We start from the raw sequence: 101,286 nt of genomic DNA, 5'->3' as shown, positions 1-101,286 counted from the left end.
TGATGTCCCCTGGCCGGACTGTCCAGGGTCTGGGACAGTGTCCGAGGGCCTCCCCCACCCCCCTGCATTTAGGCCCTCAGGGGAGGCCCCTCCCACAGTCCTGTCGTGAGTGCACCTGCGCAGGAGCCTCTGGGGTGGTCTTCGATGCTCTCCAGCACCTGCCGAGCCCTGCCACCGGCAGAATTACGGAGCAGGGCTCTAGCTGAACCTGCTGCACAAGCGTCTACTTTGGTGGACGCTCTCAAAGTTCCATCACCTCCGCAAGGCTGACTCGTGGGCTGTGTTCCCCGGAAAGCTCACAGGAATTGCAGTGTTTGCCAGGGCCTAAAATTATAGTCTCCGCCTAGCGAGACAGAATGCAAGAACGCTGAGACAGAAAAACGATGCGTTTGTGGTCACCTGCGTCCCAGAGGCTGCCTGGCATCCTCCCCGGTGGGCACCAGGCTCAGGGAGGGGGCCATGGCCTCGGGGGAGCTGCCCTCCAGGACAGTCCTGGGCCTCGGGGGTGCTGCTAGGGTTGAGAGGGGCTCAGGGTTCAAGCCCTCCCCAGCCTGCTCAGTCGGGTGGCCCTAGACCAGTGGGGCTGAGGGGGGGTTGCAGGAATCATGGGGATCCAGCTGCTTCCCAAGGCAGGGGGGTCATCACCCCTGCTCTCCAGACCACACCCCAGTGCGCAGCAGACCCCACCCGGCCCCTCCCAGAGCCCTGTCCTGGTCTCAGGGAGCTCGAGAGTGATGCCCGGTCCCTGGCTCACCCCGTTCCTGGGCCTGCAGCACCTTCCTTCCCCAGCCATGTCCCCTGAAACACGCCCTTGGCCTCACATCCCACCCCCATCCCGTTCTGAGAAACTGTTGCACACATGCTTTCCTGCAGTTGAGGCCCAGTCTTGTTGTCTGTGGCGGGAGGCAGGATTCTGAGGTGGCCCCAGGTCCCAGCCCCCTGGCGTGTACACCCTACCAGATCCTCACCCCCAAATGGGGGGCCAGTCGTGAACGTGATGGATATATGGCCAAGGTGCAGGGGCTGCACAGCTGCAGTTAAGGCCCCTAATCAGGTGACTCTGAGTTAACAGAAGGCAGTGTCCTGGTGGGCCTGCCCTAATCCGGTGACCTTGGCGCCCCACCTCACCCTGCTCCAGGCATCCCCGGATCAGGGATAAGGAGGCCATGGGCCTTCCCTCCCTGAGCTCAGAGACTAGGGGCAGCAGACACCCTCCTGCTGCCACTGGGATTCTACCAACAGGCAGCTCAGAAGGGCCGAGATCCAGCTGAGACCAAACCCGGCCGAAAGGGGAGCCCCCTCTTGCTTGGGGAGCCCAGGCGCTGGCTGAGAAGAGGAAGGGGGGCGACAGGGAGGGAGAAGCAGGGCAGGGACTGGGCCCGGACACCTTGGCCCTTCTGCAGCTGCCGCAGCCTCTGCCTGGGCCTCCCAGCTGCTGGACAGGCGGCCGGTGGCGCCGCAGACGTCCTTCCAGCCTGGCAGGCAGTCTCCTGTGTGCCCCGCGTGGGACGCCCTGGGGAGGGCTGAGTGCCCGGAAGGCAGGCGGCAGCCCTGGAGGGCACGTCGGAGGCCAGCACGGGGCCAGGTCCTTCGCGGCTGCTGAGGCATCCGCAAACAATGCACATTTCAGCCAAACCAACCCGGAAACCCTGGAAAAGCAGCCTTCCAGCGCTCCTCCCGCCTTCCCCAGGCTGGGCATTGGGCACCCTGGGAGGGCCTGGCCCCAGCACCACAGGGCTCAAGCGGAGCCAGGCGAGGGCGAGGCTGGCACTGGGCAGTGCCTGGGTCAGCGTGGCATCCTGGCTGGGGCTGGCGTGTGGTGAGGACAGAGGGGACACGGCTGCCACCAGCCAGGGTCACCCCCAAGGGAGACGCCACCCCTGAGCTCCAGCCTCCCGCTCGTGTATAGGCGCATATGCACACGTACATGTAGGCACATAGGTGTGCACGTGCACACACACACACACACACAGGCACGCTCACATATGCACACACGCACACACGCACACATGCACACTCAGGTTTCTGGGCCCTGGAAACTTGCCCCTGGTCTTTTGAGACAGAGGCTCAGACCGCTAGGGGACTGTCCCCCCTTGGCCTGCCCCAGGGCTGGCAAAGCAGACCGGAGGGGCCCCAGCTCCAGAAATGGGCACCCAGGAGCCCCCAGGCTCTCGGCAACACAGTGAGGCTGGCGTGGGCCCCCAGCACAGGTCAGCCCAGCCAGGCCTGCGGTGCCCAGGAGTCACCGAGGCTCCCTGCCGGGGTCTGTGGGCACACGAAGGCAGCCTGAGACGCTGGGCCCCAGCCTGGGCCCGACAGGGAGACCCCCGCCCACCCGGGGACCCCCAACTTGGCCTGTGGGCCTCCCCACAAAACCTCCTGGGTCCCAGAACCTCGTCCTGACCTCTAAGGGTGCCAAGAGCAGGAGTGCAGGCAGAGCAGCCCTGGATGAAGGGCCCAGGTGACTGCAGTGGGAACACACGTGGATGGGCAACCTGTGCAGGGGTGACAGGGACCTGCAAAGCACAGACCACGAGGTCAACATCCAGTTCGTGCTCCCGAGGACCCTGGTGCCGGCGCCACTGCGGAGCGAGGGCCGCCTGCCCTCAGCCACCTGCCCCAGGATCCTCGGCTGTGCTGCTGAGACCCCAGGCTGAGTCGGGGGGAACGTTCCGGGTCAGACTTGGGGCCCAAGAACCAGGCTCAGAAGTCCTCCCAAGAAGGGGGGGGAAGCCAGGCCTGTCACCCCTCAGGACGCGGTTGGGGGGCCCAGGTCACCCCGCAGGATGGAGGGGCTCAGCTCATCACATGGACAGGGGCTGCTGGTCCTGGGATGAGGGTGCGGCCCCAGAGGGCCCGTGTCCCTGAGACCGGGCTCAGCCCAGAGCCCAGAGGAGGCCCCCAGACCCATGTGTGCAGGTGGGGGGCTACCAACCACCAGCCCGCCCACCCTCTTTAGAAGGTTCCAGAGGCCCTGCTTTCCAGAGACTGACAGCACCCCACAGTCGGGGTGATTTTATTTCTAAAAAAGGTGACAAGCGCTACTCAGCCCCGGCGGCCAGTGCACACAGGGAGAGGGGCACAGTGAGGTGCGCCGGGGCACTTCCCCACCCTCCGGCACGGAGACCCAGGCTGCTGCGCCCCCAGGGCTGGTGAGGGTGCAGGGCCGGCTCGGGCAGAGGCTCCGGGCCACATGGGTACCGAGGCAGAGGGGCGGCGGTGTCCAAGCGCGGACGCCCCCACATACCCCTAGGATGGAAAGTGGGTGCCCAGGGTGCTGTGTCCTGGGGAAGAGCCGAGCGGACAGCAGGCTGGAACTGGGGCCGTGAGAGTCCCGGAGCCAGGGTGCACCCCCCGCCCGCCTGCCCGCAGGCTCCAGGCGGCAGCAGCCCAGGCTCCAAAGTGGGGGCGGGAGGGGGGCGGCGGGAGGCGGGCGCAGGCGGGGGCGGGGCAGGGACGCGGCTTCAGAAGCCTGTTTCGATGCTGAGGGTGCGGCGGGTGACGTGCTCCAGCTCCCCGGACACGTAGTCGGCCATGCTGATGCGGTAGTGCGCCAGCATCTTCAGCATGAGTCGCAGGTTCAGCCACCACTGCTCCAGGGGCATGCGGTGCCTGCGGCGGGGCCGGACACGGTCAGGGGCGGGGGCGGGGTCAGGGCCAGGGGGCGGGGCAGGCGGGGCCTGCGGCGGGGCCGGGACACGGTCAGGGGCGGGGGCGGGGCCTGCGGCGGGGCGGGGTCAGGGCCAGGGGGCGGTGCCGGCGCCTGCGGCGGGGCGGGGTCAGGGCCAGGGGGCGGTGCCGGCGCCTGCGGCGGGGCGGGGTCAGGGCCAGGGGGCGGGGCAGGCGGGGCCAGCGGCGGGGCCGGGACTCGGTCGGGGCGGGGGCGGGGCCTGCGGCGCCTGCGGCGGGGCGGGGCAGCTCCCGGGCCGCCGCCCCAACCCGGGCCCCGCACGCCCCCTCGGGACACCTGGACCTCGGGACCCGGGACATGTGGAGGCTAGCTCCGGCCCCTGCGCTTCAGAGGTGCCGGGGCCCTCCCCCAGGAGGGGTCGGCAGACCGCGAGCGCCCGCAGACCCGACCGTGGCTGACCCCACCCTCAACTCTCTGCCCCGTCGGGAGGAACAGGGACCCGGGGTCAGCCCTGGGCGTGGGGACCGGGCGGCCCTGTGGGATCAGGGGTCCAGGCAGGTCTGGGCCCGGCGGTCCACCCCTCTCTTCGGAGGGACTCACTCAAAGTCGGTGTCCTTCTTGAGCTCGGTGACGGGGCTGAAGGCCACCGCCTTCTTCTGCAGGCCGATCACGCAAGCTGAGTCGGGGGCGTTGGCGAAGACCCGCCCTGTGGACACAGGCACGTGCCGGCAGCCCCACACCCAGGGCCCTCGGCGGGGACAGGTCGCGCTAGCCACCACCTCCCTCACGCACCCTTGCGGTAGACTGCCCGCAGCTTCTCCGACATCCAGAGTATAGCCTTCACCCCCAGCTTGGTGCCGTAGTTCCGGTCGAAGGGGGTGGGAGCCCCGCCCTGGAAACACAGTGGGTGAGGCCCGGTGTTGGCCCTCAGGGAGGAGCTGGGCCTCAGGCAGCCGAGCCCTGGCCCGAGCCCAGCAACCAGGCCCTGCCGTGACCTCAGGTGAGCCCTGCCGGGCTGACACCTCGTCCCCTCGACCTGCAGCACTCCGGCCCCTTTCTCCGTCCCACCTCTAAAAACCCCTAAAAGCCACCTCCAGAGGCCGGGCAGTGGGCTGCCTACTCATTGACTGGGGGGCCTCCGTGGGCCCCTGCATCCAGCAGGCAGGTCCCACCACCAGTGAGCAAAGGCCGCCGGGAGAGGGGAGCCCTAGGGGTGCACACGGCCCTCAGTCTGCTTGGAACCCACAGCGCGGGCTTCCTGCAGGGCCTCCAGGGGGCCAGAAGGGGAGGGGCTTGTCAGGGTGGAAGTGGCTCCCGGCCCCGCCCCTTCCTCAGGCTGAGGCCTGGGCAGGAGCGAGCCTTGCTCAGGGGTGTGAGGACGAAGGGGCACCTACAGCCAGGTGCCCCATGAGGAGGGGCACAGAGAGGGGTCCTCATCCTGCCACGGCCTCCTGGGACCCGTGGCCACCTGGGACTCGTCGGCCCGGCACAGCTGGGGGCCGGGGGCCAGGGAGCAGCCCTCCACGGAACCCGTACCTGCTGCAGGTGGCCCAGGACGTTCGTCCTGCAGTCGAAAATGCCCTTCCCCTCGGAGGAGTACAGGTTGTACAGAAACTCCGTGGTGTAGTGTTCGTGGCACTTCTCATTTCTGGGAAGAAGGGGGTGGGGGCGGCCGGGGAGGCTTCCGGCTCGGCCACAGGCTCTCAGGAAAGCCCGACCCCACCCACTCCTTCCTAAGCCCCCCAGCCTTGCCCCACCCAGCTGCCACCCTGCTGGACCCTGCGGGCTCGCCGGCAGCCTCACCGGAGCACCAGGCCCCTCTGGATGTCCGTCTTCATCTTCTCGGTCATGTGCTCCACGTTGGCCTGTGGGGTGAAGACCTGGGTTGAGCGGAGTCGGGGGCAGCAGCCTGCACTGCACACCCCTTCCCGCAGCCTGAGGCTCTCTGGGAGGGCCTATTCTGGACTAGCCAACAGGTGGGGCTGAGAAGACCCAGATCAGCCTGGGGGCGGGGCGCGGGGACCAGGCTGCGGTTGCTGGAGGGCTGTGTGGGTGGTGCAGGTGTGGGCCTGTGGCTGGACCGTGAAGCCCCGGGGGGAGGGCCAGGGCCAGCCACGGATGCCACAGGGAGGCAGGAGCACTGCCCGGTCCGGGAAGGGGTGCAGAGGGTCACGGGCTGTGTCCCCTCGAAGGCAGCGAGGCCCCAGCCTGCCGGGCCGCGGCTGCTTGGCAGGGCCCCGCCTCCTCTGCAGGCCTGCTCCACTGCGTCTCGGGAGGGGCCCCTTCAGCCTGGCCGGGAGAAGGGTACGGGCTCGGCTCACCTTTAAGTCCTGGATGTTGAAGGGGTCCTCGAAGACGTAGGCGGCGTCGGCCCCCACAGCGATGCCGGTCACGGTGGCCAGGTAGCCACAGTAGCCCCCCATGGTCTCCACGATGAACACACGGCGCTTGGTCCCCGAGGCCGACTGCTTGATGCGGTCGCAGCTCTGAGGGCCAGGGTGCGGGTCAGAGCCCTCCCCTCGGACCGCGGGGACACACGACGCTGCGGGGACCCAGGTCTCTCTCCCAATGCGGCTGGGACAGCCCTTGCCCCACGTGCCCAGGGCACTGGCAGCCCTCAGCACACGCCCTCCACGCGGCCACACGGAACTGGGTCCTCAGCCCAGGCGTTGGTGCCCCCAGGACAAGGTGGGCGTCACCAGCATCTAGTGGGTAGGGGCCAGGGACACTCTAGGAGGCTCTCCCTGACCTTGGACCAGGGACACATTGGCCTTAATCGGCTCATGTGCCAATGGGGGAAGACAGTCTGCCACGGCAGGGTCTTCGTAAATAGGGGCCCTGACGACGTGAAGTGAGTGCTCTGCAGACGCTAATGATAACACGACAAGTGATGACAATCCTAACTGAACAGTTCAACGAAGTTCAAGCATTAAATAAAGAACTGAGGAAAGAAATAAAACAGATATGTAGGTTACTGGTGTCTGAACTATGAGGATAGACCCCAGATAACAGATGAAGAGCAAAGTGGAGGAAACGGCTGCAATGTTTGGCAAAGGGTCTATAGCCTACATATGTAAACAACGTTTACAAATAAAAAAGAAAACGTGCCCAGAGAAAAATAGGCAAATGGTGGAAAAAGATAATTTCAAAAAAACCCCCTGACAATTGGGCAATAAACATATAGAAAAATATTCAACCAGAAATCAGAGCTGCAAATGAAAACCGAACCCTGTCCTCCCTCATCTGGTGAGGGGCAGGGGCACCAGAAGGTTCAGAGGGGCCGTGGGCGACCCACAGCCAGTTCAGATGGGAGGTAAATTCAAAGAAAACCCCTGAGGATCATGGGACTCTGGGTCAGGAGATGGGGGTGGGGTGGGATCTCCTTTAGCCTCTTGTTTCACTTGTATTTTCTCCTCCATCTAAAAACACGCAGCACTTGATTGAGCAACACGCCCCCTTCCAGCTTCAGATCCCCCCAAAACGGAGATAATGAACCCCTGGGGAAGCTAGGCTCATGTGGGGTTAGAGTCGAAGGTGGGAAAGGTCTAGAGAGTGGGGACAGCGGTGGGGATGCCCCCAGAGAGCCCCTGGTGGCGCCAGCCTGCTGGGACCCCTCCAGGAACCGGGCTCCCAGCTCCCACCCTCCCATGTCCCAGCCGGAGCCCTGGGTTTCCCCTAGAGCCACGTGTGGCTGCTTCACCGGACAGAACCGTGGCCCGACGTCCACACCAGTACAGTAGCTCAGTTAGGTCAGTGGTAGCCTTGACCACCGTCATCATCACACCCTGGTGACCCCAGAGTCACAACCTCTCTGCCATCCTTGAGACCTCGGGGGCAGCCATGTCCTGCCCACTCCCCATGCAGGTCGCCAGCCTCGGTGGGGGCCCCGCACCCCATCCCACCCCTCGGCAGACCCTCTGGGCGCTCTCCCCCCCAGGCGCCCCGTCCGCCCACTGCCGGCCTAAGTGGGGGCAGCGGCCCCACGCCCCACCTCCATGGCGGCGTTGACGGCGGTGTCCGAGCCCAGGCTGAAGTCGGTGCCCGGCACGTTGTTGCTGATGGTGGCGGGGATGACACACATGACGATGCACAGCTCCTCGTAGCGCTCCCGGGCCTCCACCAGCTGCAGCACCCCCTCGTAGGCCTGCAGGAATCGGGGGGGGGCCGGGCTGCCGGACGAGGCACGAGGAGGGGCCCCTGGGTCCTGCTCCCGGCTGTGTGCCTGGCGATGGGCGTCTGGGCCCACCTGCCACAACCCAGGACCGAGACCAGGCGGGCCCCATCCTGGAGCTCTGCAGCCGCCTTCACTGGGGAAACTGGACTCCAAGGAGGACAGGAAGGAGGCCCGCCCACCCTGCCTTGACCCCAGCCCACTCCATGCAGTCTGCGGGGGCTTGGGCTCCTTCAGGAAAGGGCAAGAGTGGGTATCTGTCATTTACGGGGGCTGACCAAGCCCCAGCATCACACCGACGTGCCCCCCACCACCCAGAACTCCGCCGAGAGACACTCTGGACCACCGCCTCAGCAGCGGGAGGCTGAGGCCACGCGACCCTCCTGCCTGGGCCGTCTCACCCCCACTGTCCCTCCCCTGCGGTCAGAGCTGCCCCTGCCTCTCCCCTTCCTTCTCCTCCCCCTCCCCCTCCTTCTCCTCCCCCTCCCCCTCCTTCTCCTCCCCTCCCCCTCCTCCCCCTCCCCTCCCCCCTCCCCTCCCCCTCCCGCCCCCCTCCCCCTCCTCACCAGCCCTGCCACACTCACCCTGGTGGCCCCATCAGTCCAGCTGGCTCAAGGTAACCTCCTGCACATGGGGCTTCCGGAAGGGCCACCTCGGCGGCCCACACCCTGGGGCCTCCTCCACCCCCGCTTGCTCCCCGGCAGCTGCCCCCTCACCTCGAAGCCCCCGATGACCAGCAGGGCGTGGATGTTGTGAATGCGGACGTTTTCCACAATTTTCTCCATGTAGCCCTTGGGCAGTGTCCTGCAGTGGGAAATAAATCAGATGGACGTGCTGCATCTGTACAGAACGCCAGGCTGGAAGGACCCACGTCTGCACCGTGCCCGACCTCGGGAGAAGGCAGGCCTGGGGCGTGGCGGTGGGATTCCCGATTAGAGGTGGACGCAAAGGTGAGGCACCCGGGGGCGGCAGGGCCCACCAGCGGCCTGGCGCCTATTCAACGCCCTTGCTGGGCACGGGCCACTGCCCTCCCGACAGCCTGGCTGTGAGCCTCACTTCCTGCCCGAGGAGGTCCCTTCTGTAGGTGCGGAGCCGCCCGAGCAGCCTTCCTCTACGCGGGTGGCTTCAAGTGAGCTCTTGGCCACGAAGCCCCAGGCAGGAGGGTCTGCGTCCCGCTCTGGACAGGCCACCAGCCAGAGGAGACCTAGCCCGGGGCCACGGGGCTGGTTTCGCCTGCATCCCACCCCCCTGCTGCCCTCGGCAGCCAGGTGCTCACCTCTTGGTCCCCAGCATGGAGCCACCGCGCCCCAGCCAGCCAGCCACGTCATGCCAGCCCACTTCCTGCACCTGCAGGGCGAGGCGCGGCTTCAGGGGGGGCAGGCCAGGGGTGCTGGCCCACCCCTCCTCAGGTGATGGACCTGTCCTCGGGGAGTGCACGTCCTCGGGGGAGGGGGGACAGAGGCCGTGCCTGGCACTGACCATCCTACCACAGGTCAGAGCGGGGTCTCGGGGCCTGGGCCGGGCTGAAGTGGACCCAGGTGCTCCCCCTCCACCCCAAGGAGAGGACCTGGCCTGGCCCTTATACCCACATGGCGAGCCCCTTGGTCCTTGTTTGCTCGTACGCAAGCCGGGGACACGTCCTAAACTGACCAAAGACACACGGGCCCACCCCCGCAGGCCCCGCCCCCCGCCCGGCCTCAGGCACGGCTACACCTACCTGCCCCTTGGCCAGGCCTTCAAAGCCGTCGTGCACGACGTACACTGTGTGGCCCTGGGAGATGCCGGTACGCACCGCCGAGCGCACGGCCGCGTTCATGCCAGCCGCTGGGGCCCCCACGTTCAGGACGGCCAGGGAGAAGCTGGTCTTCAGAGAAGGTGGGGAGACAAGAGCATGAGCCCCAGCGCGGGGCGGGGGACCGCCGACCCGGACAGAAGTCAGCAGAGAGCCGCTTCCGGAGAAGAGGCCCCAGTCCCCGTTGCAGCCTGGACACGGCCCAGAGATGGGACTCCCCCGGGCACGACAAAGGCCTGTCCTCCCCCCAGTCCCCGTGGCAGCCTGGACACGGCCCAGAGATGGGACCCCCCCTGGGCACGACAAAGGCCTGTCCTCCCCCCAGTCCCCGTGGCAGCCTGCACACGGCCCAGAGATGGGACTCCCCCGGGCACAACAAAGGCCTGTCCTCCCCGCAGTCCCCGTGGCAGCCTGGACACGGCCCAGAGATGGGACTCCCCGCTGGGCACAACAAAGGCCTGTCCTCCTGACACCGCAAGGCTGTGCCCGAGACCACATGAGCCGCGGTGCAGGCCCCGCTCGCTACCGCAAAGTCCTCGGCCAAAGGTAGGAGCGGGACTCGGGCCGCTGTCGGCCAAGCGCGGCTCACGGGGCAGCAGTGGCTCAGGCCAGAGTCAGCGCCTGCCTGGAGGCCCTGGGCAACCACCCTACGCTCAGGGCTCAGGGCAGCAGCACCCCAGAAAGTCCCTGGCGAGCAACACGGGTGCGTGGAGGGAAGGGGGCCACCGCAGCCACGGTAAGAAAGTGCAAAGAAGCAGGCGATGCTCTTTCAATCCTAGGGTTACTGGAACCTGATAGAACCAACACGTCATCACCTCAACCCGGAATCAATGTAAGACATTTTGCTATCGGGCGCTTCCACAGCCGTTTCCCTCGCTGCTGCCCAGAACCTGCGCCCGCGTGGCATGCAGGGACCCCTCACTAGGACAGCCATGTTGCCAGCACTCCGCAGCCGCGTGTGGCCACCGGCTCTGCTGGGCAGCCTGGCTCTAGTGGGTCCTGGTAATACCAGCCTGACGTGCCCGAGGTGGTCATGCCCCAGGCGGTTCTGGAAGGGGATATGGGGACCACCCTGCCTTGCCAGAAGCTGATGCCCAGCCCTGACCAGCTCCCGGGATGAATGGGGGGCCAGGACCCCACCGTCCAAGACTGTCTCGGTGGGACCCTTTCCTTGCCCTTGTGGTTTCAGAAACGAAGCCTGCTGTCATCTTTATTTTGAAGAGAGTCCATTTCCTGAGGGTTTTACCTATTTTGGAATGTGTCATAACACTGTATCCCTCGTCTCCTGAGTTAAACTTCCTCTCCTGACTTAAATTCCTCCAGCTGTTTGATAAGCAACAGGCCAGCGTAATCCCCAGGCCTGTCTGGGACCTGCTGGTCAAGCAGAGGCCAGGTCTGGTCCTCTCAGCTCACAGCTCAGACCCCAGACGGGAGGGCGGGTCCTGGCTCAGAGGCGCCAGCTCCCCGCTCCCTGGCGGGGTGGCAGGGCAGGCGGGAGGAGGCCGAGGGCGCAGCCAGGTGTGGGCTCTGCGGCTCGCCCCTCACCTTCTCCTTGGAGATCTTCTGGTGCGCAAGCAGCTTGTAAATGTTCCAGTTGTTCTCAAAGCTCCTGGAAAGAAAGCGGGACAGCTCAGCACAGCACGGCGCCGGCAGCACAGCCTCAGAGGAGCTGGACACGGGTGCGGCCCACCTCCCCACTCTTGTCGCCACGGACCCTGGCTGGGCGCCGTCGCCGGGCGGCAGAGGCCCCCATGCACACGCGATCCCAACAGCCCCCTCCGCAAAGCGAGCGCCCGCTTTCAGCCTGTGTGGTCTCGGCAGCTCCGCAGTGGGGCAGGAAGCGTGGCCACGGGAACCACAGGAAGCAGACCTGCAGGGCCAGTTGACCTGGCCACCCCGGGCCTGCCTCGCTGCTGCCTTCTGTAGTTCCCCCCTCCCCCTTCCCAGGTACCCTCCGTGTGCTGTGCCCCCCCATCCCCCCAGCGCCCTGCAGGCCCCACCAGCCCCGCGGGGCGCATGCACACAGCCTGCCTACTTCTCCGACACTGTCGGGCCCTGTCCCTCCTACACGATGCACGCCCCAGGAGGAAGGTCTCAGAGCGCCACCTCTGCAAGTGGGCACGTCCCCGTGTCGGGGGGTGGCCGTGTGCGAGCCACTCGGAGTCTGCTGTGGCCCCACTGAGCAGACAGCTGCCCAACACCAGGCCCTCCAGGCCCTCACCTGCCTCGGAGCTGGATGGCCTCTTCAAACCTCTTCTCATCCATGGCCTTCTGCACCTCCTTGGTCTTAAAGAAAACAAGACGCACAGGCTGGAGGCGGAGGCCTGGCACATGCGTCTGAGCCCAACGCGGGGGCCTGACCCAGACCCGCCGGGCAGCTGTCGGAATCGAGAGGGCTGAGGGGCAAGGGGACCCCACCTGGCCTGCCAGGTCCTCCCCTCCCTGGAAGGGGCACCCGGGCCTCGCTCCCCCTCAGCCCTGGGAAGGGGGTGGGGGGCAGCTGGGGTCTAGGAACGAAGGGTGAGGCTGCTCTGGCCCCCAGACCCACCACCCACTGGCGACCAGCCTGCCCGAACGCGGGGCCCAGGGGAGGTCGCCGCAGGAGGATCTTCCAGGAGGAGCGCCAGGGAGGCCCCTCTCCCGCGCCAGCCCACCTCCCCTGGGCAGGCCCTGCTCTGCCCCCAGCTGCAGGGCCCCCCAAACCTACCGAGCCCCGTGCCCCAGTGTCCCCACAGCCAGCCTCTCTCTGCTCCCCACTCCCCGCTCCCGTGGTCCCTGCTCCAACCACATGAGACATCCCGGGGGCTCTGGCCACCCACTCCCCCTCCCCCTCCCATCCTAGCCCCAGGGCCCCACCCTGCCCAGTTTGCAAAGCCAGTCTGTCCCACTGGCTCTGGGAAGCTAAGTGTCCTGGGCTCCCCCCAGCTACCCCCACAGGCCCCCCACGGGCTCCCCAGCTCCCTGCAGCTCCCACACCTGTCTCGGGCTTGTCTTACCTTGGGGGCACCTTGGGGATGTGCTCACACCTCCCTCCCCCACCTGGAGGACTGCAGGCCTCGGATACCCTGAGGCCCGCTGGGGGGCGCAGCAACACACTCGGAAGGGGGGCCACAACAGAAGGCGCGATGCACCTGCCCCTTGCTCCGTGTAACACGCACGGAGCAGCAGCCGGGCGCCCAGGGGGACAGGGCGGGGGGCTTGCAGCCGGCCTGCTGGCTGGGCCCTGAGGGGCCTGGAAGGACAGGCAGCGCCGGGGCTGTGGCGGGGAGGGGGCACGAGAGCCCCAGGCACCTCCCTGGGAAGCCCCCGTGCCGGCGCCCGAGCCGGCGGGTACTCACCATCTGCACGCACTCCATGAGGGGCAGCCGCACGGACTGGTTCCCGGAGAGACTGACCACGCAGGCCGGCGTGTCGGGCGTGGCCTCCAGCAGGGCCATCACCGCCTCCATGCCCATCTTGCTGCTCTGAGCGGAGAGAGGGGCGGGCGGGGCTCAGGCAGGCGCAGCCGGCACGGAGCCGGCCGCACGCCACGCACACGCCCTTGGCTCTCAGAGCCACACGCACACGGACACGCACACGCACACGCACGCACACACTAGAAGCTTCTGGAGTAAGCGATGCTGTTTATTCTAGAAACGGTGACTTAGCATGACCACGTTTCACAGCAGCCCCCCGGCACCATTTCACCGGGTCTCAGCCGGCCCTGCTAGGAGGGCGTGGCCCCTGCACCCCGGGGTTGCAGTGGCAGGGCCAGGGCTGGACTGGGGTTTCTGGAGTTCTCTCCACTATGACGAGGTTTCTCGCTTGGGGCTCCTTTGTCACAGCTGTCCCGGTGTGTGCGCAAACTTGGGCATGGGCTGGTGGGCTGGACCAGCTACAACTGGTCAGGTAAGGACCGCCCTCCATGGAGACAAATCACAAACAGGGGTCCTGCCACGGCCAACGGGAACAGACAGGCGCGCCAGAGACCAAGGCCCACGGCTCAGCTCGGCGAGACACTGGCGCCCCCAGACCACGCCCCTGGCCTCCCACACTGGCCAGGTGGGTGTCGGGAGCAGCCCTGGAGAATGCTCCTGTGTCCCTCGGGAACCGTGTGACGGCCACTCTCCTGTAACCCACTGTGTGCAGGTGTCGCCCTGCAGGGCCTGGGCTCAGGGACCAGCGGTAAGCTGTGCCTCTGGAGCCCCCTTGCCGCCGACCCAGGCCTCCGGTGTCTCCACCATCTGCAAAAGCAGCAGGTGAGCCCATTCTCCTGCCACCAGGTGAGACCCCGGGGCCCATGCTGGCACTCGACAGCCCCTTCTGTGCGCCAGGCCTGGCGGAGGGCCAGTGCTTGACCCCCCGTCCCGAGTGCACCCCTGGGGCCAGACCCCCTCTGAGGCCAGTGTCCCCACTGCTCTGTGTGGGATGGGGACGCACTGAGGCCTCCTGGGAGAGGTTTGGTCCAGCGGCTCCCCCAGGCCCACGCTGGCCACCCGGCCTCACCCAGCACGGTGGCCCAGGCACAGCTCCGGCCAGCCCTGCAGTCTCCAGCCCCCAGCCCCGGTGACCAGTGCCTCACAGGCAGGCGCTTCACCACCTCGGGGCCTCCCTGGCCCTGGGCCCTGGCCCTGTGGGGCTGCAGCATGACTCCCACCCTGCAGAGGGTGGGGTGGGACCAGCGGTAATCAGGATTCGGCACCCAGGCCCCGGAGCTGGGCACCCAGGCCCTGGGCCAGACTCAGAACAACCAGACGTCGACCTGCCGCTCACCCGGCCCTCCTTTCCCAAGGTCCTGCCAAAGCCGTCGCCAGGAGGGTGTGGCCTAGGCTGCCAGGCCGTGGTCTCACCCACAAGCACCAGTAGCAGTGAAGAAATGCTCACGCACACCCACGCATGCACACCCACCACGCCACCCGTGCACCAGGGGGACGCCCCACCTACCAGGATGCGGTCGAACGCCGAGGGGGTCCCTCCCCTTTGCACGTGGCCCAGCACGGTCACACGTGTGTCAAAGCCCAGCCTCTGGACTACTAGCTGCTCGTGGGGACAGAGAGGGGGTTCCTGAGTTTGCCACTCTACCCCCCTGTCCCACCACCCTGTGGCCCCCAGCCCTCTCCCCTCCCCCTCCAACCCTGCCTCAGGGATTTCAGGGTGTCAGCTCCCCAGGGGCCCCACAGAGCCAGCCCAGGGTTCACGCCTACAGCCTGAGCGTGTGCACGTGTGCTCCTGTGTGTGTGGGTGTGTTTCCATGTGAGTGTGTGGGCGTGTGCTCCCACACGTGCCGGCTGCAGGAGCTCATCATGGTCTCCAGCCCCTGTGGGTCAGGCCTTGCCAGGAACTGTGGCAGGAAGCAGAGCGCACAGGGTCGGCGGAGAGGCCAGCTCCTGGCAGCACCTGGCTGGGACTCAAGGACAGGGTGGGCGGCCAAAGTGAGGAGCGTGGAGGCTCCCAGGGGCTGTGGCCCACTGGGGGACAGGGGCCCAGGGCCCTGGGCAGAACCCGGCAGGTGGGTGCCGCTCACAGGGACGAAGGATTCCCCCCAAAGTTGTTCTGTTATGAATCTGGCACTGGATAGGCAGTGGGCTCCCCTGTCAGTGGGGGGCTGGACAGGGCCCCTAGGATGGGGGATGGTCTGAATGAAGACTGGAAACCAGAGGGCTGGGGGTTCCCAGCAGGCGGGAGCCACACCTCAGCTTCAGAGGGGCCGGGGCTTCTCAGGGGTCCCGGCTGCACCCACCCCACATCTGGCAATCGTTAGGGACAAGAAAGCTCCCTCCAGGAGCTGGGGGTGGGGCCCCAGCAAGAGCACTCGGGGACTGGAGATAAAGGGGAGCCCCCTCCCCAGGGCCCCCACACTCACGTCCTTCACGTAGCGGGACGAGATGGGCTTCCCGTTGCGGTCGATGGCGCCCTCGGCGATGATGATGATGTTCAATCGGGACCCTCGGCTCCGAGTCTGGGTCAGAGACGCGGCAGCGCTCAGCCGCCAGCCCGCAGACCCCGCCCCAGACACGGCCGCGACTGCAAGCCCTCCCCGGGTCCACGCCGCGGGGCTCACGTGGGCGATGGGTGGGCTGAGGCGGGTGAACCAGGACCCCGCTGCCCCTCCTGGGGGTAGAGACTGGGCGACTGGAGGACTCCTCCTCCCCCTCCCCCTCCCCGGACTGCGGGAAGATTCCCTCCATCAGCTGGTGCTGGACAAATGAGCGTCACTTAACTGTCGCAAAGGCAAAGCTCTTTGGGGATTTGAAAGTACTTTTTGTTTATGTATTTCCTCAGCAAATGTTTGTGGGATTCACTCTGATCCACCAACCTCAGAAGTTTGCCCCACAGCACCCGGAGAGACTTAGAGAGAAAGATAGGGTCAGAGCAGCTCCTGCAAACCCGGGTACAGAGGGGCGGGGGAGCCAGGAGCAGAGGGCTGCCTGGAGCAGGCGGGCCGGTGCAGTGAAGGGAGACAGCCAGAAGAGCCCACACCTCCCTCAGCCTCACTCGCTGCAGCCCAGGAGGTGGGCAGGGCAGAGGGTGACACCTGCACGTAACAGGTGGGGAAACTGAAGCTCAGGGAACCCCGGGGCGGGGTGGGGCGAGGGCCTTACACACAGCAGCAAAGAACCAGAATGTGAGGCCAGGCCTGAGTCCAGGCCACTTCCAGGAAGACCCAGCCCCAAGTTCTCAGCGAGTAGGCCAAGGCCGAGGTCAGCCAGAGACCGTCACCACCAGAGGTCCCCTCTACCCAGGCGAGGCCACAAGGCCACCCTGGGGTGCAAGGACTTCCCCCAAGGAGAGGACAGAGACCTCTGGCCAGCTTCGCTGCCAGGCTCAGCTCGGCCTTACCCTTGTCTTCACTGGGGAAGGTTCCAGAGGCCAGTCATGGCACTCGGCCCCTCCCACGGCCCTGGGCAGGGGTACAAAACCCTGGGGTGCGAGTGGGAGGTGGGGAGAGCAGCCTCCGGCAGCGGACGGGAGTGATGCCACCACCTCGGTCACATGGGGACACGGACGCTCCAGAGCCAGCCCCGAGCCGCCGCCTCTCCCTCAGGAAACAGGGCCTGGCACTGACCTCCCAGGACAACAGAGCAAACAAAAGGCCCGGCCCCGGGCAGCCTCCACACTCGTCCTGCCCTTGGGCCAGGTTGCAGAGGACTTTGGGGGGTAGACACCGCCCGTTAGGGCCCCAGGCTGGGCCCGAGTGAGAACTGGGGTGCACAGTCTCAGGGGCTCCCCTGCCTTGAATCCAGACTGCAGCCCTCGAGTGCCCCCCGACCCCTGATCTGAAGGCGCCTCCCCCCGTCACAGCCCTCCAGTCCACCACTGGCCTAGCCGAGGGGCCAGCCTATCCTAGCTGGGGGGCCTCGGGGATGCCCGGGGCAGAGTATCTGCCTGTTCTGTGCCAGAGCCCCCAGCTCCACCTTGAAGGGCCTGGACAGCCGCGTTCCAGGCCCCCCTCTCAGGCACCCCTGCTCATCTCTCCTGGATGAGGCCTCAGACCCCCATCTGCTCCTGCCTCCACAGCCTCTTCTGCTGCAGCCACTGCCCCAGGTTCCCGTCCACCCATCTTCACAAAGCCACCTCCCCTTGCCCAGGCTCAGTGGTCGGGGCCTGAGGGAGCCAGCTTGACCATGTCCCTGATCCCACCCCTCGCCCATGTCAGCACTGACCACGCAGAGCCAAGCCTGGGGCAGTGGTGAGTGTGCCCCTCAGGCCCCTCTGCGCTCCGGGGCAGTCCCCGGGTGTGTCCATGGGCGTTGGCGCCCCCGGGGGGGATACGTGCAGATGCTTGCTGAACCAGAGAGAAGTGAATCGGCCAAAGCTGGCCACGTGACCCCAGGGACACTCTCGTGGGGGACACAGGCCACGCAGCTCACGGCAGGGACCTGGGAGAAGACCCCCTGGCCCTCACCTCACCCAGCCGCTCACACATGAAGTTCTCCCAGCCGTCCTCGGGTGGCGCCTCAGGGATGAACAGCCAGTCGGCCCCGGAGGCCAGGGCGGACACCAGGGCCAGGTATCTGGAGGGGCAGGAGGGGGAGGGGCTGCAGTAGGTGGGCCCCGACCCAACACCACGGCCCCGGTCCCTGGGTCACAGGGGAGGTACAGCTCTGAGCGGCACCCAGCCCCACAGTCAGGACTCCCCACACCCCGGCTCTCACACCCACAGTGTCAAGTGAGCACCTGCCACGTGCCAGGAGCCCTGGAGGCGCTGCCCCCTGCTCCCACTGCCCCGAAGCCCCGGGCCCCCCGGCTGACCCGGGCAGCCCTCTTACCCGCAGTGCCGCCCCATCACCTCCAGCACGAAGGTCCTCTGGTGGCTGTGGACGTGGAAAGGGCAGATGGCATCAGTGCAAAGTCCCCCTGAGCGGAGCTGAGCCACGAAGCCTGGCCTCTCGTACCACACCACCCATGGCCCCAGCTCCGCCAAGGGCGTGCCCAGGAGAGACAGAGGATGTGGGAGCAACAGACAGCCTTGTCATTCCCAGGGCGGCCAAGGCCCTGGGCAAAGGGCCACCTCTGTCTCGGGCTCACGGCCAGCTTCACGCTGGTTTTCACCGATCTTTGCTCCTGAGGCTGAAGGCCATTCACCCTGCTGGGGCCTGGCTGTCACCAGCCAGCAGCCTGAGGACCCCCTGTGGGGTGCACCATTGCCCCAGGGCCGGAGACCTGTCAGAGCCCCTGCCCACCTAGGGCAGGGTGGGGACCAGACCCCCAAGCCCCTCTGCTCACCCCGCTGTAAGTCTCCCCCGACACGGGGGCTGGGGGCAGCCAGTACAGGCTCCTAGGGGTGGAATTACGCTGACAAGCCATTGACCCTGCAGAAGGGCAGCCTCAGCCCTCGTCGGGAGACGGGATCCCAAGCTTTCTTGCCTGGTGGCCTGGCTGGGCGGGGGGCCGCAGGCCTCACTCACCTCTGGGCGGTGGTGGTGATGGCGTCGATGACCTCCATGATGCGGTGCAGGGCCGAGTCTGTGCCGATGGTCATGTCAGTGCCGCAGAAGTCGTTGTCAATGGAACCCACCAGCCCGGCGATGCTCAGGTGCGAGTAGGTCTGAGCCGTGCTCTGTGAGATCTTGCCTGAGAAGGAGGAGGCCAGCCCAGCTGCAGCCGCAGCAGCCCCACCTGGCCCCCTTGGCCACAACACGGGGCCCGGACCCCGATCCCCACCCCCTCCCCCAGCCCACCCGGCAGTGCGGCCTGGTCAGGTCCCCAGGGCCCGCAGCAGGGGTCCTGGGGCCGGGCGGCCGTGGCCGAACCGCTGATTACGGACTTGTCACCCTCTGGGAGACGTCCAGGGGAGCCCTGGAGAGTGCACCCCTCACTTCCAGGTCCCCCACGGGCAGCACAGAACCAACGAAGCTCCAGCAGGTCACTTTCCGACTGGTGACCCCCCAGGACTCTGTGTCTTACGTTACCAAATTTTAACTATCACACTTCTGCAACCTGTGACAAGGCCGTAAGCCACGTTGGGGAATGAATCACTCACAGCGCAGGTGAGTCAGCCTGGGAACTGCCATCCAGCACCAGGAGGACAGCACTGCCTGGGGGTCCCTGACGTTGGGTCCCACAGGCCTCACTACCAGCCAAACCCGGGCCCGTGGCTCCTGGAGCCACCGAGGGTCCGCCTGGTCTCAGGCCAGGCCCCCACCCCCGGCCGGCAGCCAAGCAGCAGCTCGCTTCCTCTGGTCCTGCCTGTTCCCGGCCCCAGCTGCTCCGCCGCTGACCCACCTTCGCTCACCAGCTCCTCCAGCAGGCTGCCCCACTCGCTGCGGAAGATGTTGGCGCCCGTGAGGCTGCCGTCCCCACCGATGACGCACAGGTTGGTGATGCCACGCTGGACCAGGTTGTAGGCGGCCGCCCGGCGCCCCTCCCGCGTGGTGAAGGCCTTGCAGCGGGCGCTGCCAATGACGGTGCCGCCCTGCACGGAGGAGGAGCAGCCTGGGCCAACGGGGCGCGCCAGGGGGACCCGGGTACTGGGCAGGGGCGGCCTGGGAAACCCCAAGGAACGGAGGGCCAAGTCCAGGGGCTCCTCGGAAGCCTGGGCAGGTGTCCGCCTCCCCCTGCCCCAACCCCCTGGACTTTCTCCTCACGTGTGCAAGGAGGAGACTGTCCACCGTCAGGCTCGGGGAGCTCGACAGGTAAGGGATGAGCAGGCTCTGAGGTCTGTAAGGCGTGCACACACGCACACATGCACGCACTCTGGCCCACACGGCCGGGCACCAACGCAGGGACGTGCCTGGGCAGCTTATGCCGTCGTCCGCGTGCCCCCCCTCCCCTGCCACCGGCTCAGCCTCAGCCCAGGCTCCCCAGGCCCTGCCCACAGGCAGCACTGCCGGCCCCTGCGCTTGGCCAGCTGGTGGGGACAATGTGCTGCTCCCCAGACCACCGAGAGCACCGGGCTGGGCCCCGGGCTTCACGGAAAACGCACATCAGAGCTGGCCCTGGCCCAGCCCAGCCTCCCCTGCGCCCCTCCCCGCTGCCCCCATGCTCTACGCTCCCCACCCGTCTCAACACCAGCCCGCATCCTCACCTGCCCACCTTTCATGCAGCTTCACACCCCAGCTAACACTTGGCCTAAGGCTCCTTCCCCGGGCGGTCTCTCAGGACAGAGGCCACAGCCGTCCTCAGACACAGGCTCAGAGCAGAGCAACGGCTGGATCCAGGCCTGAGGCGTGATGGCCGCCCTCCCTGGACCCCTGGGGTGGAGGACGAGGCACCCAGGCTGCAGCCCCACCCATGACGGGGTCAGGGAGCACCGCACCAGAGCAGAAGGACACGGGGTGGGGGGCTCTGATGAAGAACAGGGTTGTCTGTGCCCCACTGGACCGTTGAGGGCTCAGCAAACGGGCCGCTCCCACGAGTGCCTGGAGCGCGCGGTCCCCTGGGGACGTCCACCCTGGGCAGGAGGGGTGGGTGGCATGGCAGGGTTGGCTGTGCCTGGATGACCCAGGGTCCAGGCCCGCCGCCCACTGCTCCGCTGACCCATACATAGCGTGTGACGACGACAGGCCTCTTAAATAAGCAGGTATCAGCTGGGGGTCTAGGATACACAGGTGACAGGTGCCCCACAGCGGGCCCTGCTCTGTGGGAGGACTCGGGTCTCCCTACAGAGACCTGGTTCAAAGATCCCCGCTCCCAGGAACCCCTGGCCCCAGCGAGGCGCTCAGCGCCCCGCCCTCAGTAAGTAGGATGACGAAGGGGAAGGCGGGGGAGGCGCAGAGAGGCCGCTGAGGCCAAGCATGCCTCTTCCAGGGTGTCCTCCCCTCCCAGAGCCCGCAGCTGGAAGCTGAGACATTCCGGGGCCATCGCACCCCCACGACCTCCCACTCCCGCGTCCCCAAGGCGGTCGGACGACAGTCAGCCGGGAGCCAAGCCCCTGCGGGATGGCGTGTACGCCTGCGTGCCTGTGTGTGCGTCTCTGTGTGTGTCTGGTGTGTGCACCTGTGTATCCCTCTGTGTCCCTCTGTGTGCCTGTGTGTCTCTATGTGTGTGTCTCTGTGTGTCTCTGTGTCCTCTGTGTGTCCCTGTGTGTCTGTGCGTGTGGTGTGTGCACCTGCACATCCCTCCGTGCGTCCCTCCATGTGCCCGTGTGCATGTCCCCGGTGCACACGCGTGCTCATGGCGGGAAGGGCCGCGGGCCTCACCAGCTGGATGATGTTGGAGACGCTGAGCCAGTTGGCTGGCCTGATGTTCTCGCCCCCTTCCACGAGGCCCTCGTAGCCCTGAAAGTGAGGGGACAGGCGTGAGACGGGCGCCCACAGCAGCAGGACACGTAGAACCTCGGCCAAAAGCCCATCTGGCAGGAAGTGGGCCCAGGGGTCCTGAGCACAGAGGCCCCTCCACCCCCAGGGCCTTGGGGGACGAAGCCAGGGTCTGCTGGGGTCAGGGGTGTCAGAGGAGAGGCCGGGGTGCCCAGACGCCTCCCAGGCACGATCTGTGGGGCCTGCAGGGAGCGCGTTACAGACAGAGCACGACTTGCCCGGCAGCGCTCCTGTCGCAGGCAGCCCTGGACGTATGCCCACGAGCCGCAGCTGGGTCACCGCGCCCGGGTCAGAACCAGATCCAGCCCAGCGCCCGGCAGCCCCTCTGCCTTCCAGGACCCTCCCTGCCAGAGACACCCGCTGCCCTGCCTCCCAAGGGTGCCGATTAGATGCGGAAATGACAGCACAGCGTCCCCTCTGCGTCCCCCCTTCGCGCGGCCGGGCATCTGCGAGGCCCCACGAGGTCACGTGCGACTGTGTCTGCGCTCGCTGCCGTGCGGGAGTCCCCTGCGCACTCCCACAGTCTGTGACCTGTCCACCGCTGATGGACTCTGGAGGGATCCGGTTTGGGGCTATTGGAAATAACGCTCCGTATCTCCCGGGAAAGGACTCCCAGGTCACCGGGTGTGCAAGCAGCCACCGACAGCGCTGCCACAGTGCCCAGAGGCGCCTGTGGCCACCCCGTCCATCAGCAGCGCGGCCAGGGCCTCAGAGCGCCCCACCCCCACGCCGGCCCTTGCTGGTCTCCATCCCGGAGGCTGGACGTGGTCCCTGCAGGGCGTCTCCCATCCCGGAGGCTGGATGTGGTCCCCGCAGGGCTTCTCCCCTGCGTTTCCCTGACGACACATGCTGTTTCGGGTATGACGTAAGCCACAGGCCACCTGGACAGCCTCTGCGAGGGCGACCATTCCAGCGTCTTGCCTGTTTCTGTTCTCGTGTGGCCAACCCCTTCTTATTAGCAGGAGCTCTTTATAGAGTCTGCAGAGAGGACACGTGCTTTCACAAATGGTGAGAAGACGAGGCGCCGCCGAGCTGCAGTGAGCGGGGCCACCTCCTCCGTGCAGCCCTCCCAGCACCTCCAACGAAGCAGCACGAGCCACCGCCCCTGCCTGGGTTCGGCTCTGCGACCCGCCTCCTCCGTTCCCACACTTGGCATTAGATCAGCCGGGGCCTGCAGGGTCCTGGGCAGCGGGGCCTGGGGGCGGGTGGGGCAAATGCTCCCACCCCTGGGAATAGAGGGGGAAGCAGCTGGGAGAAGGGCCTCAGGACGAGACCCCCGTCTAAGGGATCGCCAAGCTACCCTCCCCAGCTCAGGCCAGGCCTGCCCCCCCTCGCCCCCTCTCTGTCCGTCAGGAATTTGGCCACTAGGACACCCCCCCCCCGGCGCCCACCCCCTCCCCACAGAGAAGCAGGAAAGTAACCTGAAAACCCACAGCCGCTGTCCAGAGCAAGTGACAAAAGAGGCCACCCTGAGTCCGCAAGACCCCAGCCCCACGGTGCTCCCGGCTGGAGTCAAAGTCTCACAGACACAGTCCTCCTTTCCTGGCCTGGGAACCTTCTGGAATGTCTTTGCACACCTCCAGCCACTTTGTGTCACCTCTCCCCTCTCCCCTCCCCACTCCTCTGCCTTCTCCACTCCCACCTGGCTGGGCACCCAGGCAGCCTCAGAACTGGCCGCAGGCCCAGGGCACTTCCAGCAGCCATCCTTGTGGCAGCTCTGAGCCCGCAGGTGCAGTTTGGGCTGTCACGTGAATAAGGTAGCCCCGTTCACTGAGCCCTTCTCGGCGCCAGGGGCCGTGAAAAGTGCCTTAACTCTCAGTGTTGCATTAGCTTTTCGCCCTAACATCCCCACTTCATAGAAGAAACCAAGGGTCAGGGAGGTGAAGGGATGCCCCTGTCACATGTGTACAACCTCCAGGAGCCGCGCCCTGGACCCACCCCGCCCTGATTGGAGACCACTTGTTCACAAAACTAGGCGACTCCCTGAAGAATCTCACCCTGTCCTTCAGAAGGTTCTAGACCATTATCAGGGCATGGGTTCCACCTGCCCAGCTCCTGAGGCCACAGGTCCTGAGACTCTGAGATGTGCTCCTGAAACATGACCTAAGGCTCTGCAGGGTCCTGGTCGTCCCAGCCTGGCCTGAGGGTCTGGACTCTGCAGGAGGGAGGGGTCTGCAGAACTGCCCGCCCATCTGTTCACTCAACAGCCCCATACAGACAAGGCTGGGGAGGAAGGGCCGGACCTGGACCAGAGTGAAGGGACGGGACGTGGACACACCCAAGGTGGGAGGAGGGAAGCTCTGGGGAGAGCAGAGCAGGTTGGGATGCGCTACACTTTAGCAAAGAGTGAAAACAAAGTAACACAGTGGGAGAGAACTCCAGGACGTGTGTGTGTGTGTGTGTGTGTGTGTGTGTGTGTGTAAGAGAGAGAGAGTGTGTGTGCGTGTGTGTGTGTGAGAGAGTGTGTGTGTGTGTGTGTGTGTGTGTGAGAGAGAGGAGAGAACTCCAGGACTTGTGTGTGTGTGTGTGTGTGTGTGTGTGAGAGAGAGAGAGTGTGTGTGCGTGTGCGTGTGTGTGTGTGTGTGTGCGCGTGTGACCTGGGGGGACAGGAACGGGGGCTAAGGCGAAGGGCGCACCAGCTTTAGCCGGAGCGAAGTGGCACCATGATTCTCTGCTGCTTTGCGTAAGGAGCCCGTTTTCTGCTGTCACGAGGGTAGCTCGAGCTCGGGTTAGGTGTTGAGGGTACAGGAGGGCTGGGCGTCGGAGGACGGGTGGGGCTGAGGTCCCGGCCTCTGAGGAGAACAGCAGCTTCACACCCTCCTCTCTCTCAGGGGACGCGCCCACCCATGAGCGCCCAGGCTGAGGGCGGACTCCCCATCCACACCCCAGAGCCTGGCAGCCCTGCCCCATCCGCCTTCCTCACCCCTCTCCCCGCACTGCTCCCTGCCAGAGCGTGGGGCGACGACCGCCCTGCCCGCACCTTACCTCGTAGATGAGGAAGACTTTGGCTCCCACGTAAATGCCCATGCGCGTCACGGCTCGGACGGCAGCATTCATGCCTGCGAAGGGGGCCGGGAGACGCCCGTCAGTGGAGACGCGGAGCGTGGGCGCCTTGGACCGTCCCTCCCACATCTCGGGGGGCGCCGAGCCAGGACTCCGAGTCCAGCACGGGGTGAGCCCCCCCGCATTGTATCGGCTTCACACTCAGAAATAAGCCGCCCCAGAGTTAAACCGGGAAGGTCCCCGCCAGGGCCCGACTCCTCCTGAGCCCGGAGCACAGGCACCTGCAGACGTGCGACATCGCTTCCGGCCGCATCCCCGCCACCACGCTCACCTGCGGCCTCTGCTGCCCAGCACAGCCCCCGGCCCCGGCCCCCAGGGCCCTGGGGGAATCGCAGCAGGTCGGGCACATGGCCCCAAGATGCAAAACGGGGCAGGTGGGACGCGGGGGCAGCCGCCTCCCAAATGCGCCTGCAGCCGCTGCTACTCTTGGGCCACCACCCTGGGGGGCAGCTTGGGGAGCACCCTGAGGTCGGTGCCTGTGGCCCTGGGGCAATGAGCCCCCTGCCCCTTGGCCTGCAGGGTGGGCTCCGCGAGACAGGAGAGGAGGACAGCACCCCCTAGGGCCAAGTTCAGGCTCCTGGGGGTTGCACGGCCCCAGTGCAGCTGAGTGGGCCGGCGCCCCTGCTCCCCAGCCTGCAAACATACGCCGGGGCCACCAGGCTCAGCGGGTCACCTCTCTTCCCTGTCCCCCAGCCCTGGGACCCCAGCCCCCAGCCCCCGTCTACAGCAGCCACCGTGCAGTATAGGCTTCCTGGAAAGACGGACACTCGTGGGGCAGGACGAGGGGGCAGGAAATGCTCAGAAGAGCCCAGAGGAACCTCAGTCCCCTTCCCTCGTGGTCAGTTCTGAGACTGAGACCCAGAGAAGGGAAAGGTGTCCCTCCACGGGGGGCCGTCCCGCTGCGTCCCCGGGGTCTCGCACACAGTCAGGCTCACAAGGCACAACGTGGGCAGCCCCACGAGAGACTCGAGCACCAGCAGTGGCCCACGCCGTGGCCCGGCCCTGCCTGTGGGTGGGACGCGGCCCCACCTGGGGCTGCAGCTGCTGCGGGCCTGGACAGTGCCAGGTCAGGGGCCCTGTGCGGGCACCTGGGGCGGGCCCAGCCTCCACACTGACTGCCACCTGGCTGGGGCCCAGGGACGGGCGAGGGGCAAAGGGTTGCGGGGGCAGGAGCCTGGAATCAGTGGCTGCAGGCACTTTGCCTCAAACCTTCTTGCCCGTCACAAAAGATGTCAGTGGTTCGATACAAAGGGGCAGGCAGGGCGGCCCCCACGTACTCAGAGAGGAAGACAGTTGGCCAGTCACCTGCCCTGGGCTCCAGCCTCTGACCCTGGGTCTGGAGGCTGGATCGCGGACATGACCTGCACGTGGTCTGGCCCAGGACCGCCCCTGCTCCCCCGGCTTCCTCCTGGTGGTCCTGTCCCTAAGCTGTGAAAGCCTTTCCCTGGAGGCGGCGGGGCCCCAGCCAAGGGTGGCCGAGGCCCCAGGAGCCCTGGCCCACCCCCGGGCGCTCTGAGCTGGTGGACGGGCAGTGCCCATCAGCTTGGGTGTCCTGCGGGAGTGCCGTCACCCCCAGGGTCCCTCGTAGCTTGTGTGGTCCACAGGGTGACCCTGACGTAAAGACTCTCGACCTTTACCGTACTTACACTAGTCTCACCCCGTCTCCAGCCTGGAAGGCAGGCCCAGGGGGAGCCCGTAGCTCCCAGAGGACCGTGGAGGGCTATATAGCATATGGGCACCTCAGGAAGAGCCCAGCGGGCAGAGCCTACCCCAGTGCAGGCTCACGGCACCGGGCTCCCAGGAAATCAGCCCACTGTCACTGCCCCCATTTTCCAGATGAGAAACCGAGGTCCCAGAGGGAAGGCAGGGGAGCTGCTGGAACCCCGGCAGGTGAGGGCAGTGCCAGGATGTACCCTGGACCCTCCTTGGGCTCGGCAAGCTGCCCTGTCCCCAGCCAGCAGCCGAGGCTCCTGCTCTCTGACGTCCAGAGCCAGGGACTCCCGGGGCCGAGGTGCCCAGATGTCACGGCTGGCAGAGCACAGAGGCCAGAAGGGCCCTGAAATGGCCACACTCACAGCTGACACACCTGCCTTTAGCGAAAGAACCCCATTTCTAAAGAAATCATAAAAGTCTCACGGCCCCAAAACGAATGGAAGTGGGGTTTCAGTGACTGCAGTTAGGGGTAGGAGCCCAGAGAGTGTACCCCACCCCCACCCCCAGACAGCCCGGCTGCCCCAGGAACCGGATCCGAAGGGCTGACAGTCCTGCTGCCTGAGGTCAGGGGCCTCGAGCTGCAAGCTCCCTGCCCTGCCTGCCCTCGCTGGCGGGGGGCAGGGCAGGGGCACGGAGGGACATGAGACAGCTGCAAAGCTGCCCCCCCGGCCCCCAGCAGGCCCTGGTCCTGCAGAAGCATTCGGCCGCCTCTGGGGCCTTGGGCAGCCCAGGCTTTCCACCCTCAGGTATCTGCCTCCCCGGCTGCCCTCGCCGGGGTGAGGCCACTGTGGGCTCACTGCAGGCTCAAGTCCAAGCCCCACCCCCTGGCAACTGGAGGGAGGCCAGCAGTTCCGGATGGGGCGGTGGGAGGGGTGGGGGCAGTGGCTGGAGACCCAGGGACTGCAAAGGGCCCCAGGCTTAGGGTAGTGTGCTCAGTCTTGTAGAAAAGAACAAATGACCATATCACAGGAAAACTCTTCAATCTTAGAATGGAATTGTGCCAGCTACCATGGATACGGAGGCCTGAGGGCGTGGGTTTCCCTGTAAACCTCACTGTAAGCTGCTTTCCTGAAAGGGCCTTTTTTATTGCCCTTTAATCTGCTTTTCTTTCTCAAAATAAACCCAGGGTGGCAGCCACAAGCCCCACAGGGCCAGAGGAGCAGGGAGGAGAGCAGCTGCATCTCCCGCTGAAGGAGCAGCCCTGGACCCTCCACTCCACCCTCCAGCCTCCGATGGGCCAGGGACACTGCAACAGATGACTTCCTGCTGGAGGAAACCGACACCACCGCCAGACTGATGTCCGAAGGCGGATGCCCTTGTTCATAATTAGCTTCCGGGAAAACAAAATGGACAAGAAAGAGGTGATCCTGGCAGGACACGGGGCCCCGCAGATTCACACTTAGCATCAGTCGATGTGAAGACTTGGAGCCAGGCTGGGACATAACGAGATGGGGGCGGTCCTCACCCGCAAATACAGGACATCCACGTCCACACGGATCCACCCAGAAAAGGCAGGTCCTGCGCGTTACTGAGGGACAGGGTGGGGTCCGCCCCAGGGGCGAGACCGAGGCGTGGAACCAGTGGGCGGCGGGGCTGTGTTATAGTCTTCTAGTCACTTTTGCACAAAGTAACATCCGTAACGACCACCATCCCTCAACGCACGGACACCTACTCCCTGCCAACGGGAAGGGCAGAGGACGTGACTTTCAGGCTGGCTGGAAGGAACCTGCCAGGTGGCTTGTCTTGTTTACAGAAGGGGAAACTGAGGCCCGAGGGATGTGCTCGGGTCAAGTCAGAGAGCTGGTCGAGGCCGGCCCCACCGGGACAGGGTCTGCCCGCTCCCCCGCCGCCCACTGCCGCGAGGCTGGCTGGTTTCCACTCACTCCAACAAATGCAGACCTGAGCCTCGGGGAGGCAAGTGCAGGTCGGGGTCGGTGCCCGTTCTCCACGGCGGCTGTCAGCCCCGCGCCCACCCGGGGGGGCCCGCGGGGAGGGCCGCCCGGCACCATCAGGTCCCTAGAGGTCAGCCTCTATTTGGAAGGCCCCGGGGGCCCCTGAGGGCAAACCGAGAACCCATCGCCTGGAGCCAGCTCCCCGGAGCAGTGCCGGCGAGAGGGCGCAGGCCCGGCGCAGACACCCACAGGCTGGCCTTCAGAACTTACAATACAGAAAGGCTCCCTGCCCCCCAGAGAGCCAGCTGGCCCTGGCATCTTCCCCCAGGCATCAGCCCGAGCCCTAAACTGGGGAAGCTTGCAGAGTCCTCCTCTCTCGCAGCCCCGATCAGAAAACCACGTTACAGCCAGGGGTCTAGGGAAGCGAGGACACAGCGCGAGGTGAGGTGGCCGGCCCAGCTGACAGTGCGCTGACGGCCACACTCCTGGGTGTCCAGGAAGCGCTGCTCGTTCCATGTGGGGCATCAGGGCCGGGCTGGCCAAGGGGAGACCTACAGGTCATACAGGCTTTGCCCTCCACTGGCCCGCCGGCCCAGGCCGGCAGCCTCTTCCTCCCTGGCCCTTCAGCTGCCCCCACTGATCCCTCGTCCTGCTTAGTCTGTGCCACCCACCGGCTCGGCTCCCCTGCCTCAACGTGCATTTATCTTTCCCAGCCCTCCCTCCAGTGCTGTTGTCTCCATGGTGCAGACAGGAGCCTGGGTGGAGACCCCTGTGCCTGCTCGAGCCGGGGAGCTGGGGCCTCGCAGAGGAAGGGCCTCTCTGGAGAGGCGGGCCCAGCCTCTCAGGAAGTGTCTGTCCCCCACATACCAGGCCCTTCCCGTGGTCCAATCTCACAGGGCAATGCTTCCCCAAGACCACTCTCCTCCCACCTGGCCCCGGCCCACTGGCCGTGCCCTAAGAGGGAGCCGCCGCTGCCCAGCAACAGGCAAGCGCTCTGGCCACGCGGGGCTGCGGACGTGCAGCGGAGCACACTGTCCGCCCGCCAGACCAGGTCCGGAGGGCTCAGCCCAAACCCACACAGGCCGGGACGCAGACAGTGGCTGATGTCTCTGCCTTCCTGGGCTTGCTCCTGTGAAAGCTCCTTCTAGCTCTTCCCTGCTTCTGAGCGGGGAGCGGGGAGTCGGGGGCCTGAGGCAGGGAGAGCAATTCTGCGTCTGGACTTTCTGATCTGGAAGGAGGCAGATCAGGCCCGCCTGTGCAGCCTGAGAGTGCCGGCTAGGCTCCTTCCAGGCCTGCTTCCTGGGCTAATTAAGGTGTCTCCTGAGGTTCAAGGTGTGTGGTGTGGCCATACGGCCAAGCCCGACAGGTGTGACACTGGCCATCCCAGGCCAGAGGTGCTGAGGAGAGCAGCAGTCAGGACAAGTCCAGGGCACCAGGACAGACCCCAGGAGGGGCACTCATCTAGCTCTGCCAGGTCCCAGCTGCAGGACCCTGGGCAGGTCAGCAGGAAGGCCACCACCTTTGGCCTCCCCTGTACAAGGGGGGTGGGAACAGCTCTGCACTAAAGAAAATGCCCCAGAGCGGCCCTGGAGGCAGTGGTTCGGGGGAAGCACGGTGCCCCCGAGTCGTGTTTCATAACGACCTGGTTAGAGCCGGGGCTCTGTGGGCCTGCGGGGACCTGCCCATCCTTCACTGGCCTCCGCTCAGCTTGGCCTCCAGGAAATGGTGCTTCTGAGACGCGCCACCGGGAAGGGGTGCGGGGAGGGCCTGGGGTCGGCAGGAGCGGCGGCCGGCGAGAGCACCCTGTCCGGCCACGGCCGGCAGCGCGGACACACCCCCGGCGGGCCGGACGCAGAGGCCGTGGTGGGCGGCACGTACGCGGGCCCCCGGCGCGCGGGGGCGGGTCCAGGACGCGGACCGGGAAGGGGACCGGGGCTGGGAGGGGGAGGAGGAGGCGGGAGGCGCAGGCCGGGAGGAGGACCTGCTGACCGCGTGCCCCAGGTGCCGCCGAGGGAGCGGGAGCGCCCCAGGGACCCGGGGACAGCAGCACCCCCGCCCGCCGGCGACCGGCCCCCGCGTGCCCGCGCCCACCTTGCGCATCGCCGCCGCTGGTCAGCACGCCGATGGCCTTGCCGGCCCCGGACATCCGCAGCTTCTCCAGATCCACGGTGGCCATGGCGGCGCCGACTCGGCCGCACTCGCTCTCCCGCCGCGCGCCGCCGCTGTCGCTGGCCCCGCCCCGCGCCCTGCGCTCCGCCCCGCGCTGTGTGATGTCACCGCTGTCCACGCCGGGGCGGGGCCGACGTGCACCCGGCACCTGGGCGGCGGAACTGGGGCTCGACCCGGCAGCGCCGGCCTTTTTGTTCAAGTTTCTAAACCTGTTCAGTCTAACAAGGGGCGCGTATATTGAGGGGGCGGATCGCGGCCGTCTGGGTCTGTTAGTCACACCCTGCGGCAAAGTTGGTCAAGCACGGTGACCAGACCTGAGGGAAGGCCAGCCAAGGGAGGCCAGACGAGTCCCATTGCCAATCGCTGCCTGCCCGGCTTCCCGCAGGAATTTCTTATTCCAGGCGCCGGTCTGTTTCAACTTCGTTCATTGCAGGAGCCACAGAAGCTCCACCCCGACTCGGGGCACCCCTGGTGATGGCCCTCCCACCCGGAGGGGTGCATGATTAAGATGCGAAAAGAGTTAAGAGGAAAACCAGCCAGCATCCATCCATCCATTCATGTATCCCTTACTTCAGTAAATGTTTGCCGGACCCTTGGAAACCTGCACACCAGGCATCGTGTGGGGTGGGCACCTGGGTCAGGACAGGGGGCTCTACCTTGGGTGGTCAGTGGGTCAGTCACTCGGAGCCATGAAGCCCCTCCCCGGATCCAGGTCCCCCGAAAGGTGGGACTCCAGCCCAGTCACCAAACAGACTGGACCCTTGCCCTCAGGAAGACTGGTCGCTGGTGGGAGAGTCCCCGTGAACCAAATCGGGGGCTTTGAGGAAAGGCATCCATCGTGACAGGGCCCAAGACACCCAGTGGGGTGGGGGGCTGGGGGTGGGGGTGGGTAACATTCTGTTTCTTTCTTTGAATTAATTAATTTATTTTTTTATCTGGCTGTGCTGGGTCTTAGTTGCGGCACACGGGATCTTCACTGTGGTGTGCAGGGTCTTTTTTTTTTTTAGTAACGGCATGTGGACCCTTAGTTGCGGCATGCGGGATCTATTTCTCTGACCAGGGATCGAACCCAGGCCCGCTGCCTTGGGAGTGCGGAGGCCTAACTGCCGGACGGCCAGGGCAGTCCCGGTAGCATTCTGTTTCTTGAGCTGAGTGGTGACACAGGTGTGTTTGCTTTATGAAAATTCAACAAGCTGATCACCTATGATTTGTCCCTTTTTCTTTATATATGTTATGTTCTAATACAAAGTTTACGTAAAAATATTCCATTGTTGGGGCAGGGGGAGGTATGAGTCAAAGGGAGAGAGTTTCAGTTCTGCAAGACGAGTGTGTCCCAGAGCTCACTGTCCAGCCTGGTGCTGGAAGTTAATCATTCTGTAGTGGACACTTAAAACGTGGCTCAGAGGGTACACGTATGTTAAGTGTTCTTATCACGAGTAACAGCACATATTTCTTAAATTATCACAGAGGGGAAAGAGGGACCTCATTAGTCACAGCTGTGCCAAGTCAGGCACGGATAAGAATCTGGGCCACTTGACTGACCTCCTGGCCTCAGGTTAAGAAGATGGAAGAATGGCAGGGTCTCACAGGCAGCCCTCAAACTCTCTGTGCCCCGAGGCCCCCCGCCCTTGTGTGGATGGTGGCCTCACCACTGGGCACACAGCTGTCATCCTGGGGTCTCTGTCACCATCAGTTTCCCTTGTGGACTTCGTGGTCACCAGCTCCCAAATCGTCCTCCTTCATTTGGGCAGAGCACACATCTTCCAGGAGGTTCCTGAGAAAGGGCTCAGGGCGTTTTGAGATTCTGCCTGTGTGAAATTGGCCTTTCTCGACCCTGTTACTTGATTGAAGACTTGGCTGTGTGTAGAATCTTGGATGAGAAATCATCGTCCTACAGAACTTGGAAGGTGGCTTCCATCATTCCTTGATTCCAGTGTTGCAACTGGGAGCTCAAAGCCGCCTGACTCCTCTGTGTGTGCACAGGACCCAATATTTCCTCCCTAGAAGCGTGCAGGACCTTCTTTTCCCAGGGGCTGTGAAATTCCACAGGAAATGCCTTGTGTGGGTCTGCTTCCCAGTGCGGGGCCGGGCACGTTCTCGGTCCTTCCACAGCAGCAGTGCGTGTGTTCTATCCAGGACAAGTTCCTGCACCATTTCCCCGACAACTCTTTCCTCTCTGCGTTTTCCCTTTACTCTTTCTGGAACTCCTGGTATTTACATTTTGATATCCTATCCTTTACTTTCCATTTTTAGAAAGTCTTAGCTTGACTTTCCTATTTTATAACTCATTCTGCTATATGTTCAGAGAGCTTTCTTCAGCTTGCCACGCCAACCTGGTGTAAAGTTCTCCGTCTCTGCCGTCACAGTTTTGATTTCCAAGAGCTGTTCCTTTTAACAGAGTCTTGTTCTTGTTTCATGAATACAGGGCCTATCTCTCTAAGAATCTTACAGTTTTATTTGGTTTTTTTAACATTCATTCCTCCCTTCTGAGTCTCTCTTTTCATCTGTGCTGCTTTCTTTCTTTCCTTTTGTCTTGGTCTCTGCCATCCTAGGGGCTTCTCCAATGTCTGGGAATCCTTGGCTATCTGTGATTAAGAGGCAGAACCTCTGAATGTGACTTTTGGTTGTTGAGTCTTGCTGTAGGGTGAGCTTTCTGGGCCATTTTTTGGGTAACCCCCAGAACTGTTGTCCCTTTAGGTTGGTCAGATTCAAGAAAAGAATCTTCCAGCCTCTTGTCTGGAGGGAAGATCGCGTCAGGAGCTGGAAGAGGGGCTGGAGCCCCTCATGCAGCCTTCTGCCTGGTGATCTGGCCACTCACTTTCCATGTGGACCCCTTGCCTCAGTTGTTTATGGCATTCCCAGGTCCAGACACTCTGCCCGACCTCCAGAGTAGAGCTCCTGACCTCTGCTGGGGAGAGGGACGGATGGGGGCTCCATTTATCAGCCAGCCTGACCCCTCCTCTCCCACCAGGCTCATCGGCAGAAGCCTCAGGACCACTCAACGCTTGGCCGGGGGGGCCATGTTTAAGCCCGCCGTTCTTCTGGAAGACTGTGAGGGGTAGATCGGCTTGCATACTGGGGGACCCCGACCTTGTACTGGCCCAGCCTGGTTGTTCGCACCGGCTGCAGAAGCACTTCAGATCCCAGCCCGTCAACCACAGGGACGACCCTTTCCTGGGCTCCAACCACAAGCCTTGTCTGCCTGCTCCAGGCTCATAGTCTGTGAGCCCAGGAGACACAGGTGCTGCACATGGGGTACAAAGTTGGACAGAGACGCGGGGAGGGGACCCTGCCCAGGGAGGTGGGGGACGGGGGGACCGTGAGTGCCCAGGATGGCCCCTCCGGGAGAGAGGCAGGGCAGACCTGGCTGAAAGCAGAAGAGGGGTTTTGATCATCCCCCTGCAACTCGGGAGAGCCTTGAAGGCCTGTGGTCTGGGGTTTGTTGGCTTGATTTTCCATTTTGCCGTGGAGGATTCAAGCGTGCACGTAGGCAGAGAGAGCAGTACGATGGCCCTGTGCCCCCCTCTCCAGCCCCCCGAATGTTCCGTTCAGGACAGGGTAGGAATTTCAGGAAGACGGCTCTGAGTGGAGGATGGAGGGAGGGGTGGCGCATCTGGGGGCTGTGAGCAGTGATGGCTGTTCTGGGGCGGTGATGGTGGAGAGGGGACGGATCTGTGAGGTGTCTAAGAGGCCCAGCAGGAGGGTCTGGGCGTGCAGATGGGGAACGAGGGAGGGGGGCTACTGCATGCCGTGGGAGATTGGGGGGGCAGTCGGGGCTGGAGATCCTCTTCCCCCTGACACCCTGCCCTCCCGGGCGCCCCTTTAGCTCTGGAAGCACTGCTGCTGCACCTGTCCCACCCCCATGCCCAGGGCTGCCCCTGATCGCCCCGTAAAGTAACGTCCACCCCCCTTGGAATGACGGGAGCCATTTACAGAGAACAGGGTGCCGGGAGTTCAGCCTCCTTGGGATGGAACGCTGCCCTTCAACACACGGGAGGAAGACGCCCTTGGCTTTCCCACATCCGCTCGTGCAGGGATCCGTGAAGCCAGGCAGCCGGGGCTCAGGGCAGAAGGGGGGCGACTGCCCAGCCACAGAGAGCACAGCCTGGCCACCTGCTGCACCAGCCCGCCTCAGCCAGGACGCAGGGACACGGTGGCAAGCAGCTGTGCCTTTTGGAATTCATACTTTTTAAGTTATTTAAAAATCAACCAGAGTGACAGAACAGTTTACAAAGGAAAAATCATCTATAATCCTTGTTTCAACACAACTGTCCTCATCTTTCCAGTGTTTTCTTCCAGTATTCCCCTCTATATACACACACATACACGCATATACATACACATGTACGTATGCATGTCTACATGCGTGTACACACATATATTCATACACACGTCTATGTACATATGCTCTCTTTTTATATACATTCTGTCTCTATATAAATATACACTTTCTAAATGTATATGCATGTACAGGGGACCCTTGAAAACATGGGTCTGAACTGTGGGTCCATTTATATGCAGACTTTTTTCAATAAATATATTGGAAAAACTTCTGGAAATTTGTGATCATTTAAAAAAAACTTGCAGACGAGCCACATAACCTAGAATTATCCAAAAAGTTAAGAAAAAGTTAAGTACGTCATGAATGCATAAAATATATATATATATACATATAACATACAAAATACACGTTAATCAACTGTTTATGTTATCGGTAAGACTTCTGATCAACAGTAGACTATTAGTAATTAAGTTTCAAGGGAGTCAAAAGTTATGCTCAGATTTTCAACTGTACAGGGGTCACTCCTGAGTTGTTCAAGGGTCAACTGTACATACTCTGTCATAGATAGATAGGTAGATAGATAGGAAGATAGGTAGATAGATAGACACTTTCTAAGTACACACGTACACGCTCTATATATAAAGAGATAAGGGGATGGACGGACAGAGTGTATGTACACACGTATGCACTCTGTGTGTATACATGGATTTTACATACATATAAATATAATTTAATAAGTATCTTGTTCACCCACCGGGCTTTGGTTATCATTCTTATTGTCTGTCTGGATAACATCCCAACCTCTGGGATTATTTCTCCTTGGATACTGAACGTTTAGTTCATTTTCAGAGTCGGATTCACTAATTGTGCGGCGCTGGCCAGCCTGGGCTCTGTGCAAACCTGCCCCAGGCACGCACCGTCTGAAGGGGACGGTCAGAGAGCAAGTGACCAGGCAAAGGGGACTGTGTCCTAAAGGGATGGAGAGGAGGCCGTGGCGAGAACGAGGGGCTTCCCTGAGACTGGGGTGTGTTATGTTTGGGATGGGCGTCCTCTGGTGGGTGGTGTCTGTCGGAGGGCTGGGGGTCTTCAGCGGGGCTGCATGGAGCTCACCATTGCGGTCATCAGTTACCCGGCAGCTTAGAGCCAGGCTGCAGGAAAAGCCGCAGGTGGAGCAGAGCGGCTGTCAGAGCCCCCCCGGGGGCCTGGTCCCCCCTGAGTGCCTGTCCCTGGGACCCCTGTGAGACCCCTGCCTGCGGTGCTGCCACCAACCTCCCAGAGGGACTGCACGTCCTGAGAAAATTAACAGAGGTGAGGCAACCCTCCTGGAAGTTTCAGGTTGACAGTCAGATGACCGGAGCTCGGGTGACAGGGCTAGTCCAGTTCAGACCACCCGCCAAGGGCTCAGCCCCGCTCGGTTATCTCGACTCTGACCGTGTCCAGAGCGCTGTCTGCTCCCAAGCCCACCCAGCCCCCGACATGTCCGCCTGCACCGGGCTCTTCACCGCTTGTTAGTGATGACCCCCGACCCCGTCCAGGGGTCCAGCACGATAGGGTATGAAATTCACACCCCTTGTTCACAGATTGTTAACAACTTCAGAACACTGACAGCTAAGCCTCCAACCAAGTGCGGGAAAATAAGACCTTTGCCAGCCCTGTGCAGATGAAAAGAGCGACGTTGGTGTCATGGCCAAATCCTGTCCCTGTTAAAGAAACAGGTACTCGTGATCCTTGCTAAGGTGGTTAAGGAACTTTGTTCTAGGGGGACCCCTGCACTGGGGTTTGCAGGAGGGGAGAGAGGTCCGGCTCAACTCTGAATACAACGTGGAAAGTGGGGATTTATGGCCAAGGAGCAAAGGCGAGGCCAGTGGATGGAAATTACAAAGAGCAAACACTGAGGTTAGGGGATGCGGCTAAGCCCCTCGACGGGGCCCTTCCTGAGGGCGGGCCAGGTGACCAGCTGTTGAGGGTGGGGATGAGAAATGCAGCAGATATCGAGAGACATCAGAGTCCAAGGATGGGGATCTCCCCGAAACTGACTTGGCAAGACTCTTGCCAAAACTAAGGACCAAGGACAGAGGCCAAGTCTGAGCCAGCTCAGAGGAGCCCGGGTGGAGTCTGGTCAAGGGCAGCGTCTGTGCCCCCACCCAGCTCACACGCTGAAGCCTCAGCCTGCAGCACCTCAGGACGTGGCCGTACTTGGAAGCAGGATCTCATGGAGGTGGCCAAGGTAAACGGGGTTGTTAGGATGGGCCCCGGTGTCCCCCTGAGAAGAGGAGATCAGGACACTGACCTGCACAGAGGGACAACCATGTGAGGACCCAGGGAAGAGACAGTGGTCCACGCGCCCAGGAGGGGGGCTTTGCGAGGGACCAGCCCTGCCGCACCCGGATGTGGGAATTCAGCCTCCAGGACTGGGAGAGAATAAATGTCTGTCATTTGAGCCCCCCGGTCTGTGGCACTTTGTCGCAGCAGCCCAAGAAACGAGCCCGGGGACGGGCTGTACACATGAAACTGCTGGCTGCTGCCCCCTCACCCACTGGGCAGACACACGCTTCAGGGTGTCGCGTAGCCGGCAGTCGTTCGGTGCTGGGTGTGCAAACCAGCTTCCGGCCCCACAGACAGACAGACAGGAGCAGTGGACGGACGGTCGGCCCCTGAGGAGCAAGCAAAGTGCAGGGGCTGCAGAAGGGCAGGGCCTGCTCTGGACAGTCGTTGTCTCGTCCTTGTGTCCACTTTGCTTAAAATGCAGGACGAACACAGCATCAGCAAACTCAGGCTGCTGACGGCAGGGAAGGATGCAGCTCACGGCCCCTGCGTGCCTCCTGCTTCCCACACTTCCTTCCATGCACACCACAGACGGACAGACAGATGGGACTCGGGACTGCCGCGAGCCCCGCCCCCCCCGCCCCCCCCCCCCCCCGTGCTCAGCTCCCAAAAGTGACATTTCCTGAACTTGTGGAAAGTGACACGGGTGCAGTGGAGGCCACCAAAGGGAGCACTGAGCCCCCGGTGGAGGGTCTCCATGGACCCATCCACAGAAGGATTCTGACGAGGCCGGGTCTCCAGAGCCTGGCGTGAGACCCAGTGGTGCCGGGGCTGCAGGGGGCTCAGAGGAGGGCCGGCCGCGGCTGTGCTCAGCAGCGGTGGGGGTCCTGGGAGGGTGTGACAACGATGGGCTGGGTGTCTGTGACACCTGTGTTCACCCTGGTCAGCTCCCCGATATACTCCTCCACCACTGCCATGGTACCCACACCACGTCGTCCCCACCGGCCTCTGCAAACTTCATCCAGCCCTGCGTCGTCCTGTGGGTGGGTGGCTGCCGGGGGCAGAGACAGCAGCTGGGCTCTGTGGGGAAGAGCATCTCTCAGGTAAGCAGGGCCCCCCCACCCCCGCCGCGTCGGGAAGGGCCTCCGCTCCATTTCCCCACCCCCCAACCCCGGAGGACCCTGCTCAGGGCATCCCCCCACCCCCACCAAGCCTCAATTCTGGTTTCCTCCCCGCTCTGGCCCTTCCCTTGTCCACAGATGTGATCTGGCCTCCAAGCTGGGACGCTCCACGTGCGGCCACGGCTGCTGTGTCCCTCCTGCCGTCACTGCCCGCTTCCCCCGCCCCACTGCTGCCCACCTAGCCCGGCCCGGCCTGGAACAGCTGTCTACTCATTCATATGACGCTAGTGTCCTCACCAGTGCGTCCCTGTTTGAATAAACGGCTCGACCTTGTGGCCTGGGGCAGTTACCCCCTCCGCTGGAGGGCATCGGCCAGCCCCTCCCCAGTACTGTCCTGGGTGGGCCGACGCGCCCTGTGCCGCCCCCGCAGAGGCCACCTAATGTGTGCCCGACACAGAGGGGCTCCAGAGGGGCTCAGTGAGCCACGAGGCCCCCAGAAGTCCAAGGGCTGTGTGTCCTGAGCTGGGACCCCCATTCCTGCTGCTACTCCCTGCCGGCCCCCCACCTGGGGTGGGGACAAAAGCCACAGGTGCCAAATCAGCACACGTCCCACCTCTGCCCCCAGCGCCCATGAGGCCTGCAGCCACCCCTCCCTCCGCAGGGCTCTGACCCCCATCAGGGCTTCTATCACGGGGGGCTCTGCAGGTGGGGCTGCGACAGCCCTGGCATCTCCTTCAGGCAACACCGCCCCAGCATCTGTGCCAGGCCCTGGGGACATGGCTGAGGGCAGACAGACACCACTAGGAAAGGACTCAATTCTGACGGGCTGTCTCCCAGCGGTGGGTGCCACGAGCGAAATAAACACAGCGCTGTCCACGGCGGCCACGGTGCTCCCATCAGCTGACCTCATGTCTGTCCCGGACACACCACTCTAGCTTCCAGCCCCCGACCCCGTCCTCTTTCCTGCTTCTGTGTGAGGTCACCCCCTCTTGTGAGTAGCCTGTCACCGGCATGTCCCTCTAGGACCCCTAATGCTCAGCATATAGAAGAGCCACAGTAAAGGTTTCCCGAATAAATGACTCTGAATGAATGAACGAGGAGCTGAGATCTCACAGGTGAGAAAACAGACATGCGGAGCACCAAGGCAGAGGAGCTCCGAGCAGAGGGAGAAGCCCGTGCAAAGGCCCTGGGGTGGGGACGAGCTTGGCCCTTCGAGGAGCACAGGAGCTAGGAGCGTGTGGGGGGGTGGGGCCAGGCCACGTGGGGCAGGGGCTGTGCTGGGGGCAGGGCAAGCCCCTGGGGGCTCCAGCAGAGGGTGGAGCAGAGGGACTCCTGCTCCGGGCATTCTCTTCCTGTTCCAGCCAGCTCAGCCTACACGACGGGCACCAGAAACACAGGGGAACAGACCCCCCCCCCGCCCCGAAACAAGCACACTGCACTGGAGAGCATGTCGAACCCACAGAAGTGACTTTAATTTCAGCGCACACGACGGCTTTGTGCCGCCACAGGCACGGCTGCTGACAGGCTGGATGTCGACGGCACTCGGAACGTCGCAGCGCCTGGTCCTAACCTCCCCCTCGGTCCCTTTCCAAGCCAGTGGCCGTGCGTGTGAGGTCTGCTCTGGCGCTGGCAGCGTCCTCAGGTGCTGCCCGCCTCCTCCCACGCTGCCTGAAGGCGGGGGTCCTGGATCAGCAGGGGAAGGTGGGCGCCTCGGCCACCGGGCGGGACATGCTCTGGATGGCCCACTGCAGGATGCCGTCGAAGGAGTGCTGCACGACAGAGCAGAGAGCGGGGCTTGGGCCAGAACCTCGGGGCACAGGCGTGCCTGCCCTGGCCTCCAGGGCCACCTGCGTCATAAACATCGTGGTGGGAAGGTGCTATCCAACCCAGCCCTCCTATACAGAGATGCGGAAACAGGGGGCACGCCTCATCCCACACTCCTCCTCCGAGCTTCCTGTAAGCCCAGGCACAGCCACCACGGCTGTTCTGTCAACTGGTGGCCTCTTCCCGGATGTCTCGGCAGGACCAGCTCCTTCCCTCACTCTGCCCAGCTCTGCGCAGGGCCTGACGCTCCAGCGGGACTGGAGGCGCCGTGGGAATGCCTGATATTCCAGCAGAACGGAGGTGACCTGCTCCACAGGGGCTGGTGAATCTGCCCCACTCTGCCCACCTATGTTGGCACCTCGGGTCACCCCTGGCCCTCTTGGGGCCTCTAGAGACAGCTTCAGTGTCTGGGACTGCCCGTGCTTGGCCCAGCACCCAAGGCAGGGCCCCCGTGGTCAGCTGGGATCCCCAAGGTGCCACGCCAGGCCCCTGAGGACACGCACTGGCCACCTGGGGTCTGGGGGTGGCTGGAGGACTTTAACCTTTTCTAAAAGCCACCTTTTCTTCCCAGTGATTCTAGCTGTTCATCGTCGGGTGGAGGGGCCTGGGTTGAGGAGGGGGAGGGAGGGATGTGCAAGGGGGCGTGGTCCCAGAGTGCCTAGCCCCAGGGAAAGTCACGGCCTCCACATCAGGCTTCAGTGGCCCTGGCGCAGGTTCCTGCAGCCGCCAGCTCTCCAGGGTCCAAGCCCCGGGACCTCCAGGGCAGCTAGAAAGGGGAGCAGCTTGGGGCCCGCTCTGGCTCGTTTGTGCGCGGAGGGGCCAGCGCCATCTGGGGTGACGTGGGCCTGTGGCGTCTAGCTGCTCCCGTGGCCTGAGAGCTGGCTGCTTCAGAGGCCGCGGAGGCGGAGGCGGAGGGGGGCGGGTGTGGCCCCAGCCAGGTGACGTGTTACCTCACTCAGGAGGGACTCCAGGTCATCCCTGTGCAGAACTGGCTCGTGAACAGCAGAATCGTCCCCCGCCTGGAACCCAGAAAAGGGAGGAGGTCAAGCCACCTTCCGCACCCCTGCCGGGCTCATCCCCACAGCAGCAGGACTCCCTACAGAGGCAGCAGCAGCGGTTAGAGGCGGTGTCCGCGCCAGGGCAGTGGGGTGCTGTGCGCTCCTCCAGGCGGGACCCCGGGAACTGAATTCTAACATCCGGCTCCGGAGGCAGAGTGGGTGCGGGTAAGCTCGAGGCTGCTTGGCCAGGTCCCTGCCACCCCTCTGGGGCAAGGACCAGCTGGAAGAGACCCTGTCACCGATGGGAAACGTGAGGCCCAGACAGGAAAGAGCCTGGTCCCACAGCCACCCTTCAGCCACCCAACAAGCCTGCGGGGCCAATCGTGCCCCTGAGGGGCGAGGGCCAGAGCTGGGGACGTGGCACACCCCCCCTGGCTCGCGGGCTAGGCGGAGCGAGGCCATGCTAAGTGGAACCACATGCAATGGCCCAGTCTGTAGCTCAGATCAGCCAAACCTCGGGACCTTCTCCAGCCCTTGATGCCACTAGCCCTGGGTGAGGGCTTGGCACACACAGTGCAGAGGGCTGGGGATCCGGAGAGAGGCTTCCAGAAGGAGCGGAACGCCAGTAGGTGTGAGCCCTCTTGTGCCCAGCGCCTGGGGTGCCCTGTCACCCACCATGCGTGCAGGGGATTACGAGGCGGGACTGGGAGGTAGGACGGACCATGGACGGGGGTAGGACATCACCACCCCGGGCCCCCAAGGATTCTTCGGGGGCAGGGATGTGGTCAGGAAGGCCCCTGCTGTGGGCAGTCGGGGCAGATGCGCCACCTTCCGCAGGCCTCTCAGCAGGAGACACATGGGCCTCCCTGGCTCTGAGGGAGCCCTGGGAAGCGAAGGTCCAGTGAGGCTGGTCCCTCCTCCCCAAGGTCCCAGGGCCCAAGGCTGCTGGAGGATTGGAGGCGAGATGACACAGGTGGAGTCACACGTCTCTCCTTCCGCTCTCCCCTGCCCTGCCCCACCGCGAGGATGAGGATGGCGCTCCCTGCACAGGGCACTCCGGGGGGTGCGGAAGGGGCCAGGGCAGCTGGGGGGTTAGCGGAGCTCTGGGCCTGCAACCAACCCCAACCGGCGGCTGCATAGCCGCTGTGGCTTGGGAGGGTTGCCTTTCTCTGCAGATTTAAGGTATCAGACGGGAGTCGATTCAAACAAATATATCGTATGTACAGAATAAACACATGGTCAGCTTTGGTGCACACCCGCGAAGCTGGCGCCCGGGCCGGGGCCTCCCCTGGAGATGCGGGGTCCTCCCTCACCTGCGCCCCAGGGCCGGCGGCGGCGGCTTTGGCGATGAGCTTGGGGGTCCCGGGAGCCGGGCGGGCGGGGCTCAGGGCGGGAGTCGCGGCGGGCGGCCCCTCCCCGGGGGCCGGGGCGGGGTCTCCGGAGCAGGATTTGCAGCGCAGGGCGGCCCTGGCGAGCGGAGGAGAGGCTGCAGGCTGCCGGGGCTGGGGCAGGGCTGGGAGTGCCCTCTGCACCCCGCAATCTTAAAGCCGTTGGGGGGTCGCCGGCCCTCCCCCTCCCCCTCCCGGTCCCGGCCCCGTACTCACCCGGGCCGGGCAGCGCCGGCGGGGAAGTGGCAGCGCCAGTGGAAGGCGGCGGCGCAGTGCGAGCACCGAAGCGCGTCCGTGCCGTCCCCGCACACCCCGCACCTCGCGCCGGGCGCCGGGCCCTGCAGACGGACCACGGCGGGGTGACCGGGGGCCGGGGAGGGGCGCACGGCCCCGGGACCCCTCCGGGAGGGGCGCACGGGGTGGGGGGCGAGTCCGAGGTTTCGGGATCGAGGCCTAGAGAGGTCAAGGGCGCCCCAGCACCTTTGGGCTGCAGCTTGGTGAAACTAGGTGTCCCGTCTTGGTCCCCCTTGGTGGGCCCGGACCCCCTTCAGGGCTAGTCAAGGGAACCCAGAAGGGCGTCCGTTCCAGAGGAGGCAGGAGGGCCTGGGAGACCTGGGGCTGCGAACTCTACCCACTTTATCGTCCTGCCCTTGTGAGGGGGCTTTCGAGAGTGATGAGAGAACGGTCGCGTCCTCTGGAATCCCTCCAGCAGCTCTCTTCCCTTCACCCTCCCCCGCAGAGCCCGCACCTCGTTCTGGGTAATCTAGCAACCCCAAGAGCCCCTGGGCCTCCCTCCAGCCTCCTCCACCTGCCCTCCCCGCGGCCCCCACCCCTAACCTCCATCTGAATCCTACCTCTACCTCCGCCTGTCACTGTCCTGTTTCAGGCTCACCGGGCTGCCCCTGTAGACCCTGAGCTCCCTGAAGACAGCCACCCTGACCCCAGCACCCCGCTCACCTGCTGCCCCTCAGGGCCCACACACAAGAGGGGGTGCAGGGCCGAGGGGTCCAGCACAAGCGGGGGGGCTGCAGGAGGTGAGGCCAGCAGGTGCTTGTAGGTGACCGCAGCATCCACTCCAGCGGGGCGCTCACTGGGCGGTCCCCTGACCTCCTCTCCCGCTGACCTCAGTGCCAGGAGGACCTGGAACCGGAGGGTCGGTTCTGAGAGGTGTTGCAGGGGACTTGCCCAGCACCACCCAGGAGTTAGTGACTGCTGGGGCCCTGGGAACCGGGGGCTGGCGTCGTGGGGAAGAGCGCCACATTGGGTGGGAAAGGCCCGGGTGCCGTTCCCGGCTCTGTGGTCCCAGCAAGTTCCCTGACCCTTTCCCCATCTAAAGGCGGGGCCCCGTGGCCCTCACGGGCTGTCGGAGTACACACTCGGCATATGCTGGGGCACTCATCGTATCCGTTGTGACTTTGCGTTAACAGAACACTTAGAACATTTTTGGAGAATGTTATCGGTGGTCGAAGTGCGTCCCCTGTGTTGGGCTGATAGAGCTGAAGGCCCCAAAGCAGAGGACTGAGAAGCGGGGCCGTTGTAAGGGCCGCCTCCCGGTGGCCTGCGCCCCCGTGGTCCCACAGGAGAAAGCGGAATTGACGGGGCCAGGCCAGGGTGGGGGGCACGTGGCTCTCTGGCTGGGGCAGGCCCAACCCACAGGAGTGGCCAGGAGGCGGGCAGCCGGCTGACAGAGGGCCTGGGAGTGGGCCTGTGTGTACCGGGGTCTCTGCAGGCGGCTCCTGGGGCCGGGGCTCCTCAGCCCGGGGCAGGTCCCGCTGGGCTCTTCCCTGGAGGCAGCTGGAGCACCTCCAGGTCCCGCTGGTCGCGTTGTCACCGGCCAGAGACATGCAGGGCGAGGCAGAGGGGACAGTGGACTCCCAAGCCCGCAACACAGGGGAGGCCTGAGGGCTTCTCCAGGTCACCCTTTCCGTTCCCCCATGGGGAAACTAAGGGCACGGGCAGAGCCACGGGGGAAGGGCCTGCCCGGCCGGTGAGCAGGAGAGCCCGGGATGCTGGGGTAGCTAAGCCTGCTGGGGCGGCCCTCGCCAGCCTGGCACGTCCCCCGAGTGCTTCTCGGGTGAGCCCCAAGAATTCCCGACACCCGCGAACCTGCAGCGGCCTGGCCTGGGCCTGGCTCTCACGGGCCCTGCCTTGCAGGTCGGGCCTCCCTAGGCTGGCCTCCCTCGATTCCACGGGGGGACGGTGCCCAGTAGAACAGGGGCCGGTCAAGGGCAGGAAGGAAGAGAATGGAAGGCGGGCAGCATTGAGCAGAGCTGAGGGATGACCCGGCCAGAGATGTGACCTGGTCAAGGTCGTGCGGTGAGCGGGGCACGGTCGGGGCGAGAATGCCCGCCCAGCGCTCCGCCCTGCACCCAGGCCGCCCTGACCTGCGGAAGCTGCTGGTAGCGGACAGCGCTGTCCCCGGGGGGCCGGGGCAGGGGGCCTTGCGCTGGACCTAGCCTGGGCCCCCACCGGCCCTTGGGGGGCAGCTCTGCAGCCTCTGTGCTCCCCAGCCCGACTTGGAGTCAGACCCTGCTTAGTGCCGCTGGTCGGCTGCTTGTGGCGCTCTGGGCTGGGGGAGATGGGGCGAGATGGGACGGGACGGCCGTCCCTTGCCTTGGGCCTCAGCGGCCTGCTGGCCAGGCTGGGGGGGACAGCGCGGCCACGCGGGGACGTGGGTGGGAGGATCCCGGGCCCCAGCCCCACCGCCCGGCGACCTGAGCAAAGGCCCCCTCCCAGGCTGGCCTCACTGCCCATCCCTGGAGTGGAGACACTGCTGGCGGCCTCCCACTCAGGGCGGGCCAGTGAGGAGGCTGGGCGGGGCCAGGCCCACCTGGGGATCTGGTGGAGCGGGGGCGTCAGGCAGGCCAGGTGGAAGGCGCGGGGGCAGCCGTCGCAGCAGAGGAGCTCCCCGCCGTCCCTGCACGCCGCACACTCATCCTCGTTCTTCTGGCGCGGGTGAGAGACACGCGGCGTCTGGAAGACCCGGGATGGGGCAGCGCCCTCCCCGAGAGACGCCCCTCGCCGGCTCCCTGCTGAAATCCCGCCCTGACTGCCTGCTCCCCAGGGCTCCCCAAGGCCCCCCCACCTCTGAGACTCTAGCCCCGAACACCTGCTGGCCCATCCCTCTTGGGAAGAACGGTCCTTAAGGAAGGCTGGTTCCTCGCGGGTGCCTGTGCTGCAGGCGGCCCCAAGACCACACGGCCACACCCACGGGGCAGCGGAGGGGCAGGCCCAGCGGTGTTCCCGTTGGCCCTGGTCACCCGCTGTCCCCTCCGCCTGAGGCCTGCTTGCGCCCTTGCCTGGATAGCACCCACCGTGCCCCCCTGGACGCCACTTCCTTCAGAAGCCCCCCGGGGACTACAGGGCTGGGCAGCGCCTCACAGTGATGAGCGCACTCATTGTAGCAACCCCCCCCCAGGCCCCAGCAGCCCAGGAGCTCCTGGGGGCAGGCGTGAGTCCTTCTCATTTCCTCGTTCCCCGGGGGCCAGCACAGCGCCTGGCGGGGGTGTCGGGATCCCCGGCAGGAACGGTGCTGGGAGCCCAAGGGCGTACGTGACGCTTGGGTTCCTGGCTCCTAGCAGGGGACACAGCCATACCAGGGGCCCGACAGCTGGCAGCCGGACCGAACGCTGTGCTTTTAAGAGCCTGGGAGGACTCACGTGCTCTAACTTATGTGAATTTTTACAATTGCGTATTATCAGAAAAAAATGCTATTAAAAGTAGTGTTCCACCCTGTGAACAGAAGCTTAGACCTCTGTCCTCCGGTCCCTGGAGTGACTGCCCTGGACAAGTGGCAAATCGGCAGGAGGCCCCGCCCTCAGGATCCTGGGGGCGCTCTGAGCGTTACCTGGTGCAGCTGGGGCTCACTGGGAAGGGCAGGGGGTCCCGGGGCCCTGTCCCGCTGGCCTGCCCTCGAATCGCCTCCACCCTGCCAGGGAGAAGAGAGAGGGTCACCAGCAGGGGAGGCATTCGGGCGGGAGGGGCAGTCCCCAGCCCCAGCAGAGCTCCCCACCAGAGGTGACAGGACGCTGCTGCCCCGGGTGCTGGGGGAGGGGGAGGAGGGCCAGGCCTCCCCAGGGGCGGTCCCAGCAGCGCTCACAGGGGCAGGAGCCTGGGTCCCCTTGGCTCGGACCAACGTCTTCAGGCTGCTGCCGCTTCGGGTCTTGTTCTTTGCCCCACTGGGGTCTTCAAACTTGCTGGGAGTGTAAAACTCCCCCCCAACCTGGATGCACTTCTTGGAGCCACCTGGGAGGAGACGGGTCGGGGGGGGGGCCTGGCAGGGAGGCTCTACAGCTGGCTGTTCCTCCCCCCACAAACCCCACCCCAGTCAGCTCTGGGCCCCGGGTCCTGAACACAGCAGGGATTCTCTGCTGGGGGGAAGCACGTCTCCCAAATTCTCATCCACTCGGAGTCTCGGAATGCAGCCTTATTCGCAAGTAGGGTCTTTGTAGATGTTAAGATGGGCTTGCACTGGACCGAAGTCCAAGGACAGCATCCTTATGAGAAGACGAGAGGACGCAGAGAGACACAGGGAGGAGCCTCTGTGGCGAGGAGCTGGAGTGATGTGACCACAAGCCGGGGCATGGGGGTTGCCATGAGCTGGAGGAAGCAGAGAAGCCTCTGCCCTAGAGCCTCGGAGGGAGCAAGCCCGGCCCCGCCCACACCTTGATTTTGGTGTTTCTGTTGCTTTAAGCCACCCCGTTTGTGGCAACTCAACATAACAGCCCTAGGAAACTACTTGGGACCGTCCCTTGTGGGTGAGCCTGGAGCCCGCACCAGCTCCCAGGGTCCTCGGCGTCCCCAGAGGGTGTGCAGCACAGGGAGTGGAGGAAGGAGGAGCTGCAAGGATGGGGCGGGCGGGGCTGGGGCCGCAGGTTGTCCAGCTTAGAGTCCAGGAGTTCCCCAAGCCCTGCCCAGAGCATCCGCTCCAGAGACAGCAGACCCACTGCAGGGAGTAGGGGTGCCTTGTCCATGCTCCGCAGCCACCGGGGAGCTGAGCGGGACGTGGATCCCTGGCAGCCCCTCCCCAAGCGCCGTCTACCTGCCTCAAACACCTGCTGGATAAGGATCCCCTCCACGGCCCCGCGGGCTCCTGGGACGTCCCCAGATGACACGGCCATGGCTCTCTGGACTGAAGCGGACATGGCCTGAATTCCTGGGGAAAGGAGCACCAAATGGGGGGTCACCTGTTGGGACGATGGCTCCTGAGCACGGGCAGTGGGGAGTGCGGGGCGTCTGGGCAGCAGAATCCTTCCTTCTTTCCACACAGGGCAGGCTGGGGAGGGGGTCCAGCCCCTCCACAGACAGACAGCCAGCCCACACGTAAGTGCAGAGACGGGCCATGGAGTGCGTGTGCGTGTGCGTGTACACGTATGTGGTGTGGTCTGGTGTGTGGTGTACGAGCCGTCCGAACCCAGCTGGCGGGAATGAACAGAGACGCTGGGATGTGGCCCTGGGCTGGGCTGGGAGGGAGGCAGGGTCCCCAGAGCCTGCCCTCAGGCCAGCACCAGGGGCCCATGGGAGGTCTCCAGGTCCCAGGTTGCATCTGGCCAAGGGACAGGGGGTATTCTCTGGAAGAAGCAGGGTCGGAGCTGGCCCTGAAGGATGGGGCACTCAGAGGGGCATAGGTGGGGTGACCCCAGGCCAGCATGGTCCCAGCTCCCAAGACGGACCCCTGACCCCCAGACCTGGGGCCTGGCTCACCGTTGCCCAGCGGGAGGCGCTGTGGCTCTGCGTTGCTCTCTGACTTCTTGGAGGGCTTGGCCTTGATGTGGGAGCCTGTCGGGGAGCAGGGACAGCCTGGCCCTCCTCCCGCTGCTGGGCCAACGCCAGGGCGCAGGTGGGAGAGTGCCAGGTGGGGTCTCCCGGACTCTGGTGTGTCCCCTTGCTTTACCGGGCTCTGGTGTCCACATCAGGAGACAGGAAGTACACCCACCTGCCTACTCACAGGGCCCAGGGGTCAACAAGGGCTGCGGGGCTCATACAGGGGGTCCGTCCAAGTCCCCAGAGGGACCTCTGCCAGGCTGACTCTGGGCCAAGCAGGAGGGACAGATGCTCCCAGACCAGGTCAGGGAGGGGGAGTGGTCAGGGGGTGTAAGGTTCCGTGAGGGGATCTGTGAGCCCACAGGCTCCTCAAGCTGGGTACCTGGGCTGGAGGTGCCCCTCGGGGACAGAGCTGCCGGCGGGGTGGCCCTCGGTTCCTCCAGGGCCTTCCTCTTGGTGGGAGGCCTGGGCAGCAGCACGGTGGCCTTGGGGCCAGCCGGGGGCCTCCTCCCCTTCCGGGGCTGGCTGAGGTCCACATCTGCGGGCGTGTGCAGGGCCGGAGGCTGAGCTTCAAGCCCAGAACCGACGCCCCGTTCAGGCAGGTGAGGCCTCAGCTCTTTGCTCTTAGAAGCCAAGATGGTCTAGGTGGTGTCCGGGGCTCCCTAAACAGCCCCACGCCTCCCCTCTCACAGTCCAGCTGGGGCTCAGAGGATGACTCCTGCTGCCAGCCCCAGGGAGGGAGGCCGAGCCGGCCGGGACCCAGCCCCAGTGCCCCCACCTTTGGGGAAGCCGTCTAGGATGGGCTGCGGCCGGGACCCAGACCCCAGTGCCCCCCACCTTTGGGGAAGCCGTCTAGGATGGGCTGCGGCCGGGACCCAGCCCCCAGGGCCCCCACCTTTGGGGAAGCCATCTAGGATGGGCTGCAGCCGGGGGTATCTCTCCAGGTTGTAGTCCTTGAAGAGGACCCTCCAGAAGTCCAGGATGACGGCCGCGTCCTGGGTCAGGAGCCACGAGAGGAGCGTGTGGAAGGCCTGTGGGCAGCCCTCCTTCTCCTTCAGACGCAGCGTCTCCTGAAGCAGAGCGGGAATGGGGGCCCCGCCCTTCTCGGGTACGCCCCTTCCTGCCGCCTCCACTGCGGGACCAGAGGGCAGATGCTGACCCCGAGGAGGCCGCTGGAGACTTGGGCACCTGTGTCCACCCCCTTGGCTTGGGGCAGGTGTGGGGATGGCAAGGGGGTGCTGGGGTGAGGTGGGGGGCCACCTGGAATTCATCTTAGGAGACTGGGCTCAACTTGGAGGGAGGCTTGGGGAGGGCTGGGAGGGGGCTTTGGGGATCTGGGGGGGCACCGGAACTTGTCTTGGAGACCGTTCGCTCCGCTGGCGGGTGGGGCGTGGGGCAGGCTGCGGGTTAGCGGCAGGGACCTTACCCTGGCGCTGGGGCTTGGGGGCGGGAGGGGCTTGGGGGCGGGAGAGTGGGGAGGGGCGGGGCTGGGGAGGGTCCCTCTGGAACGGGTCTTCCGCGACCTTGCCCGCTCCTGGGCGCGGGCGTGGGGAAGGCTGGGGCGTGTTGCTGGGTCGCTGGTCTGGATAGGGGCCCACCTGGAATTTGTCCTCGGGGACCACGTCGTGGTCGACCAGCGCGTGCAGCAGCGGGAAGGCGCTGTCCACGGCCACGGCTATCTCCGTGCGGTGCAGCCTCAGGAGGCGGCGCAGCGCCGGGTCCCCACCGGCCCGGGCCTCGCCCATCATTGCAGGGTCGGGGACACGGGACTGGGGTCCCGCTCTCCCCGCCTGGGGTCCCGCGGCCTCGGGGTGCCGCTGGACTTGTGGGGTGTCTAGGCCGTGTCAGCCTCCTGGCCCTGGCGCACCCCCTGCGCCGCCGGGCACCTGGGTGGGCACGCCTGGCCCGGGAAGAGGGAGCCCCAGGTGCTTCCTCCGGCCTCCGCGGGTCTGAGCTCACGGCCCGGGTTTCTATTATACTGGGCTCTCCTTGGAGAGAGCAGAAGCCGCTCAGCCCGAGCCAATCAGGGCCCAGGGAGCTTCCTCAGGGGCAGGAACGGAAACTTCCCTGTAACCCGAGTGCTAGATGGTCCCATACACCTGCCAGCCCCCTTGTGCACCCGCCAGCAGGCTGCTGGCTTTTCTTTCCTTTTTAAAGAAGCCTCTGGACTCAATTCCCAAAATGCGGTTGCAGCCAGCATCCCACAGGGCCCTGTTCGAATGGGGAAAAGCCAGGACAGGTGTCTTCCCCTCACCTGGGGCGCAGTGTCAGACACGAGCAGGGGCTATCCAGGTGCCCCAGCAGCTGGGAGAGGCAGCACGGGAAGCCTCCACGGGGCTGCGCGGGGGCAGAGTCCCTGGTGGGGAGTGGGCACCGCTGCCACCGTCGCAGCAGCTGCTCAGGGTCTCAAGCCTGGGGCTGTAGGAGGAGGTACCCACCTGATGGGGTATGACGAGTGCATGTCAGTGGGTTCAGAGCTGGGCATTGCCTGGAGGCTGGTGTTGCTGGGCAAGTTGCTTTCCTTCCTTGACCTTCAGTCCTCTCATTTTTTTGTCTGTTTGTTCATTTTTTTATTATTGGGCTATAGTTGTTCTGCAGTGTCGTGTTAGTTTCTACTGTACAGTGAAGTGGAGTTCCCTGTGCTATACAGCGCGTTCTCATTAGTTATCTATTTTATACACAGTAGTATATATATGTCAGTCCCAATCTCCCAATTCATCCCACCCTCCCTTTCCCCTCTTGGTGCCCATACGTTTATTCTCTATGTCTGTGTCTCTATTTCCACTTTGCAAACACAGTTTCATCTGTACCATTTTTCTAGCTTCCACATATATGAGTTAATACACGATATTTGTTTTTCTCTTTCTGACCTACTTCACTCTGTATGACAGTCTCTAGGTCCGTCCACATCTCTGCAAATGACCCAATTCCGTTCCCTTCCATGGTTGAGTAACATTCCACTGTGTATATGCACCCCGTCTCCTTTATCCATTCACCCGCCAGTGGGCATTTAGGCTGCGTCCAGTCCTCTCATTTTTAAAATGAACACACTCCACTGGGAGTCCCCAGCTGATACCCACCTTCTACTTCCTCTAGGTGTGTTAGAAAGTAAGGCTTCTAGCAGGCAGCTGGCCCCATGGACAGACATCCTGTGTATGGGCCATGGGAACCTCTGTCTTTGTGGGGCTCACAGCCCAGGAAGGGGCGCCCCAGGAGTCTTCCTAGGTGGGGGACAGAGGCTGGGGGACAGAAGCTTCCGGGGGGAAGTAGGGAAGGCTTCCCGGAGGGTCGCAGCAGGGGTCCCTAAGTCCACGAGATGGGAAGAGCATCCCAGGCAGCTCGTGGGCAGGGGCAGTGGACTGGGGCGTCCAGAGATGCTGAGCTCTCGGGGGTCTGGTTAGGGGGCAGGGATGCAAGACACAGTGGGAAGGACCATCCCTATGGTCAGCCTGCAGAGTTGGGAGGACTTTTGGAGGAAGCTGTCTGGCCAGGTTGTGTTAGGGAGAGAAGCTGGGCGCCTGGGGACGGGGCTGGAGGGTGGGTGGGGGCTCCAGGAAGCCTGGGGTCAGGGCCAGCACTGGGCTGGGACCGGCCGCACGGGGCAGGGGGAAGGACTCGTGACTGATGAGACGGGGCTGTCACCGAGACTTCTTGCATGCGTCGGCCCTCATGTGTTACACTGAGGTGGGAGTCCGGGGTGGGGCGCTGTGAGTCCCCTCCTGACCTGGGAGCCCGGCCTTTGTGTCCCCACCTCCAGGCCCAGGCCCCTGACGGTTCAGTTCTGGGCCTCGGGCTGCTCCAAGCCTGGGGCAGCGGTGTTGGAGGTGGAGACGTGAGCTCCGTCAGCCTGGAGCCGGCACAGGGGGCGGTGGTGAGGGCTGAGGGCACTGTCATCTCCAGGGCCAGGACCTGAGCATGGAGCTCTTGGGCTAGCTCTCCTGTAGAACGTTCTGGGGACTGAGTCAGGAGCAGGGCCCTGGCACTGCCCACCTCCAGGGCGCTGAGCCCACAGGCTGCAGTGCCGTGGGTGCAGCTGTGGAGATGTGGGGCTTGGGGCCTTTACTGCCTGTCCTGCGTGACCCCAAATTTCACACGCAGAAGCACCCGGATGCCAGGGAGCTGTGTTTGCGGCCTTGGGGTGACTGGCCCACAGCCCCGATTCTTTCAGCATCATGCTCCCCCAGCGTCACTCCGCACCCAGTGCTTTTTCTCCCTGGGGGGCTGAGCGGTCCCTAGGGAACGCTTTAGTCACAGGCCAACTGTTCAAGGGAAATTAAAAACTGCCAAGAAGAGCAAAGTCTTCACTTCACTGTTTAAAGCCCTGATACCCTTGCAGGTGCCTCTGTCGTGAGGCTGGCCTGACTGCTTCGGGCGTCACCCAGGCTCTGGCTTGGAGATTAGCAAACAGGCTCCTGTAGAGTTTCGGACTTTCCACTACGCAGGGGGTTTCCATAGCAGCCCCTTACCTGGAGCGGCCCAGGGTGTGTGGAGGCGAGAGGGGCCCCTCGAGGGCCGGCACTGCCTTCAGCCAGGTCACTGCCTTCGGGGCTGAGCCTCAGCCCCTCCTCCAGACAGCGAGCAGCCCAGCAACTTGCCCACCCCTCAGTAGTGAGTCTCTGAGCCTCTGCCGTCACCTGCAAGGGAGCAAGCACAGGAGCTTCTCCTGCAGTGCAGTGAGGCTACGTATGAGACACACCAGCCCCGCTGCACACTAGGCACTGTTCTGAGCTTTGCAATTGCCCTTACTTAATCCCAGAACCACCCTGTTCGTTCAACATTATTATCATCCCCATTCTACAAATAGGGAGATTGAGGCACAGAGAGGTTAAGGAACTTGACAAAAGTCACACAGCTAGTAAATGGCCTTGGATGGATGGTGTCCAGGTGCATGCTCTCAGCACATAGGACACTCCTTTGCTGCCCAGGTCATGTCAGGCACTCCCAGCTTGCGAGGAGGAGGAAATGCTCCCTGAGAGATATGCCCAGATGTCGAGGAGGAGGAGGCCCCAGTGGCAGGGTGGGAACAGGAGGGGGTCCTGTCCCTCGGCTGCTGGCCTTGGCCCCTCAAGGAAGCCTGGACACTACAGTCTTCTCCTTTTGCCCCAGATGGGGGCTTCAGTCTCTGTGGCTCCCCAAAAAGGGCTGGGGTCCCAGGGGTCAGAAATCCTGAGTTAGAATGCCCTCGGGGTCCTCAGAATGCCAGCCCAGGCCTCAGCTGGAGGAGCAGAGCAGGAGAGGCCCTTGGCCTGCCCCCGAGGACTTCCTGGCTGGTGGGCACCAGGGGAGGCTCGGTCTCCTGGTGACTCTCTGCCAGGACTTTAGCACCCTCTTGTCCTCCAGCTAGCTGTGTGACCCTCTCTGCACCTGTTTCCCCAAGAAAAGATGCTCAACGTCATTACTCGCTACGAAAATGCAAATTAAAACCAAATGAGATACCACCTCACGCCCCCTAGGATGGCTATTATCAAAAAACAGACAATAACAAGTGTTAGAGAAGATGCAGAGAAATCGGAACCCTCACACGTTGATGGTGGGAATGTAAAATGGTGCAGCCTTTCTGGAAGAATGTCTGGTGTCTCCTCAATGAGTTAAACATAACATTACCGTATGACCCAGCAATTCCACTCCTAGGTGTACACCCAAAAGAGTCGAAAACAGATACTCCAACAAAAGCTTGCACACAAATGTTTATAGCAGCATTACTCACAACAGCCAAAGGATGGAAACAACCCAGTTGTCCATCTACAGAAGAATGGATAAAGTGTGGTCCATCCTACAATAAAGTATCACTCAGTTACAACACGCATAAACCTCAGAAATGCTAGACTGAGTGCAGTAAGCCAGACATAAGACCCCGCCTATTGGGCCTCCCTGGTGGCGCAGTGCTTGGGAGTCCGCCTGCCGATGCAGGGGACGCGGGTTCGTGCCCCGGTCCGGGAGGATCCCACATGCCGCGGAACGGCTGGGCCCGTGAGCCATGGTCGCTGAGCCTGCGCGTCCGGAGCCTGTGCTCCGCAATGGGAGAGGCCACAACAGTGAGAGGCCCGTGTACCGCAAAAAAAAAAAAAAAAAAAAAAAAAGACGCCACCTATTGTGTGACTTCATGTATGTGAAATACCCAGAATAGGCAAATCGAAAAAAGCAGACTTCCAGGAGGTGGGGGCGGGGGAAGGAGTCACTGCTTAATAAGTACGGGGTTCCCGTTCGGGATGATGAAAAAGTTCTGGGAATAGACAGTGGTGATGATTAATACAACATTTTGATGTACTAATTGCTCCTGAATTTTAAACTTCCAAATGGTTAAAATGGTAACTTTTATGTTATGTATATTTTACCACAATAAAAATTAATTATTTTTTTTATTTATTTTTTTTTTTTGCGGTACACGGGCCTCTCACTGTTGTGGCCTCTACCATTGCAGAGCACAGGCTCCGGACGCGCAGGCTCAGCGGCCATGGCTCACGGGCCCAGCCGCTCCGCGGCGTGCGGGATCTTCCCGGACCGGGGCACGAACCCGCGTCCCCTGCATCGGCAGGTGGACTCTCAACCACTGCGCCACCAGGGAGGTCCAAAATTAATTAATTTTTAAAAAATCAATTGGGCATATTTGTGTGGATGTATTTCTGGGTTCTCCATTCTGTTCCATTAATCTCTGTGTATGTCCATCCATCCATACCACAAATATTTGACTACTGTAATTATATGATAAATCTTGAAGCCCAGTAGACCAATTCCTCCCATTTTATTTTTTTTCAAAATTGTTTTAGCTACTGTTGTTTCTTTGATTTTCCATATAAATTTTAGAATAATCTTGTCTCTATCTACAAAATTATTGTTAGGATGTTGATAGAAGTTACAATTTGGGGAAAATTGGCATCTTTATTACCTTAAGTCTTCTAATCCATGTGTGTATGTTTCTCCATTTATTTAGAACTTAATTGATTTCTTTTATCAATGTTTTGTAGTTTTCAGCACACAAGTTCTATACCTGTTTTGTTATACTTACACTTAAGATTTAAATATTTGAGCAAGCGTAAGTAGCTTTGTGCTTTTAATTTTCATTTTTGTGTGTCTATTCATTGTTAGCATTTAGGAATACAAATGATTTTTCACACGTTCATCTTACATCCTACAACCTTGCTGAATTCATTTTATTTGTTCTAGGAGGTTTTTATTTTGTTCTGAGATTCTCTACAAAGACAATTTTATCATCTGTAAATAGGAACCGTTTGATTTCTTCCCTCCCAATCTGTATGCCTTTTATTCCCCTTTCTTGCCTTATTGCACAGGTTAGAGCTCCCAGCACTATGTTGAATAAAAGCGATGAGAGTGGACGTCCTTGCCTTGTTCCTGATCCTGGAGGAAAAGCTGTAGGTTTTTTGTGGATGGCCTTTACCAAGTTTACGAAGTCCCTTCTATTCCTATGTTTATGAGAGTTTTTATGATGAATGGGTATTAAATTTTGTTATATGATTTTTTTGGCATTGATTGATATGATCATATCATTTTTCTTCATTAGGCTGTTAATATGGCAAATTACATGGATTGATTTTTTTGAATATTGAACCAAACTTGCATCCCTGGAATAAACTTCACTTGGTCACAGTATATCTTGTTGAATCTGATTTTCTAATATTTTGTTAAGGACTTTTGCATTTACATTCACAAGGTATTTTGACTTATAGTTTTTTTTTGTGACTGTCTGTTTGGTTTTGGCATTAGAGTGATATTAGCTTCATACAATGAATCAGGCCATATTCATCCTCTTTTATTTTCTGGAAGAGATTGTGTAGAATTAGTGTTAATTCTTTTTTAAATGTTTGGTAGAAACCCCAGTGAAACCATCTGGGTCTGGAGATTTTTTTGGGGGGGGAGTTAAATTAGGAATTTAATTTCCTTAATAGTTACGGGCTATTTTCTAATTATTGTATATCAGGTTAGTTGTGGCAGTTTGTGGTTTTTAAAGAATTGGTTCATTTCATGCAAGTTGTCAAATTTATGAGTGTAGAGTTGTTCATAATCTCCTCTCATTTTCCTTTTGATGTCCTTAGGGTCCACAGTGACACCGCCTGTATCAGTTTTAAAATTGGAAATTTGTGTTTTCTCTGCCTCTTTTTTTTTTTTTTTTTTGCAGTACACAGGCCTCTCACTGTTGTGGCCTCTCCCATTGCAGAGCACAGGCTCCGGATGCGCAGGCTCGGTGGCCGTGGCTCACGGACCCAGCTGCTCCGCGGCATGTGGAATCTTCCCAGACCGGGGCATGAACCCGTGTCCCCTGCATCGGCAGGCGGACTCTCAACCACTGCGCCATCAGGGAAGCCCATGCCTCTTTTTTTCTTTTTTTTTGGTTTTGGTTTTGTTTTGTTTTTGGTCAGTCTTTCTGGATGTTTGTTGATTTTTTAAAAATGTTTCTCAAAGAACCAGCTCTTTGTTTCACTGATTTTCCCTGTTGTTTTTCTATTTTTAATGTTATTGATTTCTGCTCTTTACTATTCCTTTCCTTCTGCTTGCTTTGGGTTTATTTTGCTCTTATTCTTGTAGGTTCTTAAAGTGAGTGCATAATTATAACCCTCTCTTCTAAAGTCTGCATTTAGTGCTATAAACTTCTCTCTCTCAGTACCGATTGAGCCACATCCCACAACCTATGATATGTAGTGGTTTCATTTTTCATTCAGTGTATTATTTGAGACTTTCTCTTTCATCCATGGATTATTTAGAAGCGTGATGTTTAGTTTCCAAGTGTCTGGAGACTTTTCTGTTCTCTTTCTGCTACTAATTTCTAGTTTGATTCCAAGAGAACACAAACTGTGATCAGAGAGCACACACTGTGTGGTTCCAATTCTTCTAAGTGTGTTGAGGTTTGTTTTAGGTCCTAAAAGATGGTCTACCTTGGTTTATGTCTGTGGACACTTGAAGAGAATGTGTATTCTGTAATTTGGGGGGCATGTTCTATAAATGTTGACTAGATCCTGCTGGCCAATGGTGACGTTGAGCTTCTCTGTTTTTTTGTCTCATGCTTCCATCAATTGCTCAGAGAAGGATTTGGAGTCTCCGATTACACTGGATTTGTCTATTTCTTCTTTAGGTTATATTAGTTTTGCTTCATGTATTTTCTGCTCTGTTGTTTGTTGCACACACATTTAGGCTTGCATGTCTTTTTGGTAGATTGACTGTTTCATCACATGATGATAAAGGGTCAATTTTCATTGTTCTGGTCATTTTCTTTGCTTTAAAGTCTACTTTATCTGGTATTAATGGAGTCATGCCTGCGTTCTTTTGATCAGTGCTTGCATGATATACCTGTTTTTGTCCATCCTGTTATTTCTGATCTACTTTTTTTTTTGCAGTATGTAGGCCTCTCACTGTTGTGGCCTCTCCCTCTCCCGTTATGGAGCACAGGCTCCGGACGTGCAGGCTCAGCGACCACGGGTCACGGGCCCAGCCGCTCCATGGCATGTGGGCTCTTCCCAGACTGGGGCACGAACCCATGTCCCCTGCATTGGCAGGCGGACTCTCAACCACTGTGCCACCAGGGAAGCCCTCTGATCTACTTTTATGGTTATGTATGAAGTGAATTTCTTGTGCACAGCATATAGTTGGGTCATTTTTTTAAAACTACTCTGCCAAATTCTTTTAGTTTGTGTGTTTATAACATTTATGTTTAATGTAATTATCGATATGTTGGGCTTAAATCTGCCATTTTACTTTTGTTTTCTGTTTGTTTTCTCTGATTATTTTTTCCTGCCCTGTGGGTTACCTGAACATCTTACAGAATTCTATTTTGATTTATCTGTAGTGTCTTTGAGTGTATCTCTTTGCAGAACTTACTTATTTATTTATTTTGAAGTGTGGTTAATTTACAATGTTGTGTTAGCCTCTGCTGTACAACAAAGTGGTTCAGCTTTATATATATATATATATATGTATATGTATATATATATATATATTATTTTTCATAGTCTTTTCCATGATAGTTTATTACAAGATTTTGAGTATAGTTCCCTGTGCTATACAGTAGGACCTTGTTGTTTATCTATTTTATATTCTTTGCATAAATTTTTAGTAGTTGCTCTAGGTATTACACTATCCATTCATAACTTATCACTGTCTACTGGTCAAGATTTTACCAGTTTCAGTAAAGTGTAGAAAGCTTACCTTTCTTTACATCCTTTTAGCTTCCTCATTTATAATATAATTTTCTTAAATATTTATTCTAAATACTTTTAGAACTATATCAGTGTTATAATTTTTGCTTCCACTGTCAAATATAAATGTATAAAACTCAAGAGAAGAAAGAAAATGTTTTTACTCATATTTTTAGTCTTCTCATTGTCCTTTCTTCCTTTCTGATGTTCCAGAATTCCTGCTTTATCATTTTCTTTCTGTTTAGAGAACACTCTTTAGCCACTCTTTTAGGGTTGGTCTGCTGGTGCCAAATTTTTTCAGTTTCCCTTATCTGAGAATGACCTGATTTCTCTTCATCCCTGAAGAAGGTTTTCACTGGATGTAGAATCCTGGTTGGGAGGGCTCTTCTTTCAGCTCTTGAGAAATATTGTGCCCCTTGTTTCTGGCCTCCATAATTTCTTTCTTTTTTTAAAAAAATAAATTTATTTATTTACTTATTATTATTATTTTTGGCTGTGTTGGGTCTTTGTGGCTGCACATGGGCTTTCTTTAGTTGTGGCGAGTGGGGGCTACTCTTCGTTGTGGTGTGTGGGCTTCTAATTGCAGTGGCTTCTCTTTTTGCGGAGCATGGGCTCTGGGCACGGGGGCTTCAGTAGTTGTGGCACATGGGCTCAGTTGTTGTGGCTCGCGGGCTCTAGAGCGCAGGCTCAGTAGTTGTGGCGCATGGGTTTAGTTGCTCTGTGACACGTGGGATCTTCCTGGACCAGGGCTTGAACCTGTGTCCCCTGCATTGGCAGGCGGATTCTTAACCACTGCGCCACCAGGGAAGTCCCTGGCCTCCGTAATTTCTGAAATTGGTACCATTCAGATTTTTTAAAAATAAATCTTTATTACTTTTTATCAAATTGGTTTTTTTTTCTATTATAGGCACGATGTCAGATCTCTCTCATTGCTTTCAAGAGTTTTCCATATTTTCAGTTTTTAGAATCTTTGCTATGATACGTCTGGGTGTGTATTTCTTTGGTTCTATCCTATATGTTCAGCTTCCTGAATGTATAGGGGTTTATGACTTTTGCCAAACTTTGGGAACTTTTCAGTCATTGTTTCTTCAAGTAGTGTGTAGCCCCATCTTCTTTCTCCTCTTCTTCTGGGACTCTAAGGACAGAAATCTTTTGCGTGGCCCTGCAGGTCCCTTGGGCTCTGTTCACTTTCTTCAGTCTGTCTTCTCAGTGTTGTTTGAATTGGGTAATTTCTATTGTCCTACCTTCCAGTGCACTTATCCTTTCATCTGATCGCTCCCTGGTGGTTTAAAAATTTTAGTTATTTAGTTATGTTCATTTGGCCCTTCTTTATATCACGTATATGTATATATATTCATATATATATTTTTTTCTTTTGCTGAGACTTTATTTTTTTTTGGCCCTGTGGCATGTGGGATCTTAGTTCCCCGACCAGGGATCAAACCCGTGCCCCCTGCAGTGGAAGCACAGACTCTTAACTGCTGGACCATCAGGGAAGTCCCCCAGAGACTTTCTTAACTGAGAGTTGCTAACTTTCCGTTTGTTTCTAATGTGTTTTAATTGCTCACTGGAACACTTTAAATAAGGCTTCATTAGTCAGAGTTCCCTAAAGACACAGAACCAATAGGAGATTATATAAATAATATGTATTTGTTATAAGGAATTGGCTCACATGGTTATGGAGGCTGAGAAGTTCCAAGATTTGCAGTCAGCGAGCTGGAGACCCCAGAGGAGACAAGGTTTCAGCTCAAATCCAAAGGCCAGAAAAGACGTCCCAGCTCAAGGCAGTCAGGCAGGGGGACTTCCCCTCGCCTGTGGGAGGGTCAGCCTTTTTATTCTATTCGGGCCTTCGACAGATCGGATGGCTCTTTTGGGCTGTGCCTGTTGGTGTTTCTGCGTTGCTGGCATCTCCAATAGCAGGTCTGGGGTATGAAAGGCAAAAATTACAAACAGAACAAAACAGGGGACTCATCACCAAGTTTTTCTGAGGGCCCTGGCTGGTCTGCCTCCTCTCTCTGCCTTTCAGAGTTTTCTTATTAGTTTTGTATATAATGTCCAGGGGTTTGAGTTAGACTTAGCAGGAGGAATAGAGAAAGCCACATCTATCATTTTCCGAGACTAACGTTGCTGCTTTCGGGCATGAGTTAAACGTACGCGTGTCCAGCCTGGGCACAGCTGCTCAGGTGGTTTTGCCATGACAGAAGGATCTAGGGTTCCTTCACTTCCTCCTTTGAGTAAAAGGTGTCAGCGAGAGGACAGCGGGCATGCTCCCTTCTCTGGATCCCAGCTGTGCCAGGTGTGCCGGCTGTGGACAAGGGCCGAGGAGCCCCACCCAGCTCAGCCCATAGCCCGTGGCAGCGAGAGTAGGAAGGAGGCTGGTAAGTGATGTGTGGATGTGTGACTCCATGACCCACAGGAAGCATTTACTTGGCACCTACTGCATGCCCGCCAGTGTTCCAGGAGAACAAAACAGACCAAGCTCCCTGCCCAAGAAGCTCCTACTCTAGTGGGAGGGGTTGACAGTGCACAGAACAGGTAAGAGGCCCATACGTACTAGAGGCATAAGTGCAGGTGAGGAAACAGGGCAGTGGGGAGGAGGGGAGGTGGGTGTGAGGTGTGGCGTCAGCAGCGGGAGGGGAGGCAGCCTGAGAGGAGGACTCTGAACCAAGCCCTTGAAGATGTGCTCTCTGGGGAGCAGGTGTTCCAGGGGTGGGGGTGGGGGTGGGGCGGCAGCAGGTGCAAAGGCCCTGTGGAGACATCTGCCTGGCAAGGAGGCCAGTGTGTCCTGAGCAGCAGTGTGGGCAGGGGGGAGCAGCGGGGAGCAGGCAGGTGATAGGAGCTGCATCCTGGCAGTCTGACCCTTCTCAGAGTGAAACCAGACAGGGAGACTCAACAGGCATCCACCCCAGTGACCAGAGAGCTGATGGTGGCCTGGACCAGGTGGGAGGGTGGGGCACAGTCCCACCCTGGGTGTGTCTGAGGAGGGATTTGCTCAATGTAGGAAACATTATGGGGACCATAATCTTATGGCTTAATGTAGAAAAATCTTATGGTGACCAAGGAGGGAGAGGGGGAAGGGATAAACTGGGAGGTTGAGATTGACATATACTCGCTACTATATATAAAACAGATAACTAATAAGGACGTGCTGCAGAGCACAGGGAACCCTGCTCAATACTCTGTAATGACGATATGGGAAAAGAATCTAAGAAAGGGTGGATCGATGTATCTGTGTAACTGGCTCAGTTTGCTGTACGGCAGAAACTACCACCACACTGTAGGTAACTAGACTCCAACAAAAAATTTAAAAAATAAAATAAAATACTAAGAGAGAGAGGAAAAGAAAAGGGTGGCTGTGGGTGTGAGAAGCAGGGAGGAGCCCTGGTAACGGGAGGGGTGGGGTCGTCATCAGCTGAGATGGGAAAGCCTTGGGAGGGTCAGGCTGGCAGGCGGACCACGTGACGTGGGACTGAGGGCTGGCCTGTGGACTGAGCCAGTCACAGGTCACCAATGAGCTTGCCGACCCCAGAGCCATGTGAGGAGTGGGGTGCAGCCCAGGAGAGGGGAGCAGGTGGGGGGCAGGGCTGCGAGGCGCACACCCCCTGCGAAGGGCAGCGGCGTAGGGGGAAGCCCAGCGCGTGTGCACCTGGGGAGGGACCCAGCCCAGGCGGGGATCACGTGGTGCAGGTGGGAGGGAGGCCTGCAGCCACCTATGGTCTCGCGTGGCCCCCGGAACGTGTGGCCGGGAGCGCGGCCAGTTCACGGCCCGCCCCTCTGTCGGGCTCGGGCTCCACAGTGCCTGGGAGCTGGGAATGCAGAGTCCCAGGTCTGCAGAGTCGGATGCTCTGGGGCGGGTCCAGCAACCTGTGTTTCCACAAGGCCTGTGGGGTGGGGTGGGGCAAGGCTGGGAGTCTCTTGTTCTGCTCTTTGACCACTGGTTCTATAAAATCGACCTTTATTTTCGGTAGAAGTTCTAGAGCACTACAGCCATGACAAGATGAAGCTGCAAGCTCCTCTCCTTGCTGAGTCCCCGATTTGCCTTTACTGAGCTTTGGTTTCCCTGCCGTGCAGTGCACAGATCTGAGTGCCCGTCTGCGTCTGGCACATGGGCCCACCCGTGTAACTCACACCCCTATCCCCATACAGAGCATTTCCATCTCTCCAGAAAGTTCCTGGGCGCCACCTCCTGGAAGGGACCTCTGATCTACTTTGGGTCACCGTGGATTCCTTTTGCCTGTTCTGGAAATTTCTATAAAGGGAACAGTCTGGTATGAAACTTTACCCATTTGACTTCTTTCACTCTGAGTACGTCTGGGTTCTTCCATGTGGCTGTGAGCACTGGTTCTTCATTCCTTCCACTGTCCGGACCTCCCAAGCTTGTTCATCCGCTCACCTGTTGAGGACATCTGGGTTGTTGTGGACAAAACTAATGTGAACCTTCTTGTCCAAGTCCTTGTTGGACCAAGGGTTTTATTTCTCTTGGGTAAGTAGATAGCTAGGGGTGGAATTCCTGGGCCATAGGGTAGATATGAATTTAGGGAGCGCAGAGTTTTCCAAAACAACTGTGCCGTTTTGCGTTCCCACCAGCACCACGTGAGGGTTCCAGTTGCTCCACATCTTCCCAACTCCTGGTGACGTCTGATTATGGCTGTTCTGCTGGGTATGTGGTGGTGTCTCACTGTGGCTTTGATTTGCATTGCCCTGATGACTAATGTTCTTGTGCTATCGGCCACTGGTGTATCCTCCTGTGCAAAATGTCTGTTCAAGTCTTTTGCCTGTTTTAAAAAAGGCTTGTTTGTATCATTGATTTGTCAGAGTTCTTTACATATTCTAGACACAGATTTTTGTCAGATATCGTGAAAATGTTTTGAGTATTTTCTCTGAGTCTGGGAGTTGCCATTTCATCTTCTTAGGTTTTGGTATCTCCTGGCCACAGCCTGCAGCCCTGCCCAGCCCCTGCCAGGCCCGTCCTCTGCAGGATCAGGACATGTTAAGTGGACAAGAGGATGAGCCCTCGCCCAGCTGGGGAGCCAGCCTGGGAAGTGCCGATGGCCCGGCGCTGGGAAGAGCATGACCTTGGAGTGACAGGATGGGGACCCAGCCAACACTGTACAGGAGCAGAAGGCGTGGAGGGAGTTTCCAGGTCAGAGAGCCTCCGACTGGCATAACCACAGCAGTGTCTTCAGCCTCCGCCTGTGGCCCTGAATCCCCCGTGCAGATGCTGGTCACCCACTGGCCCCACTGGGAGGCTGGCAGGCTGGGACCTGGGCCACGGTGGGCCGTGGAAATGCACAGTGACACCAGTGTTCTCTGGGGACATCCCTTCCAGCAGGTCCCCCCCAGCTCCCGTCCCGCTGAGTGTGCAGGGAATGAAGCAGAAAGGTGACCTGCTCCGGGGTCAAAGGGGAGTCCCCTGCAGATTACGTGTGAGGGTGAAGGAAGGGAAACCCCCAAAATGTCCCTCAGCGGAGACAGGTTAGCATCGAGGCCACGCCTCCAGATAATGGCCGAGCCAGGGGGAAGGCGGGGCGGCTGCGGGGCCCTGCGCGGTGTTTACTGTGTGCTGCAAATTGCAGTGCGGTGCATACAGGGTGACTCGATTATTGTGATGAAAACAAGAGAAGGAAAAATAAAACCTCTCAGTCTGGAAGGAGACAAAACGGGTGTGAGCCCTGGGGCAGGTGGGAGATGGTGAGATGGGGCTTCACTAGTTCATCTGTACACTTAAATATGGTTTGAATTTAATAACATGCACAGATTAGTTTTTACATGAAAAGTAGGAAATAAAGTATAATGGAAACTATTCACAGCGCCCAGTAAAACATAAAGCTAGGAAGAGATCTGCTGCACCCACATTTTACGTTTTATGTGTTTTTATTATTTATTTATTGTTTTGCTGGTATCTCTTTTTATTAAGGTATAATTAACATACACAATTTTTTAAAAAGAAGAAACAGAAAGATACACCATGCTTCTGGATTTCATTTCTTAATTGCATTTTAAAAGGCAGTTCTTCATATCTACGGAACAGAAACAGACCCACAGACATAGAGAACAGACTTGTGGTTGCCAACGGAGCTGGGGGGTGGGGGAAGGATGGAGTGGGAGTTTGGGGTCAGCAGATGCAAACGAGTGTATATAGAATGGACACACAGCAAGGGCCTACTGTAGAGCACAGGGAACTCTATTCGGTATTCTCCGATAAACCACAATGGAAAAGAATATGAAAAAGAATATATATATGTATAACAAATCACTTTGCTGTATAGCAGAAATTAATGCAACATTGTAAATCAACTATACTTCAATAAAAATTTTTTTAAAAGCCAGTTCTTCCTTAATTATTCTCTAAAGCTAATGTAATTCCAATTGAATTACTAAAGGGGGTTTAGAAGTTGAGTCTCATGTTCTTTTGGAAGATGAATGAGCAAGAGACAGGACACCTTCGAAGAGGATCAAAGCTGCCCCAGATAAAGTATTAAAAAGCCACAGTGAGAGGCTTCCCTGGTGGCGCAGTGGTTGAGAGTCCGCCTGCCGATGCGGACAACGCGGGTTCGTGCCCTGGTCCGGGAAGATCCCACATGCCGCGGAGCGGCTGCGCCCGTGAGCCGTGGCCGCTGAGTCTGCGCGTCCGGAGCCTGTGCTCCGCAGCGGGAGAGGCCACAACAGTGAGAGGCCCGCGTACCAAAAAAAAAAATAAATAAAAGCTACAGTGAGGAGGGCAGGGGGACTGGTGCAGAGAGACACAGATTGCTGGTGTGAAATGCAAAACTTAGCCCGATATCCAAACACAGCTGTGGATTGTTAGGTACTAAATGCCTTGCATGGAATATGTTGGAGGGGGAGTAGATGGACCCGTTGACGAATCAGTGCAAAAAGCATGCCGAACACCAAAAAAGGTCCTGACTAGAATAAAGATATGTTTACAAAATGAAATAAAATGCTAAAATAAAGATGAACGCTGGTATCATTTTGTGGTGGAGAGGAAATTTTTAAGTATGATAGGAGAAGCGAAAACCATGACAGAAAAGACAAATGCAAGATACGTGTGTATAAAAATGTTAAAAAATTAAAATCGATAAAACAAGCTGAAGAAAATATTTGTGACTCGTATATGAGGATTAGGTAATATCTTTAATACAGAGAATTCTCAAATCAATAAGAAAAAGACAACCACTCAAGAGTTTAAAAAGAAAAAGAAACAGAGAAGAGAGACTTGATTTTCCTCAGTTTTATTCCACAGCCCAACAGCGACAGGGGCTGGAATCCAGCATCATTTCACCATCTCCTTTGGGACTTTTCGAGTATCAGTCTATAAATACGTACAGCCTGTGCACAGATAATAAAAATGGTGTTTTCCACTGAGTGCTTATAAATGTACTGTAAGGGGACTCCCTTGGCGTAAGTGGGCTTGGAGGAAGGACAGGTTAAATCCAGTGAGCTGGTGGGTCATCGCCATGTTCTCAGGGACATCCGTGCAATGACGTCACCATGAACGGGGGTCCCAGACTGCAGCCCTGCACCCAGGCTCCCCCATGGCAGCTCTGGATGGGGTGCTGTTGGGAAGGGGAGGGGCAGGGACCTGGCGCCCTGAGGCCTCTCGGCTGGCAGTTGGGAAGATGTGCAGTCACCGTCTTAGCCAGGAGAGGGGGATGTCTGGTCACTTTTGTGGGTGGCGGAGGCCCTGGCTTTTGTGCTCAGACAGAGTGGGAAGGGGTCTTGTCTTTTCCACTCCCCTCATCACTGCACAGAGTGGCCTGTCTGAGGCTGTGCCCTGTGAGGTCGCTGGCATCCACCGGGACCACCCGGACACCTGGCTGTGAGGCCAGGCCCTTCTGAGCTGTCAGTGGCGGCTTTCTCTCTCTCTGCGTATGTAAAGCATCATTACCGGTCAAGACAGTGGCAGGCTGGGCGGAGGGTCAGACCAGAGCCTGAGGACCAGTGGGTCACCTTGTGGTCAGGCCAACACAAAGGCGAATTCCTCTTTTACTCCCACTGCACTTTGTCTCGGGGAGAAGAATGAATGTTCGCTCATCCACCCATCCATTCCCCCAAGAGCATCACAACACACCACCACTCGCCTCCCACCAGCGTGAGGTGGGTCACGTGACCTGCTTTGGTAACTGAAACGTGGGTGGGTCCCTGTGTTCCCTTCCCCTGCCCTGGCTGCACATTCCAGATAGAAAAGGGCACTGGCCATCAGTCTGCCCCACAGGGGCCGGAACCATGAGGGTCAGGACGAGGGGACAGGACACCAGCCTCTGCTGCTGCAGCCCTGGGCCCTGAGTCGTCAGTGCTGAGGCCTAACCAGCCCACCTGCCGATGTGCCCAGCCTTGGGTCGACAGCCGGCAGCTTCTCCCACCCTCCAGAAGCACAGTCATGGGCAGCCTTGGGAACAGGATGCCCTGGTCAGATCGGTCGGGGCCAGGCTGTATACCATCCCCTGCTTGGAGGTTCACAACTTCCATCCCTGAGCCTTCCATCATAAAGGCTCTGATAAGTCCCGCAGGAAATGTACCCACTTAACATTCCACTTCCCCCAACCCTATTTCAACAGAGACTCTTCCCTTCGTGGAACATTTATAGACACTGCACGTGGAGCTGTATGCCTGAAGCACCAGTGTGGGAACCAGCTCCAGACACGCAGGATGACTGAGCCCAGAAAATCATATATCTAATAAGGGGTTAATATTCAAAATATATAAAGAATTCATATAGCTCAATAGCAAAACAACAAACAATTTGATATAAAATCTAGGGAAGGAATCTGGAGAGATGTTTTTCCAAAGAAGACATACAGATGGCCAACAGGCACATGAAAATGTGCTCAACATCGTTAATCATTAGGGAACTGCAAATTACGACCACAGTGAGTTACCACCTCACACCTGTCAGAGGGGCTAGTATCAAAATGACAAGAAATAACAAGTGCTGGGGAGGGTGTGGAGAAAAGGGGACCCTCGTGCACAGTTGTGAGAATGTAAACTGGTGCAGCCACCACAGGAAACAGTATGGAGCTTCCTCAAAAAAGAAAAAATAGAACGACCATACGATCCAGCAATTCCATTTCTGGGTATTCATCCAAAAACAAGGAAACACTAATTTGAGAAGATATCTGCACCCCCACGTTCAGCATTATTTACAGTATTCAAGACATGGAAACACCCTAAGTGCCCATGAATGGATGAATGGATAAAGAAAATATGGTGTATGTATACAATGGAATATTACTCAGCCGTAAAAAAGAATGAAATTTTGCCATTTGTGACAACATGGATTGACCTTGAGGGCATTATGCTAAGTGAAACAAGTCAGACAGAGAAAGACAAATACCATATGATCTCACTTACATGTGGAATTAAAAAAAAAAAACACCTGGGACTTCCCTAGTGGTCCAGTGGTTACAACTCTGCGCTCCCAATGCAGGGGGCCCAGGTTCGATTCCTGGTCAGGGAACTAGATCCCGCTGCAACTAAAGATCCCACATGCCACAACTAAAGATCCCACATGCCACAACTAAAGATCCCACCTGCCACAACTAAAGATCCCACATGCCACAACTAAAGATCCCACATGCCACAACTAAAGATCCCACATGCCACAACTAAGACCCGGTGCAGCCAAATAAATAAATAAATAAATATTTTTTAAAAATCATAGAAACAGAGAAGGTGGTTGCCAGAGGTGAGGACTGAGGGATGGGCGAATGGGTGAAGAGGGTCAAAAGATACAAATTTCCAGTTATAAATAAATTCCCATAGATAGGGATGTAATATACCGGCATGGTGACTATAGTCAATAATACTGTGTCGTTAAAAACAGAAACTATTTTAGAATAGTTTGTATCTACAGAACATTTGTGAAGCTAGGACAGAATTCCCCCAAACCCCACCCAGTCTCCCCTATTATTAACATCTTGCATTAGTGTGATACAATTGTTACAATTAATGAACCAATGCTGATACAACATTCACTACACTGATAAGCTGTAGTCTACTAGATGCCCTTGGTTTTCCCCTAATGTCCTTTTTCTGTCCCATTTAGTCATCATGTCTCCTTACGCTCTTCTTGGCTGTGACGGTTTTTCAGATTTTCTCTGCTTTTGATGAGCATGACAGTTTTGAAGAGTCCTGGGCAGGTATTTTGTTCGCTGTTCCTCCCCTGGAATTTTCTGGTATTTTTCTCAAGGGTGGAGGCAGGGTCATGCGTGGGGAGGGAGCCCACAGAGGTGACAGGCCATCCTCATCTCAGTGCCTCCAGGGCAGTACTGTCCACTCCACTCTTGACGTCGACCTTGACCACCTGGCAGAGCTGTGTTTGTCAGGTTTCTCACTGCAAAGTGACCCCCCCGCCTCGCGCTGAGCTTTTTCCAGGAAAGTCAGGATGCCCAGCCCACACCCCAGCAGAGGTGGGGGAGTTATGCCCCCTCCAGGCCCCAGCTGAGCCCCTCCCCCGCACTGCCCCTTGGCCCCTCCCACCGCAGTAAACTCCCCCCAACGCTCACCCAGCACCTTCACCCCCACCCTTGATCTCCCTAAGCCCACTGACCTCCCTCTGCCCACACCTGCCCTCCTGCCCCTCCCTCAAGACCACAGCCCTGCCCCTAAGCCCCCCACCCCCCCACCCCACACTCAGCGCCCCATTACTGAGCCCCCCTCACCCTCCCCCCCTCCCCAGACTCCCTAACCCCACCCAACAGGGGCGAGCCCCCCCACCCTTCCAGCCAACACCCAGTGGCACTGAGGGCTCCCCCGCCCCTCCCCACTCCCCCGCCCCCGCACGTCACGTCACCTTCGCACCCCCTTCGCCCAGCGGGCCCAGCACCCCCGGTTCCTGCTGGTTTCTGGAAGGCCCCTTCCCAGGTTCCATGGCCCTCTCCTCCCCGGGAACCCTGAGCCTGGAAACCCTGGATGGCTCGGACCCTGACCCAGCCCCGCTGCTGGAAGGGGAGCCGTGTCCCCAGCCCTGTGAAATCAGTGAGGCCCTTTCGCCTTCTCCATAGACCCCTTGCCTTTGAGGGTCGGGTGGGAGAGACTACAGGCTGGGGTCTGGGGGACAGTGGGGCGGCAGGAGCATGGGGGTGGCTGAGGGGTGCACAGCTAGGGAGGACACAGAAGGAGGGAGGGGCCATGGTGGACCCTGGGCCCTTTGAGGCCCCCTGCCCTCCCATTTGTGGGGAGAAGCGGCCCACCTGCTGCGCCCACCGAGCCCCCTCTCGAGGTTGGCGCTCCCCACTGGTCTTCCTGCCCCTTGACCCTGGGGGTCGAGAGGGGTGAGTGTCATGGTGGGAGGTGGGTAGGGGCCGGGCTGGGTGGTCTGCTCAGTCCCCGTGCTGGGGGTCTGGGGCTCCAAGACGGAGGCTGATGGGACACTTTCTCCCTGTCTGGTGTGCGTCCTGTCTCCTGGTTTGGTGTCCCCACGGCCACTGCTGCAGTCCTGGACCGGGAAGCAGAGCACAGCACGGACATCATCCCGCGCTCCAGCGAGCAGTCATCCCCACCGTCACCCAGGCTCCGCAGAGGTGAGGGCTCATGCAGGTACTGCCTCCATCACTTGGGGTGCTGACCCCAGGCCTGGGCAGAGTCTAGGGTTCCCGGCTTCTGGAATGCTCCCACGTCACTCAGGAGCAGAAGGGCCCCACTCAAAGCCTCCCCCACCCCACCCCACCCCACCAGCTCAGATGTTTAACATGTCGCCATGAAAGGCAGAGGGGACAGGGCGGGGGGGGCTGATCCTCTGGTTCCTGTGACGTCAGAAGTCCTTCACCAAGGACTTGTGAGGCTCATCTCTTGAGGTGTCTAAATTAGGAGACAGGCAGAGGAAGGGGCTACTTATTTTCTTTTCCAGATCTTATTGCATATGAAGTCAAGGTTAACCAGCGAGACATAGAAGGTGAGCATCGCACACCTGCCCAGGTGAAGGGACGTCAGCCAGCTGAGGAAAGACTTGCAGCCTCACTCATTGTCCGTCCGTGGAAGAGGGCAGCGTATGCCGCTGGTGCCCAGCTCGTATCCCCTCCACCTGCCCCAAGGACCCTGACACTTCATTTGAAGCGTACACTTCAGTGTCTTTTAGCGTAATCACAGATATGTGTACCCATCACTACAGTCTAATTTTAGGGCATTTTCGTCATCCGCAAAAGAAACTGGTACCCATCAACAGTCCGTCCTCATTCCTCATCCCTCTGCCTCCCCTCTTTCAACCCTAGGCAACCACAAATCTACTTTCTTTCTCTTTGGGTTTGCCCATTCTGGATCCCCTGCATTTACATATGAATTTTAGGATCATCTTAGCAATTTCTAAAAAAAAGGAAAGAAAGAAAGGAAAAGGCCAGCTGGGATTTTGAGAAGGATCTGGTTTCTCAAAACCAGATTTGGGGAAGCTCTCCATATTAACACTGTTTAGTCTTCTGATCTATGAACATGGGATGCCCTCCCATCTGTTTGATCATTAATTTCTTTGAGGACTAGTTTGTGGTTTTCAGTGTACAGGTCTTGCCTTTTTTTTGTTATTGTTAAACTCGTTCCTGAGTCTGTTGCTGTGCCTGACGGCATTGTGACACGTTGCCCTGTGGGTTTTCGCCTCAGACATGTGTATCTGCTGCGGAAGTTTCCGGGTGCACACGCAGCACCCTCTGTTTGAGGGAGGGATGTGCACTCCGTGCAAGGTAAGCAGGGAGCCATGGGGCGGCTTTGTGGAGGCCTTGGAACAGAGGAGGCAGCCTGGCTTTGCCCTCGCCAAGGACAAGTTCCTGGAGTGCCTCTTCTTGTACGACGAGGACGGGTACCTGTCCTACTGCTCCATTTGCTGTGCGGGAGAGACGCTGCTCATCTGCGAGAGCCCCGACTGCACGCGGTGAGGCCAGGGGCCCGGGGGGTCCGGGCAAGGGCTGAAGGACCACTGCCCACAAGCCTGGGAAACTCCCATTCTTCTCAGCTCCGCATCCCAGAGTCCAAAGGGGTTCACCTCCCAAAAGTATGACTTTCTCCAAAGCTTTCCATTTCCAGCTCAAACGTTTCATTTGGTGAATAGCCGTGACCGAGGGGAAGGGTGTGTCGGAAGATCTGTGCTTGTGATTTTTCTTTCTGTTTTTATCGCCAAGACATAGCTGCTCCCTCCGTGGTTAAGTAGGGCAGCGACAGGAAACCCACACAGCTGGTGTCAGGCGAGGCGTAGTCATTCCCTGCTACCTAACAGCCCGAGCGTTACCCGTGGTCCCCTCCCCTCAGTCGTTCCCGGCGTCCCGGTATTTACTGCTGCGTCGCCCCAAGTCTGCAGCCCCGCCCCGCCCCCGCAGTGGGCGCTCCTGCAGAGATCTTGCCTGGTTTCTCAGGATCTGGAGTTTGGAGGAGGGAGCCAGCTGGCTTAGGGGAGTCTGTGAAATCTGTCACTACCCACAGACCCCCTGCTGTCCTCTGCAGATGGCTGGGTTCCCGGCGCTCTGGGTCCCCAAGAGGGACCCGTCCCCCTTCCCCGGGCTGCAGCCCCTGCCAGCTCCATCTTCTCCCCTGAGCCCGCGTGTGGCCTCCACCCCTCACTCCGGAGCAAGGAGCAGGCTCGCCTCTGCCTGCGGGACCACCGGGGTTTCACCTGGCGGCCAAGGCAGTGGCAGGCCTGTCGCTGTGGTTCTCTGTTTGACTCCAGGTGCTACTGTTTCGAGTGCATCGACAGCCTGGTGGGCCCTGGGACCTCGGGGAAAGTGCAGGCCATGAGCAACTGGGTCTGCTTCCTGTGCCTGCCCTTCCCCCGCAGCGGGCTGCTGCAGAGGAGGAAGAAGTGGCGGGGGTGGCTGAAGGCCTTCTGCGACCGGGAGGCGGTGAGGACACAGCGGGAGCGGGAGCGGGTGCTCGGACTTGGCTCCTTTCCTCTGGTGATGGGCTGCAAAACGCCCATCCGCTCCCTCTTACACAACGATGTTAAGGGCTTTTAAGCAAATGCGCTTTTCTCATCCCCTCTTTGTCTGCTAGATGCTCTGTCTTCTACAAGTCACTTTATTTTTTTAAACTTTTTTCTTTTTTTTAAATTAATTAATTGATTTTTGGCTGCGTTGGGTCTTCGTTGCGGTGCGTGGGCTTCTCATTGTGGTGGCTTCTCTTGTTGCGGAGCACAGGCTCTAGGCGCACGGGCTTCAGTAGTTGTGGCACATGGGGTTCAGTAGTTGTGGCTCGCGGGCTCTAGAGCGCAGGCTCAGTAGTTGTGGCGCACGGGCTTATTTGCTCCGCAGCACGTGGGATCTTCCCAGACCGGGGCTCGAACCCGTGCTCCCTGCATTGGCGGGCAGATTCCTAACCACTGTGCCACCAGGGAAGTCCCTCTACAAATCACTTACGCATGGCAGTTTTGTTTCTTCCAAGCCTGGGAATGAGGCATTTGTAGGATGTAGGAGAGGGGCCCAGCAGAGGTGTGCCTCTAGGTCCAGCAAGTGGGAGCAAACGCCCGGGTAGGCTCTCCTGGTCCAGCCCGGACAGCTGGCACAGACGTGGGTCCTCTCCAGGATCAAGGTCGGGATCTGGGAGCTAGGCAGGAGTTTGGGCTCATCATGGTGGGTTGAGCTCTGTCCCCCAAAGACACATCCACGTCCTAACCCCTGTTACCTGTGAACATGGCCTATTTTGGAAATGGGGTCTCTGCAGACGTAATTTAGTTAAGAATCTTAAGGTAAGGTCATCCTGGATGAGGGTGACATGAAATGCAATGATTGGTGTCATCTAACAGGAAGGAAGGAGACAGAGACGCACAGAGGGAGGGTGGCCACGTGATGGGGAGGGCTGGGTGCTCACCGTGGCGGCCTGGGGTCTCGGGCTCTCTCCCCTGTGGCGCATGGCCAGGCTGGTTCTGGGGAGTCGCCACACACGGCATTGCTGGGCCACCACGGGGGCACATGGTAGCCCCACCACCCAGCGCTCCCTGAAACCAGATGGGAGCAGGTACCTTTATGGTGCTTTTCGGAGCAAGGTGGCTGCACTCCCCGTAGAGCCTTCTCGCGGTCCGGTGAGCGGCAGAAACGCTCCCTCTCGGTGCAGAAAGGCCCCTTGCTGGCAGACTGCAGGACGAGTTTCTCATTGAAGGGAGAAGGGGTTGATGCCCACAGCTGGTATTACTGCCACTAGAGCCGGAGCACAGTGGGAAGGAGGCACTGCTCCTGCGGCTGCCGCGGGGGACCAGGACGTGTGTCCGCAAGTGTCCCTCCGCCCCGTCCTTCTCACCTCCCCACGCCTCCTCCTCCGGGCAGCCTGCCCTCCCTTACACTCACCCGCCGCTTCACTCGCTGCCTGCGTTGGGTGCCCACCTGCTCCAGCCCTGGGCAGACCCTTCCCCCTGGGGCTCAGGGTCTCCTGGGACCCCCCTCCCCCAGGCAGTGCCCCTGCCTAGGCCTGGAATCCCATCCACAGTTCGTGGGAGGCCAGGCACTCCCAAGTGCAACCTCCTGGGGGTCAGGTGGCGCTGGGGTGCTTGTTTCATGAATAGATCCATCGGGTCTCTGCTGCCGGGTGCCCTGCGGGGTGGGCGGGTGTTACCCTAGGCCTTCCTGGCTCCTTCATGGCAGGACTCAGGGGCTGGTTCAGGCCTGGCCTGGGAGATGCCTGACACTGGTAGCCTTCAGGGGTGCGGTGTGGCTTGAGGCCCACGTTCAGAGCCCACAGAGGGGACAGAGAGGGGTTGGGTGAATCCCATGACCGTGGGTATTCAGAATCCCCCAGGTCTGAGACTCTTCCCAAGAAATACAAGGGAAGTGGTTTCTCTCGGGATAGAATTATTTTCCTTCACAGTCAGGAAAATGCCCTCGCACCTGCCTTTCCTTTGCTAGAGATGGCCCAGGCTGGGGGCTTGGTGTGGAGGACAGAAGCCCTCGTCCTGGGCGATGGGTGGGGTCTCACGGAGGCCTGGGGGTCAGTGCAGTCAGGGTGGGGCCAGCCGCCTCGGCCGGTGTGTCCTCATTCATCAGGGGAAAAGCCTCTGCAGAGCCAGAAAGAATTTTTCTTGTCACTCATGGGCTGTACAACCAAGCAGTCATCAGAACATCCTTTTTTTTAAAAAAAATAAATAGGAGAGTCCCCTTGAGATGTACAAAACTGTGCCCGTGTGGAAGAGAGAGCCCATCCGGGTGCTGTCCCTTTTTGGGGACATCAAGAAAGGTGGGTGCAGTGATGTCTGAGGACTGACAATGGAAGATGGGTCTGCCTGGAGCGAGACCCACGGGGGACCGGGGGAGTGGGCGGTGGGCGGGGTCGAAATGTCCCCTATGATGCACTTGCTACATGTTTGAGGCTGGGGACCTGAGGGTCATTTTCAGGAGGGGAGGGTTGAGGAGCACCTGGGGCTCCTTCCTTCAGCAGGGACGCCTTGGAAAGAAAGTTCACGTAGCAAGACGGTGGGTGTGAAACGCTGTAGTGAGGGCCATGGGGCCCAGGCTCTCTGCCTAGGACAGCCCTGCCCACGGCCACCAAACCTCAGACACCTCCACACACCTGGCCGCTGTATAGGGCCGCCCCACCCCTCGCAGGGCTCCCTGCACCCTCCCTCTCTACCCGAATCTCCCAGGTTGCGCAGGCTGGTCACGTGCTGCATTGCAGCCTTCCTGGGTGTCCTGCCCCTCTGTACCCTGAGCAGACCCCACCTGCTGGTGCCTTTGGAAATCCTATGGGTTCTCCTGGGCCCGGCAGTTGTAAGAAGAATCCGTGAAAATACTCCCTGTCTCTGGCCAAATGGAATGGGGGGGGGGGCGTCCATCCCACTTCTGGCGCTACGCCCCGTGTCTTGTGTAGTGCGGTCACAGCGGCCTCATGCACACCCGTGTCAGGGACCCGGGGGCTGAGACGCACAGAGTGGGCACAGGTTTCCCCTGAAGGAAGCCCGTGGCCACCCAGCCTTCAAGTCCCTGCCCGGACAATGCATCCTTAGTTCAATTTGTTAAGACTCTTTCTGGGCTAGCTGTCCCATGCCCAGGCTGCAGACTCCCCCTGCAACCCAGCCGTGTCACACAGCCTGACCAGGTGACATCAGCGTGGACGGCCACCACCCAGTGGATTCCTAACCCAGAGAGTGGCGCTGCAGCCAGGAGGGCCTGGCTTTGCAACAAATTGCTTGACTTTCTGAAATCAGTTCTCAGTGGAGTTTGCTGGCTCCCCCTGTCATGCGGTTGAAAAGATAAAGTCTGCTTGCTAACGGCAGCCCTTTAGTTCCACATGGGGTCAAAAACCAGCGTCGGCCCTGTGTGTCCCCGTTGCTCCCCACCCAGAGCTGATGAGTTTGGGCTTTTTGGAACATGGTTCTGAGCCGGGGAAACTGAAGCATTTGGATGATGTCACCAACGTAGTGAGGAGGGACGTAAGTACTGCTGTGCTCCTCCAGGCACCAAGGGGTGAGAGCAGACCGGGGTGGGAGGGGGTGCGTCGGGGGAGGGGGACTGGACGGGGTGGGGGAGGTGCAGCCCGGATGTTCTGTCCCCAGCAGGGCCCACCTGGGGGGGTGTCGGCCCCCCACGGCGGGAGAGCTGAGAAAGGCATGGCCGTAGCCCCCCGCTGCCCACCGCCCAGAGGAGAACGTTGGCCAAAGCTCCCGCCCGGTTTGTTGAAACCCAAGGGGCCTATCCCACCACCTGTGACGGTGCCGCCTAGGGAGGGGATCCCCCCCTCCTAAAATAAAGTGCTGAGTCTTGAACACAACCACCGCGGATTGTTCGAAAACACTCTCCGAGCGCTGTCATGAAACGTCCGGCTCCCTCGAAGGCTATTTCCTGCTGTCCTGGACGGCGGCCTTGGAGGAAGGGCCTAAAAATGACTCAGCAGCTGGGCCGCGAGCCGCCGCGGATGGGAAAGGGCTGGGACGCCACCTCTGTGGCCTCAGGGAAGGAAGATCTGGTCCGTCACCCGCTCGCCCACACAGCCTCTCCCAGGAGAATTAAAGCCCGTCATCCCCAGAGCCCGACAACCACGGGCACGGGGTCAGAGGGGCCGGAACACTGGCCACAGAAGGTGGCAACAAGGAAGCAGCCAATGTGGGGGGACCCAGTTCACCCCCCGGGTGCCGGCAGGGCCTCTCAGCTCTGCTCCCCGTCTGGCCGGGGGGCCGTGTCCCAGGGGCCAGCCCTCCTCCCTGGCTGAGACTGGAGACGCCCCCCTCCTCCATCCCCCTGGGGTCTGCCCTGCCCCGAAGCCCAGGACAGCTCTCTTCTTGCCCCTCCGGCCCCTTCGGACGTCCCACCAGGAAGCATTTCTGGAGCCTGCGCCCACCCACACACTCGTCCCAGGCCCCCCAGGGCGGGGTCCTCCCTGCCAGGGCAGGACGGTCAAGGCGGGACTGGAGAGTGACACGAGCCCTCCCCAAGTAGCAGAGCTGCAGGAACAGATCAGACATGGGGGGGCTCTCGCTGCGCGGCCAAGGGTCTAGACACCCCCTCCCGCAATGAGCTTTCGCGTCTCAGGGGTGACAGTGGCTCACGTGTGCCGTCATCACCCGGTTCCCCAACGACCAGCCCTGGCTTCACTCCTTTTTCACGAGGCCTGTAAAACGGACTTTCCCACCGTGCAGCCCACCCTAGAGGTGGGCGTGTCCGGCTTCCACGTCTGCACAGCCACACCTGGCCGCGGGTTTCGGGGGATTTCACGTGCACACTGGCGGGTTCCCGGGGACAGCGGGGTGTTCCCTCTAAGACCTTGCTTCCTTCCCAACCTTTCCTGGGGTCATTTCAGCAGCCACCTTCGTGTAGAGTGTTGGGATGCGGGTCCCGGGCCCCCAGCCCACGCTCACCTCCTCTAGCCCCCTTGCCCCTTCCCTGTCCAGACCCCCTGCTGTACTTGCGCTGGTCAGCAGGCTTCCCTGGAGCTGAAGCCACCAGGAGCGCGCCTGGGTCAGGGTCAGAGCTGACTGCAACAAGGCACGTGAGGCCGGGGGCACGTGAGGCCGGAGGCTAACGTCGGGTGTCGGCTTCTGTTAAGTGACTTGAGGAGGGTCCAGGGAAGCCGCGTCTGCTCTGCACGGGCTGCTGTCAGACAGCCAGAGATCCAGTATTTGGGTCTTTCAATTGTTTTTCAAGAAGAGTGACACGGGCTAGAGTCTCTAACTGGGTCCCTCCGTCACCTGGGCCCCTGATGGGGGAAGGGAATCCTCAGTGTCTCAGCTCAGGGGGGATTGTAGGGGCCTGGACGGGGCTGGGGGGCGGGGGAGGTGCAGCAGGGGCGGCTTACGCTCGCCAGGGAAGGCTACCTGCTGCCCAGTGACCCATCAGGGCTTCCACCTGTATTTCCCAGCAACACACAGAATCCGCATGAGTCCTTGGGGGCCCCGTGTCACTCTCCCTGGAGGGTCTGTAAGGGCCACGCCCGGCACAAAGGAATCACCGCGCTCGGGTTCCCAGGGCTCTGCTGAGGGCCGGCCTCCCTGAGACGATAGAGAAAGCAGGGCTCCTTGCACCCCCGGAACCAAGGGGCGGGTCTGACCCGGTGGGTTTCACCGCCCCCCGACCCCTTCCATGAGGGTCAGCCTGAACCACACGGTCAGAGAGGAAAGGTGCCCGGCCCCGGGGGAGCTCCCTGCCCTCCTGAGCCGCGCGCTCTCCTGCAGGTGGAAGCATGGGGCCCCTTCGACCTCGCCTACGGCTCTACGCCCCCGCTGGGCCACGCCTGCAGCCAGCCCCCAGGTAAGAGGCCTGGCCATCTGCTCAGACTCCAGAGCCTCTTGTCTGCCACGCCCTCCTACGCACCCCAGCTCTCCTCAGGGAGGGCAGGAATTGCAAACCGTCTGCATTCTTAAACAGTCAGCTTTACTGGGGTATCAGAGACATAGGTCAATTGTCCGTATTCAGTGAGTACAGCGTGGTGGGTTTTGAAGTGGGTACCCTGTGAGCCATCACCACAACCAAGAGAGCGAGTGGGTCCGTCACCCCAGGGCGGCCTGGCGCCCCTCCCACCCTGTCCGCAGGGCTGTGTGTCCCTGTGGGGTGTCGCCCAGCCTCCCGCACCTGTGCCCTGGAGGCTGCAGCTGCGGGAGCAGGCGGCCCCGCCCCACCAGAGCCCTGCCCTTGCGTCCCGGGTCCCTCCAGGCAGAGCCCAGACCCACCCGATTGCTCCCCACCCCAGCGTGGTACCTGTTCCAGTTCCACCGCATCCTGCGGTACGCGAGGCCGCGGCCAGGCAGCCCCCAGCCCTTCTTCTGGATGTTCGTGGACAACCTGGTGCTGACCCAGGACGACCGCGTCGTGGCCACTCGCTTTCTGGAGGTGGGTGTGGGCCGCGGCCTCCCTGAGGGACACTTGGGGCCCCTGGGGGGCACCGCTTAGGTCCCGGTCCCGAGGCCTGGGTTTTCAGAGTTCACAGGGCCCACGAGGGCCGTCTCACCACTGAGGTCCCAACAGTGCCTTTGCACTGCCCTGGATTTAGGATCCCGCCACCTCGGGTCACGTCCTTCTCCTCCCCGCCACCCCACCTGGGCGCACGCACACTCACACATGCACACGCATCGCAGTCGCACGCCGCAATACGCAGTGCTCCGGTCAGTTACACACACACACACTCACACCCATCCTGGGGCACCGACAGCCTGGCTGTTTCTGTCCTCAGGCCCAAGTCCTGACCATTAGAGCCGTCACTTTTGGACTCAGTGACCGGTTTGTCCAGGGCTGACCTGGCCCGTCCCTCCCAGCAGACCCACACACAGGGCAGCCCCGGGCCAGGCCCAGGGTCCCCGCAGTGAAAGTCTCCTGGCTTCCCCACCCCTGCTGTCCCCACTGCACTTGTCTCCAGGTCCTTGGCCACCTCCAGGACGTCTTCACAAACCTACACGTCTGCCCGCCCCGCTGCCCTGCGTCGGGCTTTTTTCACTTAACCGTGACCTTGGAAATCGTTCTGTTGGAAAAGTACCTTTCTCACTCTTTGTTTTGACGTACGTGTTTTGTTTTCTGCAGTTTTATTTTGTATGGATGTGAAAAATGCCTTTAACCCGTTCCCGGGAACAGAGAGTTGGGCTGTTTCCAATCTCTTGCTCTTACAAACAATGCTATGAGGAGGGGGCATGAGTGGGGACATCTGCGGGGTGGATTCCGGAAGTGAGACCGCGGGGTCCATGTGCCGTTTTCAGGGATGCTGCCACTGCCCCGGGAGGGTGTCCGCGCAGACCCCCCCGCCCCCCGGCGGCCGAGCTGCCGCTCCCCTCACCTGCCCACGGGGTGTCCCCAGCTCTCTGCGTTCCCTCGCCTTGGCTCCCAAATGTCCTGTCTTCTTCCCTCCTATGCAGTTGGGATTTTCCATTTTGTATCTTACTGGTTTTGTATCTTTCTTACTGGTTTGATTCAAGAAACTATTGATCTCGTCTCTCCATTAATTTAGCTTCTGCTGCCTTCTTGGATGACTTTGTGGATGAAAGTGGTTTATAGTTGGTTCACTTAGACTCTCTGGGTATCTGAGCAGATTATCTGCAGGTCATGATAGTTCTTTCTTTCTAATTTTGTACCTCTTGTCTCACGTTGAACCACAGTAGTGACGGGACATGCCTGCCTGGGTCCTGAGTTGCACGTACATGTGTCCAGTGTTTCTCTACTAAGCTGATGCTGGCTTTGAGGTTGAGGTTGATACATTTCACTATGTGAAGGAAATTTCCAGAAGTTTCCCTTGATTTCTATTTTTTGAGCCATTCTATCAAGAATAAGTGTTGGATTCTGTCAAATGTTCTTTTTTACGTCTATGGAGAGAATTAAGTTCCTTCTTTAGATCTATTAATAGGATATAATATACTAATAGATTTCATAATAGCGATCCGTCTTTGCATTCCTGGAAAATACCCACTTGGTCGCGGGGTGTGGCTGTTCTGACAGATTGCTGAAATCCAGTGAACTGCATTTCCCGTAGGATTTGCTGCTTTGACAAGCACGAGACAGGCGGGTGTGTGAGGCTGTCTTGTTTTGTGCTATTTTTATTGGGTTGGGATGTCCGTGTTAAGTTTGCGTCATAAAGTATTTTAAAATTCGACAGACTTTTCCTGTGCAATTGCCGGGACTGGTTGTTGTTGCCGTTGTTTTAAAATGGGAGCAACTCTTCTGTGGGAACTCATCTGTTAAGATTTTCAATCTTTTCTGAGATCAATTTGGTAAGTTATGTTTTCCCGGAATGTCACCCATTTAATTAAAGTTTAAACATCACTTTCATAGGGTCGAGCAAAGTGGCCTCACGATTCTCCTACTTTCTTCCGCATCCGTGGTTATTCCTCCTTTTTGGGAAGCCCGGAATTTTTAAATACTGACATGTCACCACATATCAGCGGTCACGAGGCTTGCAAGGTGACCTGTTTACTGAACAATCTATGAACAGTAACCGCGAGTCCAAACCAAAAGCACAGGCTCCCAACCTGGGAGCCAGCCGTCCGCAGACTCGGAGGACAGCAAGGATGCTGACTCTTGGTCGTTTTGTGAGCACATTTGGTAGATCGGAATTGGTCCCAGATCAGAAGTAGGCAAAAAAGAGACCTTCCCACGTGTCCTGTCACTGCTCCCATCTTGCTGTGGAACCACATTCCTGCCGATGGCAGGCAGTAGCTAGACGTGCCCAATGCAGGACCGTCTCTTTCTGCCCTGCGCCCGATGGTACATCCACGTGTGAGCTCTCCTCCCGGCCAGGTGTCTGGACACGGGAGGAGACTGATGTGTCCAGGGATGGTCAGACTTGGGAACGGTCCACGTGGGCCTTTCTGCACGACCCACCACTCCAAGTCCGGAGAGGTAAAGTTCAGGCCACCTGGTTGGGTGTCGGGGACCGGATGACCTCCCTCCTGCCACGACTCCCCCCCCAGCCCCTCCTTCCCTGACCTTCCGGTGCTTTCTACGGAGACTGCGGCCTCAGGATCCGGCCACGCCCTCGGCTCCTGTGGGCATCGTGAAGCATCGGTCCTTGAGGAGACACTGCTGTCTGCCCGCAGAGCCTCTTATCTGCCTGACATGACATATCTCGTGGCTCAAAGAGCAAGGACTTCTTTGACCTTCACGGGAATCCACCTCTGCCACGCAGCAGGCGGGGAGTCCCTGGGCCAGGTGACCTGTGAGAGTGAAAATAACCTACCAGTTAAAAGGTCTAAAATAATATCTCGGCTTTTTTCCTTATAAGGTGATTTATAAGGAAAAAGATGTGACATGTAAGCAATGTCGACTGGGAGACATAATCGGTCTAGGAGGCCCGGGACACTGTTCTGGGCTCAGGTGTCGTGCCCACTGTGGGTCTCCCAGTTCCTAGTTGACGTTTTTACCCCTCAGACTGAGCCAGTGACCATCCAGGACGTCCGTGGCTGCACCATCCGGAACGCCGTGCACGTGTGGAGCAACGTCCCCGCCGTGAAGAGGTATTTCCTGTGCGTTTGTGTCCCTGGAAACTCGGAGGGACACAGGCTGCTTCGGGTTCACCAGGGAAACAAGTCTGAGCGTGCAAGAGAGCAGAGGCTTTTCTACACAGAGCCGTGCCCGGGGCAGCCTCTGTGCCCAGGTCAGGGGCCGCCCCACAAGTTCTGGACAAGCTCAAGGTCAGCGGTGCCCCCTTTCCACTGCGGGGACCTTCTCCCCGCTTCTGCACTGGTGCCTCTGAGCGTCTCACCTCCGGACGAACCCCCGGACGGGAGCCACGCGGCACATGTGCCCCGGTCCTGGTCCCCACTCCCCAGGCTCCAGGCACGTGCCTCACCCTGCACAGCCCCACGCTCACAAGCACACACCTGCTGTCTCACAGGCTCGCACTCGTCACACACAGAGCACACACTCACACAAGCTCACATCCTCACAGGCGCCCCACTGTGTGCGTTTGGGCCACACTGAGCTTCTTTCAGCCCCTCAAACAGGCCTGCCTTGGGCTTTCACACACACACCTACACGCACACACACACGTGCACACACACAAGTGCACACACAGACGGGCACACACACGCACACATGGCCTTCGGTGCTCCTGAAACATTCTCAGGACTGGCGATTCTCACGCACGTCCCCTCGCCAGCCCTGCACACCCACAGCCCTGGTCCGGCCACCCCGCCACTCCAGGCAGCCTTTCTGCTGCCAGGACCCTGCCCTCCTCCACTGTCCCCGCCACACACGGCCCCCCGAGCCCTGAGGAGAAGGCCGTCTCCTCCCCCAAGCCCCGTGCATCTGGCCTTCGTCCTTGTGTTGGACCAACGTTGCCTGCACCTTCCAGGACAGTAAGTCATGGGTCCTCCCCCGGCAGTGCCTGGAAACTTCTTTTCACCACCTCCCAGTGCCAGCTTTCGCCCCGCTCACGCTGTGGCGCCCACCCGGCCCCCAGCCAGGACTGTGGCGGGGACGTGGGGAGCCAGGTGGAGCAGGTTCCGAAACATTATCTCTTCGGAAGACCTGAGGGTCACCCCACCTCCTCCACAGCGTCTCCCCACTTCTCTCCCCTGGAGGTGGGTGACGGGGCCTGGGCCCCAGGAACGCAGGAGGTGCTTCCCTTCAGCTCACACTGTCTCAGTCGTGAGGGAGACCCCCTCACTGGAAGTAGGGACCGTTTTGCTGGGATGATGGGCAGCTGCCTTCAGACAGCACCGGCCTCCCTTGGACAGTGGAGCTGCCCCAAGGAGGTGGGCAGGGAGAGCACCAAGAGGGGCACGGTGTGTTTCTGGCACCTTGTCCGTGGCCTTCACCCCCGACAAAAACTGAGCCGAGAAATGTCCCCCGAGTCCAGCGAGGTGCCAGGCGCCACGTCCGCGAGACTTGAGTCCCCAGGGTTGCATCACGTGACGAGCGGGGTCCCTGCTGCGTGGCCCTCCGGCTCAGGCAGCCCGGGGCCCACAGGCAGCCGTGCTCAGCTCGGGTGCAGCAGAACCCTTGGAAGGGCCAGGGAACACCGCTTGGCCAGCCTTGCCCACGAGTCCCGCCCTCCCTTCTCTGTGGGTCTGCTCCGCGGTGGTCTCTCCACCCTGAAAGTGAGACCTGCTGAGCTGGGCCAGTGGGCTGCCCTTGGGGACCCTCTGTGCGCCCGTCTCGGGCGCCAGGCCCCTCCCCAGGAGGGGTGTGGGAGCCATCGTCCCCTACTGCCCACGACATGCTTGTCATCCCACCACGCGGTGAAAACCTCACAGAGGGCAGGTGGGGTCTTTCTCTCAGAGACCTCGGGTAATCTAGCGAGACGGGCACCCCCCAGCTCTCTCCCAGGAGCCCTTGGGTGGGTACCAAGCCCCCGCTCTCCTTCTCAGCAGGCATTCAGCTCTGGATCCCCAGGAGGAATTATCCCTGCTGGCTCAGGACAGGCAGAGAGCAAAGCCCCCCACCCAGGGCCCAGCCACGCTGGTGAAGAACTGTTTTCTGCCCCTGAGAGAATATTTCAAGTATTTTTCAACAGAACTCACTTCCTCTTTGTAAATGAGTCAGTCATTATACCGTGGAAAAAAAAAAAAAAAAAGAGAGACTTTTCCTAGAACAAAGACGACTTTCCTTACGTTGTTTCTTTTTTCCTTTTCAAATTATTATTCTATTTGCTTACCTTTGGATTTCCCGAGGTCGCTACAGGCCCATCATCCCTTTGGGTCTGGAGAGACAGGGCCCCGCTCCCGCCATGACCTTTGGTGGGAGGGGGCGAAGCCTCGGGTCTAACGGTGGACGAGACCCTGACGTTACCGTGCACGTTGGGCTGCTGGAAATGTTGCTTTGTGCCAGTTGGGAAGTTAAAATATATTTATTATGATCGTTGTGGGTCATCTTTTGGTGTTTCTGTGTATCAGCACCGCCTTTATTTTATTCTGTAGGACACAGGAAAGTATGTAGAAAGACGAGCAGGACACAGGGTTATAGCTGCGCGCTGCACCTGTGCCATTTGTACCCGTAGCCGATGCCATCACGGCTGCCATGCACCTTGATGGTTAAAATCACCCACCCTGATTAGAGCCACAGGAAACATCCCAAACTTTGCAAAGTGTAGATATCCACTCAGTCAGCCAAGTAGGACAGGCTGAACAGAGGGCATGGAGGCCAAGGCCAGGTCCACTCGTGAAGCAACCTTTGGTCCTCCTTAACCCAGACGGACTTGCTTGCAGAAGGCGGGGTCCCAGTTTGCCCCGGGCTCTGGTGAGGACAGGACCATTGGAGCATTGACAGAGCCGGCTTCAAATCACATGTGATGAATCCCAAAGGGGCCTTTCCAGGTTAACCAGAAAACTCCCCAAAGGGACCCAGACTCAGACAGGCACATAGATTCTGCTTGTCCTGGGCGTTACACTGTGACCTGGGGAAGCTTGGGACCACTGCTAGTGCCGACAGTGGTTTGTGGAAGAAAGGTGGGGCTACAATTGGACTTTCTGAAGGGTGTTTTTTTTTTTTTTTTTTTTTTTTTTTTGCGGTACGCGGGCCTCTCACTGCTGTGGCTTCTCCCATTCTGGAGCACAGGCTCCGGACGCGCAGGCTCAGCGGCCATGGCCCACGGGCCCAGCCGCTCCGCAGCATGTGGGATCTTCCCGGACCGGGGCACGAACCCTTGTCCCCTGCATCGGCAGGCGGACTCCCAACCACTGCGCCACCAGGGAAGCCCTGAAGGGTGTTTTAAAAGTATCTTGAAATAGAATAGAAGCTGTGATGGTTAATTTTATGTGTTGACTTGGCTGGGCCACGGTGCCCAGACCTTTGTTCAAACATTATCCTGGAGGTTTCTGTGAAGGGCGTTTTGGATTACATTGATACTTAAATCAGTGGGCTTTGAGTAAAGCAGGTTACCCTCCACAGTGCGGGTGGGTGCTGTGTCTGAACTCATCGGTTGATGCTAACCTAAGCTAAGCTCCAAGGTGATCGTATTAGGAGGTTGGGCCTTTGAGAGGTGACTCCAAACTGGGATTAGTGCCCTTACAAAAGAGGCCCCAGCGAGCTCCCTCACCCCTGCCCACGTGTGGACACACGAGAAGCGTGTGACCGTGCAAGGGGCCCTCACCCGACCCTGCCAGTACCTGACCTGCCACTTCCAGCCTCCAGAACTTCGAGCAGGACGTTTCTGTTGTTTACAAGCTGCCTAGTGTGTGGAATTTCATTATAGTGGCCGCGTCGGACTGAGACAGTCCCGAGCCTTCAAAGGCCTAATCTGCCCTGAGCGAGAAGGAATTCTCTCTGAGCATGGCTCTTCCCGGGCCTCCAGCCGGCCAGCTCACCCCGAAGGTTTTGGGTTTATCAGGCCTCCATAATTACGTGAGCCAGTTCCTTGAACAAACTGTCTCTCTTCCTGTCTCTCTCTCTCTCCCTCTCTCCCGCTCTCTCTCACACACACACCCACACACACACACACACACACACACAGAGCCCTGGCCGATAGAAACATCTTCATCTTCATGAAGACCTTCCCTCCAGGCTAGCAGGGGGACAATACTGGGCTGTGATGTCACGGGTCTCCTGTCCAAGGGCTAAAGGTCTGTAATGAAACCAAGGTCATGGCAGCCCCAGAAAACACGGAGGGCCAGTGGGGACAGGAGCATCTGAGCACAGATGAGACCCTCCAGGGACGCCAAGCCCTGGGCCCAAACCGACCACAGAGACGGGCACTCGTGTCGGCGGTTGACGGGACAGGGCTGGGAACAGCTGCTTCCACCCGAGGCAGCCGGCGCCGGGGGGCCCGGTCTGCTGGCGTCAGCTCCGTGCCAGCCTGCTCCCAGGCGGGGCCCAGAGCCCCTCCAAGCAGCCTTATAACACCTTGAGATTCTGCCTCTAAGTATTTAATCCCACCCACAGAGGCCCCTTGTGACCCCCTGTGGTCATCTGAATAATGACCCCAGAAAGATGTTCCTGTCCTAAACCCCAGAACCTGTGAATGTCACCTTATGGGCAAAAGCGGGCTTGGCTGCTGTGATGAGATGGAAATGGGGAGACTGTGCTGGATCACGTGTGAGCCCCAAGGCCCTCGCCAGGGGTGGCAGAGGAGACCTGACCCCATATAGAGAAGGCCATTGCCGTGGGGGCAGAGACGCAGCTGCAAGACAGCGGGCGCCTGGGGCACCCGGGGCGGAAGAGTCGGGAAGGACCCTCACCTCCAGCCCCCCGGAGAAGCGCTGGTTCAGGCATCCCGCCTCCAGAACTTGAGACGGTGCATTTCTGTTGTTCTGAGCCCCGAGTTTGAGGTAATGGGGTCTTGCTTCTGTGTCTGCACCCAGAGCCTTGAACCTTCAGCACAGCAGCAACTCCGGCTTGGTTCCCAGGTTGGCCCAGATAGCCTTCTGGGTGGGCTTCTCTCTCCGGCACCCCCAACACACACACCCGCCTCGCTGCCTGAGAAACGGTCACGGGTGAAGGCAAGAGAGGAAAACCTCAGCTCACCCGCAGGAAGTCTCCCGAGGGCCGTCCTCTGTGCTCGTTCGTCTTGAAATCCTCTGTCTATAAGCCACGTGCCAGCATCGGTGCGGACGCCTTACGTGTGCTCACTCACAGGAACCACGAACCTACTTAGCTGCGTTACGAGGAAGACGTTGTCGCTACCGCCACTTCGCAAATGCGGAAACACAGGCACAGAGGGGTTACGGTCTCAGGGGCCTGGGGCTGGTCTTCTGCCCGCTCCCGGGGTGTCCCTCCCCCGCTCCCGCCCCGTCCTGCTCGGACGTCCCCTTCCAGCCCCACTGCACTCCCTACCGCTTGCCTGCCCGCTCAACAGGCAGCGCGCTCCTTGGGCCCAGGGTGCCCACTCTTGGGTGAGCCTGGCAGCAGCACTTGGCCCTCCGGGGTCCGGGGAGGAGGGCTGCCCCGGAAGCCAAGCCTGACCCCTTCCCCACAGCAGCCGGCCGCGCCGCGGCGTTCGCCTCCGGAAGCCCACCGCGCTCCCTGCCCCGCTGCCCTGGGGCTGTGCCCCCGCTGCACGGTAGGGCTGCGGCCCGGGACGCCGACTGGGCACCTTTCCTTCCCCGCGCCACGTGAGCCGACACTGCGAGGGAGGTTTTAACCGAGGGGGCCTCTCCGTCCCCCAGGACCCGAGGTTGTGTGTGGGGTCCACCCCTTCCACTCCCCAGCACTGCGGGTTGCGGGGGGGTCTTGGTGGGGGCGGGACTGGACCCAGGAAGGCGGGAGGTGTCGGACCCAGCCGGTCCCTTGTCCCTTTCTCCTCACCCGCGGGTGATGCTGGGTCGGCCCTCCTCTGCCAGCTGCTGCCAACCCCGCGGGAGGGGATCTAAGGCCACCGATATCGTGCCCCCTCCGGCCCTGCTGGGCCTGACACGGTGACCGCCCCCCCACCAAGGTCCCCGCTGCATCTGCTCTAGACGCGGCATTGGTTTTCTGGCTCTGGGGATGGGCAGCGTCCTGAGACCCCATCTCTGATCTGATTTATACCCACGCCCGGTTCTCCTGGCCAGATCTTACTTTTCCTCCTGGCCTCCATCTTTCAACCCCTTCCTGATGCCCCCCCACCCAAGTTCAGGCTGTCTGTGCCCTCACTGGACACTTGAACGGGAGTCCTGGCCGGGACCCCTGTCCCTTCTCCTCCCCCTGCCCCCAAAGGGAGGATAGACCCTGCCTGGCCTCTGTAAATCCCCCGCCCCAACCTGCAGCCTGACCTGGGAGGTCAGGTGAAGCCCCTGCGCTTTAGGACCGCAGGCCCACCTCCCTCCCTGGCCACCTGCAGCCCCCATCCCCCTCCTTGGCAGCATCCCCATCTCCCAGACCAGCTCTTTTGCTTCCTTGTCTCTTTTTTTTTTTTTGCGGTACGCGGGCCTCTCACTGCTGTGGCCTCTCCCGTTGCGGAGCACAGGCTCCGGACGCGCAGGCTCAGCGGCCATGGCTCACGGGCCCAGCCGCTCCGCGGCATGTGGGATCTTCCCGGACCGGGGCACGAACCCGTGTCCCCTGCATCGGCAGGCAGACTCTCAACCACTGCGCCACCAGGGAAGCCCTGCTTCCTTGTCTTGTTTGCTCTTGTCGCCACAGGAATGTTAACTTCCACCAGGCGCAGATTCTCTTATTTTAAGCTTTTCTCTTTAGCACTCACATAGGCCGCGTGTGGTAGGTGGGCACTAAATCTTTGTTATAAGAATGACAGCATGCAGGTGGCTGGGGCCAGAGGAGCCCCGTGGGCTCTGCCCTCACTTTACACCCTGCCTGTCCTGCGCCCCAAAGGCTGGTCTCAGCACCCCCATCAGCGTGGGCCGCAGGACACACCCCTCATGCCTCCACCCAACAGGCGCCTCCAGGCCTGAGGTGGGTGCCTGGGGGCCCAGGCCCTTCCGGGGGCTGGACGGTCTCTTGCCTCACGGCTCTTGCCTCACGGCTCCACCCACTCGCCTGGCCGGCACCCACCTGGCTGGTGCGGGAGGAGGACGCAGCTGGGCCTAAAGAGAGGAGGCCTTGTGGACTGGGTGGGCTGGGCAAGAAGGAAACGCGGCGTTTGCCCCCAGCTCCGGGGCTCCGCGCCGCCTTTCCCAGACCAGAAAAAAAAAAAAAAAAAAAGAGTGAGAAGTCCCACACGCTTGGAGGAGCAAAGACGAACTGGTTTCCACGCGGTGGGCTTTTCAGAGCCTTTAATAGGCAAATATGCCGCGGCAGGTGGCCCAGGACTGACAAAGGACGCGGCAGCAACGCGGGCTCGGGGGAGACTAGGGCTGGACTGGAAGATGGAGCCTGCCGGCCTGCCTTCCCTCCCTCCTTCCTGCCACTTATTCATTCATCCCTAAACGTCCTGGGGCTCTGACTTCACCAAGCGCTGGAGGTCCTGGCTGCGGCCCAAGAGCGGGAGGGAGGGCGGGAGCCTGACTCTCAGCCCGCCGCGCCCCGCCGGCTCTCAGGCCGCTGGGGCGGGGGACAAGCGCAGGCGGAGCCGGGGCGCTTGGGGGCGCGGACGTTCTGCGCGACTCCAGGGCAGCACTGAGCCTCCCACGGCCCCTCCAGCTGGGCAAGCCCTCCAGCAGCGCGCTCGGCCGCCCTCCCCCACCGGACCTTCCCTGCCGCCGACTTGCCGGGATACCTACTGCGCCCAGGCTCAAGGTCCGGTGGACCTGGAGCCCCATCCTACAACCCGCGGGGCCCGACTTACGCCCTCTCCTGGGAAGGGCTGAACTTTCGGGAGTGACTGTCCAAGCTTCCGTTCCCTCGCGCCTGCCCGTGGCCAAGGCCGTGGGAGGGACCGGGCCGGGGGTGGGACCAGGGGCGGGGCCGGATCGGGAGGGCGCTGAGCCGGCGACCAGCTCAGCGCCCAGAGCCTCCGAGGCGCGGCGGGAGCGCAGCGAGTGCTGGGCGCTCCGAGGGCTCCCGCGACCCGAGGTCGCTTGTGCTCGTGCTCGGAGCTCTCCCGCGGCCCGACGGCTTCCGCGGCCCGAGGTCTCTAGTACTCCGAGATCTCCCGCCGTCCGAGTTCCCCCGTGGCCCGGGGTCTCCGCCCCCACCATGCGGCAGAGGAGGTGAGCGTGTGCGCGGACGCGCCCTCTGGGCGCGGGGAACCGAGCCTGGCGGCACAGCGGAGGCCTCGGGCTCCGGGAGCGGGGCGGCACCGCGCGGGGCCGCGGGAGGCGTGGTTACCTGTCGGCGTTGTCCTCCCGGCGGCGCGGGACGCTGGCAGTACGCGGGTGTACCCGGGGCGGGGTCCCTGCCGAGGGAGGGAAAGAGGAAAAGCTGGGAGAGAAGACATAGCGACCCACTCTCACTTCCCCCCCCTCCCCTCCCCGCCCCCGGCGGTGGCCCAGAGGAAAGAAGGGTGTGAGTTTGCTGTGCCAAGGTCGCTCTTATTTACCTCGAATGCCGTCTGGTGCACACCAACTGGTGACGTGCCCCCCGCACGCCTGGGTTTTCCCCCTCCTGCATCAGCAAAGGCAAACTGGGGAAGGTGCCGGCCAGCTGGTCACTCCTGGTCTCTTGCCAGCTGAGGGGGAGGCAACAACTTTCTGCCAAAATACCCCCTTCAGGGCAGTCTTAGCATCGGCAGCCTGTGTTTCCCTTGATGAGCTGGTGAGGTACCCCATCCCCAGGTGTCCCACACGCACAGCCCAGAAACCCACCCACCCCAGGGTCCCACCACCCAGTCTCCCCAGTTGGAAATACAGGGAAAGACTATTCCCTCAAGAACGGAAAGTAAAAATATTTCCATGTCACAGCCACCAGCCACCCACACCCCTGAACGGGGGGCCCCATCTGTGCTTTCTGACCCAACGAGGAGTGGGCTGGGGCGCGGGCAGAGTGGTGACAGGTGAGGCAGGGGCCACCGCTGAGGCATGCGGGGTACAGAGGCTCCCAGGCTGAACGCGCCAGGAGCCTGGGAGTCATGAGAGGGGTGTGCCGGCCCCCAGGGCTGAGCTGTGCACCAGCTCCAGTGGAGCCAGCAGATCTGGTTTCAGATTGATCACGTTCCTTCAGAAGGTCGTCCTGGGGCTCACCCGACCCTGGCAGGGGGAGGGGCATCTTACATCTTCTCTGTCTCTCAAACTTCAAATACCCCGAAAGTGGGTTTTTATCCAATTTTATACAATTTCTTAGACTCCATCCGTGCAAAGCCAGGCCACCAGGGGGCTGATGATTCCTCTCGATACCCTTTATCACACCCTCATAATTGCTTTGAGGGGCGTTTTATTAACGTGGGAGCTGGTCCCGTGCAGGGGCTGCCAGCCCCTTGGGGCTTGCCTGCTGGGCAGGGAGGAGTTGGTGCTGCGTCCGCTCCTTGAATCCCTGGCTGCCCGGGTGGCCTGGGCTGCTGGCCTGGCTGGGGTGTATTCCCACTGGGATGGTGGGTGTGACCGGCTCCTGACTCCACTGGGGAGAGCGGGACTCACCCTTTTCTGGTTGTTTTTTCCCAGCCCTGGACTACTGCTGCTGCTACTCTGTGGCCTGCGAGCTGGTAAGTGCAGACGGTGCTCTTGCTGGAGCCTTCCAAGCCCTTCAGCTCTGAGCAGTGAGGACCGCGGAGTACAGGTGTCAGTGGGGTCCTCCCCACAGCCCTGCTTGCTTTTCCAGGGGCCCTTGTGAGAAAACGGGGCCCCCAAGCCCAGGGTAGTGTGTGGCATTGAGAGCCACAAAGGGGAGGGCTCGGCCAGACCCCGTGGTTCTCCTTTCGTGTTGTGTTTGGGACAGGCAGAGCGCAGTTCCCCCCAAGTGTTTCAGAACCTCCGCTTTCCAGAGGAGCTGGGAGCTGGGCTTCCTGTTTCCCGTGACCCCTTTGCTCCCCAAAGCCACCAGCTTCCAGAAGAGTGCAGAACGGGGATATGGCAGCGCAGCGGAGACTGAGGCCTTGCCTGGCCCTCCAGCCCACAGGGCGGCGGGTCAGGGCACACGGCCACTTTCCCTGCTGGCATTTGAGCCGTTGTAACAGACCACAGAACCTCGCCGGGCCTTCTCTGATGGAGTTGCAAACACTACTATAATGATGTTGTTGAGAAGCTGATGTTTTCTTTTCAAATGTCTGAGTTTTTAAAAAACATCTTTTGATTCTGAATTCATTGTAAACTCCCAAGAAGTAGTAAAAACAGGGAGGAGTCCTGGCTGGCTCCCGGCATGATGACTGGAAACCGACCCCGGTGATGTATCAGAGCAGCTTACCGCCCGTGTCCGAATTTTTAAACTATTGTTTATTGTATTATTGTTTATTGTATTATTACTAATACATTCCTTTCCTACTGAAATGAGTCAGAATTGGGGTTTGCGTCTTGCAACCCAGAAGCTCCCCCGTCCCTCCAAAGGGTGAGTTCAGAGTTACGCGTCGAGCGCGGAAGATGAATTCTGTTCTCTTTGGATGTTTGCAGAGATTCAAGCAGAAGCGATCAGAGCGATGGTGGGCAGTGATGTCTGGCTCAGCTGCACTTACCCCGAAGGAAACACCTTCGATTTAAATGACCTTTACGTTTACTGGCAAATCAGTGTGCCGGGCAAACAGAACACCAACTCTGTGGTGACTTACTACCTCTCGGGAAACAGCTCTGCCGGCCACGTTAACAACCACTACAAAGACCGGGCCCGGCTGTCCCTGGACGGCATGAAGCAGGGCGACTTCTCTCTGCACCTGCACAATGTCACTCCCCAGGACGAGCAGAAGTTCAACTGCCTGGTGTTTCGGAAATCCTTAGAATTAGAAAAGATTTTGGAAGTCACGGTCACGCTAAACGTGGCAGGTAAGACGGCGGAGCTGCCGAGTTGATTCCAGCCCAGCCTTACGGCCCGGAAGAAGTGTCAGTGAGACCTGTTTTCTGCGGCTCATTCACCCGTGTCTTCCCTTAGAGGAAATCCAGATCCCTCTAGCGGGGTTCTGTTTAAACCAGGTGTGCGGCTTAGGTGGTGGAAATATCGTTCGGCTCGTAAGAAAGTTTTCCAGGAGCCGAGGTGCCTCCCTCCTCACAGGAGCTCCTAAGCTTGCTGTCCTTGCCTCGAAACTCTCCAATTCAACCCAAACAAGATGTTTTCATGAAATTAGGAGGGAGCGGTATAAGGCACTAAATGAGATCAGAGTTTAGGAAGAAAATTAAAGCGCCTCCAGCAAGTTGCTCAGGGCACTGTTCGGTGGAGAGACGGGTGACTTGTCAGCTGACCGTGTCACTAGACTCAAAGGAGGCCAACCTCCTTGGGGTGGGACGTGGGTGCCGGTCACTGCCCGCCCGGCTCACAGCGCCCCTACTGGTGGGTTGGGGGGCGTGACTGGTAGAACAGGGCCTGTGCTGCTGCCTAGACCACAGCCTTGGTCCCGGCCCTGCTCCGGCGGCTGGGGCACGACGGCTGCCTCCCTGCTTCCCTGGCCCTTGGCACTGTGTCCCCCCCCCCTTCTGTGACCTTCGGAACCTGGCAGCCCTCAGCCCGTTTCCCTCCCCTGCAGCAAACTACAGCATGCCGGTGGTCAGCGGCCCATCCCAGGACGAGGAGCTGGTCTTCACGTGCACGTCCACGAATGGCTACCCGTGGCCCAAAGTGTACTGGATCAACAAGACGGACAACAGCCTGCTGGACGACGCCCTGCAGAACAGCACCGTGTCCCTAAACGCGCGGGGCCTGTACAACGTGGTCAGCGTCCTGCGGATCAGGCGGAGCCCCGCCGTCGACGTGGGCTGCTGCATTGAGAACGTGCTTCTTCACCAGAACCTGACCAGCGGCCAGACGGGTAAGGTCCCGGGGTCTGCGCACTGACCCCGACCCAAGGCTGGGGCCAGGGGCGACTTGGGGGATCCTCTCAGGTGGGAGACAAGCCCCTATGAGGTGACTCAGCAGCGGCTTCAGAGGTGGTGGCAGGGCGAGGGGGGACAGACATCACCGTGCGGCGGAGGGCAGGGGCCGGCCAGGTGCTCGGGGCGCTTAATCCTCATGCACCTGGGGGGGGCGTCAGTTTTGGGGACCCATTTCACAGATGAGGGACTGAGGCTCCGAAAGGTCACGTAACGCTTCAGAAGCTGCAGCTGAGGCGGCGGCAGCATCAGGATTGAAGCGCCTCCTGCACAGCCACCACCCCAGCTCTTCGGACGTGTGCCCCCTGGGAAACCAGAACCCCTCCTCCACCAGGGGGTCCGGCTGGGCCTGGCTGCCGTCCCAGGCCCCCTGTGGAAGGGTGCAGGCGGGTGACTCCTTCGTAGAAGCCACAGGCTCTCTCAGCCTGTGTGTCCCTGTCAGCAGCGTTGAGACGCCAGGGAAGGAGGGGCAGGAGAGCTGGAGGATGGGGGTGTCGGGGGCCTGCCTGCCGCCCAGCTGCCGGGAGCCCCCGCGCCCGGGCACTCGCCTTCCTGGAATGCAGGCGCAGCCCTGGGACTCAGCGGTCATGGTCTTCTGGCTGCACCAGAGGCCTCTGCTGGCCTCTGCATCCCAGCAGGGCAGCCGGGTGTAGGGGAAGGGGAATGGGAGGGTCTCCTGGGGCCGTAGTCTCGGCCCAGCTGCTCTGGGGGACAACTGGGAAGCCTGTCAACCCCCATCACCCCGCCCTGTGCCCAGACCCTCTGAATCAGCACCTCTGGGCTGTCCAGGCAACAGGACATGTTGAAAAGCTTCCAGATGGTTCTAAGGTGCGTGGGAGGCCTAGCCACTGTCTGGCTCATGGCTCCTTCGGGTTTCGGCAAACACGGGACACTTGTAACAAGCTGCCCAGGGAGGGGCACGATGGTTGGACACTGGGACAGGAGGATTGGCCCCCTCATGCACTGCCAGTGGGACAGGAAACGGTGCAGCCGCCGTGAAGAGCAATCTGCTAGTTCCTTAAAACTTAGCCTGTGGGGCTTCCCTGGTGGCACAGTGGTTGAGAGTCCGCCTGCCGATCAGGGGACACGGGTTCGTGCCCCGGTCCAGGAGGATCCCACATGTTGCGGAGTGGCTGGACCCGTGAGCCATGGCCACTGAGCCTGCATGTCCGTAGCCTAAAAAAAAAAAAAAACTTAGCCTGTGACCCAGCAATTCCACCCCTAGGTGTGCGCCCCAGAGCGCTGGAAACGAGAATCAAACAAATACTTGTACATAAGTGTTCACAGCAGCTCATTCACAATAGCCAAAAGGTGGGAGCAACCCAAGTGTCCACAGATGGACGAAGGGATGCGTCCATCCACACAGTGGAGCATTACTCAGCCACGAAAAGGAATGAGGCACTGACCATGCTGCAATGTGGAGGAACCGTGCAGGTGATGCTCAGTGAGAGAAGCCAGACACAGAAGGCCACATAGTGTACGATTCCATTTGTATGAAATGGCCCGTATAGGTAAATCCAAACAGACAGAAAGTAGATTAGAGTTTACCAGGGGCTGGGAGAGAGGATGGGAAGTGACCACTGATGGGAAGGGGGTTTCCTTTTGTGGTGGTGGAAAGTTCTGGAATTAGATAATGGTTTTGGCTGCGTGACCTTGTGAACGTACTAGATGCCACTGAATTGTTCCTTTTAAAATGGTTAATTTTATGTTATGTGAATTTCACCATTATTTTTTTTAAAGCCAGCAATTAAGCTAGAAAGAATTAATTAAATTAAGTTTACTTTAAAAAGCCAGGAAGGGCTTCCCTGGTGGCGCAGTGGTTGAGAGTCTGCCTGCCGATGCAGGGGACGCGGGTTTGTGCCCCGGTCCGGGAGGATCCCACATGCCGCGGAGCAGCTGGGCCCGTGAGCCATGGCCGCTGGGCCTGTGCGTCCGGGGCCTGTGCTCCGCAACGGGAGAGGACACAACAGGGAGAGCCCCGTGTACCACCCCCCCCCCAAAAAAGAAAAGCCAGGAAGACTGTGCTTCCCACCACGCCCATTCCCAGTTGTGGACCTTTAGGAAGGGCTGGGATTACAGGTCACACAGGTAGGGTGAGGAGGAATGACAGCCCAGAAAGAGAAAGGTTCACCTGAAGGGGGAAAGCCTTCTCTCCATCAGCTTTATAGCTTAGAAATCACAAAACACCTCTGGGAAAGTCTGGTGGATCGATACTTCCCTTAGCACTCTCTCCTTCAGGATGAAGAAACCCCCTTTTCCCCCTGACCCTGTAAGTCCTGGGTTACTTTCCTTTCCTGCAGAAATGTTCATGGGAACCAAGGACAGCATCACAGAGGACCCAGTGGACGACACCCAAGATGCGGTGAACCCGCCGGTTCTCAGCGTCCTTGCTGTGCTAGTCGTGGCCGTGGCCGTGGCCGTGGCCACGGGCTGGCTGTGCAGGCGGAGATGTCCCTACAGAAGCTACGCAGGTATCAGAGAAGCCCGCGCTGCAGACAGCGCACGCTTACTTTGTTGGGGTGAGGGCTGGCCTTTCCCAGGATGTTTCCAAGCCCTGCGTGGTGCCGCTCTCACGGGAAGCATGCTTTAATAGTGCTCACGTGTGTGAGGATAGCAGCCCCAGTGCCCCTGGTGTGACCTCCACCTCCGAGATCCTGACACAGCTCCGCCCCAGAAGGGAAGTCCGGTCTCTGGGTCTGGGGGGGGACGGCGGACTCCGAGTGTGGACGTGGTGTGTCTGTGGAAGCCGAGTTGCCTTCAGTCCCTCAAGGCCGTCTGACCAGTTCTGGCCAAGCTCGAAGACAGATCCAGAAAGTATGGGTTTTGACTAAGTAAAACGAAGAAGCAGAACTCACAGTGGGGAGCAGAAGAGCCTAGAATGTGGACCCTGGGACCACCCAGGTGTCACAAGAGGGCCTGAGGGCTGGGGCCTCGGGGGAACCCCTCGGGTAGGGGCCAGCCCAGTCTCCCCAGGTTGGTCTGGTGGTGGAGGTCAGCGGGCATCCCCAAAGGTCTTATTAACCAGGTGGGGCTCCTCCTGGACTCCTGGGAGGGTGTGGAAGCGAGCGCGGCTGGACTGCGGAGCCTGCGCACAGTGGGAGCTCTGCCCGACGGGAGGGGTTGCTACGTGCCGCCTGGAGCTGCCACTTGGTTGCCAATGCCGTCTGCCCAGAAATACTGCCCACGGCCCCGCTGCCGACCCAGCCAGGCTGCTGAAGGCCCTTGAGCACCTTGAAGCGTTTCCCACCCTGACCTCTTACAAAGTCTCGTCCTGGAAATGAGGGCGGCCTGGGGAGCCCTCGCCCGAGCAGGAAGCCAGAGGAGCGTGGAGTGGGGCGCTGCTGAGTGCGGGGCCCCTGGGGTCTTCAGAGAGGCCCCCTCACGGCCCGCCCTGAGTGTTTCTGGTTTGTCCCAACAGGCGCCCAGGCTGCGAGGCCGGAGCTGGAGCTCACGGGTCAGTTTGCCAGGAGGGAAGGAGACCCGTGGAGGAAGCGTGGGTCCACGGGCTCGGGCGAGCTGGGCGCTCCACTCTCTCTGTGCCCGCCTTTCAGCACGGGTGCTACTCGATGACCAGGAAATAGGCGTTTCCAGTTTCAGAGACGGTGAAATCCCAAGCGAAGGCCTGTCCCCCTGGCCTTCCTTGGCGTGTAAGCCCGTCCTCTCGCTGACACTGTGCTGGGATTTTCCAAACGTACAGCCACGCGCACATGTCAGCAGAGAGCCTGGGACCACAGCCCCGCTGCCCCTCCCCAGCTGCCCGGCTCGTCCTCCTGTTCTCCCTCGTCTCAGCCCCACCCCTCGGGGGCGGGGCCTCTCCAGCGGGTCCAGACCCTTTGTTCGGCACCTCAGGGTCCCAGAGCAAAGGTCAGAGTGATTCCCGCCCCAGTTTGGGAAAGTAGCCACACGCAGGGCCTTCAGTTTCGGTTTCCTACTGGCAGGTGCCTCAGGCTGCCAGGCCTTGGTGGTCAGGCCAGCGGGCTCCACGCCTGAGGCCAACGACCATGCCCTGAGCCCCGTTTCTCCACCTGTGAGAAGGGTCGTCAGGGGAGGGTGGGCCCGAGGTGAGCACGACCCACACGGCAGTGGCCGCCCACCTGTTCACCCAGGTGATTCCGGGGCACGCGGCTGCCTGGGGCGGCAGCAGATTCCCTCCCGAGGCTGCCTACAGACCATGCGGGACACGGCTTGCTAAAGAATCCGGGCCTGCTGACCCGAGAGTCCGATGCAGCGCCCGTCTGCAGGCGTTTTCAACCCTGTTTTCACCGTCCTGGTTCCTGAGAAGATGAGTCTCTGCTTGCAGAGAGAATGAGCCAGCTCTGTGCTCGTGCCCCTCTCCTCTTTCCTTCCAAGAGCACGTGTGATGAGAGCTCCCCCAGGACGTGCCACCAGTGGGGACGTCGGGTGGCAGCTTGAGAATTGACCCGGGCAGGCTGGACAGAGGACACCATCTGCGCCCGTATTGGGGGCTGCACGGACACTGGGCCACCTGGCCTTGTGGGGACACGCAGGCGCCCCCTGGAAGGGCCACGCTGACCCCAGGGAGCACGTGGCGGGCACTGACCTGATCCTGGCAGCCCTTTCAAAAGGTCGGCAACTCCTCGGGGTTACGTGTGCCCCCAAGTAGGTGGGCTGCCCACCTTCGCTGCCAAACACAGAACAAGAAAAGGGTTGTGACGGCTCCTTTCCGCCACCAGCCCCCGAGAGCCTGCGGCGCTTCTCAGCATCCTGGACCGGACGGGCTCCTGAGGCCACTCTCTTCCAGGATGACCTGCGCTAGGCCGTGTTCGCTCCAGGTTCAGGGGCCACGTGCTGGCTCTGCCGGTCAGTCTCCTGCCCCACCTCCGCCCTGAGGACCCGGCGTCTGTGCAGACGCGTCCTGAAGCACTGAGCGGGCGGCACCAGACAAACTCCTGGAACTCATGTCCCTCCAGAACACTCCCTGGGAGGAAAACCCGACCTCATTTGTTGGTCAAAAGCTAGGTTTCCCTCCTCAAAAACACAATGAAAAAACAAAAACAGTGGAATTTTGGGAGAAGGTCTGTGCTGGGCGGTGCAGCTGGGCGTGGTGGCCCGGGGTTCCGCTGCGGGGGACAGGCAGGCAGGGCTGGGACACACATCTCCAGAAGACACCAGCATGGACAGGTGACCGTCACAGTCCTTCAAACTGGGGCCGTGAGTGGACGGTGGGCGGCCTTCCGGCCGCGTGGCCGCCTTTCTTCAAACGCAGAAGCAGTTCCCTCGAATCCTGCTGGGCAGCCCCTGCAGGCCCTCGCGGGCCTCCCCTGGGGACCTGCACGGTCGTGACGGAGACTTCACCTCACGTGCCGGGTTCCTCGGAGCCCGCTGGGCCCCCGGGTGACTGGAGTGGGGCAGTGGCCAAGTCCACGGAGGCGGCAGCCCGACGCCCTGACCCTGCCCAGGCGGTTTCCATGTTGATTCCTGCATTGCATCTAGCAGTTCACTGTTTCCAGAAGGTTCTGCAAAGGTGGCTGCCAGGTAACCCTGGTGGGCACGCCCCCAGGAAACGGGTCTGTTGCCCCTGGCCCTGTGGTCATTCAGCACCGACGGGCACGTGAGGCCTGTGCTCCCCAGACCCAGACTTACAGCAAACTCAGCAAGGCCGGCTCAGCGCAGGACCTCAGCCAACAGCGTTCTGTTGTGTGTGTCTGTCTTTGTACCCAAGAGCCCTCACGTGGCTTTTAAATAGGTGTGAGGGGTCCACACAGACTTGAGCATGAAAGCATTAGAAGACAAGTGTGGTTCCTCAAAGAACGACAGCAGGTGACTCACGGCGCCTCGAGCAAAAAGCCCGAGGGGCCCTGAGTGCAGCAGGTGGGGTGCGTCAGGTGGTCGCAGGCCTGTCCCCAGTGACTGTGATGTGACACCAGGACGGGTGCACCTAGGGCCCTCTCCGCCGTCCTGCCCGGGGTCCAGCCTGCAGACCCTGAGAGGCCCCTGGAGCTGGTCGGGGCGGCGTTCTCCGCCCGGCAGGACAGGGCAGCCGCAGGGAGACTGAGTGTCCTTCCAGCTTTCCTAGAAGGGATTTCCTTCTTGGGGAAGCGGCTAGGCCGGCCTCCCGCTCAGGCCCCGTGACGCGGCCGCCCGGGGCTCTCCCCGCGTGTGCTTGCGGGCTCTGCCTGGGCCCTGGGCTCCCGGGCGGTCGAGGCCACGCCCTGCAGGCTCCAGACCCTGAGTCATCATCTCCCCGCTGGGCCCCAACGGCCCCTCACCGCTCCCTCTGGCCCCCGGGGCCACGGTGCGCTCTGCCCCGCTCGCACAGGTCACCCTGGGCCTGTCCACCCTGGGGGCCTTGGCTTGCGCCTCACGCTGTGTCGTGGACAGTGTGCGGCCACATTTTGACGTTTCTGGAAGCCTGGTTTTGGAGAATACAGGCAGTCGGCGTGGCTGTGTCTGGCAGCTTTGGTCAGTGTGCGCGCGGGCTCGGTGCACTCAGCCCGTCCTGATTGCCGTCGGGGACCCTGCCCCTGCCCCGTCCGTCCTCACCTGGGTGGCCCCGTCCCCCAGGGGACGTTGGTTAGCGTGGAGGCATTTTGGTTGTCACTCTCGGTGGTTCCTACTGGCTTCTAACGGGTGGTGAGCGGGACACTGCTCGATGTCCCACCATGGATGGGGACCCAGAGGTCAGTGACCTGAGGGTGAGGATCCCGTGTCACCTTCCCGGGGAGGGCAGGGCAGCGAGCCGCTGTCCCAGTCCCCCTTGCACGGGGCACAGGAGAGGCGACTCATGGTTCAGGGTCAGGCCCAGGGAACGTTCCAGGTCAGGGGCCGGCCGGGAGCAAGAGTCCGAGGTGCTGGCACTGCCGTGGGGGCAGAGGCCACCTGGCCGTCCCAGCAGCCGGAGTCCTGGTCTTTGTGGCCCCGTGGCCCCTGCCCCCAGAGCCCTGCTCACAGTAGCTGCACAGTGAACACCCATGGGGAGGCGGAGCCAGGCCGGCAGATGGAGGCTCGTCTCGAGGGCAGGGGACAGAGGGAAGTAGCAGCTGCGTGACGCGAGCGCCTCACCCTCCCGCCAGGTGAGAAGGCCGGAGCCAGCTTCTGCCTGCAGCTCGGACCCGCCCCGTGACCGCAGCCCTCACCCTGGGGAGGGCAGCCGACGCTTTGGAGAACCTCAGGAGAAGGCCACCCTGCTCTGTTACTGCCCGGCGCGGCCCCAGTGCTGTGACGCTGGCCGCTGGTCAGCGGCGGGGCCCGCCGGCGGCTCCGGGCAGTGCCAGTGCCGGACGGGCACATCCTGTGCGCATCTCCCTCCAGGCCCGACTTTTCAGAAAGAGGACGCTTCCACCGAGAAGGCAGCTTACGTGATCTGGGGTGATTCTGTCCTTGGTGACAGACGCCCCGCCCCACAGCCCAAAGAGCATCTGGGGCTGAAGGGGGCAGTCTTGCCCCCCTAGGGGCCCACAGCCCCTGCCTGCCCCAACGTGTCCGTTCTCCAGACCTGACGCAGCCCCGCCCCCTGGATCCCCAGCTTCCCGTGGCCCCTTCCAGACTCTGGAGTCCCAAGAGGAGAGCCTCTGTAGTTACTAGTAAACATGGCGCGGTTTCCTTGAATCCGTGTTGGTCCTGCCGTCATCAGGGAGAAGCAAGAGGCTGGGGTCTTCAGTGTCAGGAATTCAGGGGCTTGTCCCAGTGACCAGAGGTGCGGCCCACCCTGAGCTCTGGGGAGGGGCTTCCGGCACACCCCTGTTGGGAGGTACAGTGCACGTTTCCTGGGGCGGGGGATGGGCCCCGCATGACCGACATTGACAAGCTGCAGGGCCCAGGAGCTGCACAGGCCCCTGGTCAGCCAGCCTGTGTCAGGGCCAGACGCAGGGCCACACCAGGATGCAACGCTCCAAAGACCCCGACCTGGGTGTTGGGAGAGTGACCAAGGAGTGTGCAGGCCAGGAACTGGCCAGGGTCCTCCCGCCCTCCCCCGCTGCCCTCCCTCCTCCCCTTGCGGGTCCTTCTCTGCCTGCTTACACTGTCCTGTGGCCTGAGCCCGGCCCTCCCCACCCCCTGGCCCCAGAACCAGAGAGTGACTCATCGCTCATCCCTGCTCTGTGGGCCTCCTGACCCCAAGGTCGCAGGTGCCCGAGGCTGCTGGGAGGGGGCTGACCAGGGAGGGGGGCACCTGTCACACCAGAGTGGGGTTTCCTGGGCCGGGACCGGGAAGGGGGAGGGGTAGGCCCCACAAAGGCACGGACTGTGCTCTGAGAGGCAGCTGGAGGGGGGACTCAGGAAGCTGCTGGCCTAGAGGAAGGAGCGT

At 60.3% G+C, this 101,286-nt stretch overlaps 4 protein-coding genes across 4 annotated transcripts; 2 read left to right on the top strand and 2 right to left on the bottom strand.

The window, feature by feature from the left end:
- Positions 1–2,992: 2,992 nt before the first annotated feature.
- PFKL (phosphofructokinase, liver type) lies at positions 2,993–30,224 on the bottom strand. The gene is made up of 22 exons (XM_082654748.1): positions 30,092–30,224; positions 24,318–24,391; positions 21,216–21,293; positions 19,300–19,489; positions 18,483–18,648; positions 17,844–17,888; positions 17,480–17,588; positions 15,437–15,532; positions 14,518–14,610; positions 12,933–13,058; positions 11,816–11,880; positions 11,140–11,203; positions 9,520–9,666; positions 9,079–9,149; positions 8,519–8,606; positions 7,623–7,775; positions 5,953–6,117; positions 5,435–5,496; positions 5,168–5,279; positions 4,424–4,523; positions 4,232–4,337; positions 2,993–3,612 (listed from the first exon to the last, which is right to left on the bottom strand). Exons 1-22 carry the CDS (start codon positions 30,174–30,176, stop codon positions 3,465–3,467), a joined length of 2,343 nt encoding a protein of 780 aa, XP_082510874.1. The 5' UTR covers positions 30,177–30,224; the 3' UTR covers positions 2,993–3,464.
- A 9,301-nt stretch (positions 30,225–39,525) lies between these two features.
- Positions 39,526–49,558, bottom strand: AIRE (autoimmune regulator; the record flags this gene model as incomplete). The annotated part of the gene is made up of 14 exons (XM_082655369.1): positions 39,526–39,606; positions 40,612–40,680; positions 41,973–42,126; positions 42,264–42,385; positions 43,005–43,187; positions 43,763–43,862; positions 44,878–44,993; positions 45,895–45,975; positions 46,147–46,292; positions 47,089–47,202; positions 47,751–47,825; positions 48,193–48,348; positions 48,706–48,880; positions 49,409–49,558. 14 exons carry the CDS (start codon positions 49,556–49,558, stop codon positions 39,526–39,528), a joined length of 1,722 nt encoding a protein of 573 aa, XP_082511495.1.
- A 19,265-nt stretch (positions 49,559–68,823) lies between these two features.
- Positions 68,824–83,301, top strand: DNMT3L (DNA methyltransferase 3 like; the record flags this gene model as incomplete). The annotated part of the gene is made up of 11 exons (XM_082655364.1): positions 68,824–68,932; positions 69,391–69,477; positions 69,804–69,848; positions 70,544–70,811; positions 71,601–71,772; positions 74,005–74,092; positions 75,196–75,284; positions 77,520–77,595; positions 78,035–78,174; positions 81,193–81,278; positions 83,136–83,301. 11 exons carry the CDS (start codon positions 68,824–68,826, stop codon positions 83,299–83,301), a joined length of 1,326 nt encoding a protein of 441 aa, XP_082511490.1.
- Positions 83,302–91,627: 8,326 nt separating this feature from the next.
- On the top strand, positions 91,628–97,797 carry ICOSLG (inducible T cell costimulator ligand; the record flags this gene model as incomplete). The annotated part of the gene is made up of 7 exons (XM_082655363.1): positions 91,628–91,982; positions 92,678–92,959; positions 95,321–95,491; positions 96,439–96,474; positions 96,572–96,667; positions 96,774–96,884; positions 97,715–97,797. Exons 1-7 carry the CDS (start codon positions 91,643–91,645, stop codon positions 97,795–97,797), a joined length of 1,119 nt encoding a protein of 372 aa, XP_082511489.1. The 5' UTR covers positions 91,628–91,642.
- Between the last annotated feature and the right edge of the window lie 3,489 nt (positions 97,798–101,286).

Source organism: Grampus griseus (genome assembly GCF_964374135.1).
Source record: "Grampus griseus genome assembly, chromosome: 5".
Taxonomy (NCBI): domain Eukaryota; kingdom Metazoa; phylum Chordata; class Mammalia; order Artiodactyla; family Delphinidae; genus Grampus; species Grampus griseus.
Note: the sequence above shows the minus strand (reverse complement) of the source record. Positions and strands in the feature narration are given on the sequence as shown.

Excerpts from the sequence above, each read along its gene's own strand:
- PFKL (XM_082654748.1), bottom strand. The coding sequence starts at position 30,176 with ATGGCCACCGTGGATCTGGAGAAGCTGCGGATGTCCGGGGCCGGCAAG. Across the intron at positions 21,294-24,317 it reads AAGTCTTCCTCATCTACGAG|GGCTACGAGGGCCTCGTGGA; the intron begins GTAAGGTGCGGG and ends CCTCACTTTCAG. Across the intron at positions 15,533-17,479 it reads TGTGTGAGCGGCTGGGTGAG|ACTCGGAGCCGAGGGTCCCG; the intron begins GTGAGGGCCAGG and ends TCTCTGACCCAG.